The sequence below is a fragment of the Parasteatoda tepidariorum genome, chromosome 5, assembly GCF_043381705.1.
Source record: "Parasteatoda tepidariorum isolate YZ-2023 chromosome 5, CAS_Ptep_4.0, whole genome shotgun sequence".
NCBI classification, from domain to species: Eukaryota; Metazoa; Arthropoda; class Arachnida; order Araneae; family Theridiidae; genus Parasteatoda; species Parasteatoda tepidariorum.
In genome coordinates, this window is record NC_092208.1 from 74,382,790 (window position 1) to 74,526,968 (window position 144,179).

General features: G+C 30.1%; 4 protein-coding genes and 1 long non-coding RNA gene across 14 annotated transcripts in view; 1 reads left to right on the forward strand and 4 right to left on the reverse strand.

Annotated features, from left to right (window-relative positions):
- Window positions 1-24,420, reverse strand: part of LOC110283197 (beta-1,3-galactosyltransferase 1) — a 116,386-nt gene extending 91,966 nt beyond the window's left edge. For 2 of the 5 annotated variants that reach the window (XM_021148001.3, XM_043042892.2), the window contains exons 1-2: window positions 24,117-24,420; window positions 5,420-5,465 (exon numbers count right to left, since the gene is read on the reverse strand). The gene's annotated coding sequence lies outside the window, so the exon portion shown is untranslated. Of the gene's footprint in view, window positions 1-5,419; window positions 5,466-5,546; window positions 5,904-24,116 lie in introns of those variants that run through there. The other 3 variants (XM_071180613.1, XM_071180614.1, XM_043042893.2) reach the window with 3 other exon arrangements.
- A 9,336-nt stretch (window positions 24,421-33,756) lies between these two features.
- On the reverse strand, window positions 33,757-45,463 carry LOC107436900 (uncharacterized). 3 transcript variants are annotated; one of them, XR_011636733.1, is made up of 5 exons: window positions 43,554-45,463; window positions 41,816-42,053; window positions 41,058-41,197; window positions 37,543-37,676; window positions 33,757-35,713 (listed from the first exon to the last, which is right to left on the reverse strand). It is a non-coding gene; the product is annotated as an uncharacterized lncRNA (long non-coding RNA). The 3 variants fall into 3 exon arrangements; XR_006225219.2 differs by having other exon boundaries at window positions 41,812-42,053; window positions 44,660-45,446; XR_011636732.1 differs by having other exon boundaries at window positions 41,812-42,053; window positions 43,554-45,446.
- Window positions 45,464-51,984: 6,521 nt separating this feature from the next.
- LOC107436898 (mitogen-activated protein kinase kinase kinase 12) lies at window positions 51,985-110,210 on the reverse strand. Its single transcript, XM_071180605.1, has 14 exons — window positions 109,937-110,210; window positions 93,530-93,678; window positions 91,261-91,577; window positions 89,243-89,426; window positions 84,978-85,169; window positions 78,666-78,824; window positions 70,120-70,278; window positions 66,710-66,818; window positions 66,212-66,438; window positions 64,355-64,486; window positions 61,731-62,427; window positions 59,030-59,103; window positions 58,724-58,940; window positions 51,985-52,198 (listed from the first exon to the last, which is right to left on the reverse strand). Exons 2-14 carry the CDS (start codon window positions 93,643-93,645, stop codon window positions 52,124-52,126), a joined length of 2,658 nt encoding a protein of 885 aa, XP_071036706.1. The 5' UTR covers window positions 93,646-93,678; window positions 109,937-110,210; the 3' UTR covers window positions 51,985-52,123.
- A 14,407-nt stretch (window positions 110,211-124,617) lies between these two features.
- On the reverse strand, window positions 124,618-138,347 carry LOC107436901 (prohibitin l(2)37Cc). 4 transcript variants are annotated; one of them, XM_071180617.1, is made up of 8 exons: window positions 138,094-138,147; window positions 137,824-137,850; window positions 134,722-134,818; window positions 131,123-131,284; window positions 127,979-128,121; window positions 126,705-126,821; window positions 126,525-126,620; window positions 124,618-124,981 (listed from the first exon to the last, which is right to left on the reverse strand). In XM_071180617.1, exons 3-8 carry the CDS (start codon window positions 134,807-134,809, stop codon window positions 124,769-124,771), a joined length of 819 nt encoding a protein of 272 aa, XP_071036718.1. In that variant the 5' UTR covers window positions 134,810-134,818; window positions 137,824-137,850; window positions 138,094-138,147; the 3' UTR covers window positions 124,618-124,768. The 4 variants fall into 4 exon arrangements, with proteins under 4 accessions (XP_071036718.1, XP_071036717.1, XP_042898823.1 ...); XM_071180616.1 differs by having other exon boundaries at window positions 137,965-138,121; XM_043042889.2 differs by lacking the exon at window positions 137,824-137,850 and having other exon boundaries at window positions 138,094-138,347.
- Window positions 138,335-144,179, forward strand: part of LOC107436899 (type I BMP receptor saxophone) — a 22,234-nt gene continuing 16,389 nt past the window's right edge. The window contains exons 1-4 of the mRNA XM_043042888.2: window positions 138,335-138,622; window positions 141,180-141,274; window positions 142,754-142,961; window positions 143,659-143,867. Coding sequence (XP_042898822.1) covers window positions 138,553-138,622; window positions 141,180-141,274; window positions 142,754-142,961; window positions 143,659-143,867 — 582 coding nt within the window. The 5' untranslated portion in view covers window positions 138,335-138,552. The remainder of the gene's footprint in view (window positions 138,623-141,179; window positions 141,275-142,753; window positions 142,962-143,658; window positions 143,868-144,179) is intronic.

The following is a 144,179-nucleotide window of genomic DNA, read 5'->3' on the forward strand; positions in this document are numbered from 1 at the left end:
CGGAACCCTTGGGTTCCGCAACACCCTTTGGTTCCGCAGGAAAGTTACAGGGGTTCCGAAAGTTGGGGCTTTATTTTACTAATTATGTATTTTTAAAACTAATTATATTTATATTCCATCATTAATACATTATTTACTTATTTAATAATTTAGTTATTCTTTGAAATTATATACGTTAATGCTAGAGAATAAAAAAAAAGCAATAGATTGAATCCATACTCAAAAGGATATGTATTTTTGAACATTTGAAATAGAATTTTTAATTAAAATGTTTCAATCCAAAATAAAAACGAAATTCTACTACAACGTTTATCTGATAACCATTCTCAACCTTTATAGCAGTACTTTTTTATTCGTTTTTTATTTCAATTTAAAGCATGAAACTTATTTGATTCATTTTCAGCTAATCCATACACCAAAACCAAATTCTGAGCCAGACCAAATGCCGTTTCAGACATCTGAAAGAAAATGTCAGACGTTAAACCAGGGGTCTGTTTAGAAGAAATTTGGGTCCGTTAACGGACCCTTCACAAAATATCTTTTCATAAAAACGGACCCTTCACAAAATACTTTAACTTGAAAACGGACCCTTCACAAAATATTTTAACTTAAAAACGGACCGTTCACAAAATGATTTTTCTTTTAATCGGACCCTTCACAAATTTGTTAATTTTCATTATTATTTTGTTAATCGAATAAACCCTTTCCAGGGCAGAAAACAAGAAAGATGGATGTAAACGAATTAAGTTTTGTCTTCGGCAGACGATTCTTCCATTATTCGTCCGAAATTAATATTCTGCGTTCAGCAGTATAGGCTAAATACCAAATATTTGTATGTTGCATCTCTAATTTAGAAGCAGCAATTGTTGTTTATTTTTTAAAATTTAATTTTTTTAATTATAATTTTACAGTGTTGAGCATAATCTTGTATGTCTTTACAATTTAAAAACTCCTTGAAAAAGTTTTTTTTTGCAATAACGGACCCTATTTGCACAAATTCATAAAAGCGGACCCTGGTTGAAAAAATGTGAATAATTTTTTCACAATTTCACGAAAAACGGACCTTTCACAAAATGTCTGGACAGACCCCTGGTTAAACCTAACTTTAAAGACTGGCATTGATGAACATAATGAAATTTCTTTTTGAATAATATGTTCAAAATTGTAAATAAACTTAATTTATCACCAAAAAAAAAATTTTTTTTTGAGACTTTAAACCTAATTTTAAAGACTGGCATTAATGAACACAATGAAAATTTTTTTTAAAAAAATATGTTTGAAATTGTAAATGAACTTAAATAAAAATCTGACAGTAATAATTAATGTTCCTTCAAACATAAAAGAGTCCTATATAAAATTTTGATAAAGTTGTGGCCCGCCATTTGACTGGTGTTTTCAATTGCGGCCCCAGGCCTCATGTAAGTTGGAAACCCATGGTCTATCACTTAGGGTTTAACGGCCAAAAAAAAAAAAAAAAAAAAAAAAAAAAAAAAAAAAAAAAAAAAAANAAAAAAAAAAAAAAAAAAAAAAAAAAAAAAAAAAAAAAAAAAGAAGAAGAAGAAGAAATGTGGAACCGCTGGATTAATACATCGGGATCAGCAACAAACGCATTATATATAATAATGGACGCTAACTTGGAAAAAAAAATGAGAGAGAATGAAATGATCCTTTCCTCTCTTTATTGATAACAAAAACCTGACTAACAAGATTGGTTGATTGATATCTAGGGTGATTCTTCTACTTTTCTCATCAAGGGGTATGAAGGACAAGACTTCTTCCATCATCAGATGTTGTGTGAAGTTATTATTATGGAACTCTCTTGGAAAAAAGTCATTGTGTAGTTCAACTGGGAAATGTAATGCTGGTCAATGATAACAATGACTTAGAGGTAATAAGTTGATCGAGGATATAAATGCCGAAAAAGGAAGTTCAGTATATTCAATGGGTGCTTAGAAACTTGCTAAATAAAAATGAGTGCATCAAAGACGGTGAAATTTAGCAGTCAAAAAATGAGATAAGCTGAAATGTAATAAACAAAAAATAAATTTAAAATTACTGTAATAACAGTAATAATTAAGGGGCTTTCACTACAACTCCTGCTCGCTTCGTTAAGCAATCTTCACGATTGCTTTGCTATCGTTAGTAGTTTCGTGACGGTAAAAAGATTTTTATTTTATCTTTTTTTATAACCGTCGTTGAACAGCCGACCCAATTCTATGGGTTTACGACTACTAATGTTCACCTCCGTAGCCTTGTAATTTTGAACCCAATTCCTGGATCGAGTATTGGGAGAAATTTGTCTTCGTGGAGGACTTTTTGATCGAGCTAACCCGCATTTGCGTTACATGTAGAGGATGCCCACGAGACCCTCCCACGGTTAGCCTGACGGAAAGGGGACTCTAACCCATGATCCGTCAACCACTAAATATATNTCGAGTATTGGGAGAAATTAGCCTTCGTGGAGGACTTTTTGATGGAGCTAACCCACATTTGCGTTACGTGGAGAGGAAGACCACGAGAGCCTCCCGCGGTTAGCCTGACGGAAAGGGGACTCTAACCCATGATCCGTCTACCACTGAGGATATTTCACGTCAGCACAGTGGTCGGTGCAAGCCGGATGCGTAATTCGTACCGAGTGGGATTTGAACCCGGTTCGCCTCATTGGAAGGCGAATGCTCTATCCCCTGAGCCATCGCGGCTCTGAAAAGATTGTTACGACAAAATTAAAAGATTCCAAAAGTTTTTATTCTATGAGTACAGATTTGATCAGACCACTGGTTTCCGAATGGTGTTCCATAGAGTCCTAGGGTTCCGTGGAAGTGTAAAAGGGAGTTAAGAATGTTTTTAACTTTACACACAGCAATGATTTTTGAAACCTTTTTTATATTTAAAATCAAATCAATAAAAAATTATTTATTTAATAGCTCGGCTGTCTTTAAAAAATTATTTTAAGTAAAATTGCAATAAAAGTTTTACTTAAAGAAAATTATTTTTTTCTGACAACTATAGCATGTATTCATGAAAAAGCGCTTTTCAAATGACATAAAATTACTAACTTCGTAAATAAAGAAATATGTAACGATTTTCAACGTTTATACAGGTCTTTTAGCTTTCATTTTAACAACAATTAAGTGGCTTATTTGTATATTCATTCATGATTTTATTTTCGCTTATAAATATACTCCCAAAATAAATTTAAAACTTAAGTAGATACAGCTCCAGGAGTGTGAATTTACGATTGTTATTTAAAAAATGATAATAAAATTATAATAAAATAAAATGATAATAAAATAATTTTTTTTTGTTCAAAAATATGTTTAAGTAGTGTTTTATTGGTTAATACGCGCTCATTTGTTGTTTGACTGATTGTTGAATTCACACAAAATACATTAAAGAAGTAAATACAGTTTACTTTTAAAAGGTAAATTTTCTGTACCATGGGAAACCGTTAACTAAATATCTGGATCGAAAAATGTTGTATAATAAGGCAATACCATACAATAACTGCATACAATAAAAAAATCCTGGTTTTTTTACTTATCAGTAATGTAATTTCTCTGTCAAATGAAAATGCACGAAACGATGAGATGACAATCTTTATATAACAAATAGAATAAATATCTAAATATACATATAAAAAAACTTTCCTTTTTTTTCAATAAAACACTTTTCTTAAATAAAAAAGGGGGGAATTTTAAAAAAATAGAAAGTGTTATCTTATAATTTAAAAATTTTTTTTAATTTTTTTTTTCATTAATAAATTAAACAGTTCTTGCACTAAGTATTTCTGGAATAAGTAAAGCATGTATTAATGAAAGATGATTGCCATAGTTAGAATTTTATTGCTAAATATTTTGGGATGAATAAATATTAAACGGCATTAAGTTACAAAATGTAATTTATAAAAATTGTAATATTGAAATCATTCGTCTATGAAGATGGAATATAATGCATTATCTTTTCTCTACAGAAACGAGGGTGGATATTTCTAAAAATAATATAAATTGATCTCAATGAGATTTGTTCAGAGAAAAAAAAAAGCACAGAGCTAAGAAAAGTTTTCATTTGACCCACTTGGCATAGTTTCCTAAAATTTGAAACAAATAAATTGATTTTTCACAAAATTGGCAAAGATTTTCCTCGTAAAATAATTTTTTTTAAGACTAAATGTGCAGTTTTGCATTTTTAAAATAAATAAAAAACTAACCTGGGAATCTATTTCCACTGACATAAGTATTACTTGTAAATTCTTTATAAAGATATTCAAATAACAATTCAATATTCTGGAAATAAACGACCAACACTTCATAAAAATAAAAAATCATTTCCTGCAATAACCAAAGCTTACCAAATTTATGAAATGTTAGCAAAAACAGGGGCGCCGCGAACTTACATTTTAGACAGGGAGGATTCGTTATTTATCGAATAAGATTTCAATTATAATCAAATCTTTTTCTTCTTTTTTTTCTTCTCCTTGAATTAAGCATTAAACTTTTTGGCCTTACGGAATTTAATCTGCAATAATTAAATACTTCAATACAACAAGCAATAATACAAGTTTGGATCCCTTAATGCTAATTTTACTTTTTGCGTCCTTCGCCCATACACCGAGAACTTTTTAAGCGAATTGAAAAAATTTTGCACAAAATTATAAAGTTCGTTTACCCCAAGATAATTCCACGAAAAAAGAAAATTTCAGAATATATTTTTTATTTTATTTAATAATAGCCTAAAATTTTCACAACATTTTAAAGTATTTAATTTTGCATGGCAAAATATAAAATTTGAGCGAAGTTGAATTTTCAACAATTTCTTCATTTTAACACTTTTTTACGTACTTTGAATTCTATGCATGCATGCATACTTAAACATTGGGAGGGCCGCATTGCGGTCCCCAAATAGTGTGGGCTAATTTGTATATAATTAATTTCTTTGGTATAGTACTATAGTACATTATTTTTCTTGTCTTAGACACTATTTTTTAAAAACAGTTTTCTCTAAGAGTCAAATTATTTGCCGAAAGCAAATTTTTGAAATTTACTGATGTTTTCGAGACTTACTAGCATATTATGACATTCTCAAAAGATTTCTAATTCCAATTTCAACTTCTTCGGTAAATAAAACAAATGCCTAAATCTGCAGAATGTTAGGGGGAAAAAATTGCCTAACTCCTCGACATATGTAAGCAAATTTTTACATCCTTTGTAAACTATACAATTTTAAACTGCAAAATACAAAATTTTATTCTATCGAATAGTTTTTAAGTTATATAATTTTTAAAAAAAAAAAATCACATTTTTGAATTTATATTTGTCTAGAACTATTCCACCTATTTTGTTCGAATCATCTACTATTTCATCCAAAATTACTTTGTTTATAACGGAATAATTATTTATAACGATAATGGTAATTAACTTACTTAATATGAACTAGGAGACTATGCTGCCAGTTATTTCCATCTGATCCTGAAAAAAAGAACAATTTTATTCCAAACTCTAATTTAATCTAAAATCTAATTTAAGTACTTTAACATAAATTTATATCACATTCACAAATCCCAACTAAGTTTACTGATCATAAGGTAAACATATAGTATTCGTAACACAAGATACACATATTGCACTCATATATCACAAGAAAAACAAAACGCACAAACAATTGATACATATATCGCACACAGCGACAAAAATTGAAAGCGTACCAATTCTGTACAATACACTGTGCGATAAAATAAACTCAGACCAAGTTATTGCATCATAGAATAGGAGTCAACTATTTTATTTTTCTGTTTTTTTTTTTTAACTATGTCAAGCAAAAGATCTGCGATTTTACTGTTGTTTATGTGAGGAAAACGATAATGTGAAATCGTTTGTTTGCTCTGTACACAAAAGTTTCGACTCTCTAAAAGCAATCGCTAGGGCGGAAATGGAATAGATTAAAGGTAACTTACAATCTATTGCTTGCGACCAATGGGATAGATTAAAGGTAGCTTCTGACCATAAGACTTACGGCCCACTGCTGAGAATTTCAATAAGCGCTTGAGCATTTGCGTAGCGACAATTAAATTATTTTATTTTATAACCGTTGGCAATTAAATTATTTTATCATCTAGTTTTGGGTTTAAGACTACCGAAGTTCAACTCCGTAGCCTTCTAATTTTCACAATCCAGAGAGGACAATGAAACTCCTGGATTAAATATTGGATGAAAAAAATTAACTTATTAAAGCTCTTCTCCTAATATTGATAATTTATTTATTTTTAATGAAGGTAAATTAAAATTGTTTGTCGCGTTTTTATGTCGCTCTTGTATAAGCACTGTAAGTGATTTCATAAAATGCAATATTGACTGCTAGATGATGTTACAGACAATCTTATGCTCCATAGCGTTCAAGTGCTCTGTGTCAATTTTTTTTAAAAAAAATATGCAATGTTATTTCGGGATTAAAGCAAAAATTTTTTCGAGGTCCCTCTGTGATTGCAAGTTGAGGACTATCAAAGAGAGAAGATTATGAGTATTTTACAGGAAATTAAGAAACAAAATAATTAAAAGAAATTAAGTAACGTGAAAAAACTAAATAGTAAGAAGAAAAATTCTGCTTTAACCGAAAATTATTAAAAGAACTTGGTAGAGTTCGTTAGATCGAAGGGAATACCGAACCTACAACCTGTCATCAATCACATCCAGATATTCCTTTGGCTCTCTCGGAAATTAGCTGTAACCGACTGCAAGATACAGATGTCATTTTTGTTATCGCGCACTTTTTCCCAGCATACATATATATATATATATATATACATACAGTGGTCTGTCTAGACATTTTGTGTAAGGTCCGGTTTTCGTGAACTTGTGAAAAAATTACACACATTCTTTCAACTAGGGTCCGCTTTTATGAATTTGTGCAAATAGCGTCCGGTTATTGCAAAAAAAACTTCTTCAAGGAGTTTTTAAATTGTAAATAGATACAAGATTATGCTCGGCACTGTAAAATTATAATTTAAAAAAAATTAATTTTCAAAAGTAAACAGCAATTGCTGCTTCTAAATTAGAGATGCAACTTACAAATATTTGGTATTTAGCCTATACTGCTGAACGCAGAATATTCATTTCGGACGAATAATGGAAGAATCATCTGCCGAAGAAAAAACTTAATTCGTTTACATCCATCTTTCTTGTTTTCTGCCCTGGGAAGGGTTTATTCGATTAACAAGACAATAATGAAGATAAACAAATTTGTGAAAGGTCCGATTAAAAGAAAAATCATTTTGTGAAGGGTCCGTTAACGGACCCAAATTTGTTCTAAACAGACCCCTGTTATATATCCATGAAATCATAAAGTACTACTATTACTCAGTGTGTTATACACTTTTTTTGTATTTTAATTTATTTTAAGTTAGTCACTCAGTTCTGTGACTGTATATTTTTCCGGAAAATAAAACTTTTATATTTGTCTTCTGATTGTTATGATGTTGTCTTTGGTTCCAGGAAATGCGAGAACGTTATATCTAGTTCCTACAAACTATTTAGAATGTCTGGAAAATGTGAAAGTCAACACGTACTTATTCCAACTGCCATACAATATATAATAATAAATTATCACAAAAGAAAATTTAATTTTCAAAAACATGCCTTTTTTATCAATTAAAAGAATATCACATTTATATAAAATCAATATTAAATATTGAAGCAACCGGCACGAAATTTTCCGATTCCAATAAAAACTACACAATATTATTTCAGAAAATCGACAAAACCATCCTATTTGTTACAGTTATATTGGTAACTAATTTAGGGAGGAAGTAGGAGCAATAAATTTTACCTTCTGGTAAATAAAAAAAAAAGGGAAATATCTAACTTCAACAAAAGGAAATTGATTACAAGCATTCGAAAACAGATTCATTTTTTGCTGATTTTTATGAGCTCCGATAATGCAGCAATACAATAACGTTTTTGGATATTAAAATATTAGACCACAAAAGCTTTTCATTTTCTCATAACTGGTGTTTTTCTCCATATTGATGTTGTGCACCATTTTTAGAACAAACATAGGAGGATCTGGCTAAAATAGGCTAAACTTAACCTAAACAGTTATGAGCAACTGTTACAAACTCACAGCAGTTATGATAGTAACATATTATTCACAAAAAAAGCATCATTTCATGCGACTGCAGAGCTTTCAAAAACTTGCACTTTAAGCAATACGATTATTTTAAACTAGATTAAAAGATATTAAACTTTTTTTAAAAATCGCAAAATTGTCAACTTTTTTCCACCTAGATGAAAATTATCTAAGTCACTACCATATTCTCAGTTTTGCAAATATTTATGAGCCCAAGTAATGCAGCATTGGAGTAAATTTTTAAATATTAAAAAATTAGACCACAAACTATTTTCATTTTCACAAAACTGTGGCTTTTCTTCCTGTTGACGCTTTGCGCCAATTACAAAATAAGCCTAGACAGAGCTGGTTTTAGATCGGCTAAACTTGACCTAACAGTTGCCAACAGTAGCTATAAAGCAGGGGTCCCCAACCCTATGCCCGTGGGCGCCATGGTGCCCGTCGATCGATCTAGGTGCGCCCGCTGCTCAACGATAAAATATTTCAGTTTTCCATTTTCCCAATAAATGCTATGCAAATACATACTGAAGTACGCTGGCTCAGTAAAGGTAAAGTACTTGAATAGATTTCTACATACAATTGGAGAAATAGAAAATTATCTTGCAACCAAAAATCAAACATTTTTAGAACTAAGAGATCCTCTTTGGCTAGCAGATTTGTCTTCCATAACGGACATAAGGGAAAAACTAGATTATTTAAACTTGGAGCTGCATGGAAAGGACAAACATAAAGCAAAAATGATAGAGGCTGTTAACTCGTTCAGAGCTAAGCTAGTTTTGTGGATATCACATTTGAAAATGAAGTCTCTTGTGCATTTTCCAAACATGAGAAAATTGATAGGTGACATCAACCTCCAATTGCTTAAAGATCAATTTGCGCTTTCAGCAATTTAATATCATCGAGCCTTTGATAACTTTTTTGTTAATCCTTTTACCAACCAAATAAACGTAACCGTAATAGCAACACACATTTCAGAATTTCTTCAAGTAAAGCGAGAAGAATTGGAGATAGAAATTTTGGATCTCCATTGGATGACATTATCCTCAAAACTATTATATCACATTAGAAATTCTGGAATATATTTGAAGGACTAAATTACATTCTTAAAAAGAGCATCATATTCTCCCAATTATGTAGCGCTGGTCAGCGAAATGCCGTGCCAAACACCACATGCCACTGTATTTTATAATTAATTTTTATACTTCGTATGTTTTGAATGCAATTTAGTAATCGTTTATTTTACACAAAAATATTAACTGCATTCATATGCTAAATTAATTTTTGAAATTTAATTGTTTGTGCACTATATGTAGTGTGTATTATTACCTATGTCTACCAATAATAAATTTATCTTGAAAAAATAAATGGTGCCCGCCATTCGACCGATATTCTGGTATTTGCTCTTAGGTACAAAAAGGTTGGGGACCACTGCTATAAAGAATAGCATATGATTCGCAAAAAAGCATCATTTCATATTACGACGGAGACTTCGCAAAACGGCCGTAATTTTATCGAACGAAAAAAAAAATTTTTTTCAGAGATACCCCTTGCCCTTCCGTTGGCGCCACTTCCACGGTTGATGCATGCCAGACGAATTCTAAAGAAAAAGAATTCATCACCTGAGCGCAGAGTAAAACAGTAACCCTAGTTAGGAAAAAAAAAGAAGAAAAAAAAAGAATCAAAAGATAAATGTTTTTGTATGCAGAACAAGTTTAGTAAGTGAACGGATGAGTGAATCTCCGGGCTCAATGTCAATAATATATTCTAGAATACCAATGTTATCACCGCCACGGTTCGCTTTTGTTTCGTGTCTACAAGTACTGGGCAGGTGAAAAACTTTTATCTGGATAGTTAGGGTGCCGGTGTATTAAGGAAAAAATTCAATAAGTCTGAAATCTCAATCCTGTATGAGAATCGGGGAAGGGTTAGCTATCTTTTTCAGAGACCCAGCACCCAATACATTAAATTCCATTTAGAACAAAATTATCCCTTCGAAAATAATTTTTTTTTTATCCGTTTTTAGAAAGCTATTATCTATGTAAATGTTTATGATTTACTCTCGTTAATCGGAGTTTTTTTAATTGCAACAGCGATGCCAACTGCTCCGGACACGACAAAATAATTTTAAAAAAACAAGTAAATAACTACAAACTAAATTTAGCAAATATTTTACGATTTTTGCTTACTTTTTAAAAGGTATAGCATGACATAACTACTATAAAGTGGTGAATTATATAAGCCTACGAATTATTTAGAAATAGTGGTGGATAAAAATCTACTAAATTGAATTTATTAAACCAAGAATCACAATAGATAAACTACGACTTAAAAATGCTGTCCGGCATCACTATTACTGTGAAAAATTATAAAAAAAGCAAGAAATTGGATACAAGCAAACTTATGTATGGCATGTATTGCAGAATGGACTAGCGTGAAATGGTACAAAGAATAAAGAGGCGGTCAGTCATTCAAATCAAATTTAATAATAATCAAATTCAATCAAATTTAATAATGATAAACAATAAAAATAAACAATATGATGGTGATATATATAGATAGATATATATTAAAGTCGGTCTTGACGTAAAATCCTGTAGATCAAACAGCAAGGGGAAAACAAGAAAAATGGAGTAATTACAAAAATTCTTCTTGCAAGCGTTACTTTTTGTTAGCTTGCTTTCGTCAAAAATGGTATTATACTAAAAGGCAATAAGCTACACCGTCTGGAATATTATTTAAGTCATAGATCTACTCTGAACCGGCTGCGACAAAAATATCGGAAGGACATTAACACCGAACTTTCATCATAGAGTGAAACAATAAGGAAATGCCCTGTTGTTAGGAATAAAAGATAATCAAGACCAAAAAGTTGCTTTTTCTTCCCTCACACTGTAACGATTGTTGTCTGTCGTTGTTGCTATTTAATAACCGTCGTTGAACTGCCGACTCGATTTTGAGTTCACTACTACCAATGCTCAACTCCATAAACTTGAAATGTTGAGCCCAATCCAGAATACAGGGGAACTCTTGGATCAAGAATTAGGGAAAATTTGTCTTCGTTGAGGATTTGTTTGATAGAACTAAACCGCATTTGCATTACATGGAGAGGAAAATAACACGAAAACCTCCCACGGTTAGTCTGACTGCATGGGAACTCTAACCCATGATCCGTCTACTACTAAGAACATTATACGTCAGCAGTGTGATGGATGCTAGTCTTGTGCGAAGTTTCAATCGACCAATCATTGCTGGGATTCGAACATAGTTCACCTCATTTGAAGGAGAACGCTCTCTATAACCTGGGCCACCACGGCTCCATTAGACTTCCATTTCAATTCATTGCCTGCCACACAAGTAATAACTAATCACAGGGATATCTATGCTAATCAGTATCGTGAAGATTGCAGCGCCCTCTTTTAGTCAGGCAGAAATTCATAACAGCATATGAATTATATATCTTATCATTTGAGTCTAGTGGATTTTGTTTCATTGGGCAAAATAAGAAGAAATTCAACATAAATATACAATGAATTAAAAAAATTTATGTTTTTAAAAATGTCTAAAAAAAGTAAAAAAAGTTTAAGTAATTAAATTTTTGTAAAGAAAAACTATTTCATAACTTTCAGAGCTACAGATTTATTAGTAAAGATGACATTTTCTGCCATTAGTTAAACCTAAGAATTTAAGAGGATATACAGAAATATCCTAGCTGTGCATAAAAATGAAAATTGTGTACTGCCGTGCAATCAACGACAGCGGCAACAATTGAGATTTCTATATACTTGGTATTTCTGTTTAATAAGCTAAATTAAATGGCAGAATTTTAGCAGCATTATTTATTTGAAACGCATAAATCAATGCACGTAATGAAATGTGCAATATTATAATGTTATGTTTGCTGCAGAACTAAACCATAAAATACATTCGAACAGAGAGGGGGATGCAAGAATGTTGCAAAAGCGATTCATTGCCCCCCTTCCCAATCGACCCTCTCATGCAACTACAATAAAGGGTCTCAGCAATTTTAAGTAGCATTCCACATATTCACGTACAATAGGAGAGAAGAAAAAGAAAAAAAATTAGTCCCAAGAGCTTTTGTTCAAATAATCGGATTTTAAACGCCAATTTTAATGGTTCAAGGACTTAATCAGTCACGAAAATGAACTATCTCTAGACCACACCATTTTGTCGACAGGTTTTAAGTCACTTTAAAAACTTGACCATCAGAATACGTAAGATAATTTCCCTTTTCGCGTATTTTTAAGCGAATCAAATAATTAAATATATAATTAAAAACTGAGAAGATAAATAAATTGAGAGTAAAAATTAATTTTTTTGGGCGGGGGCAAGCATTCACACCGAACCACGGTTTCATAAATATTTTCCATAAGCTATCTGTGAATTTTTTAATTTATAACTAGGTTCAAATTTTATTCGTGAACGATATTCAGATTTCTAGGTATTCTTATATTTAATTAACTTTTTAATCTAAAATATATGCTTTGACTTTGGATAAAAAAAATAATAATTTCATTCGAATTTTTCCAAAAAAAAAAAAAAAAAAAAAAAAAAANAAAAAAAAAAAAAAAAAAAAAAAAAAAAAAAAAAAAAAAACAATACTATTAAGCATAATTTAAAAACATTCACTTTTATCTAAGTTCTTATAAGTCACAGTGCAGGCCAGTAATAACCCATGAGTTTCTCATGCCTGCGATAATGAGTTTATTAGAAAAATACTGAGTTTCACGTAGAATTTTGAACTCGTAAGAAGAAAACTAAGAAAAACATCGTGAAAGAAGACCTTGGAAGAATTCCATAACTAACCTTGATTAAGAGGAACACCTTCACTGTCAACAAACTTAGTTGTATGCACACGCCATAAACTTGGAATTAGATAAATAAGATGATCTCAATTCCGAACGTGTTCTTTATTATTAACCTCGCCATTGAAGAAGAAAAAATAATCAAAATTACTGGAAATCCAGTAGCAAAATGAAAAAGATTGTATGATTCCAAAAACCCTACACATCATTTTCCTTGTAAATATCGTTTTAAAAAGTAACATATTTATATCAGACTTCTTGTAAAGGAACTCATAATTTTGTAAATTTGTAAAAAAAAGATTCTTTGAAAAATTCAAAGAAACAAGGGGCCTGCTCCGGCTTTTCGTGAATCTAAAGTTACCGTAAGATTCAAGCTTTGTCTCGGTTGCCGAATCTAAAATTACGGTCGATTATTGTTAAAATAAGGCCGAGTTGTTGGAGGAAAATACAAAATTTCTGTCTTTCATGAAGTTTAAAAATTAAGTGAGGATGCCGATGTGAATCTTAAAAATTTTAAGGAAATCTAAGGTTGTTAGATTCAGTATTTTGTTGGTTTGACCCATAATGTTACATCCTATGCATAATTTTATTTTATTTTATAATCGTCGTAGAACAGCCAACCCAAATTTGGGTTTACAACAACTAATGTGCAACTACTTTAGTAATTTTGAACCCAATCCAGAGAACAAGGAAACTCCTGGATCAGTACCCCCAGTGTTATGATTTGTTATGGGAACATAGAGGACTTTGTGTCCCGACAGATTTAACGTGAATCAGTCACCATTTACTACGCGGGGAGTCATCGGCCGGCCCGGGATCGAAACCACGAACTCTTGCACATGGGCCCAGACTATCCCGGCCGGCCGGTAACTTTTGCAGTAAACAAAGTTTACATTTTAATTCCTTTTTTACAAAATTTCGATTAGAATACTCTTTAAGAATATTTCGTGTTCATAACGGTTGCCCTCTGAAATTATTCGAAATTTTTTTTTTCTAGAATTCAACTATTATTCCACATTTGAAATTTTTCCATACGTAATTTTTTTGCTACGTTTTTTAAATTTGCTTCTTAAATTTTTTTTTTTTTTAAATAAAGGGATTTTAATGTCTCACGTAAGCATTGCTCATACATTCCCGCTCTTTGCCAGCAAGAATAAGCAAATCACAAACCCCTTCCCCCCACGTTTAGTGCTTACGTATATTTTCGAACAGCCACTCTTAAAAACTTTTATCCGAAAAATTTTTAGAATTAAATTTATTTAAAATTTATAGTGTCTAGTACTTTTTAAAGGGCAACATTACGTATAGATATTTCTCGTTAATGCAAAGGTTTATTAGTTAGTTTGAAAATTGCAATCAACAGTTGGCGAAAACTGATATGCAAAAGGAACGCAAAAGGATTCACGGTATTACTTACACAGTGATTTGAAACCGCCACTTATCTCTCTGAATCAGGGATTAGTCATTGGCTAAAAATTTTTCTAATGACCTCTTGTTATCTGCGTCGAACTAACTACCGGATTAAGTGCTGATGCGTTCTAAATTATGCATGTTATTTCAAACGCAAGATTAAATTCCTAAAAACCAAAAAACTTTTCCTTTATTAAAAATATTGAAGAATTTACTCAGTTCAGAACTTATGAAATAAATTAAATTTTTAAAATAAATTTTTAATTGAAAAATATAAGATAAGATACCAAAAATAAATTTAAAAAATCAACAACAACAAAAAACTTTGAAATGAAATACATATTCAAAAGTGGTAAGTTACAAATTTCGGATTTGTAATCTTGTAAATAACACATTAAACAGCTCAGTTATATAGAACTTGTAAAACACTTGAGGAGCAATAAGTTATTTAAGCCTAATAAACATTTCTAAACAATATTCGGTCGCGGGAACAAAATGGTTAGAAAAACGGGTTGGGAGGGCCTGCGGTTTAGTTCTAACTCCGCTATAAGACCGGAGTACATGAACATGTACATCTTTCGTAATGAAAATAAGAGATTTCGCAAAAAACCAAGTAAAAAACTCTACGCTAAGGTAGCGAAATACCATTTTAACTTTGACCACAAAATCAAACAAACATTTACAATGAATGTAGACTATTTCTTTAAAGCTGTGGCAAGATGCTTTGCTCTACGTAAAACTGCGGATCTGTGAGCAGAAAAATTTGGTAGATTATAGATTTCGATGAATTCAGCGATAAAGAATGCGGCTTATTATTATTAATAATGTTTAAAAGAATATTATTGAACTTCGGTTGATTATTTATCCTTGTCCACGTTTTTAGTTTGAAGAATGGCTTAAACAGAAAACAACATTTAACAGTTATAAGCAGCGTGCTCGTATAGTTTGTCTACGGTAAGAACTGCCCCCGCCACAAAGCCTGAGGCCGTCTGCTGCTTCGGAAACAAGAATAGCGCATTTCAGGAAGGGTAGCTTCTCTTCATTCTACGCAATAGACCGAAAAAGATTCCCTTTCTCTCGCCGACAAAAATCCGTCTTAAACAGTGACCCCACACCCCTACTTGAAATAGTTATATCTCGCTAAAATAGTCACCGCCATGGGTCCAGACGAATGGCTAGGGAAGTTCTTACTTTAGACAAACTATAGCTTTGTCTTTGTAGCGTAAATCACGGCAACATAACGTAAAGATACGAAGTATCTATAATAACGCGAGCATGCGCAGTTGCTTTAATCTTGCATACGGAAGCTAACGTAAAAGAGCGAAGTCTCTCTAATATATTACAATTACTTCTTTTTTGAATAGTTAAATTTACATGAAATTCAAAAGGAAAATATTATTAATATATCATTACTACTTCAAACTATTACTGAAAAAATAAAAAAATAAGGAAGTACACTGTTATTTTCCTTTAAAAAAGTTCTTTTTTTAAAGAAAAATTTATCGTTTGCATTATTATATTTAAATTACGCTTTACATTACTATCGTTGAAATTGTTTTTAAAAAAAGGTTCGTAATAAATGTTTGCATTGATGGTAACATATATCTTTATGAACAAGATTGCTAATGGTGCGTTATGAGGCGGAAACAATTTTTGGCGGTAATTAATCAAACATCTAAAGGTATCGAGGCAAAGCCATACTATTTCCAAATGTGACATTTTATCATCAATGTGTTCCCCAGTATTGTTTCAAAACTTTTATCAGCAAATATTATTCATGTAAATTTTATTAATCGAAGAATTATTATTCGTTAATTCATTTCTATACGTACAACATAAACGTTTTATAACGTATAAAAACGGTTAAAATTAGAAGAAAATGAATCAACTTCACCGTTCGAATTACTTTGCCAGTTTTTAATACAAATCATTCAAGACTTATCAGCAAATATTATTCATGTAAATTTTATTAACCGAAGAATTATTATTCGTTAATTCATTTCTATATGTACAACATAAACGTTTTATAACGTATAAAAACGGTTAAAATTAGAAGAAAATGAATCAACTTCACCGTTCGAATTTCTGTGCCAGTTTTCAATACGAATTATTCAAGACTCTTATCAGCAAATATTATTCATGTAAATTTTATTAACCGAAGAATTATTATTTGTTAATTCGTTTTAATTAGTAAACGGTTAAAATTAGAACGGAACAAAACGAAAATCAACTTCACCGGTCGAATCAATTTGCCAGTTTTCAATACGAATTGTTCAAGACTTATACCGGCAAATGTTATTCGTGCAAATTTTGTCAACCGCAGAATTATTAATTATAAATTAGTTTGTAATTAACTTCTAATGAATTTCGGTTTAGAAACATTTTTTGAAAAAAATAAATTTGAAACTTTAATGAATATTCAAGACGTTAATCATTTAAACTAACAATGCTAAAAGAAGAAAAAAAATATATGTGAAAATAAATTGTGTTGGAAAAATTTTTAAGAAAATCGGATAAAAATTTAAGTTAAACTAAGTTAATTTAATTTAAGTTAAATTTAAGTTAAGTTAAGTTAAAAATTTAAGTTAAGTTAAAAATTAAAGAAGAACACTATTTAATTTCCTGAAACTAAAAGTTAATAATCGCAGAAAATGCGATTTTTATTTAAAAATACGTAGCTCAGAAGAAAGTTATAATCATAATTGAGGTAAAAAAAATTCAAATTAAGTTTCTTAGCAGTATTTAATTAACATATAAAGAATAAAATTGTTTATTTTTTTTTTTTTTTACATACTGTAAGATTTTTTTATAGTGTGTTTCTTCCAATTTTTATACAGTTGGCGAANAAAATCCACTAGACTTAGATAATAAGATATTTATATGCTACAAAACTATCCAAAAGGTTACTTAAGAGCAGAGTTAGATAAAATGAAAAACTTTCTGCTAACAAAGAGTCTTAATTAAAAAACTTTCTGCGCGCATTGTACTCTTGTAATTAGTTTCAACCTTTTCGTCGCCACCTTATTTTTACGAAATTATTTTAAAAACCATGGATTTTCTTAAAAATGTTTAACCTTCTGCACTCCGAGTACTTTTAAATGCTGATTGATCTACTACACTATAGCATTTAAAATACAGAATAAAGTATTATTATATAATTTTAAAATTCTTATAATAATGTGGTCACTAATTATTAAGGTGTAAATTTTTTTTAATTTTTAAGTGGTGACTGCTTATGGTGCCTCAGTGGAGACATCGGAGTAAGTTCAGTAAAAAAAAAAGCTGTGGTAAGTTTAGTACGAAATAAGCGTAAAAATGAATTTTTATTTATTTTATATATTTATTTATTTATTTATTTATTTATTTATTTTTTTTTTTTTTTGAGAATTCGAAAAAGACAAACTTTCTTTGAAGGGGCGGATTTTTTTCTTTTTAAATAATAGTAAAAATAAAAAAATAATAAAAAATCCGTGGTGGTGCCAAATTTTTCATGAACGATATTCATGCTTTCTTGTATATTAAACAAGTCTGCTTAAAAATGTTACTTGAATGTTGAGCAATATATTGGACGGGACAGCGGTGACTCAGGGTAAAAAGCGTTCGCCTTCAAACGGTAAGAACTGGGTTCGAATCCCAGCGATAGCTGGTCGATTCAAATACCGCACTCGGCTCGCACCGACCACGGTGCTGACGTAAAATATCCTCAGTGGTGGACGGATCATGGGTTAAAGTACCCTTGCCATCAGGCTAACATAGGGTGGTTTCCCTCGCCATGTAACGCAGATCCTGGTTAATCCACGGTTGGCAGGTTTTTGACATGTGACAGTTTTTGACGGTTTAAACCATGGTTTTAACCGTCACGTCAAAAACCTCATACCTGCCAACTCTTCCGGATTTTCCGGAAGATTTTATTTTCATATTTAAAGTGGTAGCAATACTCAGGTTATTCCAATTAACTTTTTGAATTATAATGATAATTATAAATTAATTAGACCACCACTACATATAAATTATTACAATAAATATATAAAAGCATAATATTCTTGGCGCAAGCGAATTTCAACGGGAACAAAATATAAATATAATTTTGAGTCAGATTGTTTTTCGTTTATTCTTATACAACCACTCTGAAAATCCATTCTCGGAAAGAGTGANATATTTCATACATCTAAATTATTACAATAAATATATGAAAGCATAAGCGAATTTCAACGGGAACAAAATATAAATATAATTTTGAGTCAGATTGTTTTTCGTTTATTGTTATACAATCACTCTGAAAATCCATTCTCGGAAAGAGTGAAAGTTGGCAGGTATGCTATATTCATATGTGAAATTTAATTAATACATAAAATTTATATATTTTTTATAAAGGATAGTGTTTCTAAATATGTTCTAGAAAAAATAAATTTAAAATTTTTTTGAAACACTTATATTTTGAATAGTAACCAAAATCTTGTACTTTAGAAAGCTCACATCTTTTGTAATATTATGTATTCATTTTCATGTGTTATTGAAAATCTGCAGTGATATTAAGAAATTTATTTATAACCAAATTTAGTGTATAGTATAGATTATACTAAAAATTAGACATTTTTAAAGATAAACATTAGCAGTTTTGCACATTAGACATCTTTTAAAGAAAAATCTTTTTAATATTCTTTTAAATCTTCTTAATAATCTTTTTAACATAAGACAATACAAATTTAAGTGCTTTCTGTTAAATACACAGAGTAGTTAGTGTCGATTTACAGTATATTCAGCCTATTCATTTACTATGCTGAAAATTTAGTTTATCCAAATACTTGTGAATTTCATTTTGCTGAATACTATATAGTTTTGTTGAATATCTAAATATTCAGCTGTTGAATAATTACTTCTTGCTTTCAAGATATGCATTATTTGTATTCTTAATACAAGTGGGGGAAAAAAATTAAGAGGTAAAAATTGTTTTAAAATGATAAGTGTAATAATTATAAATAAATATAATAAACAATATGAATTATATTTATCATTATTCACAAATATAACTACTTTTAAATTCAAATTAACATACTGGATAATAAAGATATTCGGTATAACATTAAAATTTTTTTTCATACACTTGTATCAAGTTTGTATTTATACAACATAACTTGTAAGTTCCTTATAAATATTAGTTATATGTTCCTTATATGTCAAAAATGCATAGTAATAAACTTTTAATTTTCTTAAGTATCAAAAAAAAAATTTTTTTTTTTTAAATATAAATATTTAAACAATTTTTGTGCAAAATTTTTCTTATCAGAAACTAGAATATAAATTTCTGAGATTTTAAATCTGTTATTTTACCTTAATTTTAAATAAAAAATATTTTAAAACCTGCTGATTGCCTATAGTACATATAATTAAATTTCAATATAATGCATGGCAACTGTTGGTAGTTTTGAAGTTTATATATTTTCTTGGTAAACTTCAGTTTTTGACGGTTTAAACCAGTATTATACCCTTATGTCAAAAACCACTTTTTGACGTCAAAAACCCAACCCTGGTTAGTTCCATCAAAAAAGTCCTCCACGAAAACAAAATTTCTCCCAATACTTGATGCAAGAGGATTCTTGTCTTCTGAATTGGGTTCAAATTGCAAGGCTATGGAATTGAACATTGGTAGTCGTAAACAAAAAATTTGGCCGGCTGTTCAACGACGGTTATAAAATATATTGGACGCTGGGTCTCAAAAGGTTAAAAATTGTGACCTCAACCAGCAAGGCCAATTTGCGTGCTTTTGTACGTAACGGTTAGTATTTAAGAGCAAGGTACGGTGTTTGGATACAGTATTGGCCACCAAATATTTAGGACTGGAGAGTAGGTTTTGCCTTATAAAATGTGATATTTTAAATTAAATTATCATGTTTTTCCTAGAGTGAGTTTTTAGTTGACAAATATTAAGAAACTGGGAGCAATAATTTTAAACTTAAAAAGGAGATATATTAACTATGCAATGTTGTGCATTATAGAAAGACTGTAATCTATGTCAACAGCCACGTTAAAATCTCTGCATGATTTTGAAGACACTTTCTTTCCAAAGAAAAATATCTTGAATTTGGGATAAACGGGGTAAAAAAAAACTCCATGTATTTAAACCCAAATCCCTATACTACAAACACAAATCTTAAGTCTCTCTTCACTCCTATATATTGGATGCTCAGATGCTAGAGAAGCTCGATAGTGCAGAATATTCAGCGAGATTCACGAATATGCACTAGTTTATGGCATTAATTATCTATAAATTGGCCTATAATTGAAAATTTTTTAAACTCATATCAGTGTAGATTTTAGCAATAAATTTGTTTCGGTTTTTCTAATTTTCTATTTACTTTTATTATTTTGGTCTCCGACAAGTTCTTTATATACTACATCTTTTAACATTTCGAAATTCTTTTTATATTTTTCGTAAAAATAGACGCGAGCAAAAATTTTAGTCTGACTAGTATTTAAGAACTAAAATTTTATACTCTTGTTTTAAGGTGTCTGTAATCAATCACTAAAACATTTACATAACTCCCAAAATCCATCATCATGCAGTGATATCTAGAGTTATAAACCTTCAACTCTAATGTGAAAGCTAACAAAAAGAAATTTGCAACTTCTTTATTACAATACATAGACAAACAAATTTTATAATTTCATATGTAGATAGATTTATACACCGAGGTACCTGCATATAAGTTTGTAAAATCATCGCTGGAAGTAAAAATGCAGGGCAATATGTAAATGTACAAAATAATCATTTAAACGTCAAACATTTACCGACATATTTGTTTTGCCTTAGTTTAAGTTAAAAATCAGACATTGTAAATAAAAGATATAATTTATGCAGCAAGGTTAACGGTTATTTAATCTAGATCAGTAATTTTTAAGTTGCGTGTCAAAGACTCTCTAGTTTCCTTTTGACCTTTTCTTTATTTAATGACATTTCTTAACTATATTCTTTATTATTCAACGAACTCTTTTTTTTCCTTCATACAGGTATTTGTTCTTTATCATACTTAAGGCGTTGTTCGAAATACTGCAAAAAATGATAGTACGCTTTTATGTTTCGAAGCTTGCGTTCTTTCAAGGTTAATGTGAAATATGAGTCAGCAAAAAATTGTTTTTAACAGAAGATGGAAAAATATATGCATTTTTTACGCAGATATAATCTCCGATTAGTTAATATTCATGCTTGTAGCTAATTACGATTCTAACATAGCTATCAAAACAAGTGAGGCGTTGTTTCCTACTTATTTTTCCAAGCTGAATCGAGTGAAATTTAGAGAATAGTTAAGACGATGTAAGAGTTTTTGTACATAAAAAGTACTTCTTTTAACATGCACCTGTGTGTATACACTTAACATTGTTACTTAGGTATATTTCATACATCCACAGATCGTAATTTTGTCCTGAACCAAAGAACGGTCAATCTACAATTCAGTGCACCCTGAGGAAACTGATTTGTTATGGGAACTTGGAGGATTTTGTGACCCCTATAGATTTAACGTGCACCAGTTAACGTGCAATACACGGAATAATGTTATTATTCCGAGTAGGAGTATTCCTAAGTTCCATCAAAAAGTCCTCCGTGAAGGCAAATTTTTCTCAATACTTGATCTTTATCCAGGAGTTACCTTGTCTTCTGGATTGGGTTCAAAATTACAAGGCTGCGGAGATGAACATTGGTAGCCGTAAACCAGGGGTCCGTTTAGAAGAAATTATGGTCCGTTAATAGACCCCTCACGAAATATCTTTTCATAAAAACGGATCCTTCACAAAATATTTTAACTTAAAAACGGACCCTTCACAAAATAATTTATCTTTTAATCGAACCCTTCACAAAGTTATATTTATTATTGTTTTGTTATTGGAATAAACCCTTCCCAGGGGGGCAGGGGGGGGGGAAAGAAAGACAGTAGTAAACGAACTAAGATTTGTTTTCAGACGACGCTTCTTCCTTTATTCGTCCGAAATGAATATTCTGCGTTCATCAGTAGAGGCTAAATACCAAATATTTGTGTGTTGCATCTCTAATTTAGTAACAAAAATTGCTGTTTATTTTTGAAAATTTAAATTTTTTTTTTATTATAATTTTACAGTGTCGAGCATAATATTGCATCGATTTACAATTTAAAAACTCTTTTAAAAAGTTTTTTGCAATAACAGGACCCTATTTGCACAAATTCACAAAAGCATGACCCTGGTTGAAAGAATGTGACTTAACGTTTATTTTATATTCACAAATTAAGAGTTATTTTTTCACAATTTTACAAACAACGGACCTTTCACAAAATGTCTGGACAGACCCCTGGGTCGGCTGTTCAACGAAGGCTAGGAAATAAAATAAATACAAAAAAAAAAAATATTTCATTTAACCAGCGTTTTTGGAAGTTGTCTATCCACATATATCGTTATCTATTAAACCTTTCCACCAGGTAATGTTATTAATGTATTATTCCCACAATCCCTTCCTTCGTCCCCCGAAAATTACGCCCCCGTGACGTTTATGGATCATGAGTATGAATACTCTTGCCGTCGAACTAGCCGTGGGAAATTTATTTTTCCGTGTAACTTAAATGTTTAGTTCCATCAAAAAGTTTTCCAGTTTATATCAATGCTTGATTCAATAGTTTCAGTGTCTTCTAGGTTGATTTAAAAGCTCTGAGGTTGATCGTAAACCAAAAAAATGGGCCGGCTTCTCAACGCTGGTTATAAAATAAAAAATTTAAAAAAATTTAATAGCATAGCTATTAAATCAAAGCTTTAATATTGCTCACACTAGTATAAATCAAAATTATCTTTTTCAATGTAATAACATTACTTAATAAATATAACATATATAAAATAATCGATATCACATTATTAAAAAAATATATAAGCATTATAAAAAACATTGAATCATTTATGAGTACATTACATTAACCCTTTTTTTTTTTTACCAAAACTGTATACGTTCAATGTTACAATTTTGAAAATATTTGGCGCACTTACTTTTAAAATGGTAACATAAATTGTAATGGTTGTACTTCAGTCAGTCGAAATTTTTAATTAAAGCAATTGCTTCTGTAATAGCAATTAATTTTAAAATTAGTTTCACGATAGTTTAATAATTAGTTTTACACTCGTTAGTAGGATTCTTTAATGACACCAAAAATTATTTAAAAAAGTAAGAAATTTAATTCAAGTAATCTTTCGGACAGTTCGCACACATATTATTTGAACCTCGGTGAATTTAATATCACAACCAAAATGTAAAGAAGTAAAACATAAAAATTATCCCACGATATGTAAAAACTGCTAAAAAATAAAATTTATCATTTTTATGCACTAATTCAAAAATCAAGTTCAAAAAATACATTATAGCACTTGTGAGTTAACTTCTTTTCAAACTATGAATTTCTAAGTAAAAATCGCAATTTCTGTCATTATTTAGATCTCGGATTTCAGCAAACACTGAAAGAATTCCATTTTTCTCAATTACAAGTCCATAATTATTACAATTTAAACCGCTTGTATTGGAGATTAGATTAGTCATGCTGATCACATTTTCCAAGCTCAAATTCATCAACCAAATAAATTATATAAATAGAATCGTTCATTAAACGATTTTATAAACATTAAAATTGATTTCGAACCACGTGTTTAAGTTGAACAATCAGCTGCGAAGACAGACACAGGAACAGACGATCTTCAAAAATCAGACGAGAAAAAAAAATGAATCAAAATACTTCTTACGGTGAAGAAGCAACTTACCTTGATAATAACCGGCACAATGTTTCATGGCATTTTAAGAAGAAAAAAGTTTTCCTTCTATATTTTATCCTTGTAAAAAAGTTGATTGATATAACTTTTTCGCATAGAATGTTTCGATAACTGATTTGAAGTATATAACTTTACGTTCATTATATAAATCACTGTGTATCACATTGTTTTCAATAAAAATTATTACTCACAAAACAAAATCGAGGCCGACATTTACCGCCGTATAGCCGGTTTTTACATAAAAACTTGTTTTGCTGCGATGACATCCATGATTTTTCTCCCCATCTTTCAATATGGTTGCTAAGTTCCCTTGCACACATTTCTCGCCAAACACGCGGTTTATTGGCGAGACAAACCGCGTGTTCGTCATTTATAAGGAATGCGTGGAATGAATAGAAGAATGGGTTCACAGCATTTTTTTATTTATCTATTTAAATGAAATGAATGATAGTTAATTGAATAGTTGATAATGTTTATAAAAACAACCTGGGTACTTGAAAAAAAATCAATAATATAAACATCTTTAATAATGTTTTAAAAAAGAAAATGTAAGCAATTGATAGTTATTGTCCAGATTTGTCTTTATTTTTTACCTGCGGTTTTCAAGTTCAAGTGCGCTAGCTAATAAAATTAAATCTTTTCAGTAATCATGTTTATAAAATAGTTTTTACTTGGAAAAGTGAATAACTAAAAATGCAATAAATATTTTCCTGCAGTAAAGTTTGAATAAATGTACACATAAAATTTTGTGTCTGTCTCAAAGGTATGTATGAATTATCGAATTGAAGCCTGTTGTCCATTATAACTGATTTTAGTTTTTGATTAATCAATGTTACTTAAATAATTTTTTTCAGTAAAAAACATTGTCCGACATATTAGTTTTATAGAATCAAATGTGTATACTAAAACTAAGTAGGCAAAAAGCAAAAAAAAGATGGTCTAACTTAAGCATGAAAATAACCGCTCTCATAGCGAGTCAAAAGGAAAAAAAAATTAAATAAATAAATTGCTATTTTGAAAACCAACCGGTCAATTCTACCCATCTTTTCTTTATTTATTTCTTTCGGAGACATCGTTTAGTGATAAAAATAAGAACAATGCGCAAAAGAAAAAAAAAAAGAGCCTTTTTTTGTTTACATATATATTTTTTTATTTGTTTAAATGTATTTCTTTTCTTTTCTTGCTCAATAGATTTCTTTTTTTTCTTGCGTTTGCCTTCCACTGAGGTAAACCGGGTTCGAATTCCAGCGAAGGCTGGTCGATACGAATTCCGCACCCGGCTTGAACCGACCACAGTGCTAACGTAAAAATATCTTCAGTGGTAGACAGATCATGGGTTAGAGTCCCGTTCCCGTCACACTAACCGTGGGAGGTCTTCCTTTCCACGTAAATTCGGGTAAGTTCCATCTAACAATCCTCCACGAAGGCAAAATTTCTCCCAATACTTGATCCAAGAGTTCCCTTGTCTTCTGGATTGAGTTCAAAATGACGAGGCTACGAAGTTGAACATTAGCAATCGCAAACCCAAAATTGGGTCGGCTGTTCAACGACCTTAATGCCACTTTTACTTTATGGTATTTCCCCATAGCTCGAAAACGTTTTAAACGAATTGAAAATTTTTGGCACACAATTATAAAATTCGATTATCAAAAATCTCGATTATCCACAAAAAAATTTTTTTTAAATTAATATTCATTATTTATTTTTATTTAAAAATACTTGGAAAAATTTTGAATAGTTAAGGAATAAAAAATTTTTCATCATTTTACAGAGTGTAGTTTTTTATGGCAAAATATAAAATTTGAACGAAATCAGTCGAATAGCTCCTGAGAAATCAAATTAAAAAATGTTTTTTCGAAACTTTGGATAATCGAATTTCATAATTGAATACAAAAATTTTTTAATTAGCTTGAAATTTTTTCAATTATTCTCGAGATATTCAAAATAAACATTAAGGTATCCAAATTTTCGATCGCGATCCTGACCGAACTATTAAGACCATTTTTCCAAGATGCCGATTTTTTGAGGGTAAGGATTCATAATTCGTCGAAAAAAAGACATATTTATCTAGAGAAAGTACGTTTTTGTGCCTGATTTCGAAATTCAAAAATATCGTCTGCACTAATTAGCAGTTTTGAGGCCGAGCTATCGGACCATTAAGATTTAGTCCTGATACATGAAAAATCCGATCATGATTCGGGGTGCTCCATTTTTTATTTTGCGCACGATACATTTCAGCATAATTTCTATAAATGAAATCAAATTTAAAATTCAGAACTTTTTTTTCAGTATGAAATGTTTATTTTAAAATATCTTTAAATGTTTATTTAAAAAAATTTCCGTTTTTTTCCCCCTTCCTTCTTTTCAGCAATACTAACAGTACGATAAATTAATAAAATACGATAAATAAAAGTAGAATTCGCCTGTACCAACTATTACCATATCTGAGGCTTGCGCACAGTACATTAAGAAAGCATCTTAAAGAGGGCACAATTTTTTTAAATATATTTTCAAATTATTATATTATGTATTCTAGATAAATGCTACTTTTTCATACCATAAAAAAATAGACACCTGAAATTAATAAACAGAGTTAACTGGCACAATAATCGAAAAAGATTCTCCATCCCTGACCCTAAATACTATGTCCCATAGGTCATAACTACGACGGTTTCTATTTATATTTCTGGCCTAATAATGAAAAAACAAATACGTAGGATCGAAATTGGTTTTATTGTTTTTCAAAATATTCTCCATGATGACCAATACACTTTTGCATGCGTTTGAACCAATTTTCAAAGCACTTTTCCCAGTCTGATTGAGGTAACTCCAAAACATGCGTTTTGAATGCATCAACCACTTCTTCGGGGGTCGAAAATCGTTGTCCACATTATTTATTCTTGATGTGTGGGAATAAGAAGAAGTCATTGGGTGCCAAATCAGGGCTGTACTGCGGATGACCCATCAGTTCGATCTTTCGCTCCGTCAGAAATGCCCTTGTTTGACTCGATGTGTGAGAGCTCTCATTGTCATGATGAAGAATGATTCGCCTGTTCTTCTGCTTTTTTCGAATTTCTCCGATGACTTCTGGCAAACAAATGGTCGTGTACCATTCAGAATTGACCGTCCTGCGTTGCTCTAACGCCACTGTTGCCACATGACCGTTAATGCCGAAGAAACAGGCAATCATTTGTTTCGATGTGCTTCTTCCTCGAACAACTTTTGTTGGTTTTGCCTCGTCTTGGAAGACCCATACAGTTGATTGCTGTTTTGTTTCCGGCTCATATGCATAGATCCATGATTCGTCACCTGTGTAGATGTTATACACAGCCTTTGATGTACCTTGAACGTATTTTTCCAACATTTCCTTGCACCAATCGACACGAGCCTTTTTTTGAGCGTTTGTCAGATTATGCGGGATCCAACGCGAACAAATTTTTTTTACGCTCAAATGTTCATGCAATATTTTATTGATGCTAGTCATACTAATGTCCAAAGACGCCTCTATCTCACGGTATGTCACATGACGATCTTGCTTTATCAGTTCACGCACAGCATCGATCTTTTCTGGCACAACAACGGATTTTGGACGACCTGCACGGGATTCGTCCTGGATCGAACATCGACCACGATTAAATTCGTTATACCAATTTTTTACAGTGCTGTAGGATGGCGCTTTATCGCTGAATAAAGAATTAAGTTCATCGAAGCACTCTTGTCTTGACAATCCACGTCGAAAGTTATGAAAAATAATGGCACGAAAATGTTCACGATTCAATTCCATTTTTTGAAAGAGAAGAACTTTTCAATTTACTGTCAACAACACAAATGAAGCTATAATGGTAAATCGTCTGCTGAATTTATGTTTAAAAATATCAAACTTTCGATTAAAATCGTCTGCGGTCGCCTAGCAACACTTACTGTTGCCAAGGCCAGAAATATAAATAGCAACCCTCGTAGAGGGCTACAGAGTCCGAATACCTAGCAAAAATTTTGTTACCCCTCCTGATCCTGCTACCGGGAAAAATTTGGTTTCATACAACATTTATGTAAAACAATATTATAAATCGTATAAGTTTCTATCGAATAATTGTTTTACAAGATAAGGTTATATAGTATTTTATTGAGCGCTAATATAAATAAAAACTTGTGGGTTGTGTTGACACTTCTGATATAGAATGATTTGCCATGAAGTAGAGATATCTGCTTGCTAATAGTTGATTTTATAATTAATCAATAGGATCTATTAGTGCAGCTTCTGTTAAACGTCGGGTATTTTAAATGAAAAATGTACAATGCGCTAAAGAAGTAGAAAAAAAACGGACTCTAGGACTAATCTGAATGGTTTTCATGGAATTAAGATTTATTCTTAATAGTTCGAAGAGAGGTGATATTAAATATGCTAATTAGTGCAGACAATATTTTAAGTTATGAAAAACAGGAAAATATACTTTATCTGACTATTATTTCTACTTTATTTTAAACAGATTCTGATTCTCAACCCCCGAAATGTAAAGGGTGCGGCAATCTGTGAAATAGGGTCCTAAGTTCGGTCCCCTTAATGTTAATTTCACTTTTTGCGTAATTCGCTATAATTCAAGAACTTTTTAGGCGAATTGAAAAAAAATTTGCACACAATTGTAAAATTCGTTTATACAAGGATAATTCCATGTAAAAAATAACTTTTTTATTTTTGTATAATAACAGTCGAAAAAATTTTGATCTGTATGGTATTAGTTTTTTACATAATTTTAAAGAATCTAATTTTACATGGCAAAATACAAAATTTGAGCGAAATCGGTTGAATCCGAGAAATCGAACTTGAGGAAATTCATGTTTAAAATACGATTTCTCAGGGAATGTTCGTTCCATTTTAGAGGTTACGCCCTCAAACCATTAAAATTAAGTCCTAGAACGTGCAGATCGGATCAGTAGATCAAAAGTTATGCAGAATTATCCATTTATTTTTCTGCGCACTGTACAGAAAAACAATGTTAGAATTTTTAATCATGCGATAATAATTAATAACGTGCAATGTTGTCAACCATTGTACAATCTTTAAAACTTTTCGATAATCGGTACGAAATTTTACCTTATAACCAATGTTGAAGAGAAGATAAATATAGCGGTTTTGCTGCCCTCAATATTACGATTCAATTTCCTTATCCTAGTAATTTTGAAATTTCAAAAGAAAAAAGTTATTCTTATCTGAAACAACAAATAAGGGGCAAACTTGATTTTAGGTAAAAATTATTATCTATGCAAATGCATACTTGCGTTTCACGATGAAAAAATTCTCGAAAACCTAGCATGGTTAACCCGGAAAGAGATTTTAAATCAGACAGGTAGGAAATTTAATTTACTAAGCTAACGTGTAAGAAACAAGCTTTCTAGTAAAAAATGAGTTTTATGTTAAGCGTAAATATAAACTTATGCAGTAAAATTGGTCGGATCAAGGTACCCAGCATCAGTTCCTGANAAATTTCAAAAGAAAAAAGTTATTCTTATCTGAAACAACAAATAAGGGGCAAACTTGATTTTAGGTAAAAATTATTATCTATGCAAATGCATACTTGCGTTTCACGATGAAAAAATTCTCGAAAACCTAGCATGGTTAACCCGGAAAGAGATTTTAAATCAGACAGGTAGGAAATTTAATTTACTAAGCTAACGAGTAAGAAACAAGCGTTCTAGTAAAAATTGAGTTTAAAGTTACCGATGGCCAATTTTATTCATACATGCTTCTTTTTAATGTTAAGCGAAAATATAAACTTATGATGAAAATGTATTAAAATGTTGCTAAGTGAGTTTTTTTACTCAGTAAAATTGGTCAGATCCAGGTACCCAGCATCAGTTTTTGAGACTAATAAACTATATATATAGTTTATTAGTCTGAAGAACCAGAGCCGGATACTTGGATCCGACCAATTTTACTGGGTAACCAGTGTCAGGTAACACTTATTTATTATTAGCAATATATATATACATGTAATATAAAACGCTTCAATTAATCTTTTAAATTGACATTCTGTCCTTTAATCTATTTTTGGTTCAAGTATGCATGAATTAAAAGCAAGACATTTTTTCTCTTTGCGGGAATCGCACAACCTATTTAATAAACCAATTATAATTATGAAATTTTCCCTTATTCCTTAAAACGGAACATTTTACGTATTCACTTTGCAAGATTTTCCCTAGCTTTTATTGAGGAGCACAATTTCCACTTTGATAACCGTTCTCTAATAATTAATACATAAATTTTGTACCCTCTTTCCTTGCCTAAGACCTGTTTTTATCCTTCCACTCGGCAACGACGTTATAAGCCGGCAGGATAAAACAGCAAGGAAGGGGGTACATCAAAGATATGCAATATCTCATTAAAATGGTCATTTGAAATTAAATCAACCAACTTCGGAAGAGGGTACATCAAAAAAAAATGGAATATCTCACTCAAATGGACAGTTGGAAATTTATCAGTCAAATTCTTTTTCAACTCATGGCAATTCATAAAGTATTTTCAACAAAAAATAATTACTTCAATCATCAAACTTTTCGTTAATATAAATGGTACCTCACTTAACGATCGTCGACTTTTCATTTGTGTATGCAGCATGTTATGTCTACAGTTCTGAAGGCTATGAATATACTATTAAAAAGCCGAGCATCAACAATTTTCACCCCCGTTGGACTATAAAGAAAAATTGCGACGGATTGCTGACAGTCATACAAGAGTTTGGATTTGAAATCCCATCCCTTCCTTTCTCTCCCCGTGGTGCTCTGGATTGCATCGTCAATAATTTCGCACACCGCCTCATTCAAGTAGAAATATGATTCCTCTTAAAGAAGAAACTAAATTTTTTTTTTAATCAACTTTCATGTGGTTTTTAAATTATCTTCTTAAACTATTTCGAACTTTTTTCAGCTCTGTATCCTTTGTGGTATTTTTTTTTTTACAATTCTTTATGTTTAACTTATAAAAACATTTATTTCTTAAAATTTTATTGAATAAATAAATTAAAGAAAGTACTCATACAATAATAACAAATAATTATAGATTATGACTGTAATTTTGAATTTTTTTTTCTCATTCTTGATGTTTCAATTGAAACACTTATTATTTTTCTTTACATTGATCTTTTCATTGTTTAACACATATTTTATTTTTACATTTCGAAAACTTATTTGCTGTTATTGAAAATTTTTTTCATGAGAAATTTTTATTTTCAGTGAATTGATTGTTTTGATTGTAAAAAAAAATGTTTGGAGAAATTATTTTCAACTTTATTTATATGTTACAACTTCAATGACTTATTGATTAATAGAATTTAAATTTTTGTTTTACTATAGTGTTCAGGGCTAGGATAAAAATGCAATTAAAATATTTAAAAAAAATTCTCTTCTAAACGTAACTACAATGATTACCGAAATTAATTTTCTTTAAAGTTTGAATGCCCTTAACGGTGTGGCAAAAATTATAAATTAAATATGGAAAAATCAGAAAATGCGAAAACCAATACAAATAATTCAGAAAATTAATTAAATGCTTATTAAATTTAAGTATAGATCAAAATGTACAAGATAAATCAGATACATTAATCTTTGAGCCTGAAATTGGTGTTCAATTCACAGCCTGGCTCAAGCATTTCGAAAAACAAACAAAAGATTCTAAATTAAATGAAGAATGGAAACTTAAAAATTTCCAAAAATTCAGCATTGAAATTATATATTAATAACTGCTTAACTTGTAATTCTTTTCAGGAAATAGTCGAAATTTTTCTAGAACATTATTTCTCACCTCCTTTTGGCTTTAACGATTTTAAAATTTTCTGGCCAAGCTAAAGACCTGAATACACATTTTACTGAAAAGGTAGAGTTAGGTCGAAAAATAAATGTAAGTAATGAACATATAATTGAGGGTCTATCTATAGGATTGCCATCACGAATTAAAACACTTTTGGTTTTAAAAGAACCCAAAACCCCAATTAAATGGCTCACAAGTGTTTCTAAAATAATTCATGATGTTCCCACTGTCTTACCCCAAATTGAAACTAAACGAAAATGCAGGAATCCAATTTTAATGGGTATAGACAACAATATCAAGGCTGGACACCGAGGTGGCCATTCTTTAATAACTCAGTTAGTCCAACTTATTATAATCCTCGACAAAACCAAAATTTTGTCCGACCAAGTCAAAAATTTTCAACCAACAATACCAATTTATACCTAGAGTTCAAAAAAAAAGTGTCAGATTTCATAAAAATAAACAACAAACAAGTCATTTCGCCCAGGCTTCCCAGGAGTTGCCTCCTAAGCCCTGTAAATATTGCAATAAACTTGGAATAACTAATGCTTATCATTGGGACCAAGATTGAATAAACAAACCTAATTCTTTTATGGTTGAGAATCAAACTCAGCCTAAACAAGAAAGTGACCAACCACAAAATTCATAATTAATAGTATCCGGATACGTGCAAAATAGAAATGAAAACAATAAATGTGACAAATACCCGATTGTGAGTAATAAAACTATCTTGTTAAATATTGACACAGGTAGTACTTTAAATACCATCCCAACTAAACTTTCTGAAAAACTAGATGCCCAAAAAGAAAGAAAAACTTTGTTAATGAAAACAAACAAAAGGTTATTTGCAATTTAACCAAACTTGCATTTCAGATTAAAAATAAGGAAAATAGCTAGGTCAGTCAAATTTTAACAACTGACTTACCTTATACCATATTAAATTTGAAAGCTTTCTTTGGATTTCAATTAGTGATTAATTGTGTTAAACAGATTGTAATGCAAAATCTTAGAAGACTGGTCACCTTTTCTGATTATAAAAGCAACTTGTCCTTACACATTCCTCCTGAAATCCTGGTTAATGTTTGCAATAAAAATACCAATGAAGGAAGTAAACAAAAAAAAGAAAAGAAAGGAAAAAAATATTAGAACAAAATAATGAAAATGTTAAAGAAAATAAAATTCTGGACATAAAAAAAATGAGAATAACAAGAATGTAAACAAAGAGAATTTAGAGAAAAACAAAGTAAAATATGGACTAAAAAATAGAGATTTAAATAATATTTTGGGTATACAAATAAAGTAATAAATTCTAGAAAAAAAAATACGTGTAACAAAATAAAAGCTTACAACCACTGTTTTTTATAAATCATAACATTACAGCACTTTTCTAATGTCCTATAATGACTAATCCAATAGTAATGTTTATAAAACAAAATAACAATAAGCAATACTAAAATTTCTTCTTTTTATAAGAAAAATAAATAAATTTTATAATAAAAAATAGAAGTAGTAACAAAAATCAAGCTATCCACTCAAATTAAATATCACATAATATATCACAATTGATATTACGTTTCTAAATAACAATTACACTCAACTCATTAAAAAATAAGAATAAATATTATATATATATGCATACAGGGGTTTACAAATCCTAGCCACCTTAAAAATTGTATCTGGTGTCCATTATTTTAGAAAAATTAAACATAAAATCAACATGCTAGTTCTTTACTTCCAGAAATTTTGCATTTTTGTAAAGTATAGATAAAATACAAATTCATTACTAAGAACAACATTAAAATTATATAAAAAAGGAAAACAGTTATCAAATCGAATTAAAATATGTGTTTATTTTATAATTAAATTACACAACATAATGTTACAATAAAATAATGTAATATTATAATGCACTTATTTTTTTAAAATCAGAAGTGTTAATCGAAAGATATGTTGGAAAAATACCAAGAAACATGCATATTATAGAATATTGCTTAAACTTTACAAAAGTAACATACAAAGTGCACTTAAGAAATTTATTCAAATATTTAAAACTGTATAATAGCAAAAATTTTACTATCTTGAACACAACATATAATTTTTTGTAATAACTCAATTGTCTTATAACTAATAAAGGAAAAATAATAACATTAAAAGGCATATAAAAATATCAAATCTCATACGAATTTATCAATAACAGACAACAAATATTTTTAAATTCAGCGTTTTTATTATTTCTTAGCATAAATATTTACGTTTGGTACCTAATGTGAATACTTTTTCTGTATTCTTTTCAACAAGGATTCTGAAAATGTATATTAAGGCAGCCATTATGAAACATAAGAATACAGTTTAATAAAAAAGTTATGATGTTAATAAATACAAATGGTTAGTTTCAGAGATACAAATAAATGAATTTTTTTTTATAACTATATCATATTGTTTTAACATATAGTATATCTTAAAGATGAGGAGGGGTTGCACAATCTGAAAATTCCTAAAAGATTTAAAGCTATTAGCTTGTTTTAAAGTTCAGAGAAATCTTATATCGAGATTTTATAGATTGAAATTAAAGATTTGTTTCAAGTTTATGGAAGTCACACTGTACTTTATTTATTTCTCTTGGTAAAAGGGTTTCAAAGAACATCAATTATGCAATCGATAAATACTCTTTCAAATTGTCAATAGATTTTTGTTTGACAACAGTATGATTTTAATGGTTGTGTGTGTTTAGCTCAAGTTAGTAAGCTTTCTTTATTTTTTTTAAAAAAAAGAAAAACCTATGAATTGATGTAGTTTCCATGATATATACTTACATTAGTGATCCTATCAAGCCATTACCTATTTCCTACCTCTTTAATTTCTTTTAATTCCTAAATTTAAATCGCAAATTATTCTTTCAATAACTATGACAGATAATTAATTGCATAATGTTGTGACATAATTGAATGCTAAATTATATTTTTAGATTTTCTTTCTTGAACTGTTTTCTAAAAAATTGACATCACAATTCTTGGTGTTATATGCATGCCATAATTTTGTAACAACCTTTAGGTTTTCATCTGTCACAAGATAATTATTACAAAGAATATCTGTTTCAGTTTAGTTTGGCTTTGTTTTTGATAAAATCCATTTTTGATAAATTACCAAAAAAAAAAGATCTTTTGCTGTGTTGTGAAACAACTGTTGTTCAAAAATTTTTCATGAGAACTTGCTTACAGAGAGTTAGGAATGAGCTTTTTACCCTTTTCACAATCTTACTGTTAACAAAACTTGATAAATATAAGACATTATGGTTTAATATCACATATTATTTACCACTGCAACTTGTGCACACGTCACCAAGGATACATGCATCAACAACAAGCTCAACATCAATAAATTTACTGCACTTATAAATTTGAAAAGAAACCTATTTTGATTTTTAAATTCCCGTATAATTGGAAACTAAACAACAATTATAACACAACACTACATATCTATTCACTTTTTACTTAAGTGATCTGGGTTTTAGTTCTGAATATGGCCTTTGCATTCATTTTCTTGTTGGTTTAATGAATACACGCATCCCTCTTATTTTTTAACTTCCATTGATCATAAGACATATCTTTATAACAATCACACACATTATTTCATTGGTAGATGACAAAATATTGTAGTAAATCAATTGAAAACACAAACTCCAAAATTAAAGGACGCTTACAGAAAATAGTAAGTTCTCAAGAAAGTTGAATTATTCTGGTATCTCTGTAGCATCACACAATTTGCATCTTGCTCGTTCTTTACAGGTCTATAATATAAAACAGGGAAATGAATATTTAATTAATATTACAAACAGATAAGTTAATTACCAATATCCATAATACTGCTCATCTTCAAAGTTAGTTTAGATATTCTCTGCAAATCATTATTTCAAATCAATATTTATTTATTTAAGAAGATTCTTTTCTAATATAACCAGAGTCATTTATAACAAGAACATAGGGACTTAGGCATTCCCTATAGGGTAAAATTAGAAAATTTTGCAACTGGCCTGTTGTACCATTTGTAACAGTCACCACTTTTTAAAATATGTAGCCACCTTTTCATGAAATGAAAATTTAAAACAATTAAAACAAAAACTGTAATATTATAAATGCATGGCATTTTTGCTGAAGCATTTCTCAAAGTATGGGGAACACTATAAGGCTCATTCAAACTAAAGAAAAATTTTAAGAAATTATAAGTATAAAATAAAGTAAATTTCAGAATATTTTAAAATATTCATTCTTATTTATCAACAAAATAATAATTATATTCATGGAGGTGCATTTTTAACAACAAAACAAAATGGTGGTTGGTAGCCCATTTTTTTAAATTGCTATTTGTCAAATTTGGTTACCATGTGGCTGGCGTCACTTCGAATCTCAAGAACTCTGAGATGGGGTGCTCCAGAGCTTTGTACCTCCTGTAGTTGGAACTCTAAATTTTGCCATGTTCTAGGGCACTTTTGATTCTTTAATAATAATCTTTTTATTTTCCTTTTAAATCTTTCAGGCTTTAAATAAAAAATATATAGAAAATTTTCGTTCTCTTAATTTTTGTTCTGCTCGTACTGGTATTTTTATTTGCGTCACACTAGAGCTGTAAAATGTGCTATTGGCGACAGTCTCGGAAACAGTCCAGAGGATGATCGGGAGACAACACAAGGGTAATTGTAAGTCCAACTCAAAAATCCTAAAAATTTCTTGAGTAAAATCAGTAATGGCACATTTCAAAAAATTAATGTCTTTATAAATTTAAATCATTGATATTTTCAGAACATTAAATTCTAAATAAATTATATACAGCATAATTTATATGAGTAATTATGTATAAGTTTACTTTTATCTTCAATCACATTAAGTATTCTACCAGAAAAAATATTTACAAATGAAAGATGCGAAGTATAAATTCTAGTTCTAATATTTTCCAATAAAATATAAAAGAATTTTTATACATAAATGTGATCTATGATTTCCTTAAACTTCTGGACCTAGGATTTCCGGAGCGCGGTTAGGGAAAAAATCTGGAAATCCGGATTTTTTCCGGAGCACAATCACCCCCGCACATACCTCACATTCCGTTTTACAGGGACGACACATCCAAACCATCCATCCGTAGATCCTAATTTTGACCTGAACCAGAGAACGATCAATCTCGGATCCAGCACCTCCAGAGGTATTGATCTGTTATGGGAACTAGGACTGTGGGCCCCCGACAGATTTAGCGTGCACCAGTCACTATTTTGTACATGGGCAGTCTTCGACCAGGGGAGATTGAACTCACAACCTTTCAGACATGAGCCCAACGCCCTACTAGCCAGGCTATCCTTGCCATAATTTCTGTTCTGCAGTTATAAATAATTTGTGTCTGGCTGATTATTTTATTTTGCTCGGTTTATGCAGTATTTATCTTCATTCTAACATCTAATAACTATATTACATATTAAACATATTATTATCAAAAATTCAATTTCATTTTTATTATTAAAATACTTGTTGTTTTTAATATTAAATGTTTCTTTACATATTAAAAATTTAAAATTAAAAACACCAAAGTACACATAAATATATAGCAAAATTTCCTTTTTCATATTACCTGGTAGTGCAGCTGCAGTATTGAAAATTTTTCGGCTTCAGGTTTCTGGTGAATGAAGTTACAGTGAATAGGTCGTACTACGGAAGAACGAAAAATGTTCATGAGTAGTGTATCTCCGATGCATATTTATGAATCTAGGGTTAAATAAAATTTTACATGATGCAAAAATAAAATAAATAAGTAATTTCTTATAAGCAACTCTTATTAAACACAATATTTGATAATCACAGTACAGGGCCTACACCAATTTTTCAAGTCAATTTGAAAAGAGAATGTACAAATTTAAAATGGTAATTATAAAAAAGAAATAGAAATTTTAATGACAATATCGATAATCTAGCTCAATAACTTGATTTAAAGCAAAACATTTAAAATAATATACTTTTTAAAAAAAAAAAATGCTAAAATTAAGAAAATAGTCTCGCAATTAAACATTAGTTTACATAGTAAACCGAAATATAGGAGATAATTACCAGACTTCTCTTTAGGAATAAGAAAGGGCAGAGTGCCTTTTCACAGAAAAGGACACTTAAGAGGACGCCATATCGCGAAAGAAAATTTTCATCGCAAATTGTCTGTCTCCTTCATTACTTATTCAAAATTCAAAGTGTAGAAAAAGTGAGTTCGGACAAACCTAGAGTGAGCCATGAAGTTTCAAATACTGAAAAGGAAATTTTAAAAGATACAAATGTAAATAAATTGTGAGAAGATGACTAAGGATTACGCAACGATGAAGTTCTCTTCTAATAATTTGAGTATATTTTAATATTTTGAAGTATTTTTTTCAGCAACTGAAACTTCATGACTTACTCTAGGATTGCCTGAACTTTCTTTTTCTTTCTTTCAAATTAGTAATGAAGGTAATATTTTGAAGTATTTTTTTCAGCAACTGAAACTTCATGACTTACTCTAGGATTGCCTGAACTTACTTTTTCTTTCTTTCAAATTAGTAATGAAGGTAATATTTTGAAGCAGTGGCGTACCTAGAACTTTTGCCGCCCGGGGCGATCTCCAGTTTGCCGCCCTTTCTATTATAAGTCAATCAAATAGTGGTTTTTATAAATTAATANTCTTTCTTTCAAATTAGTAATGAAGGAGAGAGAGAATTTGCGACGAAATCTTCTTCCGCGGTATGGCGTCCTCTTAAAAGAGCTCCCTCTCTCAATACCATACAAATTTCATGAAAATAAATATTAAGTTATAACTGAATTTGATCCTCAATAATTTTTAAATTACTCTTTTATACTATTTCATTTTTATATTTCAAGAAGTAATTATCACTCATTAAAATAAAATAAAAAATTTCAGTTTATTATAAAAATAATTAAAGGCATGCTAAGAGACAATTACTGTGCATAAATTGGTTTCTTAAAAAGCAAACTAAAAAAACTATTAGTTGATAAATAACTTCAAGGCTTTTTTTTTAATGATTTTAACTGAGAATTATAAGAAAATAAACATCTAAAAGGTACATTTTAAGAAAAAAAGTATTTACACAAAAAAAATTTACACAAATTCATTACTATATCCCTTCTCGAAAAAGGGAAACTTATAAAAATTTAATCAGAATAATCACAGCAAAGTAAATATTTATTATTATAATAAGAATTAAACCTATAAATATAGATAATTTTTAGCAGTGCGTACTTTATATTTGAACAGTAAATTATTATTTTTTAAATGGAATAGGAATAAAAAGGCAGAAATTTTAAAGGATGGCAACTTATCTTCATTAAAACGGCAAAGAGGCTGCATTTATAGGAATCAAAATGTAGCCAGGGTGGGGCACCCTCCTAGAAAAACACTTAGGGAGAACATTGCGACTACTGACTTATGAGTTTAAAGCCTCCTTCGAAATTATCAAATCTAAAGTTAAATAAAGTATCTTAGCAACAGTTAATTCATTTGCTAAGGAGTCAAGTAGATTAGCCATATTGCCTCGATTGAAGCCACGTTTGGAACATTGTGCACTGGCCATTAGCTTGCTTCCTAGACAAGCAAATACCCATCGTTCTAAAGTTTGATAGATTTAAAATGGTAAACAAGGATCAAACCCGAGAATTACAATATGATAGCTCAGTGCTTAAATCATTACCCCATCACAACTTTAATTTAATATTTTCAGGTAATGACATCATGATTTCAGGTGTAATTTTTTATAGTAAGATATTTGAGAAGGTACTTAACAAGAAAAACATTGCAGTGGCACTCATACTTAATATTTTATAAAAGTTTTCTCTTTTCGAGTTTAATTAATTCTAATGAGTTATGAAATACACCGAAGATTTATCTAAACTATTAGTGAATTTATCATTTTTCTCGGTTTCTTGAGAAACAGGAAAACTACTCAATAATTACAAAGGAATAAGTAACAAAAAAATATATTATAACACGAGATATACAGGACAAAAAGCTACTACAGCTATAACTACTTTCAAAAAGTGTAGATGTCTCTTTTTCTACAATATCTTTTTACAGTTGCGGCTACAATTTAATTAACAATAAACGCTGCCATCTATCGGTGGTTCAATAAGTATTTCTACAAAAGTAAAGAAAAATTAATGACATGATGTGGAAATGATATACTCCAAACCTGTTAATGAAAAATTGGCGGAATTATCATAATTATGAATTACTTGATGTTAACCGAGTTTCATCTTATCCGATACATTATAAAAACAATTTATTATTTACTCACAATACATATTATGTACTATACAATATATATATATTAATGTATCATAGAAAATAAGCTTTAAAATTTTTAGTAAACCTTTAAATATTTTATAAGAAATAACAGATGAAAAATATAATGTGAATATATAAATTTTATTTTGAGATGAAATAGTCTGCAGTAGATTTTTCAATTACTTTATTCACATGTTTATTATCTGTGCTTACATCTATATTTCCAGTTCTCTTTCATAAGTTATAATCAGTTTGAAACCTTCATGTCAAGCGTACAAAGTACAATACTTATTGATTGACTCACATGACCAAATATGTGTTTCATGTAGAGCGATATTTCATATTAACAATTTTGCTTTAATGTGGTTCAAAATATATTTAGTTATAAACAAGCCTTTAATTGTTTCGGACGGGGGGGGGGNGGGGGGGGGGGGACATCAGTTTTCTCTGTTATTATAAGACACTGAATGATCATTTTTTAAAATAATATGGTATAACGGTTAGTCATGTAAATATCTACTTTCATTGGGCATTTGAATTTTAGGAACTTTCAATTGCACTTGTTACATTAACTTTTCCTCTGTTTTCATAAATTTCTAAAGGTTACATTTTATTTTTAACAACTATCCATTCCATACATTAAAAAGTTCCTCTTGAAAAAAATAAAATGTATTTCAGTTTTAACTTATTGTACAAGTTAAATTATATTACCTACATCTAAACATCTTACAAAAATGCATTTTACTTTCTTACGATATATGAAACTAAATTAAACAATATTTTCATGCAATTTTACCAACAACTATTTTTGAAAACAATTTGCTTACTTTCATATGATTCTCATAAACTTTTATAGGCTAAGTTCCTTTCAAAATTAATTTGGTGACTTAATTTCTTTATGTAACACCTTTTTACTTTGTTTCAGGGTGTTAGTTGCATATACACACTTGATGCTTCTGTACCCATTCTGTAAAATTTAAATTCATTATCATATGATTTTTTCTGTATATATACTTAAAGTTTCAACAACTGTATTACCTAAAATATTATTTTGATGCTACTTTTTTCTTCACTGTTTTAAACCTATTGTACTTCTATATAATGATGGTATATTTATCTATTTCATTTAGAAATAGCATTTCTGAAGTATTTGGCAATTTTTCTTCTTACTATAATATGGCTATTTCAGCTTTTCTTCCAGTATTGTAATTTTTAATTCCTGCCTAGTTATTTCTAAAACTTATTTTACATGTTTTTAATTTTTTTTTTTTAAATATTTTAGATGCTTTTTGAGCTGCATTTTTTTTTCTTCCTTTTACTGGATCACTTTACCTAGCATTTCGCCCTACAAATATTTTTATTATTTGAGAATTTTGCTTGAATTCTTAACATATGTCAAACATTAATTCCTTTAAAAAATAACAATGAGAAACAAACGTTTCTTTTTAATTTTTGTTTGCTTTTAAAGTTTATATCCATTAATAAAATTGGAAAAAAAAAACAAAAAAAATAACAATGAATTTTCTTAAACTATTCCACAAAAGGAAATTAGAAAGTTTGAAAGAAATGAGATTATCTTACCTACTTTGCCATTTCTGTTTCTTCCTACCTTACTAAAGAACTTTGAAATGATAAAAATTTGATCTACAGTATTATCCGCCGGGATAGCTCCAATAGTATTTTTGGAGACGGCTGTCATGTTGTGTCGCCAATATGCTTGCAATAGTATATAAGTACCAAACATTTATTTAGAGTTCTCCTTATGAATAAAAAAGAGCAAAGTGCTTCCTTTCAGAAAAGGGTACTTTGTTGAAAAGGAAAAACTGCAAAAAATTTAATAAAAATTGTAATATTATATAATAACCAAATTTGATCCTCAACAATTTTTAAATTACACTCTTATGCTATTTTATGCGTATAAATCAAAAAGTCTTTTTGACTCCTTATCAGAGAACGAAAAAATTTTTTGTAGTTCCTAAAAAATAAAAAACAATTAAGAGACAATCTGAAAATTATACAGAAATAAAAATTTAAGAGTGCATTTTTTAAATTTTTTTTTTTTTTTACTTAAATACTAATTTTNGCCTTTTATCAATTTTTTAATTCATTTTATTGTTTTATCTCTTTCTACTCATTTTAAAAAGTAATCTATATTTAATTAATTCAGAGTTCTCCCTAGGAACAAAAAAAGGGCAGTGTGCTGTCTCTCAGGAAAGGGCACATACTTAAGGCTGTAAAAATGTATGAAAATGTATTATATTACGTAATAACCAAATTTGATCCTCAACAATTTTTAAATTACACTCTTATGCTATTTTATGCATATAAATCAAAAAGTAATTCTGACTCCTTATCAGAGTACGAAAAAAGTTTTAGTAGTTTCTAAAAAATAAAAAACAATTAAGAGACAATCTGAAAATTATACAGAAATTAAAATTTAAGAGTGCATTTTTTAAAAAAAATTTTTTTTACTTAAATACTAATTTTAAAATTAAAATTTTTTTTTATTAATACAACTGAGAAAAAGACAACTTATAAAAATTTAAACAGTTGAGAATAATCCTAACAAAGTAAATATTTGCAATAATAATCAGAATAAAACCTAGAAACACAAATAATTTAACCAGTGTGTAATCATTATTTTGATTGTTAATTAAATTTTTAAAATTGAATATGAATAAAGAGGCAGTTCAGCTTATTTTTAGAAAAAGGGCAAAGAAGGGGGTAAGTTGCCTTTCTAATTGCACTTAAGGAGTACACTGATTTACTTGTGATAATACACAACAAGAATGGAGAAGAGTCTCATAACTGTTTCGATTTGAACATATACATTTGCCTCATAAGTAAGGTGATATCTGAAGCAAGGAAATAGGTTCATGTTTAATTGGCTCTATTATGCAATAAACTCTGCTTAGTGTATATTTGTAAAAAAGCAAACTTGCTCACACAAATCAGAGCTCATTTTTGTTAATATTCACAGCTAAGATAAAGCTTTTAAGAGGAAAATATTTATGTTTTGGCTTTGAGTTAACAATCAACTTAGCTATATAACAAAATGAAAATTTAACTAATGTCTATTTTTAAAGCTTAACTCCAACAGTAGGCATGAAAAGTCTGAAATATTGTTGTATTGAATGAGTAACAGATTTGAGTATTTCATTCACATCTATTTCATCACACAAAGAGGTGTTTCAACATTTTAAACATAAACATCTGCGCATCTTCATTAATTGTTTTACTGTAAATTACATTCGTTTTTATGAACATATTCAAAAAGAAAATAATTGCCTTTAGAATATTTTGAACTAAGGTTTGGACCGTACCGTAGGAGTTCTTTAATAATAAGCCTGGCTTTTTCTGAAAATCTTTATTCGAGAATTAATTGACGTTTGGCCCAATTTTATGTAAAGGCAGGGTTGGAGTTTTTGCCGGCAAAAAGGGGTTTTTGCCAGGACAGTGGCAAAAACCTGGTAAAAACCGGCAAAAACCAAATTATCTAAATTGCTGATTAAATATTATTACAAAATACTTGAAACAAATTTAAATCAATCATAAGGAATAATAATTTTGATACATTACATGAAAAAATTATTTTTAACATATTAATAATTAATATAATGGTAATAATTTTTAAAAGATTGAAAGTTTGTGATCTCTTTTCATTTTAGAATCCTAAAATAAATGTTTTTTTACAAATAAATAAATATTATTATTTGTATAATATTATTATTTATTATAAAAAATTATTATTTGTACAATAATTAACTACACATATTGATAGATATTTTATGCTTTAAATTATAGTTATATTAATTTAAAATAAGTTCATTTCACTGGAAAAAAGAGAATAATCACAAATTTTCCAATCAATAATGTTTTAAACTACTAAAATGATATATTATTACATTATCATTTAATTATGGAATAATAATTTTGTTAATTTTTTTGTAATTATTTATATTTATAGTATATATTTCAATTTTAGGAATAATTTTGTATCAAAAATGTGTTTTTGTCCTCTCATCTTGGAAAATATAGGTTTTTGCCACTTTTTGCCACTTTGCTTGGCAAAAACCTGTTTTTGCCAGGACGGTTTTTACCGGTATTTACCATGGTTTTTTCCACCTGCGGCAAAATCTTGCCAACCTTGTGTAAAGGGGTTTCTCCAATAAGATTTCTGGCGTTAATTTGCAATAAACATTACAAATGGGACTTGTATTATGAAGCAAAGCGCTCTCATGATGATCTTGGAGATAATTAGTATTGGTCCTCTATTACAGAAGTTACTTTATTGATACTTTTCGTCTTCCTACGTTGATTCGATTTTAGAGTATTGACTTCATTTAGTTCTTTTTACCATTCTTCGAGCATTTACACTTGTTTTTTAATAGAAAGACGCTTTTTATTTGTAATTAAGTATAACACTTACACTAGCGCGCATTCATAAAGCTATTAAATAAAAAAAAATATTAATTATTTTATCAACATAAAAGAGTTCTTTAGAAACCAGAACCAAAGAAACTTCGCGCGCCACTAAAAATTACGCAACATTTTCGCTTGAAACCTTTTTAGTTTAATACAAGATTCTAGAGCATTCTCACTGCTTACAACTTTCAATTTCGATCGCACGTGAAAGTGATTCGCGCATACGCAGTTTCTAAACATTAGCGTGCGCTTCAACAATCAGACGCAGTGTGAATGTCTGTAATTCTTTCGTATGTAAATGAGAGCGAATTTTTCTCAAGTGAATAGTCATTCCCAAACTTCCAATCACCGTTGAGAAAGATCCATTCAACAAAGAGTGAGAGAAAACATTTAGGGTAATAAAATATTTTTTACCATTCTCAGGAACCATTCACACTGCATTCAAATGCCCTAGACATGCTTGCGATTATTTTTAAACTAGACGCAAGACGAAGTGCTCGTACATGCATCCACTCAAATCGCAAGCAGTGAGATTACTCCCTGATTCTCATTCTTAGCGAAAAAAAGTGCAGACAGTAGAAGTGGTCTTTAAGTCCCCTCCCTTCAATAAAAGAATCTGCGATTGCAACACTTGAATACGTCATCTGGGGAGAAGACCGGTTCCATGTGACAATAAGACCTTCCTCTTTTCAGTTCTACGGGAATGTTCTACGATATTTTCCCCTTTCATGACATTTTTTGTATTTAATTGTCAAAAATATTTTCTACAATTTCCAAGACGCTTTCTTTAAGAACTATGTTTCATGAAATTTTGAGTTCCATACAGTTTTCTGACTTGAAAGTTTTTAATCTATTTGAGAATCAAGACAGAAAGTAACGTACTTCTTTCTCCTATGACTGTCCACACGCTAATGGTGAAAGTATGCGAAGTGTAGCCATATATAGAGTGTTCTGCTCTCTACCATCTGTGGTCCATTTCGATTGCCAGTTGCTATTTATTTTTTTAACCAATCAGGGAATTTTTAACTTATGGCTCAGTTTAATAAATAAAATAACTTAAATGTAATTTAGCTTAGAATAAAGAAATATACAAATCTTAATTTTTTGACCATTTTTCAAATTAGTTTCAGAGTTAATGAATTTTAAATTTTTTTGCACACTATAGAATCTATCGGAAGAACTCCATTTTATTTATTATGATTTAAATGCATTGTTTCTAGCAATAAAATACTTGATAGGGAGATTTTGTCGATATAAATATAACAATTGTATCTTCTTACAATTATTTCTTACAATTGTTCATAACAATTGTTATAAACAATTGGGTATAATATAGCCTACGTCACAGGTTGTGTTGTTCCTACTAAANGCAATAAAATACTTGATAGGGAGATTTTGTCGATATAAATATAACAATTGTATCTTCTTACAATTATTTCTTACAATTGTTTATAACAATTGTTTTCTTACAATTGTTATAAACAATTATATTAAATTGTATTTAAACGAATTGTTTTCTTATAATTACTTATATAAATATAAGTAATTGTAAGAAAGATACCCTCACCCCTAGTAGTCATAAAAAGTAAAAGAAATGACATTCCAAAATTAAAAAAATAACTGCTTGAAAGGGAGACGACCATGTATCAGATTGATAAAATTATTGAAACATTTTCGAGTTGTTAGTTAGAGGAGAAGCATTGCGACAGGGAGATCTCGATGGAGAAGACTGACTGAGACTGCTTGGCCAATGACAGGCTGTAGAGTCAAAGAAGAAGTTTCTTAATTTACTGTGATAGTGCCCCATTTAGGCTAGTTTCTAAGTAGGTCATTACAGAAATAATCAGGAGAAATCGGGAAATTGCTTTAAAAGTTTTGGTTTATGCCCAATATCGATATCTGAACTTGCCAAGAGGGCATACTTTACAAACTATCTAGATAAGTGAGGTATTGTTTCCATATATTTCTTTGGCGGATTTAATGAAACCAAAACATGTCGTTAGAACTAATAGTTTAGAAAGTATAAGGGTCGTAAGTGTACAAAATACAGTGTTTGACATGTACCTATTTACGAATCTGGCTTTGCTATCTAGATCAGCAGTTGCCAATCTTTTGATCCCTACGGACCAACAAGCAGAAAATATTTTTCTCATAAGCCACAGCCTTNTGTTTCCATATATTTCTATGGCGAATTTAATGAAACCAAAACATGTCGTTAGAACTAATAGTTTAGAAAGTATAAGGGTCGTAAGTGTACAAAAAACAGTTTTTGACATGTACCTATTTACGAATCTGGCTTTGCTATCGAGATCAGCGGTTGCCAATCTTTTGATCTCTACGGACCAACAAGCAGAAAATATTTTTCTCATAAGCCACAGCCTTATTATTATTATTTTTTTTGGAAGATGGAAAAAGTTCTCCAATTGATTATAGTAGGATTTTAAATATCTCCCTCCCCCAAACAAAATTGATGTGTTTTTGTAATTTTTAAAAATTATTCTTACTAAAAATTTTATTCAGTATCGCAGAATTTTTAAATGAACTTACTGTATGTTTTTAGCGGAATTTTTTAGAAGAAAAAGAAAAGTAAATTGCAATTACATTTAATAATTGTAATAAAAGGAATAATATTACATCAGTGTGACCTCACATCAATGGGAAACTTTACTGACGCAAGCGAAGTAAAAATCCTCGTTTGTTTACAATTATTTCGCTGACCACCATCAGTAGTGCGAGGACCACCGTTTGATGACTGCTGTTCTAGCGAGACAAATCCGACAGGTTGTCAAATGTCAGACAAGTTTACTGCATATTTTTTCACGATGAATCGAATGAAGCTTAAATCTTGCTGTTAGGCATAATAGCTTAGAAGTTATAAAGTTTCAATGCGTAAATATGTACAAATTTAAAAAAATCATCATATAAGGCCCTTATAACTTCTAAACTATTTGTCCTATCAACTTCAAGCAAACATACTATCTGGTGTATCCATGCTGTCGTTTCCGTGTCAGTCCTGTAGTTATTATTGTTATTAAAACACAAACAGGAAATAGAAAAAGAGGATCTAACACAGAACTTTATTTTCTAAGAAGGTTAAATACATGCACAAAGTGTTTTAAACAACTATACAGATAAATATAATTTTTTTCTTTGTAAAATCAAAGGATCTCATAACAGGTACTGTACTTAAGATTTAAAATTATTGCTAAACGAACTCAAACACACATAAAAATAAGAAACATCGCTTTGAAGGAATTTTATTGATTTATAATACTCTTTAAATACCAAATAAATACAGGGTGTTCCGTAACGACCAGCAATGTTATAAATTTTCTAGAAGAAAATCAAGTCAAAAAAGAATATACACACTCAAGGTTTCAAATTAATATTCAAAGGAAGAAAAAAACAAAGACTCCATTTAAACAAAACGAATCACTATCAAGTGAGGCAGAAATAAGAACCCCAAAACCTGTTGGATTGCCGAAGGAAACAGAGAGGAAAAAACCATTGTTAGTATCACTTTTCAACTTCATCAGGCAATCAAACTAGTTTCCTGTTTTCACTCCGTCTTCTTCACTTGTGATTCGATAAACTTCGATGTTTTGAGTTGGCTTTTTACTCTCTTAAATATGCATTTAACCAACACTAAACGTTCTTTTTCTCACTTCATTTTTGACTCGGATTTTAAAAAAATATATGAGTGGCTGTTTAGGAACACCCTGTATTGTTTTTACAGCTTACCATATTGCAATAAATCTTTCCGCAAATTGTGCGTAAATTCAAAGGGAAAAAAATCATGCTTTTGAATTTACAGTTTTTAATCTACTCAAGTGTAAAAGAATAAAAAATAAAAACTCCCATGAAAAGGCGTTAAGTCTTCTTCGATCACACTCTGTAAGTCCTGAGGCTGGCAACTTGCTAAGAATCAATAAAACAATTAAAAGGATTCAGAGACAGGTAATTTTCAAGGAGAGTTTTACTAGAAGCAATAATCGTAATAAGCAATTTTTTTGTAAGCATTTTTCGAATCAGAAATATTCATTTTTTAATTTCAAAAAACTTGTTTTTTAATGATCTAAATATAGAATAAAAAATACCATTAGTTTTTTTTAAGGAATTTTTCTCTTTGCGTTGAAACATCGAAATTTAAGTAGAAACAAGTTATTACGCAACTTGAAATTCCATTCATAAACCACGAAATAATATTTTATATATAAAATAATAATATATTATATAATCACGAAATAATATATTAATTTTATATATTTTTGTTTCACACTGTTATATTGAAATACAGCAGTTTGACACGTTATAGTCTACAAGGAAAAATAAAATTAAGGAATTTAACTTGAAGCTTTTCAGAACAATTTTTCTTTTTTGATATTCAAGTTTGAAATTCACCTCAAATTCAGAAGATTTTGGTGTAATCAACAAAGTTTGATCTAGAATAATATTACAAACAAATTAATGGTTAGAAGAATTTGTAGTGGTTGAAAATGATTTAAATTCTGACATAAAATTCTTTTGACTTTTTTTAGAACATAATTTCATTCGAAGCCTTCATCATATTAATGAATTTTAATGAATTGATTGATCATTTTATCATTTAATGAATTGATTGAAAAATCCTCTAGATATTACAATTAAAAAATATTACATCATATTTGAAATATAAAGCTTTTGAGAAGCAGTATTTAAAAATCTTTTAGTGGTATAAAATCTTGGTAGTAACAATAAAAGTAAAAATAGCTCAAGAAAGTAAAATCGTTGGATTATTTTCATAAAATTATTAACAAATATTCAGTTGGAAAATCGATTGACATTCAAATGTGCATAAGACTTAAAAACTTTCATATTTAGTTAAGCAAATAAAAAGATATAAACCTATTTTATTAAGGAAAATAATGACACAATTTTATAAAAACATTATTTCAAAGCACGAAATTTGAAGAAAAAAAAGTTAAAACTTCGCACACTTCTACAAATGAATTTCGTGTAGTCTTCTAAATAATGAATGGCGTTGTTTTTTTAAAGTCTGGTCTACCCTGAATAATTTCACTTATATCAAGTCGACCAACATTTTCAACTGTGTGAGCCAAAACTGATAGAAAATTTGAAGAATCAATTAAGTAATTATAGAAATATAAATTTTTATGCTTTCTTATTAGGAAACGAGATAATTTAGTTTCCCTAAATTTTAAAATTAGTTACAAATCTGGTCAAAAGATGGCGTTACTGACTGGAAAAACTGTAGTTAAATTTTTTAAGGCATGCTAAACTTGACTAACTGAAAATATTTGCATGGGGTTTTGCTCATTTTGTTATTACATAGCTCCACGTTTTTGCTGCATGAAAGTTGCATTTTTAGAAACATTGTGTTATATATTTCCCTAATCAACAGAGCCATCTGTTGACAAGCTTTGGATGTAATTCTGAAGTCGGACTAGAATAAAACTGATTTCCTTGTCAGGAAGAGGCAAACTATACATTTCTATCTTATTCCAGTTTTTTTCAAAATGTCAGTATTTACGGGACACCTTTTAAGTTATTTTCTCGTGTAGACTGAACATAATTGTCACTTCAAAAACACTTTAAGGCAAAAACGGATATTACTCTGTATATGCGTCTGTATTTTAAAGGCCTTTTTAATACAACATTCATCATGAAATTAGATACTCGTTAACTATTAAGCTATAGAAATATTAATAAATAAGATTGCTTTTGTTGTTGCACATATTCAATGTTCTTTCAAAAAGTTATTTTATATGCTTAATGTTTTGAGAAGTGAAAAAGGATTGTCAGTTTTCAATATATTATGAATTCATCACATTGTTTGTAGCAAAGCTTATAATAGATGGATCAAAAATTTTATGAATGATGTAAATAAACTTGTTTCCAAAAGCACTATATATGTTAGATATTGTTTTTCATGCATTTTTTTGCAGCAAGTACAAAACTGTTGTTATCGCTTGTGTTTCCTTACAAACATTATTGTGTCCTCGAAATTATGTTATGAAGTATAAATATATTTTCAAAACGCGTATTAACATTTCAATTTTTTAGATTTAGGAATAAAGTTAAATTCAAATTTTCTGTTTTAAGAGCATGTAAATCGTAATTGAAGTTTTCGGATTTAATTCCATATTAAGGGTAATTTAATTTTTCAGGGTAAAGAACTTGTTAATTATCGTTCAATTTATTTTCGAGGTTAAGAAGTCAGTATTAAGTGTCATTAAATTTTTCAGGTAATAGAATAAGTTAAGAGTAATATAGTAATTCGCATTCAGATCATGCTAAGCATAGTTCAGGTTTAAGAATATACTAGATGTAATTCAATTTTTTTTCCAGGTTTAAGAACAATTTAAGTTAACTTTTCAAGCTTAAGAACCATTTTAAGTGACATTCATTTTTTTCAGGTTTAAGAACATATTTTTAGACTGTACAAGTCAAAAATGTTTTTCAAGGCATTTTTCAATTGTAAAAATGAATAGTGAAAAACTTGCTGGTGCTTCGATACAATTTTAAGCTGGTCTTCTTAAATTCATTAAAATATCAACTAGCATATTTTGCCTCTAAATATTTCATTTGTATCTCGTATTTTATATAAAACATTATTAACAAAACGAGTTACAGATTTTGAGTTATCAATTAATTAATCAATCCATCGCCAAACTTTTTAAAAGCAGGAAAAATGTACCACTAATAATAATTAATGCAGACATTAAAAAAAATCTACGAAAAAAAATTTTCAATTAAGAGACTGTTAAACAAGTTCTATTATAAGAAAAAAAATGGAAAATAATTTGTTGATTCTGCTACAATTAAGTTAAACTTATATTATATAATCATGATTAAACGCCATAAACAATTTTCTAATTAAAAAAAATTTATTACATTAACAAAACCTTTATTATTGTTATTAAATTATACCTTAATTTAATTAAAACTTAATAAATTTTTTATACCTAATTATAATTACAACTTTTTGTCAGGATAATAGAAATGAAACAACAGCGTTATTTGCAGGAAATGTTAGAATGGAATGAATCATATTAAAAAAATTAACAATGTTCACCATATTATCTACTATTTAAAAAATAATTTCACACAGTATTGGTATGAATGCAATTTAAACATAGAACACCTACTTCAACTTTTTAAAAATACGATAAATCTCTGCACATCAACATTCAACATTTTTAACATTTCTGAAATGAGTTCAGTCTTTCCGTTTTTAAAAACCATGAACACCAGTTACAAATAAATTTGGTGCAGAACACACAACAGACCAAAGAGTTCACAATAAATAATATTAGTCCTTATGCTAGCAGTTAAAAAATACACATTCTTATTTGAGCATGAAATATGCTTGATTAAGTACCAATAATATCAACTTTGAACTGACATAGGCACTGGACTCGTTTATATTTGCACTTGATTCTAGCGTATATATGGCATTGCGTGTCAACTACCAAATGGAAGCGGTTAATGGAACGCAGTCTCCATCCTCATTGGTTGGGACACGTGACGAAGGTAAAGAATTCTGAAAGAAAAGAAATGGAATTGTAAAGCTGTATACATTGCTTTTATAAAATCGTGAAAAAGAACTGAAATAAATAATACAGAGGGTTTCAGATTGAATGTGATAATAAATTTCGTAATTTAATGTAAAGAAATGGAATTGTGCAGCTGTATACATTGCTTTTATAAAATTTTATGGAATAAATATAGAGGACTTCAGATTGAATGTAATAACAAATTCTGTAATTTAATGTAAATAAATGGAAGCTGTATACATTGCTTTATAAAACTGTGAAAAAGAACTGGAATAAATAATACAGAGGACTTCAGATTAACTGAGATAACAAATTTTGTAATTTAATGTAAAGAAATGGAAGCTGTATACATTGCTTTTATAAAATCGTGAAAAAGAACTGAAATAAATAATATAGAGGGTTTCAGATTAAATGAGATAACAAATTTTGTAATTTAATGTTACGAAATGGAATTGTGTAGCTGTATACATTGTTTTTTAAAATTTTATGGAATAAATAATGCAGAGGGCTTCAGATTGAATGTAATAACAAATTTTATAATTTAATGTAAAGAAATGGAAGCTGTATACATTGCTTTTAAAAAATCGTGAAAAAGAGCTTGAATAAATAATACAGAGGGTTTCAGATTAAATGAGGTAACAAATTTAGTAATTTAAGGTAAAGATGTGTAGCTGTACACATTGTTTTTATAAAATTTTATCTAATAAATAATACAGAGGGCTTCAGATGCGGCGAATGTAATAACAAATTTTGTAATTTTATGTAAAGAAATAGAAGCTGTATACATTGCTTTTATGAACTCGTGAAAAAGAACTGAAATAAATAATACAGAAGGTTTCAGATTGAATGTGATAATAAATTTCGTAATTTAATGTAAAGAAATGGAATTGTGCAGCTGTATACATTGCTTTTATAAAATTTTATGGAATAAGTAATATAGAGGACTTCAGATTGAATGTAATAACAAATTTTGTAATTTAATGTAAAGAAATGGAAGCTGTATACATTGCTTTTATAAAATCGTGAAAAAGAACTGGAATAAATAATACACAGGGTTTCAGATTGAATGTGATAACAAATTTTGTAATTTAATGTAAAGAAATGGAATTGTGCAGCTGTATACATTGCTTTTATAAAATTTTATGGAATAAATAATATTGAGGACTTCAGATTGAATGTAATAACAAATTTTGTAATTTAATGTAAAGAAATGGAAGCTGTACACATTGCTTTCATAAAATCATGAAAAAGAACTGGAATAAATAATACAGAGGGTTTCAGATTAAATGAGATAACAAATTTTGTAATTTAATATTAAGAAATGGAATTGTGTATTGTTTTTATAAAATTTCATGGAATAAATAATGCAGAGGGCTTCAGATTGAATGTAATAACAAATTTTGTAATTTAATGTAAAGAAATGGAAGCTGTACACATTACTTTTATAAAATCGTGAAAAAGAACTGGAATAAATAATACAGAGGGTTTCAAATTAAATGAGATAACAAATTTTGTAATTTAATGTAAAGAAATGGAAGCTGTATACATTACTTTTATAAAATCGTGAAAAAGAACTGGAATAAATAATATAGAGGGTTTCAGATTAAACGAGATAACAAATTTTGTAATTTAATGTAGAGAATTGGAATTGTGTAGCTGTATACATTGTTTTTATAAAATTTTATGGAATAAATAATACAGAGGGCTTCAGATTGAATGTGATAACAAATTTTGTAATTTAATGTAGCCAAAAAAACTAGTTGGGTACGAGAAACTCGAGAAGAAGACAATCACTGATACACAGATACGTGACTTTCGATCTCAGCGCCATTTCATCGTTTATAAACAAGATGGCTAATAAAAGCCGAGCTAAGTATATCCACATAATTCAGAATATTTACTAACGTGAAGTTAATTAAATACTACACCGTATCGCACAGTAAATTTGCTAAAATATAATACCTCCTCGTCTATGTCTTTTTCTTAACATAAATTTATTATTTTTTTAGGTATTTTATTGTAGCTGTGATATATTTTTGTTTTGTTTGGCAACTTCGATGCATAATTTTATGTTTTACATGGCTTCGTGCCTGTTTTTGGGTTAAGGAAGAAATATATAGTGAAAGTGATGAAATCTTTGTGAAAGAATATAGAATGTGTCACTAATGAAAATTGATACTGGACAGACTTGGATTATTCGAAATGGGAAGGAAAGAACAGTTTCTAACGTAAACAAATGCCACGTTTCAACAACCAATCAGGATCAAGATACCCATGCTACGTCACTTGCAGGCATCCCATTCTGTAACTACAATCATGCAAATTTTAACTGGCAATAGCCAGAATTTTTTTATAACAAAATCACTGAGTGACATTGTTTATCAAAATAGCCCCAATGGGTGTGCTTCCATGACAAGGAGCTTTTGGAGCTCGCTCAAAATTTCTTCAACTTTTGAGAAGTTTATAGTTTGATGGTTAACGTTTGTTAATCGTTTAACGGTTGATTTTTTGATATTCATAATTTTCACAGGAATCAGTATTTTAAATATTTCTTCAGAAACGTAAACTACAATAATATAGTTAAAATCTTAAAGATTAATAAAATGCAATTCACAATATTTACAAACTTAAGGGAACATCCGTGCTGATTGTGGTTTGATTGTTCTACTTTAAATGCATCAATCAAATTCTCAATTTCTAAACATATATTTTATATAAATTTTGATGAAAAAGTGATAAAAAATCCTGTCTGTGCAGCGTTGGAAAATGTTTTTTATAATAAAATGAGAAGTTTGTTACCAAAACATTAGAATTCTGCAGAAAAATCATTTATTTATATTAAAAAGTGTTTCTTCTCTCCTCTTTTAAAGTGAAAACCGTTTATACTTTTCAACTTGTTTTCGAACGACAACGGAAGGAACAGTTTGGAGCGGATTCCAAAAGCTCCGTGTTGGGGAACTGACCCATTGATGAAACAGGAGAGACAACAACTTCGAAAGGTGGATGTGGAGGAAGCAGTTTCAGGATATATGCTACTTAGCTTAGAAAAAAAAATCAGCCCAGGGTTAACAGCAGCCAATACCAATATAAAACGCTTTTACCAAATTCCACAAAACGCGTTGTGCAAGTTCTGAACGCGTTTTCAACAACTGTTTGTCGTGTGTTATATACTCCATTGTGTGTTAGATTTCAGATGATGCAGGCGATAAAATCTTCAGGCAGACGATTGCATATAGCTTTCTGTAAGAACTTCCAAAAAAAGCTGGAGCTGGATGGTTTAGCGAGCTGAGCTGTGTTTATGGATGAAACCACTTATCACGTTACTGGCAAAGTCAATCACCATATTTCCGATTTTAGATCATGAAAAATCCACATAGTGTATGGAATATTAGCGTTGTTCCTTAAAGGTGAACGTGTTCTGCTTCAGACGTGTTTTTGATATATTTTCCTTCTATGCCATTACCAGAATGATCGTTCCTTCAGTTAGAGAAAGTGGTTTCAATTTCATACTGCATCAATATGTTGCACTCTTATTCCATGAGTAACGAATGTTCATTAAATTGGACGAGGTATCATAGACGTTAAGCCACAGTTTTTTTCTCCTGTCGAGATCGTCTTTTTTTACTTTGAGAAAGTATTTATTGTTCCAGTAACTGAAACAGCTGACAACGGAAACGCATCAATCATCAACTATGGATATTTTATCAAGAGTGAGGCAGAAACTGGAATACAGGATAGATATTTGCCACGTAACTGGAGAGGAAAACATCGAACATCTATCGAAGCTTGAAAAACAGCAGCTTCATTGTAAATTGGTTTTCCACACTAAAGTAATGATAGCCTTCGCTAGTATATTTTATTTCCATAAAATTCAATATGAAACAGCCCGTATAAAAGCACTATAAACACCGGTTGTTACATTTTAATTAAAGCGAATAGTACCTATTATCACAATTAATTAAGGTTCACTAGCAACACCTAGCATGACCCTTGTATGGTCTAAAAATGAAGCATATATATCGATACCATTAAATTTGTTGCAAAAAAGTGAGATTTTAGAAATAGTTCTATCATATATAGAAAATAGTAGCTCAGGGGAAAGAGCGTTTGTCTTTCAAAGAGGCGAACCGGGTTCGATACGAATTCCGCATCCGGCTTGCACCGACCACAGTGCTGAGGTAAAATATCCTCAGTGGTAGATGGATCATGGATTAGAGTCCGCTTGCCGTCAGGCTAACAGTGGAAGGTCCTCGTGGTTTTCCTCACCATGTAACGCAAATGCGGGCTAGCTCCATCAAAAAGTCCTCCACGAAGGTAAATTTCTCTCAATACTTAATCTTGGAGTTCCCTTGTCTTCTTGATTGAGTTCAAAATTTCTAGGCTACGGCCATGAACATAGGTAGTTATAAACCCTAAATTAGATCGGCTATTCAACGATGGCTAGAAAATTAAAATAAAAAAACATACTATCTANGCATGAATAACCCATCGGCAACAAATATCGTCAGGGAATGCACGTAAAATTTTAGGAGATAAAACTCTACCGTATGCGTCAATGTCTTCGCCCAAAGCACGTAGAGCCTGTAACCTTCTGTTGCATTCAATATAGACTTCATTCAGTGATGTTGGCGATGGATTTCGGATTGGCGTTAAATTCTCCAAAAAATCCAAATGAGATTGAATGATTCTATTTTTGTCACCATATTTGTCAATAAGTAGCTTCTTAGTGGTTTCATATGTATCTGCAATAATACTTATACCATCAACCAATCGTTTTGGTTCATCTTCTAAATATCCTCTGAGAAAAACATGTTTATTAATTGATGATAAATTTGGATTATCGTCTACAGACGTTTTAAATTGTTCCCAAAAACATTGCCATTGTTCAACGTCGCCACGAAAGGGCTCTAATTTTATTGTCGGTAGTTTTACATTTTGTTGTGGTGACACAGAATTCACATTTTGAATCGGAAAGTTAGTAACATTTGGTGAATCTACAGTCTCATTCTTGTTTTGATTTTCTTTTATTGCACGATTTGCATCAAAAATCGCACGCTTGGCGTTATCCGTATACTCTTGGCATTGCACTACATCAATTTCGTATTCTGCATCCGAAAGTAATATGTGTATATCATTATCCACTATTTCCATGTCATTAAGTACTTCGGCAAGACGACTACAAGAGAATTCAATATCGGCATTCGAAGTAGAATTTAAAGTGTCCTTTAGTTGGCTAATGAAGCGAGTAATATTGGCTCGAATTGTTCTACGTTTGCGCTTCAACAGCGCCATTTTGTCAGCCGAATCATTTTGCGTTGAAATCATTCTGATTAAGTGGAAAGGAAATAAAATGAAGTTACGTAAATAAATTCTCACCTCTTTAAACGCAGGAACGTAATTTTTTTTCTTTCAAATCCTGGTCCGTAGTAAGGTTGAGTATTTCGGCACCATTATGTTAGCTTTTACATTCTTTTATTTCCACAGACATACAGAGACGAACGATAAACAAAACATTAATAATAAGAAAAAGTCGTTTGGTTGCCTAGCAACCAGCTGGAGTTGCAGTTATTATATCGGCAGACGATTTAAAACAATTATTAAAACTAACTGTTTATTGATGACGGAACATTCCGCATCCGGCTTGCACCGACCACAGTGCTAAAGTAAAATATCCTCAGTGGTTGACGGATCATGGGTTAGAGTTCTCTTGCCGTCAGGCTAACAGTGGAAGATCCTTGTGGTTTTCCTCACCATGTAACGTGAATGCGGGTTAGCTCCATCAAAAAGTCCTCCACGAAGGCAAATTTCTCTCAATACTCGATCCAGGAGTTCCCTTATCTTCTGGATTGGGTTCAAAATTACAAGGCTACGGAGATGAACAGTAGTAGTCGTAAACCCATAAAATTGGATCGACTGTTCAACGACGGTTATAAAAAAATTAGTTCGCCAAGTGTAGTAATTGGTTTCACTATTTTCTTTTATTCTCTTCGCAGCTCCATGCTGTTTGTAAATAGAATTGACGTCTCAAGGTTGCGCTACTTCCGCACTCTCTACACTTTCCCTCTCTCCGTTACCATCGTTTCGACAAATCTTACTTTTTACCCATGGCAGAACATTTCAAATGAGATATACTTAAGTTTAAATACACAAGAAATGAAATATACAGGTTGAAATTGACTTAAGAAGGGAGAAAGGCAAAATTTGCCGTAACCATGGTAACGGAGTGGGAAGAAGTGTGGAGGATGGGGATATTGCATAAATTTGAGACATCTATTCAATGTACGGCATACAGCAATCACGACGGCATCTGAACAATCTTAAAGTTGCTTGTCGTTACTCTTTTTAGGTTTAGACACTTTTATGCTTACATAACAGAAATTCAGTGAATTTGGATTCATATAATACAATTTATTTTTTTGTGAATATGCATTAAATTCGAGAGGTTAGAGAATATCCAAATATACTTCGTAAATCATTTTAATGTCATTTCGTGTAATATTTAAGAGACTTACTCTATTGATTCTATTCAGGTCCAGTTCTTCGTGATTTCTGTAGATGACCGTTGAAGGATCTATCATGGTGTGCCTGCGCAAATGCCGGTGTACTTGAGGTGTCAACGAATCGCACAGTTTCATGCCAGATACACCAGAAAGCACTTCGGGTGGAGGAGCGTAATCACATTCATATTCGATTTGCTCACTATTTTCAGGTGAAATAGCCGAATCATACCTAAAAAAAAAGAGTTGTGCCAACTGAATAAAAACGGAGATTTTACAAAGATTTTTTAAAAAAAAAATAAGAGCAGCAATCTATCATACCATCTTTTCTTCAAAATATTCCCATCGTTATCTTGCGTTGCTCGATTTTGGAGAGAAAGCTCTCTTTCAAGCTCCTGAAAAAGCAATATGCGCTTGTTTATGCAATGTTTTCTAATCATCTTTTTAAATCAACATTCAAAAAAAATTATTGTCGTAATGAAGATAATGAAGTTGTATAAATAATATATTGCGATAAAGTAGCAATGTATTATGATAGGTTTAAAAATATTTGTTAAATCTTATTAGTAGACTTAATTAAAATGAAAAATTTTCTGCGAATATAAAATTTCAATTAAAAAACGTTTTGCAAGCTATTCATTAATTCTGGAAACTAATTTCAACTCTTTCGCCGATCTAATTTTGACAAAACTTGTTCGAAAATCACAAATTTCTTACCAATTTTTTTTTTAATGAAAAACTTTCATTACACATACTGGCATATATTTCTTTATATTTAGCAGTTTTTTGACGGTATAAAACTACATTATTTTACCTTATACTTGGCTTTCCTTGCATATCTAAAATAAAAGTCTCTCGGAAGCATTTCAGTGCAAACATTTACTAAAGATTTATTCAAAAATCATCACCGTCCATTCAATTTACGATGTCTGAGTTTCCAATACGATTTCAAGTGTTACTTTTTTAAATGTTGTTACGTATGCTACTTGCGAATACCAGCAAGCCTCTTGAAATCAAGCGAATTTTTAAGCCAGAGGGTGTGTTTCTTGCTTTCTCAGTGGCGCCATCTGTGACCCAGAATATGAATTCAGCCCCCACACACGTCACAGCCCGTTTTAAATGGAGGACACACTCATATTCCATTAATTCACACACAAATCGTAATTTTGACCTGAACTAGAGGAAGGATCAATCTTCAATTCAGTATCCACAGAGGTATTAATTTGTTAAGGGAACATGGAGGACTTTGAGACCCTGACAGATTTAATGAGCATCATCATTTAATACACGGGGATTTTTCGTCTCGCGGGATTCGAACTCACGTTATCACGAACACGAACCCAACGTCCTATTAACCAGGATATTCCAGTTCCTTTTTTTAAATATATAATGAGCAATATAAAATTTTTTGTGAATGACAAAATTTTACGTGAATGATATTCGCGGGATGGTGTATATTACGTATTTCTGCTGATCAGGTCAATTTAGAAAAACAAACAAACTATGATTTAAAAAGTCTTTCTGCAGTATTTAAGGGGTTTACTCTTCTGCGGCAGTTAAAAGCAGAACCATTTTCAGATCGATGGGTAACAGCTTACTGGGAAATAAAGGTGGTTGGTGCACAATACTGACAGCATTGTCATCATCATGGTGTTGTTCTCGAAATTTTGGAGTCTTAACTTTTTTGGTCAACTAATGAGGTTGTTAAGGGAGTGTAGTACTTAACTTGTAATTTCAAAATAATATGTGTTGGAAAGACTACTACACTTTTTGAAAAATATTTTAGAGCGTTAGACAAAAATTAAAACTTTCAAAATTTGTTTGTAATTTTGCCATTATTTTAGAAGCCTCACCATGTTAAGGGAGTGTAGTACTTAACTTGTAATTTCAAAATAATATGTGTTGGAAAGTCAAGCACAGGGCTGCCAACTACTACACTTTTTGAAAAATATTTTAGAGCGTTAGACAAAAATTAAAACTTTCAGAATTTGCCTGTAATTTTGCCATTATTTTAAAAGCCTCACCATGAAAAAGCTGATACAAATATTCGTTCCACATGAAGTTTTGAATCATTTACATGAAGCTTGCAGCCCTGCAAGCAAAGAACGATTTTTTTCTACTTTTAGAGAGCTTGAAAACTACTACTTTCTAGAGATTTTTTACTAGAGAGCTTGAAAATGTAGTTTGATACGTGAAGATTACTTGTAATATCATAGTGTTAGGTATGATACTCCCGTAGTTTTAGAATTTTTGTCAAAGGTGAATTCTAAAAAGTATGCAAATTAGAGAACGCAAATTAATATTGCAGCGAAAAATTACAAAAAAGCTATCAAAATATAACAAATCACTACTTAGGAAGACGGAAGTAAAAACAAATCTGTTTCACTATCGGATAATATAGAGAGGAGTTGAAAAGAAACTTAAGCAAAAGCATTTCAAGTTGGCAATCAAACAGGTTTCGATATTTTTAATTCTCTCTTCCGTACTTTATATTTCGAATTTTGATACCGTTTACGGTTTTTCTCCTTGCTAAAATATTCATTTGTAAACCCTAAGTTGTGTTCTTCTTTATAACTTTACTTTCAACAAGTATGCTAATAAAAATATCGTATGAGGTATAAAATAATATTAAGGGTCGTTACTACGAAGCACCGTGAATTATTAATTAGCAATGGAAATTGAATTAGTCTGAGAAATGAATTAAAGCGAACAAGACCCAATCAGAAAGTTAATGCAATTCAATTTGATAAAACAGCTGATCGTTAAAACAGCTTTTGTAATGTTTTACTTTCAGCAGGGACAGCACCAAGCATTGGAGAACCGATTCACGTTATGTCTATCAAAGCTAGTCCTCTTCCCCTATGCATATTCTTTGATACTACTATTTCATTTTCCTTGGTAAAAATGATTGCTTTTATGCCATTAGTAGAACATAGCAGTAAATGAAAAGTTTCATTTTTTTTTTACACTTCTAATTATTAAACACACGCTAAAAATATATTTATTTGCGTTGTAACATTACCTGAACTCTATAAATATCATTGTAGCTACCAGTCACAGTTCTCATAGGCACACCAGGAATGATTCTTGGAAAATGTAGTTTTCTGGGATGTTTCAAACTTTCCAACGATCCTCCAACACAATATTCGTAAGGAACACCCACATCTAACAAATCCAGAGCATGGCGTGCTGGATTTATTACTGGTCTATTACCATTCGACGCATCGTCTATTTGGTACCCCACTCTTTCTGTATACCTTATATTCTTCTGGTCAGTGTTCATTTGCTTCGAATTTTCGTAACCCTGGTTCCAATGCCAGTTTGGAACTTTAGGGGGTGGAATGTTTTCATCCGAATCAAAGAAGTCCCAATTGTTAGGTTTTTGGTCTCTGGACAGTCTATTACGAATGATTTCTATGTTGTTTGATTTATTGCGAAAGTTTGTCGGAACGTCTTGGTCGGTGTTTTGCTGACTCATATTGAACACAACGGCAGACCTGTAAGGAGGTTGCGTTGTTTTAGAGGAACTTTTGTTTTTCTGGTGGGAATAAGAGTTAGGTGTGGTTTCGTCGCAGTGTACTTCGAATTCTTCTTTAGGTGGGATTTCGGACACGTATACCGCTGCCTGCCCTGGAAAATGTCCAACCGATTCGGATACATAGAGCTGGGGAGCGGGTCTCTTTGCTTGAGGTACATCTGAATTCGTCAAGTCATCAGGACTAGAAGAAAGAAAAAAAACAGTTTTAATTTCAAGTTGCACTTAAGTTCTACAGTATAAATAAATTGATATTTGTGAAATATAATTGTTATGTAAATACTATTTTGGGTTAAAAAATATTAAGTACGAAATGTTGTCAGCAGTAGACGAAGAATACACCATTATTCAATGTGAAATGGTTTATTGTAACTTATTCTATTATTTATTTTTTTTCATTTCCAATGTCAAATTTATTGGACAGTAGTTACCGCACACTAACAAAAGTAAAATACAATAAAAGGTGGTAAACATAATGCAGTAACTTGAGTCTAATAATTCAAAAGGTCTCGGGCTTCCCAAGATCGCTCAGCTGGAAAAGGCCTGCGCAAAGCAGGACAGTGCATAATATGGGCGGCATCCATTTCCTCCCCAAGGTTACAAAGTGTGCAGATGGGAGAAGGAGCAATGTTAATTCTTCTGAGATGTTTAAGAAGACAGTCGTGTCCAGTGGCCAGGCGGAATTCTGCAACAGCTCTACGCCTTGGCCCAATATAGGATTTTGGGTTTAAATCCCTCCGAGGTTTATCGGACACTCTTTTGGACATGTCTACGAGGGAATGGTCTTTTATGCTATTTGTCACCATTTTCTTGATGGGACAAAATGGTATTGCGCTGGAAGGAATTTCAATAATTGAGGGGCTCTTCTTGGCCAAACGATCTGCACTCTCGTTTCCCACAACAACAGTGGGAGGATATCCACTGAAGGACAATGTGTGACTCAAGGCCTCGAAGAAGTCGTCGGCGGTCCAAGACTTTAAGGGTTTTGGGATCGTCAGAGGAGTTCATGGCTTGAAGAAATAAAGGATAAAGTTCCGTTATTGATAGCAAACCTAACTTGATAGGTTTGCTATCAATAACGGAATGGTAATGGAGTCAAGTAATGGTAAATAAATAAGTCCCATCATTAAATGAGTAAGGTTGTTGGTTCACCAATATCAAACATCCTTATATAGTTGACGGTCGGGGAGTCGTTACGGTATATATCAATAATGCTAAAACTGACCTTTTTCCTGCGTACTTTTTCTAAGAAACTACTGATGATATCGCTATGAAATTTTGGGGGGATATTTAAGAATATATCAGTTTTATGCTGTGATGATGTTTTAGAGTTAATGGGAATGCTTTTTGAGTGCTGAAAGATGAAAAAAACGAAGAACCTTTTTAAAAAATTTAAAAGTTCTCAGTTCATAATTTTTTTAAAAAAACAACAGTTACCTCAGTGTAAACATGTACATATAAATATTTTGAGGGAAAAAAACTGAAGCAATATCTTGTTTAGATGCTGAGAAAAGGTACATCGAATAAGGTCAGTTTTATCATTATTGGTCTATGCTCGACCGATAATGCTAAAACTGACCTTTTTTCTGCGTACTTTTTCTAAGAAACTACTTATGATATCGGTATGAAATTTTGGGGGGATATTTAAGAATATATCAGTTGTATGCTGTGATGATGTTTTAGAGTTAATGGGAATGCTTTTTGAGTGCTGAAAGATGAAAAAAACGATGAAACTTTTAAGAAATTTAAAAGTTCTCAGTTCATAATTTTTTTAAAAAACAGCAATTACCACAGTGTAAACATGTACATATAAGTATTCTGAGAAAAAAGTGAAGCAATATCTTGTTTAGATGCTGAGAAAAGGTACATCGAATAAGGATAAGTTTTATTATTATTGATATATGCTCTACCGACTCCCCTTAAATAACAATAATAATAATAATAAAAACAGTACTTAACTTGGAATTTTAAATTACCTCTGTTCAATAATTTACCGTAAAATTTCAATCTGAAATAACTTAGAATATAACTTTGAACAAAAAACTAGCTATCGTCTGGAACAACTTAAACAACGAAAAAGTACAAAGAAAAATGTTTAATGATAATCGAACCTTTTCAAAGAAGTGGAACTTTTCAATGATCTCTTCTTAGTTAGTCTTTGGTGAGCTCGAAGCAAAGGTCTAACAATATTTCGCTTAGCAATTTGCCCATCTTTTGAAAATTCTTGAAAAGTTTCTTCACGCCTGCAGAATATAAAAGACACATTTTAAAACAAAACTCATGAATAGATATTGTTAATTTAGTTTTAAAAAAAATATGATGCATTATTTTCCGCTTGGTGCGCTTGTATCACGCTACTTTGAATCCACACAGTGGCGATATTTCGGTTTTCTATCCCAAAAGGAGCCAGTAGAATTAACATCTACTAGAAGAGAGAAGGCCTTCGCACGGATAGCGGTTTATGAGATTTCTGATCCCTTAGTTGTCGGAACTTTGTGACATCTTTCTTATTTTTTTCCTCCTCTGCGCCATTTATGGTGTTTTTTCGGACTACTAATGCGAAGAATGACTCTTCCCTTTTCATATTAATAGTTTAATGCAGCTATAATGTTTTGTCTTATTTGTGATAACAAATGTTCGTTGTTAAAATAGTTCTAATCGATGTTAGTTCTCGTACAAATATATTAAAATTTTTTTTAAAAAATTAATCTGATAACTGATTTAAAAATTGTCAAAGATTTCTTCGGAATTTACTAATTTAGTGAAATTTGTCATAAAATTAACGTTAAAATGAAACCAACATTTTTTAATTGTGAGCAAAAATTATTAGCAAATATTCATTCGCCTGTTAATATTCTTTTTTAATCATGAGTAAATATTTATTTGTCAATTAGTAAACATTTGTTTGCAACAGTGAGAATTATATTTCGGTTACAAACGCTTATGCAAAACAAATATTAGTTTGTGATTAAATTATTATTTATAACAATAAGCAAATATTCATTTGTTACAGTAAATATTTTTAATTATAACCATTAGTAATCATTTATTATAAACAAATATTCATTTGCGAATATTCATTTATAATATTCATTGTGATAATTTGTCTTCAGCATGATAACATGATAAGGAAGTATTTAAAGAACATCAACGCCTAAAATATCTAGAAATAGAAAAATTAAAAATGGATTTGCTACGGATTAGTTATGTATAATATTTAACTATCACAAAAGAAATTGTCATTTCAATGTCAGAAATCTCATTTTCAATATAAAAACACCAAGAAAACGATTATGTCAGAGCCGGATCTAAATCATTGTTTCACTATCATTTAATAAATTTCCGTTTGCACTATTCCTATTGGATGATTCATATTTGTAACCCAATAGAAACATATTCCTATTGGTTGCATCTGTAACTGATTGATCATAGATGGATTTCCAGTGGACAGGTAAGTGAATTGACATCAACTAAGGCATCACTATATTGAGAGAAAACCCAACGTGCGTCGTTTGAAAGTGCACATTTGTTGTTGTTAATTTACGTCGCACTAGAGCTGCACAATGGGCTATTGGCGACGGTCTGGGAAACATCCCGGAGGATGATCCGAAGACATGCCATCACAATTTTGATACTATACTAAATGGATGGCATCCCCGCTTCGGTAGCCCGACGACCTGTGCGCGAAGTCGAGCACTTTACGGTAGCACAGTTTAACAATGACCAATACAGCACACCCTCGGTCCCTACGCAGACTGATCCAAGTGGTCACCCACCCGCACACTGATCGTAGCCAGTGATGCTTGACTTCGGTGATCTGCTGGGAGCCGTGTCTTAACGAACAGTTCACTGCGGGACAGTGCACATTTGGAATAACGGAAACAATACAAGCAGACGTGATAAAACGGGCCCTGTAAGTCAGTAATGACACATACAATTTATAATAAATACACATAAAACGAACTTACTGCACTAATTCTTTTTCTCGTTGTTCCAATTGTAGTAAACAAGTTGCTAATTCCATGTAAAGATTGTTTGCTCTTTCAAGTTTTCGTTCATAATGTTCACGAATGTCTTGAGCGTGGCGAAGTTCCTCACGTCTTTGTTTCACTAAATCTTCCTCCACTAAAGGCACTCTGCTTTCTTTGTCTTGAAAGTTTTGCATGTACTCATCGATTTCGCTGCGCCATTTTGCCTAGTGAATAAAACATGGCTGATAATTACCAAAGAAAAAGCTTTAATTACCACAGAAAAAGCTTTTTATGCACTGTACATTTGTGACTTCTGTTACATGGTACTGGATCTATGTGCTCTATATATGTTGGAATTAATGACTTTCGTACCTCTATCATTATTGTATGAATTATAAAGGTCTATTATTGCAAAAACAATTCCATTAAAATATAATAATTATTATTATCTTTATGAAGAGAAGCATGCAATTATAATAAGATCTTAATACATACTTGATTTTGTATGAATTTCTCCTTTGAGACTCCAACAAGTTCTTGGGCTGCAGTACTCAGATAGAGGAGTATATGATGAAAAGAAGGTCTATTTCTTGGCTTAGAACTCCTTTATAAATAAAGAACGACGTATTATTGGTTTATAATTCAAGTAAATATAATAGGTGCCCATTAAAGATTGTTACCATCATCTTAACTTCAGCTATTACAGTTGTGTTCAGTAGTTTAAACGCTACAAAAGGAGACAGCTTCTGGTGGAAAACTGCTGAGTTTCTAGCATTTCACAAAAAGGTACAAGATAGCGTTACTATCTCGTGCGAGATATGAAGAAAGCGTAATTATGAACTTGTTGAGCATGATCTATCAATTAGAATTAGACACTTTCTATAATTATATAATTTTATGAGCATCGTTGACCCTATTTTTTGGATTTATTACTAATATTCAACTCTGTAGACTTGTAATTTTGAACCCAATCTAGAAGATAAGGGAACTCTTGGATCAGTATTAGGAGAAATTTACCTTCGCGTAGGACTTTTTAATGGAACTAACATGCATTTGCGTTACATGGAGAGGAAAACCACGAAGATTTCTCACGGTTAGCCTTACGGTAAGGGGACTCTAAATCATGATCCGTCTACCACAGAGGACATTTTATATTAGCACTGTGGTCAATGAAATCCGAATGCGGAATTCGTATCGACCAACGATCGCTGGGTTTGAAACCAGGTGCACCTCATTGGAATACGAACGCTGTAACACCATAGCCATCTCGAAATTATTGCTAACATGTTGAGTGTTGTCCGTTTAAGCAGCCACCGTCACCGGTGACTGACACTAGACTTCTGTTTAAGCCGCGTCTGTCCCTTGTCAGTGTAAAATATATAAAACAAAAGAAATTTATATTTCCTTTAAATAATTACTGAAAATTTATTTAAAATTCGCTTTTTATTTTTTACAAATCAAATTTTTAGTTATTTCAACCAGTTAATAGTGATTTTGTTACTTTTACCTCAAAAACTAGTAAAGTAGTTGTAAAAGTAACTTGTGATTAAACTAGTTACTTATACTACAATATAAAAGCTTCAGAGTAGCGCACGCACCCAGGTGGGGATTTCCTTAAAAATACGCTTGGGCCTCAACTTGTTAATCCTTTGACGCATTAATCGTATTTTCTTTCACTTTTATTCATTACTTGGAATTAATTTAGATCAAATTAATTGAAAGATATTATATTTAGCATTTTAATAATTTATGGTTATGAAATACAGCATGAGATACAGCTCTCCTTTTCTGCGTTAAAAGGTAAAACCTAACATACACAACTCACTTCCAAACAGCAAACATCACTTCCAAATTTCTTCAATTTACAAAATCAAGTATTGCTATATTTGTGAATATGAGTGGAAAAATGTGAAATTACTTTCGTTGGATTTTATATTTAGTACAAATGACATATATATATATAACAGATTTTTTTAGCTCTTAATAGACTGTTTTTTATAATTAAAAAACACCAAAATATATTTTTACTTGCAATTAGAGCATTAGAAAAAAAATACATGCAAAAGTTACACCTGTGTTTCATCTGTCCCAAAGGGTGGAGAAAGAATTTTATTTCCAAATTTTCTAACAGAATTTCTGACGGAATAGTTTTCAGAAAAGAAAAACAATCAGTCATTGCTAGATATTTCAAAATAGATTGAAAGTAATGATATTTAAGCGAAGAAATTAAAAGTAAAAATCGAAAAGAAAAAAATCGAAACGGAAGGAACGGCACCAACGATTTTTATCTTCTAAGGATCGTTTCGTTACATTGCAATGTAAAAAATTCCAACCGTACAAATTTACAGTTTTTTTCCCTTAGACGTCTATTTGAACTAAATCGTTGACGTTCTACAATTTTGCATCTAACTTTATCCCACATTTTGTACCAATTTCCAGAAAGAGCCGCTAACTCTGCAGTTTTTAAACAGGTAGCGCTGAAAGCATACTCATCTTGTACCACATAGGCACTTTACTACTAATAGGCATCACTGTTATAACTAAACAGCCGTGCGATTGAAAAAACAACGTAAGTGCTTCAAGAAAAGTAGATTGAAAACTATTTTCTTTCTATTGCTAACGCTACGATAACTAAAATGGAATTTCAGAAAACTGATTTCAAAAAAAATTTATTTTTGAGAAGAAAAAAAATGTTTTCTTCTTGTTTTTGCAATTTGTAGCTTATACAATAATGTCAAATATATTAAAATCTCAATTTAAATATTTTTTGTCGCTTACCTTGGGTATTCAATTGCACAGCAGTATAATTCTACCATGAAAAAAGAATCAACGTAGGCGGGGGGAAAAAAAAGAGTTCTTTTTATACATTTGAAATATAATAAGCTACATATTGATAAAAAAAATGTTTTTTAAATAATTTCTCTTAATCAGTTTTTTTGAACTTTCATTACCGTGCATAGGATTAGCAATGGAAAGAAAATAGTTGTCACACAACTTTTCTCAAAATCTATCGTGTAGCACTTATATTGTTTTTTCAATTGCACGGTAGTGCTGCTGCTGTTCGAAAGTTACGACAGTGACTGTGGCCTTAATAGTGCACAGTACAAAATTATCAAAAACGTATTACTAAGTATGTTTCTAAATAGTAAGCAATTCCATAAATAATTCTTGCAATAAAGGATTTTATAGCTATTAATAATGATCAATAAAGGATTTTATAACAACAAGGGATTTTATAATAATTTTATGCCGAAAGTTTATACAAATTAGTTTAATTGAAAGCTTATATTAAGGATGCATAAATATGTCTTAATTTTAAATAGCTTGATGTTAGAAAATAGTAAATAATATCAGAAATCAATTGACACTTATGTTCTTTCTTCATTCAGCTATTCATTTCTTTCCAGAATCTTTTCACACTATTTTTTTTCCATCATCTTTTTTTAATCTTTTATTGTCCGAAGTTCATAAAAATACTATTTAAATGTGTTAAGACGCTTAGTTTGATTAATTTTTTCGGTTAACTGGGCACCAGCAAAAAGCAGCCAAAAAATGTAGGAAGTAAATGTGTATTTAATTTTTTGAACACATTTAAATAAAATAAAAAAAAATTAAATAAGACAAAAAAATTAAATAAAACAAGAAAATTAAATAAAATAAAAATTTAACTAATGCAAAAATTAAAAAAAATAAAAAGAAGAAGTTAAATTTCCTTGGGCCCGGCTAACCGAAAAGTACTAACATTTTAAATGTCACTGACAAATTAGTGTCTGAACTAAATGTCTCCACTAAAATTGAAAATGATTCAAGAAACATAAATATCATTATAAAAAAAATCAGAAACTCATTCAAGTATAAAATAAAAATGAATAATACAAGGCAGAGATAAAATGTTCTGAAATTACCAGCATTGTTTCAGAAGTATTCGAAATGCCTCTGGAATGGAGTCAGGCACTGGCAAATGCAGGCTATTGTTCCCAACACCCCAAATAATTGCCGATGAGTCCACATCTTTATAAGGAATTTCTCTCGTCAACAATTCCCACAACACTACTCCAAATGACCTAAAGAAAGAAAAATATATAGCTTAAACGACAAATATATTCCACTATCATGCATGAACATTCACATTATATGCTTAATTATGACCCTTTTAAAAATAAAAAATGAGATAATTAATACTATAATAACTTATATAACTGTATTCGTTCTTCCACTTTAACAATAAATTTTCTATCTCTTATCAATCAAATCTATTTCAAGCCAAAACCAGAATTTATGGAAATTTTTCGAAGATTCAAACGTACTCATTTTTTTAGGGTATAACGGAAATAATTAGTTTTCATGGTTTGAGCAGGAATCATGTTGGACTGCCATGCACTGTTCCACGCTTTTGTGTATAAAGAGGGGTACTGAAACGAGGTCTTAAAGAACTATGGTTGGCTTTTCAGGAGTAGAGTGGGCAATGATTTTATTTAAACGGAAATCAACGAGCAGCCACTTAGAGCACATCTAAATGATGATTTTTTAGAAAATGGATGTTCTCCGTATGATAGTTATGGATAATCTTCGGATGAATTAGCTAACCAGATCACCAGCTCTTAGTTTTTCAAAAAAAAAAGTGCATGGGAAAAATCTAGGGATTGCAGTTGCTATTTGCAATTTCTCTGCTTTTACACGTTGAATGCCACGCTAATTTTACATGGCTTGCCCATCTGGCCAAAATAAAAAAAAGGGGGTCCCCACCCTGAATATTTCAAAAATTCGAAATTTTTTTTTTTGCATTTTTCGAATCTTTGTACCCTTCCTAATGTCTGTCTAAAACGATTTCTCGGTACCTAACTTCGTTTGGAAGTTATACCGGAAAATAGAGAGTCGTCGCTAAGCAGGTAGAAAGGCCCATTCGGCCGGATTAGAAGGGGCGACATTCTTTTTGTGTCTCATCCATTCTGTTGACTGTATATAGAAACTTATTGTAGGCATTTCATTTATCGACCATTATATATATGAAATTAAACGTTTTCCCCTACCATAAGTCAAAACTTTAAACGCGTTTTTCTCAAAACGCTGTTTTTTGACCTGGCCTAACGTTTTTCTCATGATCTATACAACGAAATAAGCTGTTCTTTATTTTAAATTACGTAAAAATATATTCTTTAGAAAGTAGCATAGGATTTTTTTTGATATTTTTATATTTCTATTTCATATTAGTATTTTAATAAATATTTTTTAATGAAAAACTTAACTTTTTTTTTAAGTTGCCGCCATTTTGGTAATTTTACGAGTATCAAAAAACCGCTATGCTACTTTTTAGATGTCTTTATGTTTCAGAAAATCTAAACAAAATCGTTTTCCTATGTTTCAGGACTTCTAAGTCAATGAGGTGCTACTTTTTGATGACCAGCCACACACGGAGCTGCCACCAACTTATTTTTTATTATTTTGTAAAAGAAAAATTTTAAAATTGACTAAAATTGTAGCTAAATAACATAAAAAATCAAGGAATCTCTTCATTGTCTCTATTACTTAAAAAAAATTCAAGAAAAACGTTAATATTTTACCATCTCTGGATGGGGTCCCCCCTTAATTTCTGCCATTTTAGTAACAATTATAATACTTAAAAAAATTAAATATTATAATTGTTACTAAAATGGTGGCTGCCACCTGGACAACCGCCCAGGTGGCAGCCTGACCCTTCAATGCAGCAGGCGGGATCAGACGNCAAAATCGTTTTCCTATGTTTCAGGACTTCTAAATCAATGAGGCCAGTGAGGTGCTACTTTTTGATGACCAGCCACACACGAAGCTGCCACCAACTTATTTTTTTTTAATTTTGTAAAAGAAAATTTTTTAAAATAGACTAAATTTGTAGCTAAATAACATAAAAAAAACAAGGAGTCTCTGTATTGTCTCTATTACTTAAAAATTCAAGAAAAACGTTAATATTTTACCATCTTAGGGTGGGGTGCCCCCTTAATTTCTGCAAACCATTTTAGTAACGATTATAATATTTAAAAAAATTAAAGGCATTAAACATTTACTCGAATTAAATGTTTCTAATAATCTTAGCTTCACCGGTCACCGGTGACCCCCATGGCGTTAACGTGTTAACAATCCAGGAAATTCTAAACTGCCTTACTTTCAGCACGAAAGCTCTGTGTGAAGCCCATATATAATTGCAAAAGCTGGTACTACATGATTAGCCATTTCTTACCAAAAAAGGAAATACTACACAGATATAAATTGCTTTATTTCATCTTTGCTAAGATTAATATTCTTGCTATTGTAGCGTAAAACTATCACTACAATTATTCAATTTTCATTCACTAGTATATAATACATGTTAACTCGATTTCTAATCTAACTCGATTTACCTTTTGATAGATGACGGTCGATATTGTTCGGTAGCCAAAAAAGTCCACCAACTTTGGTGACTTTCGGATGTGATCAGAAAACGCCTACCTCGACTGAAACGCCCACTTCGATATAAACACGCCTACTTTGATGTACGGAACACAATGAAGAGTTGACTTGCTATTTGTGACTGTGAGATTGTCTTCCTCTCGCTGCTGCTATTCAGTCTCGATCACACACAACGGGGGCCTGTACACACTCGACTGCTAATAGCAACATAGGAGAGACCATGCACACGGCCGAGATCTTAATACAGCTCTCCCTGCGTATCACAAATAGCTATTAATCAACTAGTGATATATATTTATCAAATTCTATCACAGATAAGATTCTGATGGGGGAGTATTGTAGCACAGCTACCTCAATAATTATTAAATTCTCATTCACTAGTATATAAGGAGGATATATGTCTGGAGGTACCTTTTGCTAGAAGAAGCTTGACAATGTCGGTAGCCTAACCACACACTAAAATAAAATCTTCGTTATGGTTTACCTGCAAGTGACGTAGTGTGGGTATTTCGATTCTGATTGGTTGTTGAAACGTAGCATTTGTTTACGTTAGCAATTGTTCTTTCCAATCTATTTTGATTAAGCCAAGCCCGTCAAGTATCAAAACCCTTAAATGACACATTTTATATTCTTTCACAAAGATTTCAATTCAAAGACACAACGACAGGCACAGAGCCATGTGGAGCATACACTAACTAATTATGCATCTAAGTTGCCAGGAACGCAAAAAATATATCATGGTTACATAAAAATACATACGCAAATAATAAATATAATTTATCTAAAAACGTAGACTGTGCAAGAATTCCATTTCATCAAATTTAATGTGCGATACGGTACCCTATATAATTAACTTCACGTTAATTAACATTTTAACTTGTGTGGAGGAAATTAGTTCAACTTTAACACGCCATTTTGCTTATAAATGATCAGTTGGCGCTGACTTTATAGGTCTCATGTGTGGGTATCAGTGATCTTCATCTTCTTGAAGTGAAAGTGCCCAATTGAATATTTTTATTAAATATTTAATTTTTTGAAGCCGTAATTCGTTCTTACACAAATCTCCTTCATCTTTATTATGTGGATTAAAATGATTGCATGTGCGTAATTCAGAGCATTTGCGCGCAAATAATAAATATACACGTTTTTTTTTTTTAATCTTTCGTCGTAATTTAACAGTAAAAAACAATCGAGAAAATTTATATATTTTTCTCCAGTAAGCGTTGATGATGTTTTATGGTTTGATTAATGTATTTCTCATACTCAAAAGTGGCATGCTTAAAAAAAATTCATTAGTTAACTTGGTATAAGCATATATATCTTTTAATAACGGAAATAAATGATATTCACGTGTATTAAATATTCATATCTTGCTAAACAAAACGACACGCGATCTGTTCTTTAAATTCATTTTTTTTTTCAATTTAAACTCCTAATAGGTTTGCACTGTTTGATTTCGAATCACCACTTCTATAAATTTAAAAATACACAATCGTACATCAGTATTTGATACATCTAACCCTAAAGGGAGCAATGGAAATGCCAATTCAGCAACAAGAAATTGATTCTAGCAGCAATTTTAAAGACTTGCCATCAAAACTTCCATTGGCCTCAACTGAAATGGAAAAAGCGGATCGTGATAACAGTAAAGGTAGCCGCAAGATGGCCCAGTNAGTTCGAAAACTCAACATAAATTGCAATGAGAGCATGAATAAAATTAATTCTAAAGATTAAATACTAACATTTATAACGGTTTGGTATTTAACATGCAGTGAGAACAAAATTTTTTAAAATCAAAATTGAATGAACTTACAGCTTAAATGCCGAAATGGAGTAAGTGAATGTTGACTTAGTAATTGAAGTACATGTATCGAAATGCAGATAATAAATCATCAAAAGTATTTATCTTTCTTTTATTTCTTACATATTTATTTAATTTTTGGGTAGACTATACTTGAGGGTGCCCCCGCCAAGTTGTGATCGCGATTGATCGCCAAGCTGGGTGATGTTGAAAACCAATCGTGATTCTGATTGGTTTAGATTTGAATCGTGATTCTGATAGGTTTAGATTTGAATCGTGATTCTGATTAGTTTAGAATTTAGCATTGCTTTTTAGATGAATTTTTAAATGTAATTCCAGAGATCCGTTAGTTCTACTTTGGATACCGGCTGGTAAGGTTATTTGCTTCTGGTACTAAAAATGAATACTGTCAATAAGATAAATCTTAAGTTTCTGTACGATTTGAATAACAAAGGGAAAAAAGCACTGATTGACTGGTGTATGAATGAAGGTTTAATTAGTAATAGATATAAGTGTCCTGTTTGTGGGTTACCACGGCGTTCCGGGCAAACAAGTATGGCGCCAAACATAAGTCGCCAAGGGGCACCCTCAAGCATATTTTCCCCTAATTTTTCATCGTATTGTTTTAAGTTGTTGTAAATGTAGAATTCTTGGTTTGGCGACAAATTTTAATTGTAAAATTTTGCTGAAGCTCAGTTTCTGGTTGATTTTATTAGATTCTAGATATTGATATTCTTTTCTTGCTGTGTCTGCTAATGACTTCAGCATCGGGTTACCACAATTTCCATTCACCGTTATGCGATTGGTTCTTAGTTTACTTTTATGTGCAATTACATAGGCATGTTTTCAAATCACCAAATATCAGAGGGGCCACCCGATTCTACACTTCAACAATGATATAGCATAATTTCAAATTTCTAGAATCATTTTAGCGTTTATTAGTATTATACTTATCCGTTACCTGCGTACAAGACGAAGCTTGGCGAAAATCGCCAAACTTTATCTGGTACCCAACTAACATTAACTAAAGATAACTCTACCTTTTTTCATACTTTAAAAACTTGGTACCAGTTTTGGTGCAAAGATTTTCATCATGCAACCAGTTAGCGGATAAGTGCCATTATACTTAGTAGAATCTAATAAAATCAAAAATTCTAGTTTTAAATGCTTTCGTTATTAAATGCATGTAACTCATTTGAATTATTTATTCGAAGCAATTACCGCACGATGTTTGGTTCATTTTTACCTCTATTTTCTTCATGAGAAATCAAAAATGTATGGAAAACTAATTACAATATTGTTAATTCATTCATAGCCCCGATATTATCAAAGTTCATTATCTACAGCTAATTACATTTTTTTTAGAAACACTGAAAGAAAGAATGAAAAGAAAAAGATAAAAAGCATAATCCACTGTAAAATTGTGAAAATGAAATTCGCATTCGTATGTAAGTACTATTCCAGTTTGGGAAACTGAAAAAAATTTATTATCACTACGCCACAGTAACTATACCAGACCTATTACCACGGTAACTATATGAGGCACCTATTTCGACAGTATAATTTATTTTTTAATACAATACCAGCAGTACCTATTTACACAAGTATTACTCGTATTAATCCTTTGAAGCAGATGAAACACCGGAGTCTTTTTTAATATATTTTTTCAGAAAGTCTATTTACAAGCAAAAAAATATTTTAGTATATTTTAATTATAAACATTATAATAGTTACTAAAAAAATCTGTTAGATTATCGAGTATTTTTCCATTTCGCCGGCGTAAGTATATGTATAAAGTTTTCTTTTTCTTTTTTTTTTGAAAGACATCACCAAAATATTTTTATAAGAGTTTAATTTACATTAACCCGGTGATTTTTAATTGGTAACTTAATCACTTCTTCCTGCGAAATGGATAAGTACCGATTATCGGAATCAAATTTGTACTAAATAAAAAATCAAAACTGAAAAAAAAATATACATTTTTTATTTACATTTAAAAATTATCAATAATTGATTTCGTAAATTAAAGAAGTTTCATTTATGAATTAATGTTTCTCTTAGATCTAAATAACTTCAAATAAGTGCAAGTTTGAAAAATTATTATTTTGAAGATTTTATCTTTAACCCACCGGTGTTTCATACTGTATTTCATAAACATAAATTATTAAAGTGCTAACTGTAACATTTTTTCGCTTATTTTGGCCTAAATTAATGCAAAATTATGTAACAAGGATGAAAAATATGTTTCATAAAAATTCTACGCCAAAGGGTTAACAATAGTTGGCAATTTTTTTACCCTGAAATGATAAAAATTATTAATGAAAAGTCTAATGAATGGTGACAATCTGGCACTAATCATCACATTTGGCGAAAAGAAAAAGTTGCTTGCTTGAAATAACAAATATAAATGAAGGAAAACAACTATGTCATATATTTTGCAAACTGAAATATATTTCATTTGACGAAAAAATAGCACATGAAATATTCTGAATGAGATAGAAAAAAACTGCAGAATAAATATTTGTTCTTCGATTGTTTTCGCTGTAGAAACCTTTATAATAATACTTAAAATAAAGCTACCTACTTAGAAATCTAGAATCATATTTCATAGTTTACGCAACTGAATGCTTGTGTATTATTCCTTCTACTATTTTCGCCAGCACCCGGCCTAAGTCATTTTGGTACCTTCTAATTTTTTTTTTCATGGTAATTGATCATAAAGAAATAGACAAAATACGAATATAATTTATTGCATGCAAAAAATGGGAAAATGTTTAAATTTGAATCTTTACCAAATTCATTTTCAGATTTAGCGAAGATGGTCGACGGGATAGCCTGCAAAACGGTCACTGCACATAAACGTTTGAATTATTTTGAAATTCATGTTTCTTCATTTTGCAAAAAATTATGATAATCGTATTTGTTTCATTCATGGTTTAGTTTGGCTTGAATGCGTTAAGCTTCATGACGTTGAAACCCCCACCGGTCAGAGAAATAAAGGGAAAAAACGTACGTGAAAGAGATGCATAAGTGAGAAGTCCATTCAAAGTTCGAAAACACAACATAAATTGCAATGAGAGCATGAATAAAATTATTTCTAAAGATTAAATACTAACATTTATAACGGTTTGGTATTTAACATAACTGTACAAAGAAAAAAAAATTGTAACGTAACTAATAACAATTTAGTTTCTTACAAAATCCATGATGCTAATAGATGTTAGATATTTATTTTTATTTCTGCCGATGAATTTCGAAAACCGTTTTTTCAAGTTCATACAAACAAGGAAAGGGAGTTTCAATGGCTAAATTAAAGTGCAAATACATTTTCACCATCTTCGTTGAAAAATTGGTACGGGCGAGGAAGCTTAGCAATTGAGTTCACTTTTCCATACATGGGAAAAAACACGAAATATGAGTGCATTTCTTTTGGCGAGATTTCTAAACTGGCAAACCATTTCGATTCTTTGGTTCGTTACAATAGAAAGCTCTTTAAGTTGGATTTTTTATTCTTTTCCACACTTCGTCAAATAAGGAATTTGTATTCATTTTTTTCCTTATCTTCATCTCTCTTTGGCTTCTATTTTCTTTGCCTTTTTGCATGAACTGCCGGAATAAACTCTACCGTTACGCTCACCACATGTCAAGTCGTAGACACTATTCGAATAGTGTCAACGACTACGATCGTAGAAAAACAAAACGTTTAATAAAAGCAAAATATATATATAAACATAATAACATACCATACGCAGAGTAGATTTTACTTGAGGTTTTTATGTTATTAAATTTTTTCATTCATAGAGTATTACGATTTTATTTTCAGGACGCGTATCACATAAACGTTGGTATACTCAATATTTTTTTAACATATTTATATTAATAATTATATGCTGTCTTTCAAATGGCCCTTTTGTGGTTGTTTTGCAATATTCAAAAGAATGTTATGTTTCTTTATCAATTGTTATTCAGCAAATAATTTTATATATGCAGTTATAATAATACTTTTTTTTTCCTAATCTCGCATGATTTTGGATAAGAATAATTTTTTCTGCCATTTTCATTGCGTTCCAAAATATTACGGACCTATAAACTTTTTCGATTTTTATTTACAAAAACATTTGCAAGTAGGTTTTTTTTTTTGCAAATTTCTCATTAATTTCACAACAATTATTCTTAACATAAAAAAATATTATTCCAAATTTGAGATTTGAAAGTAAAAAGACTTACCATATGTCAACTTTTTCGGAGCAGGGATCATGTCGAATAACTTCTGGCGCCATCCATGCAACCGTGCCAGCAAACGACATCTTGGTGCTGATGTCGTTTAACTGGCGACACGTCCCGAAATCGGATATTTTCAGAACTTCGTTCATACTAATCAGGACGCTATGGAACAATACCAAAACATTAATATTAATTGTGAACTAACATTAAAAACAATCAAGATATAAGTGCAAATCGAAAGGAAACGACAATTTTGTATTCAAGTAATAAGCAAATAAAGAAAGATTGTCTTTTTTTGAGTTTTAATCCCGTTTATGTTTGTAGTGATGAGGAAATTGGTATAGTTTCTCACAGACGCATTCATGGACACGTCATTCAACGAATGTATTAACAAGACAAATCATGATTGTGCACTTCTGTTGTAGTAAGAGGAAGTCAAATCAGCATATTCAACCATACAACGTTGATTGAGTTACGGTGCCTACTTCTTACAAGGCAGGCATTGTTGTTTTTTTCCCCATTTACCTTTACCCTTGCAATAGAAAGCACTCCATAGCATGCTGTTTTTCTTATAGTTCATTTGCATATGTATACAAGAAATAACTTAGGCACGCGTGATACAAAATTTGATTGTTTATAAAACACTGCAAAAAAAAAACATTCAAGTAAATATTTAAGCATTAGTATTTGTAAGATATTTAAATTTTTCAAAGTAACCAGCTTTTAATAAATCGAAATAACATGAATGCAGTACAAATAAAAGCACAAAAATTAGCAAACTATAGTTTCAGTTCCATAAAACTAAACTTCTTTGGCGACTAAATACAAAATGATAGGGGAAAGTAAAAACTAAGACAAATAAACATTGGCGACTATCTTTGTCCTTTAGGCAAAGTCATGATGCGTCGCGCAATTTTCTGCAATTGGATACTTCAGGAATTTAATCTTGACATGGTAATGTGTTGTAAATTTTATCACATTGCCTCTAAGGTATGAAAAAATGGGAATATTTTTTTTCAAATGTGGCTATTCTAGTGCTGTAAGAAAGTCAGAAAAATGTGCCTTGCCCCATTCTTGATTGCCTTTAGCTGGGTGTGTTGAAGCAGCTCGTGTTAGAAGGTCCATTTCTGATTTCCAAAAAATTTTGTGTTGTTGTTGCCATTCCCAATGTCCATCATGCGCTAGACTAAGTAAATGAAGCCAAACACCCCCAGGAAGTCCAATAGTAAAGTAAAAAGAATTCATGGATGTGGAAATGGGCAGCTTCTATTGTTTAACCACTAGAGCGCCTGGGGTGGAAAGCTGCTCTACTTCATTGCCAACAGACCTTAGCTAAGCATAATGGAATGGTCTTAAGGCCTAGGGTGATCCTACCATGAGCAAGCTCCTACGTAAATCGCCCATTACACCCAGGAACACCCCCTCGACGCTTTGAGGGGGAAAAATTTTGTTACTAAGGAAACTTTCAAAAATGAATTTACAATATGTTGGGATAAAAATAATTGGTTTTAAACTTTATCCAAGTTATTTCTTATCATCCTATATATTGGTAAGTGTATTTGTGTTGAATTCTTAGTTCCATTTAGCTCGGTTGAATGAAATAATGATAGATACTTTAACTTCCATGTCACTGTAATTAGGTCCGAAACGACGACGGAATATACTCAGTTTTAGTCTATTCTTGCGAAAATACAATTTTGATTCTCTCTCTTACATTTTGTCTAATGAACAAACGTTTAAAATTAGTTCAAATGGATGCAAATAAATAAATAAATATAATTTTAAAAAATAAAAAGTAAATGCGAAATTTATGTACCTTTGACAGCATGCAATGATTTTCAAGCATCCTAGAAAATAATAAATAAGAACAAAATAATAACTGCATAAATGCATCTAAACTAAAAATACATGCAAAATTACAAAGAGAAAATTTTAACAACAGTAATAAATGCAATTAAATATCTCGATTTCAAATAAAAGGCGTAAAAGCAAAACAAAAAAAGTAGGATAATTCTGAAATGCTGAAAGGGAGGGGATAGAAAAAGAAATTGAGAAATAATAATTTTATAAAGAAACATAAGGTTCGAAATTACAAAAGGAATCAAGGAATAAAAAGATAAGAATAACCAATATATATATATATTCCAAATATTTTATCCTTTTAGGTTTTTTCCGAATCTCAACGTGTACACACTTTAATTTCAGTTTTTTTTTAAAGAAAGTTCCAATTAGCACTCTTTATACAGTAGTTTACTCTATCACACCTTCTATCATTACCAAGTTTCATCAAAACAGTATTTAGCAGTTTTTAAATTTGATTCACTCATATAGCTAACCATTTCGATGGATTACCAACTTAAAAAAATGACTCTCACTTGCTGATGAAATTATTTCATAAAAATTAAAAAATATTGCATCAGCTTTTGTAAAAATTCGTTCGAAGTTCAACTTTGTGGTCCATTCAAGGTTTGAACGATATTCTGGCGTCAATGTATTCAAAATCATCCAACAATTCTATTATATTTTGAGAATAAGTGAATCCACACAGCATTAAGCTAGATATTTACAAGTATAAATTATGCAAGAAACATGAACTGATTGTTTACTTTGGGGATTTCAAATCCCTGTGAACGATTCTGTTTTGATGTAGATATTCCATTCCGGACACGATTTGACGGCACCAATCGATTGTCTTTTCCGGTGGTACGTCTCGATCACTTCTCAGCATTTCGTATAGTTGGCCGTAAGGGCAAAATTCCATGATGATGCAATAGCAAGGAGACTGTGTGCACACACCCCTGAAATAGAATTAGAAAAGTTTAGAAACCAAATACTCGAATTTATTTTACTATACCTAGTTAAAAATCACAACAGTTTTACTATATACAGGGTCTAATATAGGGGATATTCCCTTTATATCCATCACGATAAATATATTTGATCATCACAAGCCATGAATTTTAATCTAATCTTTTAAAAATATAGGGTAGCGTCCATTATTTAAAGTACTTACCGGGATCATCCTCAGAAATCACCGCTCTGCAGTCATATTTCTTATAATTCATACACTCTAACCTTTACGATAATTTGTTACGATATCTTGTCGCTTACTACGTCGTGAAAAGTATTCAAAATCATGCGAAACCTTTAAAATGTCAACTTATCATGCAGTACAAGTTATTCATAGCTAAAGGTACTCTGTTTAGACTGATAGTGTTTGTTATGGTGAAGACATGCCGATAAAATATAGTATATACACTATATGGATCATGGTAAAAAGAAATCAACTATATGAAATTGTTAAATGATTAGCCCGTAAACGGAACTTTTCGTACATAAAAAGACAGTTTGGAATGGTTTAAAAAGTCACAAATCATTACCGTCAAATGATTTTGCATCATGCGATTACTAAATTTGAGAAAACCGATAAGTTACGAGAGCGCTAAACGGAAAAAAACACAGGAGGCTCTGAAAAAAAGTGAAAGCAAGCATAACACGTGATGCTGTTGCGGTGAAACTTGCAATAGCGTGTTTTAAGTATGAGTGTGACGAAAATTCAATACAAATTGAAAATAAAGTTTTATTATGAACAGGGACTGATATAAGGGATATTCCTTATCTGTAATGTGTCTACGACTACAAAAATACAATTCCAGTTCACTAGTATATAAAACATGTTAAGTCGATTCTACGGAGGAGTACCTTTTCATAGATGAAGGTTGACATTGTCTATAACTACTATCCCTATATTGGTGACCTGGACGTGATCATATCACGCCTACTTCGATGGATGGTCCACATTGAATAGTTGACTTGCTAATTGTGACTGCGTCATCGTCATCGTCACGTTGTTGCTTTTCAGTCTCATCTACACAAAACTGGTTTCTGCACACACTCGACTGCTAATAGCAACACAGGAGTGACCACACGTATAACCATGATCTTAATACAGCTCTCCGGCTTCTCACAAAAAAGCAATTCATCAACTAGTGGTATCCGTTCATCGAATTCTATCACAGCTATAATTCTGGTGGGGGAGTTCTGTAGTGTGTCTACCACTATAAAAATACAATTCCAATTCACTAATATATAAAACATGTTAAGTCGATTCTATGGCGGCGTACCTTTTCATAGATGAAGGTTGACATTGTCTATAACTACTATCCCTACAATATCTATTTATGAGAGCCCATTTCTTATCTGGTGGTTCAAATCTGTATTAAATTTTTTCCTGTGGTCCATATAATGTATATACACCAATTTTTGTCAACCATAATTGGTTCTAGGCTGATATAAATAAAGCAAATTTAATTTTAGCCACTCTATGGGTCTCAGCACAAAAACAAGTTACTGCAACAAAAGGGTCTATAGGTTTATGTACTTTTTCTCCACACTATTTATCATGTAGTTGAGGTCCCGCAGTGGACTGATCGTTAAGACACGGTTCCCAGCAGATCACGGAAGTCAAACATCACTGGCGGCGGTCAGTGTGCAGGTGGGTGACCACTTGGATTAGTTTGAGTAGGGATCGAGGGTGTGCGGTATTGGTCCTCGTTAAACTGTTCTACCATAAAGTGCTCGACTTCGCGTGCAGGTCGTCAGGGTACTGAAGCGGGAGTGTCATCCCCTCTGCAGAGGATCAAAATTGTGATGGCATGTCTTCGGATCATCCTCAGGGATGTCTCCCAAACCGTCGCTAATACCTCATTGTGCAGGTCTAGTGCGACGTAAATGAACTATAACAAACATATAGTTGAGAACTGATGTAAGGGTAGATTCACAGTGAGCGCCAACATCTCAACTTAGCATATTGGCGAAATTGCTCTCAACTAGATTGCAACAGATACGGGGCGTTGAAGTTAGTGAGCACACTGTGAACCCAATCTTAAAGTCGTGTTCGACTCTTGATGCAGCAGCAATATTGGCCACAGTTAAAAAAAAAATGTTTTTTTTTTTTGTTGTTGATAAATTTCGACTAGTCTGGATCCTTTACCAATCCTCTAAATTAGCGAATTTTAAGGTAAGCATAAGCAAATTATTTTTAACTTTAGTAGTTTAATGCAATAAACGTAATGTTTCATAACTAATCCCACATTTTTAAAGATTGGTAAGCCTTAATATTCCAAATTTTTTTTGAAATTTATGAAATTTTTCAATCAGAATGTCTTCATGCAGTAAATGATGATCATTTAATGACAAAAAATTCGCGTTTAATATCAGTGGGAATTTTTTTAAAATTTCATTATGGCTCGTAAATCAAATAATCAAGATGGCGATATAAAGGAGAGGCTTGAAAATGCCGTTTCCGACTCGGAACGAAGGAGAATCATTCGAAAGTGGGTTTTTCAGGCAGTTCAAGAATACGAGGAGAGAAAGGAACGTTTGAAGAAAAGCGAAAATAGGAAGNTTTTCTCTCTTACATTTTGTCTAATGAACAAACGTTTAAAATTAGTTCAAATGGATGCAAATAAATAAATAAATATAATTTTAAAAAATAAAAAGTAAATGCGAAATTTATGTACCTTTGACAGCATGCAATGATTTTCAAGCATCCTAGAAAATAATAAATAAGAACAAAATAATAACTGCATAAATGCATCTAAACTAAAAATACATGCAAAATTACAAAGAGAAAATTTTAACAACAGTAATAAATGCAATTAAATATCTCGATTTCAAATAAAAGGCGTAAAAGCAAAACAAAAAAAGTAGGATAATTCTGAAATGCTGAAAGGGAGGGGATAGAAAAAGAAATTGAGAAATAATAATTTTATAAAGAAACATAAGGTTCGAAATTACAAAAGGAATCAAGGAATAAAAAGATAAGAATAACCAATATATATATTATATATTCTAAATATTTTATCCCTTTAGGTTTTTTCCGAATCTCAACGTGTACACACTTTAATTTCAGTTTCTTTTTAAAGAAAATTCCAATTAGCACTCTTTATACAGTAGTTTACTCTATCACACCTTCTATCATTACCAAGTTTTATCAAAACAGTATTTAGCAGTTTTTAAATTTGATTCACTCATATAGCTAACCATTTCGATGGATTACCAACTTAAAAAAATGACTCTCACTTGCTGATGAAATTATTTCATAAAAATTAAAAAATATTGCATCAGCTTTTGTAAAAATTCGTTCGAAGTTCAACTTTGTGGTCCATTCAAGATTTGAACGATATTCTGGCGTCAATGTATTCAAAATCATCCAACAATTCTATTATATTTTGAGAATAAGTGAATCCACACAGCATTAAGCTAGATATTTACAAGTATAAATTATGCAAGAAACATGAACTGATTGTTTACTTTGGGGATTTCAAATCCCTGTGAACGATTCTGTTTTGATGTAGATATTCCATTCCGGACACGATTTGACGGCACCAATCGATTGTCTTTTCCGGTGGTACGTCTCGATCACTTCTCAGCATTTCATACAGTTGACCATAAGGGCAAAATTCCATGATGATACAATAGCAAGGAGACTGTGTACACACACCCCTGAAATAGAATTAAAAAAGTTTAAGAACCAAATACTCGAATTTACTTTATTATTATTAAAATTTTTCAACAGCTATATATATACAGGTATAGGACAAAATAATAGGAACACCTGTGAAAGAATGGAGTCGTTCTCGACCGTCCAATAAGCGGCGGGCACGTGTCACAAGAATGTGCCACCTAGTGGTGATGAAAGGCAAGGTATCTGTCTAGCATTTGGCTGTGTGAGATATGCATGAGAAAAATCTGTTTCTAGCAAAACGTGATTATGTCCGATCTCTCTGACCTTAAAAGAGGCATGATAATCGGAGCTCGCCTGGCTGGAGCGTCCGTGTCCAGAACAGTGAACCTTGTAGGTGTTTCAAGGACCACTGTATCAAGGACTCTGACGGCATACACAAAGTTGGGTAAGGTGTCTTCGGCGAGGCGCAACAGCGGCAGGAAGTCGAAGTTGTCAGACAGTGATAGACGGGTGTTGAAGAGGATAATCGCTCGAAAACGCAATTGCCGGTGATAACATCCGAGATGAATACCCACCTTCAGAACCCTGTATCCATGAAAACTATTCAACGGGAGTTGCATGCTGCTAACATTCATGGCAGAGTAGCTATTCCAAAACCATTAGTTTCAGCGCGGAATGCTTTGAAGAGACTACAGTGGTGCCAAGACCACCTAAAATGGACACAACTGCAATGGGAACAAGTCATCTGGTCTGATGAATCCTCTTTTACACTATTCCAGACCACTGGACGTGTGTTCGTGGGGCGAACGCCGGCAGAAGCATTTCATGTTGATTGCCTGGCTCCAACCGTGAAACATGGAGGTGTTTCTGTGATGGTGTGGGGAGGTATATCTGCCCGTGGATTGGGGCCTCTTGTGGTCTTGAGGGGGGTAGTCAAAGGGGACCATTACCGAAGCATTCTTGCAGATCATTTTCACCCTATGCTTCATACTCTCTTTCCGGGAGAACGTCCTGTGTTCCAAGGTGACAACGCCCCTGTTCACACGTCTCACTGTGTTCAAACGTGGTTAAATGAGCATAATAATGAAGTGGACCATCTAACGTGGTGTCCTCGGTCCCCTGATCTCAATATCATTGAGCCTTTGTCGGACTTTTTGGAGAAAAAAGTCCGTGCCGGGTTTCCTCCTCCACGCGCACTCTCTGTACTCGAGACAGCCCTGCAAGAGGAATGGCTGTAAATTTCAATGAACTTTGTTCAAGACCTTTATTTGTCAATCCCACGTCGAATGCAAGCTGTCATTCAGGCCAAAGGTAGCCCAACTCCTTACTAATAAAATATTTTAATTTTTTTCACAGGTGTTCCTATTATTTTGTCCTGTATCTGGAAATCACAACAGTTTTACTATATACAGGGACTAATATAGGGGATATTCCCTTTATATCTATCACAAACCATGAATTTTAATCTAATCTTTTAAAAATATAGGTAGCATCAATTATTTAAACTACTTACCCAGAAATCACCGCTCTGCAGTCATATTTCTTATAATTCATACACTCTAACTCTTACGATAATTTGTTACGATATCTTGTCGCTTACTACGTCGTGAAAAGTATTCAAAATCATGTAAAGTCTTTACGATGCCAACTTATCATCCAGTACAAGTTATTCATAGCTAAAGGTAGTCTGTTTAGACTGATAGTGTTGCAATAGCGTGTTTTAAGTATGTGTATGACGAAAATTCAATACAAATTGAAAATAAAGTTTTATTATGAACAGGGACTGATATAAGAGATATTGTGGCGTCTACCACTACAAATATTAAGTACCAAATCACTAGTATATAAGACATGTTAACTCGATTCTATCTTATTCTATCTTAATAATGGGGACCATCCATTGACATAATATTCCTTTTATATCTATTTATGAGAGCACATTTCTTATCTGGTGGTTGACATCTGTATTAAATTTTTCCTGTGGTCCATATAATGTCTATACACCAATTTTTGTCAACCATAATTGGTTCTAGGCTGATATAAATAATGCAAGTTTAATTTTAGCCACTCAATGGGACTCAGCACAAAAACAAGTTAGTGTCTGTTCAAAAATTGTTCCTTGGAGCCAAATAAATTTTTAAAAAAAAGGGTCTATAGGTTTATGTAGTTTTTATTCACACTATTTATCATTTAGTAGGGAACTGATGAAAGGGTAGATTCACAGTAAGCGCCAGCATCTCAACTCAGCTTATTGGCGCATGCGCTCTCAACTAGATTTCAACATATTACGTAATACCAGACGTTGAAGAAGTCAGTGAGCGCACTGTGAACCCAATCAAAAGTTGTTTTCGGATTTTGTTTAGCAGCAATATTGGCCACAGTAAAAAAAATAGCTGTTTTTTGTTGACAAATTTCGACTAATCTAGTTCCTTTACTAATCCTCTAAAGCAGTGAATTTTAAGGTAAACATAAGCAAATTATTTTTAACTTTAGTAGTTTAATGCAATAGACGTAATGTTTCATAACTAATCCCACATTTTTAAAGATTGGTAAGCCTTAATATTCTAAATTTTTTAAAATTTATGAAAATTTTCAATCAGAATGTCTTCATGCAGTAAATGATGATCATTTAATGAAAAAAAATTCGTGTGTAATATCAGTGGAAATTTTTTTATTTCATTATGGCTCGTAAATCAAAAAATCAAGATAACGATATAAAGGAGAGGCTTGAAAATGCCGTTACCGATTCGGAGCGGAGGAGAATCATTCGAAAGTGGGTATTTCAGGCAGTTCAAGAATACGAGGAGAAAAAGGAACGTTTGAAGAAAAGCGAAAATAGGAGAAAATCGCAGAAAAGAGTGGGATCGAAAACTCAAAAGAAAAGTACAAATAAACGTAAAAAACGTCAAACCTCAAGTCAAGATGAAAGTAAGAAAAAAAAAGGGTAAAAACGACCAGAAAAAAAGACGATGAGTATTTTGAGAAAAAGAGCCGAATGAGGCACGAAGAATTCATACTTTTTCAGTGGGAAGAAAAAACTAATTATATTTCGAGGCTGAATTATCCTGAAAAATCACCAAAATTCTCCAAAAGACTACAATAATGTAGCATTTTTGAACTATTTTTTGTGTCTAAATTAATATATAAATAAATATATAAATATATAATTTTAAATATATTTTTAATACTTTCTTAAATTATTTATTATTTTATTTATTTTTAACTTGCTGAAAAATAAATAAAATAAGGCAAATAAATGAAATAAACGCATCACAGTTAAGCCACCTGAATCAATTTTGATGCCAACGAATTCTAAATCACTAAGAACGAAGCTTTGTATTACTGTTTTTTCTTTGCTTTCTTTCTTTTTTTTTTGTAACTTAGTTGATAATGAAACAAAATAAAAATTCTTGATTCATTACATCAAATTTTTATCGTACTTAAAATTTAATTTAACCACTTGAAAAAAATTTCATTTTAATGGATGCACTAGCAGTGGTATTGTGGTACTTAACCTTAAAATAACATCAATATAAGAAATATCAGGCAACTAATCTTAAGAAAAGTATAGAGCAGGAAATACCGGGAAAGTGCATACGGTGCAGTGGCACTGGTTCTTAAAGTGCATCAGAGTAGGGAATACCGGGCAAACCTTACTTAATCAGTAAAAAAAAGTATTTTAAGGAATACTGATCAGATATATACCAGGAAATGGCTCTATATCTTAAAAAATCATTACTGTAGGGAAATTCTTGGAAAGTGTAAAACGGACAAACATCTTTACCTAGTTATTATTTCGATAATACCGATTATAATTAATTTCAAACTGCTATTGATAATGGACACTGGTTATTTTCAACTAAATTTAAAAAAAAAATACAATAAGGAACTCAATTGAATCATTCAGCATCTCTTAACTGGTTGTGAAGACTTTGATCGCAATTGCGCGTGCGTTAATTTCCGTGAAAATACACTGTGCGTTTATTTAATTTTGTCGAACTAAGCATTACATTTAATAAATAAAATAGCAACAGTATCAAATATCTTTAAAATGTCCCTTAAAAATTTTATTTCGACTAAAACCCAAAATTTAAACATTTAAAACACTTACTTAAATGTAACTATGTTGGGATGTCGCAGATGTCTCAAGTGTTTGATGTCGGTTTCTTCCTTTTCTCGAACTTTTTTCACAGCAACCAATTCTCCTTCAAGTTCTCCCAGAAACACAGCACCTTGCGCACCACTTCCCACCCACTGCAAATCTTGAATATTTTCAAATGGAATCTCCCATTCATCTGAAAGTAAAATAGAATCCATAATATTATATATATTCATTTCATTTAGTACTGTAGAGTATCCACCACTACAAAAATACAATTCCAATTCACTAGTATATAATGCATGTTAACCTGATTCTATGTTGGGGTACCTCTTCATAGATGAAGGTTAACATGGTCGATAACATCTCTCCCCACATTGGAGACCCTTGAACGTGATGTGAACATGCCTACTATGACAGAAAATCCCACTTCAGTATGAACATGCCTATCTTGACAGTAACGCCCACTTCAATCTGAACACGCTTACTTTGATGAATCATCCACATTGAACAGTTGACTTGTGACTGTGACATTATCCACCTCCTCTTGCTGTTGCTACTCAGTCTCAATCACACACCTCGGCCTGCATACACTCGACTCCTAATGGCAGCACAAGTGCGACCACGTCCGTCAACTTAATACAGCTCAGCTCTCACGATCAAAAGTACGGTGATCTTAATACAGCTCTCTCGGCTTCTCACAAAACAGGTATGAATCAACTAGTGGCACCCATTCATCGAAATCTATCACAGATAAAATTCTGGCGTGGGAGTACTGTAGTGTATCTACCACTACAAATATACGATTCCAATTCACTAGTATGTAAGACATCTCAACTCGATTCTATATTAGGGTACCTCTTCATAGATGAAGGTTAACGGTGTCGATAACATTTCTTCTCACAGTATGTTTGCCATCAAGCAGGAGAGGATTGAACTAAATTGGGCCTCAGAACGTTTAACTAAACTACTGGTAATGTTTATCAGTATGCTAGTTGTTCACGATCACCAAATTATTCAGAGATGAATAAATACAGTCTATGCTATTTGTATGATGAAGCCAATGTTTTGAAAAAAGTTTATTGGAAAAGTTCTGAATTTTACACCACCGATTTTTACTCGGTAGTTTTTAATTGTTGACGATTTAGTTACGATAAGTTCAAGATCTGATAGCACTGTTTTTAGCTGTTACTTTAATGTATAAAAAAGGTTTATTAAAGTGTATAGATTATTATTGTTTTAAGGGATTAATTGTGGTCAGTCTCTTTTTTTGTGAAATGAAGTTAGAGAATAAATCTGGGACTTGTCGAACAAAATCGGTTAGTATAGAAAGCTATAAGCTACGGACTATACAGTAAAAAATTCAGGATCAAATTATGGTAAAAAGTACCACCACTCGGGTGCCAGTGCTTTTTTATCATGAAATCCACTTTTACTGGAACAAGTTACGAAACTAAAAATCCTATGTACAGTAAGTTTTACAGAAAAATACTATTTAAATAGATTCTATTAAGCTTGAGTGAATTAATCATTGACTTTTCCATAGGTAAGATTGCATACATTTTATATTAGGTTTACTACTCTGAAAATGGAAATAAATTAACAGCTTAATTGAATTAAAAGCATTCCTATGGATGCAAGATAAGGTACAATAATGTTTTGCACTTATATTTACACAAAAAAAATGACCTGATTTGTTGACTCAAAACTAGTGTCTGCTTTAAACCAGATACTTTGACACACATAAAATGATTTGTCAGAAATAAAGGCATGAGTTGGAGAGTTAACATTAAAATAACAAAAGTATTTTAATGTTAACTCGCTAGCTATTGACCGTATTTATTTATAGTACTATACACTAGACAATATAATTAATACTTTGTAAGTTATTTAATAAATTTTCTAGGAAACAGCCCATATTAGGCAGTGGTTAATAATCGGCAAGTAACCTCTTAAAGAAAAATTCAAAAACATACAACTAAACAACTAGTTAAATCTTATTGATTGAGGTAAACATCACAAAACTTTACCAGCATCAGATGGTTCACTTCCTGCTGCTTTTCCCAGAATTCCCCATACAGGGCGGAGGCATACTAGTAGTCCATCCAACCATCCATTTTTTGTCCTAACATTCCTCATGAAGCTCGAAGCTTGAGCACCCATAGGAGATCTTACTGTTGTCAGGGCGGCAGGACTACTGGTTGAACTGGTGATTGCTGATGGACCAGGAGGTACTGTTGTGACAACAGGCGTGCTGCTGGATCTTGCTGGTGGATAAGTTATTATTGGATTCTCCGGAGATGTGGTGGATGATTTTGATGATGTCTCCTCTCTCAGGCACAGCAAACTAAAGGGGAGTGGGGATAAAAACATGAATCAGTGATAAGTTGAAATAAATTTTCTGTTAGAATGTGTATTGAAGGGGTTGGCAACTTGTTATTTTGAATTCAATCAAGGGGAAAAATTGGCAAACATTAGGCTCAAATATCTCAAAAAGTTATGGGTTTCGAAGCTTATCCGTCAAGGAAAAGAAAATTACTCTTGAGGCAAAAGTATTTTTCATCTAATTTTATTTTATAACAGTTGTTGAACTGGCGACCCAAATTTTGAATTTAAGGCTACGAATGTTCAACTTCATAGCCTTGTAATTTAGAACCCAATCCAGAAGATAAGGGGACTCCTGGTTCAAATACTGGGTGAAATTAGCCTTCGTGGAAGAGTTTTTGTTGGAACTAACCCACAGTTGCGTTACATGGAGAAGAAAACCACAAAACCTCCCTTGGTTAGCCTGACACCAAGAGGACTCTAACCGATGATCCTTCTACTGCTGAGGATATTTTTACGTCAGCACTCTGGTTGGTGCTTCTGAGTGCAGGATTCGTATCGATCAGCCATCGATGGGATTCGAACCCGGTTCACGTCATTGGGAGCCGAGCGCTCTGTCTCTTGAGCTACCACGTTTCTTACTTACTGTGTTGCCGTAACGAAAGAACTATGTGGGCTTTAAAACGGACAAATAATTCAAATATTTTAAAAAATACGAAATTTCTTTTTTTTTTAAAAATCGTCAATTTGGCGATATTTTTACACCTAGTTAAAAAAAAAATATCAAAATCAATTGAATAATTTTCGATTTTTGCTCATTTTTATTAGCCCAAATAATACAGCGTTAGAGTAACTTTTCGAATTTTAAAAAATCAGATCACAATCTCTCTTAATTTTCACATTACTGTTGGCTTTTTTCCTTTTCAGAATCGCCATAGAGGCCGATGACTTAAAATAGGCTAAACTTGACATAACAATCATGAATTAGAGTAAAAACTCATAGTTATGAAAATAACATACTATTCGCTAAGAAAAGGTTTCTTCATGCATCGACAGTGCCTACAAAAAACAGCTGTTATAATTCTTTTTTCCGTGTGAGAAATTTTTTTAAAGATTTTTTTATAAGACTTTATTTTATAAAGTGTGTGACTCCTAATTTCACCCCCGGTGGTGAAATTGGAGGGGTCTTGAGTAAGAAGGTTTTCCAAAGCTCTTTCGCCCATGAAAATAAACAATGCACAATTTAAGTGCCTTACACTTAAAGTGAAACTGCAATTTTAAACTGTATTGATATAAAGAATCTAAGTTATCAAGCATCTTGTGATAAAGAATTATAAGGGTTACAGAACGGACAAATAATATAAATATTTTAAAAGTTATTACATTTTTTTTTTTGAAAATCGCCAATTTGGTGAAATTTTTCCACCAAGAAGAAAATATCAAAATCACTGCTTTATTCTCATTTTTTTAAAGTTTTTATGCCCTCAGATAATGCAGCATTTGAGTCAGCTTCAAAATATTAAAAAATTTGACCACAAACACTTTTTAATTTCATAAGACTATGGTTTTTCTTCATATTGACTTTTTGCGCCATTATCAGAATAAACATATAGGACACTGGCCTATATGTTAGGGCTCTCCATCTTTAGATAGGCTAAACTTGACCTAACGGTTATCAGTAACTGTTGCAAATTCACTTAGTCATAAAAATAGCATATTATTCTCAAAAAATTACACTTCATGCGACTACAGAGTCTTCAAAAAACAACCTTAATGTCATTGAATAAAAATATTTCACAGGTGTATTTCTTATATTTTCGATTTGATCCCCATTTCTCGAGATATTTGAACCATTTCCATTAATTTTTAACACTCTTTTATAGAACAAAAGCTTTGGAAACTTCGAATTACATTAAAAACTTCCTACCAAAAATGAAAGATAAGCATTTTTAAGCGAGGAGCGAAAAATGATACCTTTTTTGAAAATCTTCTCTTTCGCTGCTGCTGTTCATGATTCCAAACGATCCAGGAGAGGTAAGGCTGCTCTCCAAGGAGCTAGGAATCTCTGACGGTGGTATTGTTGCTGACATCTTTTATTCCATCTGATTTAACGGAGGAGTTATCTATTTTTTAAATTAAAAATAGATAATGAAATTAATTGAATAAAGATTATTGAGTAATTTTAAATACAAAGAAATATTTATTCAGGGTTAGGGTAAAATTGACTGATTAAAATTCATGCATCATTTTAGACATAAATGAATGATCCCAAGAAACTAAAGTGGCAAGATATTACCTGATAAGTTCATCCACTTCAAAAATAAATAGGAAATAACAGTCGACGTCTTTAAAGAGCGTCAGAAACAGGCACCCATTTTCAGGACTTACCAGACGTAACAAGAATACGAGAAACTATCAATCGCTGCATATTGTAGGAATCTTGGGTATAAATTCGATTTCGACCATAGAGAGTGAATATTCACCTGTTATGAACTTTTCAGCTACTATGGCTTCTCTTCTTCTGTTTTTCCTCCTTTTTCCCTCTCGGTTACTGTGATTTTTCTAGTTTTGTTTCTCACCTTTATTTTTCCATTTTTCGTTGGAAACTTTTCGTTTTTATAACAATGCACTTTTGTTTCTTGCCATTCACGTCAGATAAGTCTATAAAATGGATGCCTGTTTTTGAGCGCTTGAAACATGTTGGTTTTTTTTATCCTATTTTTATATTTTTTGAAGAGAATAAAATTTTTAATCAAGTAATTAATGATCGATATTAAATAATTAGACTCATTATAATAAATCAATTCGTAAAATTTTAACTCTTATCTGCAATTAGAAAAAAAAATTATTAAATACATATCATGTAAAAATTAGAATGAAGTTAGACTAAATAAAAATTATGTACAGTTTAAACCATCTTTACAGGAGAAGGAGTTCATTTAATTTATTAAGTAATAATAAATGAAATTAAGAGAAAATATCATGCATAATTATAAACACTATTACATAGCTTGAATAAATGTAATATTTACTTCAAACATAGCTTGTATTTATAGCTATGATTAAAGTAAATATTGCGTAGCTAATAACTCCATAAGTATAAGTAAATTCCCAAAACCTTTACTTTTATATGTTTTTATTTTCACAAAAATCAGCATGTGTAAAGGATAATATCTTTACAATAATAATAATTATTATTATTTGTTTTGAAAGTACTAAAATGTGCAATCATTTCTAAAAAGATAAGAAAAACTAACCGTATGTATTTGAAATATAAAACTTATTTCGTTATTTCCAAAGAAAAAAGTTCCTTTTAAATTTTTTTATCATAATATATAAACTTCAATTCAGCAGATACGGACATGGAACTAGAGATAAAAAGTTATATAGCAATAAATTTTTTTAAAAAATAAAATGAAATTTGCTATCGCTAAAAAAAGTCCATATCGAGTACTTTATCAATCTTATAAGGATAAAACATATCCATTTAGATAATTACATATCCCATAATTCTTATTGTACCATTTTAAAAAATTCATATAGAGTACTTTATCGAACTTATAAGGGTAAAACTTATCCATTTAGATAATTACATATTCCATAATTCTTATTGTATAATTTTAAAAAGTCCATATCGAGTACTTTATCGAACTTATAAGGGTAAAACTAATCCATTTAGAAAATTACATATTTTATAATTCTTATTGTACCATTTTAAAAAATCCATATCGAGTACTTTATCGAACTTAAAAGGGTAAAACTTACCCATTTAGATGATTCCATATCCCATAATTCTTATTGTACCATTTTAAAAAGTCCATATAGAGTACTTTATCGAACTTATAAGAAACTCATCCATTTAGATAATTACATATTCCATAATTCTTATTGTATAATTTTAAGAAGTTCATATCGAGTACTTTATCGAACTTATAAGGGTAAAACTTATTCATTTAGATAATTACATATTCCATAATTCTTATTGTATAATTTTAAAAAGTCCATATCGAGTACTTTATCGAACTTATAATAGTAAAACTTATCCATTTAGATAATTACATATCCCATAATTCTTATTGTACCATTTAATACATTTTGCATTCCGGAGTCATGCCAAAACACAAAGTTTGGCATACAAAAAGTTAGAGAGGAGCGTGACTCACTCTCGCCCACTATGCCAAATACTCCGGAAAACGGGAGCAAAAGAACGGAAGAATTTCTCAAAGTCGCACAAGTGAAAACGATCTGGAATTCCAGGAAAAGCATCGAATAGATCGATTCTCGGGAAATTGTGAAGTTCAAGGTCAGTTGTATTCCAGTGAAGTACTTACGTTGATTGACAGTAGTATTCATATAATATTGATAGCGCAATAGAAAATGGAAAAGTAGGAAAAGAAATTTATGAAAAATGTCATGAGGGGATATTTCCCCCACTTCTAATAAATCATGATTATTGAAAGATTATTGTAGATTTGGAAGAATAATTGTTTTCCACGTTTTCTTTTTGAAATAACGTAAGTGTTTTAACATATTTCTTTTATATTTTATTGCCTTTATCTTTAGAATTTTATATAAAGAAGGAAAGTGCTGTTTTGAGATTTGTTTACATTATTGTCATTATTTCATTAAAAATGCAGATTTGGACGAATAACTTCATTCTCCCGTTTTCTTTTAGAAATTGTAATCTGATTTAGATTTTTTTTTTATTATTTAATTGACGGAACACACATTTTGAAATTTTATATGACAAAATAAAGATCAATTTTGAAATTGTATGCTTATTTACATTTTTTAGTTTAATGATAGTCGGCACACTTTTAAATTTTAGATGAAATGCGAAATTACAGCTATGAAATTGTATGCTTACTTTCACTTTTTTAGTGTCATAACACTTAAAAAATGTTAGACCCACATTTAAATTTTTGATGAAATCCGAAATTACAGTTATGAAATTGTATGCTTGGTTACATTTTTTTTAAATCTCATAGCACTTAATTTTATACACACTTTTAAATTTTGGATGAAATATGAAATTACAGTTATGAAATTGTATGCTTGCTTACATTTTTTTTAAATCTCATAACACTTAATTTTATACACACTTTTAAATTTTGGATGAAATACAAAATAACAATTATGAAATTGTATGCTTCTTTACATTTTTTTTTAATTTCATAACACTTAATTTTAGACACACTTTTAAATTTTAGATGAAATACGAAATTACACTTATGAATTGTATGCCAGAGAAGACATATACTTATTCCCCCCTCTGATCCTCGATTTCCTTAGGGTCAACGATCTGATGGACCTTGTCTGACTTCGTCAGACAATTGGAGGATAAGCCTCAACAACAACAATATTCGCTATTTAAATTCAATAAACAACGTTACGTGATAGCACGCGTCGTCTACGTCATCGAAATTATACTTCTAAAGCTCTAAAGTTGTCTGATACCAGTAATTCGTTAAGGAGAAACGTAAAAAAACACTTAATTATTACTGATCATATTATTATTGATGCTTAATTAATTTAGATAATATATTCATATTGAACTAAAAGAAATAAGCTATGCACTAGAGAGAAGCTTAATTAATTTGGATAATAGATTCATATTGAAATAAAAGAAATAAGCTATGTACTGGAGAGAAAAAGAAATGGAGTAAGGATATTTATTTGTCTAGAACAGTGGCTTCCAACTGGCGGCCCGCCATTTTTTGTGGCCGGAGAACTAAAATATATTAGTTGTAATTTTTTTGCGGACAATTTTCGTACAAAATCTATATGGGTTTAAAATGTTTTTCTCGTTAATAAAAATCTAATTTCTTCCTTTCTATGAAATTTATCATACCAACGGTGCAAAAAAAATTATTTCTCAGGTTTCGCATCCAAGAAAATATTTATTCAAGTACAAAAATAATTATGTATGTTTCTCTTTTCTATTTCACTTTTTTGTATTTTGTGAATATAATTTAGCATATGTGTATCAGAAATTTTCTCGAAGAAATTCTCCGATTTAACTTTTTGAAACCAATCATTTTGGACGAAAATATTTGCACACGCATTTGTAAATTTTAAATTTAAAATGTAAATATCTATTCTCTGGTGGTTGCAGCAGACAGACCTCAATTTTGTCATTGAACATTTTGTGTGCTACTATGTAAGTTTTAATACCAACCTTTTTAAAGTTTTATATCTTAACAATTAGATATCTGTTGCACATTAATTGTTTAATAAATGGATGCACATTAATTGTTTAATACACGGGTGCACATTATTTGTTTAATACATGGGTGCACATTAAAGTTATTGTAGCCCGAATTTTTTAAATATGCAATTAAATATTTTTTAAAATCTACTTCTTATTTTAATTTGTAATTCAATATTTTTGTTTTGTACAACTTGGAAAAAATCTGACAGTAATATTTGATGTTCCTTCAAACATAACAGAGTCCTATATAAGTTGCGGCCCGCCATTTGATTTGTGCTTTTAATTGTGGCCCCCGGCCACATGTAAGTTGGAAACCCCTGGTCTAGAAGAACCGAAAAAATCGTGATACAACCATTGACGACAATGATGCTTAAATATTGTTGGAGTAATGGAGAATTAAAAAAAAAATAATGGAAAGAAGATATTTTTTTTTATTTAAGAGAGCCGTAAAAATCGCCATATTATTATTGGCACTAATGTTTTATTAATAATGATAATACGTATTAAGTGAAATAAAATAAAATGAGCTATGTGATAAAAAATTATTAAAAGGAGAAAAGGCTTATAGGAAATTCGTTTAGGGAAACCGTAGAAAATCGCAGATGACGCTTAATTATTGTGTACTACTGATGATAATATGTACTACAGATATTATGGTAAGAGCTGCAATTTTGATAAAAATTCTACAACGGGTTTTCCGCAGTTTCAGAAAATATTTTTTCCATTGATAAATCGAAGATAATGTGTTAATATTTTAATGAATTAGAATTAAAGGAATTTCCTCCGCTACTCATAAATATTTTAACTGTAAAATAAAGGCCAGATAGAGAAATGATCATGCTCCAAAATCCTTATCAAGTACTTATAAGAATTCTATTTTTTTTTATATCGACTTTAGTTCACTGTTACTGACAAATGTATTTTTTACAAAACTCAAATGTTGAAGAGTTAATATAATAAGTACCAAATATTCTAATACAAGTATAGAATATAATATTGATACATTAAGTGATTATTAAAACAGCACCAATACTAAGCACTTTAATACTGATACTTCGAAAATAAGTATGTATCTTTCGAAAGGGATATGTACCTGAGAAAATTACTTGATAGTGGTAAATTTATGAGTTGGCCGCGAGCAATAACATCATGACAAGTGATGTTAAATACATTTTATCTTTATTCTAAGGGATAAACTACAAAAAACGAGTTTTGCTAACTTCAGTAACGTAAAGTCACCTATAAGGACAGCTTATAATATTAAATAAAAAAATTTAAATTATTTTAGCTATATGAATTGAAAAACTTAGTGGAAGAACCAGTTAAGTGACATTTTCAGAAAGAAAAAAAATCATTGTATCCGAACTACTTCCTTACCGATTTGTTAAAAGGCTGTACTAATAATTATTTGCTTTATTTTATTTGCCACTGTTAGAATAAGGAATAAAAATCCTGCAGGCATACTAAAAACCGATATGATTAGTTAGGTTAAGATTAAAGTGAACGCAAAAATAGGATCTGTTACATTAAACATATCCATATTGATGCAACCATTTTTTTTTTTGTTATTTTCCCAGATTCATTTAATTCTCCTAAAAATTTCACTTACCTGGTTCTTCCACCAAGCTCTTTAATTGTGTCGGTATATGCGTTTCAGTTCTGAGCATGATTTTGTAATGTTTTTCTGTACTGATTTGTATATTCTTTACTTATTTTTTATTCACCCCGTGCAAAAAACGGATTTTCAGCTAACCGTATTATAAATTTCTCTTTTATCAAATTGATTGATTGACCCATTTAATCAAATTGATCATAACTTGTAATACACTGGACCTGATTATTTATATTTTCAGCTAGTCGCCAGTGGCCGGTACACTCTACCAACTTAGTCGCCACTTTTTGTTCGAACCTAATGAGCCGGTGAACGATATTGATAGGTCCTTTTCATTTAATTTTTTGCTTCAATGAAATTATGTATAAATTTTTAAAAAAAAATCGTATAATATGTAATTTACGGCTATAAAAAGTTAATTCAACAATAAAAAGTAATGCAAATATGCGACAAAATTTAGTTTAACATACTGACTTTAAAGAACTTTATTTAAAAGTATTTGGCGAAGCAAAATACATTTAATGTATGCACTGTAACTATGAAATATTTAAATTGTTAAAGATGACATGATAAACAGGACTTCCGCATGAATCTTTGCACTACAAATTGATAGATTCTGGAGGATCAAAATTTGAATGGAGACATTGGACATTTTAATGAAAATTCTGTTTTTCAGAAACTTTCTGCAAAACAGAATTCCTCTTATGCACTTTTTACTTAACAAAAAAAAGAAAAGGAAAAAAAAGGGCGGGAAAAAGTGTAACAAGTTGGTTATTTAATTTAAATCGCCACTTTTTTCATTGACTCGCCATGTGGCGAGTAGTAATTTTCATGTCTATAATACTCTCATATATGAATTTTAACAAAAATGAATCGAGTAAATTTTTTTTCTTCTATCGCTTCCATGTTAATGGTTAAGAAAATGTTCTTTCAAGTCTAAAGAAATTGAGTATCATTTTGTAGGCCATCATTTAACTCCAGAAGGAATCGATCACGACTCCATAAATGATGCGAGTTCTTCACGCTCGAAAGAATGACCACTTCTCAGTAAACGGTTCATTTGCTATCGAAGATGTTATTAACAAAAATCAATGTACAAGAAACTTATGAAAAAGAACAAAGAATTTTCAAAGACTCAAGATCTTATTTATCGCTTGCAATTTTAAATGTTATACTTTTTTCGGAAATGAAGCTTTTCATTAAGACAATGTATTTTTTCTCTTCAAAAAAATATTTTTTAAAGTTTCAAAAATTATTCACAGATAACTTATTTGCTAAAATTAAGAATTGTAAAGCTAGGGGAAATATGATTATAAACCACATTTTGAAATAACGAAGAAGAATGCTACAATTTGCATTTAGGAACGACCAAGAACAAATGTGAATGAGACTTTTTTAGCAACTAAATATTAAAAAAAAAATTCGAAATAAAAAGAAAAATCCTAACAAATTGTAGTCCGAACTTCGAAGGTGCCAAGCCTAAATTATGATAAAATAACCGGAATCAGTTATATGCTCAAATATATTGTTACTGACAAAAAAAACTCTTTTTTTTTTAATTTTACTACTTTTTTGCTGCTATTTTGGATAAATAAAATAATTTTACATACACAATCGAAATATTAAATAAATTATAACTTATTCAGTACATATAAATGTAATTATTACAGGCTTGAAAAACTCCTAATTTTCAGAATCACTGTTAATCCTTTCACGAAAAGTTGTGGTTCCGCAAAACGCAGTTCGGGAATCACTGATTCAGATATATATAAATAATTAAGTAAACAAAATCATTACTCAAAAGAATAATGTGACAACTATTTAAAGTATAACTTATCACATTTGAATGTTTTTTAGTTTACATTTGATTAAACCTTTAAAAATCGAATATTTAAAAAGAAATCAGAATTCAACAAAACAGAACGATTTAAAAAGCAGAAAAATTTCTAAACTTTCGAAAAATTTATATTAAAGGAATAATTAATAAGTTTTCTTTTGATTCATAAATTCTTAAATTAAGTTTATTCAGATATAAGCTGAGAAGTCAATTATAAAGGCATGGAAAAGAATTTTCAATGCATTATTTGTAATATTTTTTTAATTCATAAATATTCAGAAAAGAATCTTCTTACAATAAGATGTATATCCTCTTCGCTACTGAAGTATAAAGGAATATAGCAAACAGTAGTTTACAGTTTCGAATTTCCATTTTACTGCCATAAGTCATTAAAAAAATATGGATTATTCTGACAGGGGGCTAATAATTTTAGGTACTCATACGTGCACCTCAGCTTTTATCTAAATAAAAGAATCTAAATATTTCAAATGTTAAATTGCACTTAGAGCAGGAACAAATATGCATATTGTTATATTATGATTTATTTAAATACAATGATGATTAGATTTATTAATTGTTCAGAAAGAAATGAATATAAAAAAATAAGAAGTTTTATCTAAGTAAAATGACATAGTGGCATTAAATCTCAGTTGCAAAGCTATTTTAAATAGGCAAACCACGCAAAATTAATAATTATTAAAAAGAATCTAACATTAATTATAAAAAAAATATTTAATTCTTGGGGGTAATATTTCAAAACTATGAAGGAAAAAAAAACGCAAAAATATAATTATAAATGTATACACTTAATATAAAACAATTAATTAAAATATACATAAAAATATTACTAAAAAAATATAAAATTAAATACTCATAATACTACTTGATTTCACTAGACTACTGCACTGTTATACATTTCGCCATACATACAAAGGTACACATGCGTGGACCTGCATGTTCTTGACTGTATTATTTTTAAATTTTAAGTTAATAGAAATTTAAAAGCTTCTTGCTGATTAACTTATAATTAACTTTTACTTTATAATTACTAATACAGACATTTACTAATAATACTTTTCTGGAACAATTTTTTATCGTCGAACTTTAAGAAAAGTCCGCAGTCGGATATTTGATAACTTAAAATAATCAAAGAAAAGAAAATATTTTAAATTACTATTTTTTCTCGTATTCCTAAGAATAATAATAAAAAAAACATTACAAAATTAAAGCATTAAAATAATGGTAAAGCGACTTAGTGATACTACAAATAATGATGTGTACCAAGATTAAATGAAAATATTAGGAGATCACATTATAGATTTCAAGTTAGATAAGGAATCCGCAAACCAAAATAAACCTGTCGTAAACAAAAGGGCAGTCGTATCATGTGACACCTTGTTTCCATGGCTACAGATGAGATTCGCAAGCAACACAAGACTCCAATTGGAAAAGTAAGGATTAGTTACCACGATCGCTTGAAATGGTTGAAAAATGATTCTCTGTTCTAACTTAATGGGTTAGGGGAATTAAATTTGTTTTAAGCTTAGTGCGAAAGAGTTCTTTTGAATAAATTGAAGATTTTACTGGAAAGAGATTCTAAGTGACTTTAGGAAAAAATTATGAATACTTAGAGAAACATCTTATTTAAATCTTATTTACCTACACAATAGCTATTTATTTTATCAAATCATTAAATTTTCAGTGAATGATGGATTAAGTGATAGTTCGGTGTGGGGTCTGTTCATCGACCATGTCAACCTTCATCTATCAGACGGTACCCCCTGATGGATGTGCATAACCTTTCAATTTCGTCACGCTTTTGCTCACAAAGAGTACAGCGCGTCCGTTAATTCATATTTATATTTATTTTTTTTTAAGTTGTGGAAGGAAATAATATTTTACACACAAAATTTTGAAATATTTTAAGCTGTATGTAAAATGACTTGGAGCAACTTTATTGTGTTATATTAATAAGTGTTTACACTGCGATTATGTTACAACCGCAGAAAGAAAAAAAAAACACACTTCTGCTGTAATGCAATGCTGGGTTAAAAAGGAAATGAAAAATTAAGCCATAAGTTTCACAAATTTATTTTAATATTTAATTTCTTAAACTCAAGAATAAAATGCTATTGTTACTTATATTTATAATAAATACACAAAATGATTAGGAGCGGACCAAAGCATTAAAGTTCTGTAAAAATGTATCTACTATTCAAAATCATAGAAAGAGCGTTCTTTAAATTAAATAAACAGGGTGATATTGTTCACAATTTTTATTTCACTATAGAAAGAGAACGAGAGAAAATTAAATCAGAAAATTTATTAAGTTTAATGCTTAATTTACTAAATTACAATTCTTAATCTACTCTCCAGACAAAATAGTGTTTTTCTTTTTTTTTTAAACTTTAAAAAAAATAATCCCAATAATAGCTTTACAAAATAATTTCGCGTGTATTAAGACTATTTAAATGCGTTAACATTTTTATTACTCTACAATTGAAGGAAAAAAATAACAGGGATTTTGCTAAATATTATAATTTTGAATGCTATTGTTCCCTAAGTTGAGGGAAAAAAATAACAGCCCTTTTACAAATATTACAATTTTCAATTCCATTGTTACTTAAGTGTATTAATGATTTGAAAACACACGTAAATTAATTTTAATATTTCTTTCACAAAACTCCAACGATAAAATTGTATCTTTACTTATTTATATTTTATATTTCCCGTTAGNACTAGTTGATAAGACATGTTAACTCGACTCTATGTCGGGGTACCTTTTCATAGATGACGGTTGACATGGTCTGTAACTACTCTCTCCACATTGGTGACCTTCGGACGTGATGTGAACACGCCTACCTTGGCAAAAACGCCCACTTCGATATGAGCACGCCTACCTTGGCAAAAAAACGCCTACTTTGATCTGGATACGCCTACATCGACAGTAACGCTTACTTCGATGAATGATCCACATTGAACAGTTGACTTGCTACTTGTGACTGCGACATNAATCAGAAATTTTTATAAATTCATTTCATTATTTACTTCTCTAATTTAGCAAAAAAATTGTATTTTTCCTGATTTAAAACATATTACTTGTGTTAAATAAAGAATTAAGTGCTTCATAGAATGATTTGAAGTGATTAAATGATTGCGGTTCTTTAAAAGAGTGAACATTGCTGTGACACTACACCTTAAAGAAAATCATATAGCGAATATTCTGTTAATTTTATAATCCAATTGTTATTGTTCACTAAGTGTATTACAGGTTGAAGTAAATTTTTATTAATTAATTTTAATATTCATCTCCCTATAAATATTCGTCAATTGAATGGCAGCTTTCCCTATTTAAAACAAATCGTCGGTAGGTTATGGATATTTGGGTTCAGATTGAAATGTGTGTTTACGAAAATAAACACAGATCAAAATTCCAGTTTCAGAAAATAGACACAGCTTGATATTATGTTTAATAAAATGAAGGAAAGCTATTTAAGAAAATTGATATTTGATTCCGTTTTTCAAAACTTCATCTATGAGTATAGTTATTTTTTTTAAATAATAAACTAATGAAATTAAATAAATTCGTAATGTGATATTGTTTATTTTCATAGAAACTTAATATATTTAATTAAATATGACTTTTTCTGAAAAAACGTTAAAAGCCAACAGAAGTTCTTCAGATTTGCCCTGGATGTTACAAACATATAATAGTAGTAAAAGATATGCGTTGTAGGAATTTAGAGTTTTAAAACTCGTCGCTTACAGTTCTGAATGCAAAGAAATCGGCTTGAAGTGCAGGACTTTTCTTCTGCAAATGATTATGCTTAAATAATTTAATAAGTAAGGAAAAGTAAGCACGCAATTTCTCGTTAAGCACGCTTCGAACTGTGTCTATTTTCTTAAACACGTATTAAGGAGATTGGTATGAGCTGTATCCATTTCCTTTAACACGCATTTTCAGCTGTGGCCATCTTCTTAAACAAGGATTTTGAGCTGCGTCAATCTTCTTAAACACACATTTTAAGTTACGTCTCGCTTCTTAAACACGAATTTTGAGCTGTGTCTATCTTCTTAAAATCGCATTTTGAGCTGTGTCTCTCTTCTTAAACAAAGATTTTGAGCTGCGTCAATCTTCTTAAAAACGCATTTTGTGCTGTGTCTATTTTCTTAAACAAGGATTTTGAGCTGCATCAATCTTCTTAAACACGCATTTTAAGCTATGCCCTGCCTCTTGCTATGTCCTGCAAGCATTTTGTGCTGAGTCTATTTTCTTAAACAAGGATTTTGACCTGTGTCAATCTTTTTAAACACGCATTTTAAGCTATGTCTAGCTTATTAAATACGCATTTTGAGCTGTGTCTATCTACATATAAACGCGTTTTGAGTTGTGTCTATCTTCTTAAACAAGGATTTTGAGCTGCATCAATCTTCTTAAGCACGCATTTTAAGCTATGCCCTGCCTCTTGCTATGTCCTACAAGCATTTTGTGCTGAGTCTATTTTCTTAAACAAGGATTTTGACCTGTGTCAATCTTCTTAAATACGCATTTTGAGCTGTGCCTATCTTCTTAAACAAGTATTTTACAATATTAATTAATAGATTTTATTCAATAGTTATATTTAAAATCAGTTTACTTTTTAAAAGTTCTCTTATTTAAAGACTCGCATTAAAAATTTACGGTCACTAACAATATCAATTCTAAAGCTATAGCCAGAAAAAAATACCCAGTTGCAACATTGGATTTATTTTGGTGTCAAAATTTGGAGGGACTGTTTAGCGTTGAAGAGTGGCTATTTGAGCTATGTTCATTTTTATAAACACGCATTTCAAGTTGTGACCATCTTCGTAAACACGGATTTCTATGTCTATTTTCGTAAACACGCATTTTGAGCTTTGTCCATTTCCGTAAACACGCATTTCTAGCTGCGTCCGTTTCCGTGACCAAGCATTTTGAGTATTGTCCATTTCCGTAAATACACATTTTGAGCATTGTCCATTTCCGTAAACAAGCATTTTGAGCTATTACTATTTTCGTAAGCACATATTTCGAGTCGCATTTATTTCCGTAAACAAACATTTCGAGCTATGTCTAGATTTAAAAACTGATAGACGAAATAAACTCCACAGAAAAAGATGTGGAGCAATGGTAGAGGTTCTGTAAAAGTGTTTTTTCATCTACAACACTACATCCGCAGAAAAAATTCATAGCGGGGGTATTCTGGCAATTTTTATGATTGTTCATAAAATGTATTGCAGAATTGAAAGAAAATTAAAGCTGAAAATTCATTATCATATACATTTTCAGTAAATTCAAAAACAGAGTGGCAAATGGCAATATTTTTACTTATTTAAAAAAATATCTTAAATATATCACTAATGTAAACATTATACAAAATGAAGTGCAACAAACCAAAGTATTTAGTTTCTGTAAAAGTGTTTACTTTACAGCGATATAACACGTAAAAAAAAAAAAAATTATAAATGGTGTATTTTGCAGACGGAATAACTGAAGACATAATGAAACTGATTTTATAAAAACTATTAATTACATAATTTTATTATTTTTTTTTTAATTTTGTTTATCGCATTTGAGAAAATTTTTTAAATGCCGTACATATTATTTTTACATTCTGTCACAACAAGGACTTAATTTTGAAAAAAATCCTAATATTTAAATCGATTCTGTAAATAAATTATATTCTATTATTGTAACTTTGCTAAAAAATTAATCATAAATATAAAAATGAATCTACGACGACCAAATAAAAATTAAGAACTTAGCATGAAATCGGAAATGACTTGGACAGAGAAATATATTAACTATCTGAACTACAATTTCATTCGCTCTGCTTTGCAACATAAAAAATTTTTGAATTAAAACAGTTATGCAATCTGAAATGATGAACATTAATTATTTCCTACGCCAATAAATATTATTTAAAAGAAAATTATTTTTTTGAAATTCCATTAAAAAAATTTATGTTCCACAATTTTTTTTCTCTATAATCGGTTTCTATTTTTCATTTCATAACTCTTGTTTTTGAATTAAATTTGATGCACCAATATGTTTTTAGGTTACAAATCGTTGCATATTAATAGTTTATGACTGTGCAAAGTTCGAAAGATGGTTTTACAATTTTTTTTCCAAAGTAGAATGAAAGATAATTTAACATATTTATAAGTTATGTTTATAAGGCAAAAAAAATAGCTTTTGTGTACATCATCATTGGCAAACAACTCTTTCTATTTAAATTGATTAGACTTGATAGAGCAAATTTTGCTGCAATAAGGCTGTTAGAAAAATTTATGCAGTAAATCAGCAGCACTATCTTCTTAAATCCAAGTTTGTTAGTGACCCAATGCAGTCAGATAGAGATAATCATTGTAAAATTCAGCTTAATCTAAAATTTATGTAGCAAAGTTTTCAATTGAAAAGTACTTAAAATATTAAAATGTTAAAAATATAAGTTTTTTTTTATATACAATGATGCTTAATTAAAGACCAAATTCCTTACAGTAAAGCATTGTGATTAAATAACATAAAAACTACTTTTTCTTAAAACTCTGCTTAATAATTTTACTTAGAAACAAGTTTAGGATGCTTTAAATTGGAGTTTCAAAAAAAAAATCTTCTCTTAAAAAAAAAAAAAAAAAAAAAAAAAANAAAAAAAAAAAAAAAAAAAAAAAAAAAAAAAAAAAAAAAAAAAAAAAAAAAAAACAGAAATGAAAACTAATCTGTAGATGCTGTGAAAATTTGCAGAGTTTGCTACCTTGCGGGAGTATTTACAAATATTATCGATCTTAAATAAGTATTTTTAACCATGAATGAAAGGCAGCTGGATAAATACTATGGATGTATTTCTATAATAATCAATTAAGGACTCTCTGATGTCGTGTTCTGATAATTAGTGCTTTTTATGAATGCGAATTCGACTGCATTGGGTCAGCGATGAATTATGAAAACTCTGATTATATTTAAATCTAGCCTATAATTCATAATTTATTTAATTTTTTGGTTGTTTTTATGAAATTATTTCAAGTGAAATGCCTATGAAACAAAAATTGCATTTTTAAAAATAAAATATAATATTTCTACTATAAATATGTTGTACAAATTATGAAAGGAACAAGCATTTATAAATCATTGCATTAGTATTTCCTATCACACATTTCAATCAAAATGAAATAACGAAATTCTTTAATAAAGAATTATATTTTCCTGATAACCATTTTCAACGTTTATAGAAGTTCTTTTAAGTTTTCACTTCGAAGTAAACCATAATTCAGCTTATTTTATACATTTTCAGCTTATGTACATAAACCAAAAACAAACTAGACTAGACATAGCGCAAGGACTGCTTATTTAACTGTAGGACATAAAACCTTAAAGATTAATGTTAAAACAATGAAAAATCTTTATTCCAATTAAATATTGTAAAAATAGTCTTTTATAGGTTATAACGTTCACAATAACGTTAACAGACTTTATTTATAAAGTTGAAGATCCGCCGAAAGACGGTTGATAACTTGGATTCCATAGTCGAAAAAAATTGGGAGCCCTTGCTCTCGTCCCTTCAATGTTTAAGAGTGTTCTATTCGGGTTAATTGCCGAGATTTATGTATGTACAACAGGCGTGTGGTTTCCAACCAATCTATTTTACAAAGATGATGAACATATACCATTATTGCATTCGTAAGAATTTTTAGGAATATGAGTAATTTAATATTTTATAACTAGCACGTGCCAAGTTAAAACATATTGACATATATAAATGAAAAAGAAAACTATTTCTTTTTTCAATTCAAAATGAAGACTCAAAAATTTTATCAAACTAGCGAGGAGATATGAAATGCTTAAATAATAAGGTTTCTTTAAAAAAAAAACTACTCTGCTGTATAAATAAACTTGAAGAGATTTGGGAAAATACAAATTAAGATACATTTTTGCGATGTGATTTTGATTAAATGCAGCTTCATAATGTGAGAAAAAAAATTTAGAAAATTTAGTAAAAGTTTCTTTTTTTTTTTTTAAATTTAGATATAAAATAGCATGTGGTAAATATATTTCCAAAAATAAAAGTCATAAATATTTTGTTAAACCCAAACGCACAAGCATTTGTGAATATCATAAGGATCTTTTTAACATATGTATTATTTAATCCTTTTATTAATTTTAATGCATTATCATAAATGCTTACTCAATTTTTTCGCTCAAACTTTCCCCTTGTATCTAGATCACATGACTACATTCGTTCTTACTGTACCACTAATTAAATAAAATAATTTACACAATAACTAATATTTTTTTTATTTCCATGTATGTATAAAAAATAAAATTATATTTTTTATTCATGATCCATTTCATTCGGTGCTTCGTAAAACATTTCGTTTGCCAAAATATTATTTTTCGTTCGTCACTTTCAGTGAATAAACTAATAAAGATGTAAAGAAAACTCGCTTATGCTTAAGAAATGAACTTACTTAAACATTTATTTTCGTACATATTTTTCACAATTTATTTAATAAGTCATACTAAGCGAGCGTTTTGTGATTTAAACTCTTGCAATTCATTTTCATATAAAGCTACATGATCAATACAAATTTACTACTCAACATTGCTTTCTTATCTGCGTAAAATGTATTTTCAATACAGAACAGTTTCAAAAATGTTCCCGTACCTTATAAACGCAACAAAATGTAATGAAAAGAGAAACTTACAGTGTGAATGCTTCTCGAATATCACTCCATATATCAAGAGAACACCTAGTAATGCTATTCGCTATGATCGATTCACAATGATCAATATTTCATTTGTTAATGACATTCCCATAATCATTTGAATTAGAAATCAATAAACTATTTTTAATAGTTGTTGAATGTATATTACTATACTGAATAAAAGATGCGGGATGATTTCTCTTATTAGCGTAAAGTTGGTTTCCCTGCGACGCTTGGCATTTGAGATATAGTAGCGGAAACACAAGCAGAGTAATAGGGTTGCTTCTTTTTATACACTACGCCTGTATCGCCAAATAACTAGCCAAAGAAACAAATTCTAATCAAAATAGGATTTCAGGCCAATGTCTTTTACGTTAAAATGTAAAGCAAATCTGACATATACTTTTTCAACAAAAAAAAGGCTTAAAGTACAACTTAGAAGTTATTGCGATAAAATTGTTTCCCATAAAGAATTTTATTGTAAACTAATATTTCGAAGCACATGTTTTGTTCGTTAAGATGGCATGGATTAAGAGAAAACGATTTCGGATAGTAAAGTTTCTAAAATCGCTTGTTCAAAAATAATTCCACAGCAATTGTAAAATATAAGCAAATCTGACAAATACATTTTTCACAAAAAAAAGGCTAAAAATTTAACACACAACTTATAAGTTATTGCAATAAAATTATTTCATATAAAGAATTATATTATAAACTAATACTTTGATTCTCATGCTTCTTTGCTCCTTAAGATTAGAGTTGGTATGGATTAAGTGAAAACGATTTCGGATAGTACAGTATCTAAAATCGTTTTCTCAAAAGTAAATAAAAATTTAAAAGTTTATTGTAGCATACTTCTTAATGAGAATGTAAGTTTTCACTTAACATTCCTCTTATATACTTCGGCTTAGAGTATTTGTAGACAAACATTTAATTTAAGAAATCAACAAAATTATCATTTAGCGATATATATCGTAAAATAATTGTTAATCAGATGGTTTAAAACTTTGATTAAAAGAACTAGATAAAATGCGACTCAATTTATTGAAAGAGTTTGAAAGAAGAAATGATTTGTGTTCTTTTAAATTCCTTGATAATAATATCATCTGTGTAATTTTATGCTATATTTATAATGTTTGCTATTAAGTGTTAAAAACTGTAATTTAAGGTTGTCAAACATAAGCACATTACCATTTATTATTGTAAATATTTTTATAATTGTTTTAAATATTATTGGAATTATAAATTTTATATTATTATATATAAATATAATTTAAATATTAATATAATTGAAATATTAATAAATATTATTAAAATATTAATAAATATTGTAACAACATTTTAAATAAATGATGTTTAAAAGGCAAGCATTTTAGAAAAAGCATACTTAAAAAATAATATATTTGAGAGAAAATGTAAATGTGAGTTATATAATAAATAAATGTGAGTTATGCAGATTTTGGCCATCCAGCCATTACTTGAAGGAATTTATATCTTAATTATTGAATTCTTCCTCCATTTGAGAGTCAGATTTATTTTCGACTCTACTTTGTCTAAATTCCCTTCCAAAGCAGCTTTTTTTTTAATCACATATTTCAAAAATAATGATAATTTTATAGAATCAGTGGTTATTCTAAAATGGTGATCATTGTTGAGTTAGAATAATGCAAATGTAACAAAATAAGCTATCCTATTTAAATTGTTTGTTATTTATTGTGATTCTAAGCTTTCCATTGATACTTAAATCCTCTTTGTGCCTTTATTTTATCAATTGCAAAAATTGTTAATTCATATATGGTACAAATTCATGTTACATATGTTACAATTATAAAAGGTGATAATTCATATATATCAACTTTTCTGATAAATTAGGCAATTGCAAGTTTTGAAATGGCTTAAACAATTTAATTAAAAATTTAATTTTTATTCACATGATATAAATTTAATTTTTTCAAACTCACATAAAAATATTCTTTAATTTAGAATGTGCTCTTCCTTTAACTTAATGATCGGTGCTTATAAAATAACTGGTGAATATAATTTGATCAAAGAGTTTCAAAAAAGGCTGCTTGGCTGTTCGTTAAATAACAATAATAATTACAAAATAATACTTTATTTTATAATTATCATTTCGATCGTTAATATCGTTTCGATCGTTCGGTAGAAATTTATTTCGATCGTTAATAAGAAGAAAATAAAATTATTTGGTTACAAAATCTAACCCTTTTACATCATAAACTAAATTAATCAGATTTTCTTAAATATAAAAAAAAATAATGATGAATGCAGCGTGAGCAGCCTTGAAAATATAGCCCCTTAACATTTAATGCTAAGACTTAAATTAATAAAAAGAAATTTTTTTTGGGTCCGGATACCCTGGTTGGTAGGGCATTGGGCCCATGTTCAAGAGGTCACGAGTTCTATCCCAGTCGGCCGAAAACACTAAATCCTCTATGTTCCCATAACAAATCATACACCTGGGGGTACTGATTTGGAGATCGATCATTCGCTGGTTCAAGTCAAAATTATGATCTGTGGATGTATGAATGGATCCGCCCTATAAACAGGCTGTGACGAGTGTGTGGCTGAAGTCGTATTCTTGACCATAGATGGTGCAACTGCAAAACAAGAAACGCACCCTCTGTCTTACAATTCACTTGCTTTCCCCAAACAGGCTTGCTGGTATTTGGCAAGTGGCATTAGAAACAACAAGAACAATTACTTTTTAAGAACAGGTATTTATAAAAAACGGTTCTTTTTTTAAATAAAAAAAGATGCACAGAAGGAGAAAAAATAATTTAGTTGGAAAACATAAAATATTGGTTCAACTTCTTCGATTCTAAACATTTATTCATAGCACATCGTTTTCATAGTCAACATTTTTTTATATTTATCCCTTTGTGCATTGCATTTTAAACATTTTCTACATCATTTATTTGCGAGATGTGTCGCCAAATGTAAACGATTTTGGAATAGGTACGGATTTGTGAAGCAGATTGTAGGAAGAGCACGTGATCTGGGAAAACCCTCCGACGTCACGTGACGTCGAACAATCGATGGGGCTCCCTCTCCTCAATATCCAAAATATCAACAATTCATTCGGCAATTCCACCCCCCCCCCTTACATTCCCATAACGTTCCAAAGCAATTTGAAGGGAATAAAAATGAGGAAACTCTCCTCCTAGTTTTGTCACCTTTTCCTCCCCGCAAATACGGAATCAATTTAGAGAATAATTGCAACAAAGCTAACATCTGCCATTCACTTCAGAATTTTTATGAAAATATAACAGACGAAATTCAAAGAATGTAATATTTTAATAAAACACGTTGCTAATTAATGAATGAAAACTTAAGGTGAGATTTAAGAGACTACACTCTGATATCTTTTCCCGCATTCGAATAAAACTCATAGAAGGGGAGATACGAATTCTCATAATTTAATACAACACATTATTAACTAATTAATTTTTAAAAAAATTTGCTTGGAAGATATTCTCAACACACAACTGTTAGTATCCAAAGAATGCAAATTAACTCATAGTACCGAATTCACAACACACAACTGTTAGTATCCAAAGAATGCACAGTTTAACTCATAGTACCGAATTCACAACTGTTAGTATCCAAAGAATGCACAGATTAACTCATAGTACCGAATTCACAACTGTTAGTATCCAAAGAATGCAGATTAACTCATAGTACCGAATTCACAACTGTTAATATCCAAAGAATGCAGATTAACTCATAGTACCGAAATGAATGCTTATCTTTGCTGATTAAATTTATTTTGCTAGTATGAGCTGAGTTCCGCGGTTTATAAATGTCAATGTCCAGAATCGCCAAGCATAAGCATTTATTCAATATTTTCACACAGCGAAACTAAATTAGTTACTTTTCTGTAAACTAACATTAAACCTTTTATTAGGAATGATGATTCAAAAAACAATTTAAAAAAAAACCTAATTTATATGAAAACTGGATTTTAGTCTAGAGCAGTGGTTCTCAATTTTTTCCGGCTACAGAACCCTGAATGATCGAGTCTCTCAATCTAGAAATAAACCCGAACTTGCCTTTCTTTAAAATCGAATTTAAAGATTTTTGTAATAGTTTTCTTGTTGCGAGAAAACAATAGAAAATTCTAGATTTCAGATTTTTACATTATTTTTTAATTACAATATTATGAAAAAAAATCAACATATATTTTAAGTTTCAAACTTTATAAAACAATGCAAAATTTGTTTTTTACTTAATTTGTAGTCATAAACCACTATTAATTTAATTGCAGTATGTATTATCATATAGGATTTTGACGAATTCGTGAAAGATTTTCAATTATTGATTTAAAGTATGTAAAAAAAATTATTAAATTTTGATGCTAAATCTGAAATTTATTTAAAACACATTTTTCTTTTTTTAAATTTTATCACTTAAAATGGTTTAAAAGCAGTGAAGTCTTACATTAGATTTGAAACATAGCAATTTCTAAAATTTATTATTCAACCAATTTTCTAGAGAGTGAAAATCTAGAGACTTTAAGCAAAGTAGTTTAAATTTTTTTTGCAGCCAATCTATATATTTAATAATGTATTATAGTATTATATACGATATCACTAAATATTTTTTTAAAAAATGATGAACTAAAATGTGGCTATGGCAACTGCTTCTATGAATGTATTCTTGATGTTGAGAGTACTAATAAGCGATATTGAAATTTTAAAATCGATTACATANCAACTGTTAGTATCCAAAGAATGCAGATTAACTCATAGTACCGAATTCACAACACACAACTGTTAGTATCCAAAGAATGCAGATTAACTCATAGTACCGAATTCACAACACACAACTGTTAGTATCCAAAGAATGCAGATTAACTCATAGTACCGAATTCACAACACACAACTGTTAGTATCCAAAGAATGCAGATTAACTCATAGTACCGAATTCACAACACACAACTGTTAGTATCCAAAGAATGCAGATTAACTCATAGTACCGAATTCACAACACACAACTGTTAGTATCCAAAGAATGCAGATTAACTCATAGTACCGAATTCACAACACACAACTGTTAGTATCCAAAGAATGCAGATTAACTCATAGTACCGAATTCACAACACACAACTGTTAGTATCCAAAGAATGCAGATTAACTCATAGTACCGAATTCACAACACACAACTGTTAGTATCCAAAGAATGCAGATTAACTCATTGTACCGAAATGAATGCTTATCTTTGCGGATTAAATTTATTTTGCTAGTATGAGCTGAGTTATGCGGTTTATAAATGTCAATGTCCAGAATCGCCAAGCATAAGCATTTATTCAATATTTTCACACAGACATACTAAATTAGTTACTTTTCTGTAAACTAACATTAAACCTTTTATTAGGAATGATGATTTAAAAAACAATTTTAAAAAAAACCTAATTTATATGAAAACTGGATTACAGTCTAGAACAGTGGTTCTCAATTTTTTCCGGCTATAGAACCCTGAATGATCGAACTTGAAATAAACCCGAACTTGCCTTTCTTTAAAATCCAATTTAAAGATAAGAATTTTAGTAATAGTTTTTCTGCTGCGAGAAAACAATAGAAAATTCTAGATTTCAGATTTTTACATTATTTCTTTAATAGGAATATTATGAAGAAAAAAATACACATATATTTTATATTTACATTTCAAACTTTATAAAACAATGTATATTTCGGTGTTTTTTTTACTTAATTTATAGTTATAAATCACTATTAATTTAATTGCAACAGGATTAGGATTTATAGGATTTTGACGAATTCGTGAAAGATTTTCTATTATTAATTTAAAATATGTATAAAAAAAATAAACTTCGATGTTAAATATTAAATTTATTTAAAATACATTTTTTTAAAATTTTCTAGCACTTAAAAATAGTGAAGAACATTAGCTTCGAAACATAGAAATTTCTATAATTTATTATTCAACCAATTTTCTAGGGAGTGAAAATCTAGACTTTAAGCAAACTAAATTAAATTTTTTTTTTTTTTTTGCTACCCTAAATATACTAAATATTTTTACTACACTAAATATACTAATATTTGCTACACTAAATATTTTTTTAACATGTTGAACTAATTTATTTAAATGGTTTTGTTCATATTATTATAGATTCGCGTCGTTATGGTAACTGCTTCTATGAATGTTTTCTTGATGTTGGAAGTACTGATAGGAGACATTGGAATTTCAAAATCGATTACATTAAATTGGTTAGTGGTTAATTTCAATGTATCGCGAATCTTTGTAATTTAACTGATTTACATTGACCAATATTTTCATTGCCTTTTGGCATTCACTATAATATCACAAACATGAAATATCGTTTACGATAACTATCTTAACATTATCTGTGTTAGTAATTATCGTATAATCGACATTTATTGTTAAGATATGGAATATATCGCGAGAAAAGTTTTCATTTTATTTTACAACCGTCGTTGAACAGCTGACCCAATTTTTTGGGTTTACGACTACTAATGTTCAACTCCGTAGCCTTGTAATTTTGAGCCCAATACCAAAAGAAAAGAGAACTCCTGGATCAAGTATTGAGAGAAATTTGTCTTCGTGGAGGACTTTTTGATGGAACTAACCCGCATTTGCGTTACATAAAGGGGAAAACCACGAAAACCTCCTACGGTTAGCCTGACGGCAAGGGGACTCTAACCCATGATACGTCTGTCCCTGAGGATATTTTTTGCCTCAGCACTGTGATCGGTGCAACCCGGAGGCGGAATTCGTATCGACCAATCGTTGCTAAGATTCGAACCCGGTTCACCTCAATGGAAGGCGAACGCTCTATCCCCTGAGCCCTCACGGCTCCGTGAGAAAAGTTGTACATATCGTGGAATGCTTTTTAAAATACATATAGGGAAAATGTTTTTTAAAATATTAAGATTTTCCGACAGATCGCTCAGCTTTTGTAGCAAGTAAATAAAATAAAGAAAGCTAATAGGAGATCTAGCATATAATTGAATGGGCGAACCAGTTAAAATAAATTAACAGTTTAAACAAAAGTCGATGGCCATAATTATTATTTTATTTGCTATCTTTTTTGCCTGTACAACTTGCATCAATTTCAAAGATATTATTACTCAGAAATTGAAGAATAATTTTGTTTATTTTGTGAAGTAATTTTCTTGACAAATCAAATAAATATACTTAAAACATATTGTAAATCCAATTAATCATACCCCCCACCCCCTCCCTACCTACAGCATCTAGTTTCGTTGTGAAACCTTACACATGCTCTTTGATTAAACAATATATAAGTTTCTAACTTAAACAAATGGGGGGGGGGATACGAAAGGGTCGCGAAGATGGCTCCACAGGGTCTCGGCAGGTAAGGCGAAACAACCAGGTAGAACCGAAGGTGCCCGACTGTCCGCCGCCTCAGTGGGCTACTTTCTCCTTGTTTTAGTAGCCTTATCTCCTTCAAAATACAATCCTGTGCCTCCCCCTAAATTTCCCTGATTGAGGACAGAACGTTACATTGCGTGTTTAACATCATTACTATGATATTTGAAATATTCGAAATTTTCAGGGAATTTGAGATATGTTTATTTGTATAAATTTGAAAGAAAATAAAGTTTTGGTTTAAAATGTTTTCTAGTTCCTGTTTAGCATAATAAGTGATGATTGTAGGGGGAAAAGTTCTTAATGTTCAAGTCCGTAATGTTGCTTAGAGTTTAATTCTGATTCAACCCATTGTTGCCTTCCTTTAGAAGTTTTTTTTGCAAAACTTTTATTTATCTTTCAAAACGGAAATAACCTCTCGGTAGCAATTTTTAATTAATTTTATTGGTGCTTATTTTTCCTTAAACAAAGGATTATTTTCATTAATCAACAATAATTGTACCCAAATAAAATATTAAACAGGCCACATCTTTGAAAACATATAAAAACTGTCTCATATTATAAATGTAAGAAATTGCTTGCAGTATTTTGGGATTTCATTAAGTTCACAAGCGAACAATTTTAACTAGCGAAGGTATGTGATTTCTCAATAACTTTAAGACGATTCGAAACATTTTCACACTTAAAAGAATTTAAAAAATGATTTTATGGATTAACGATTCAAGTAAAGTCCATTCAAAAATTTACTAAGGTTGTAAGAGCTAACATTAAGTTGTTTAAAAATTAATTCATCGATAATTCTAATAATTACGTATCATTAAAGACGTTTCAAAACGTTTTCACTTTCAAAATAATTTTATGGATTAACGATTCAAATACAATAAAAAGTATTCTATATGTCTATTTAAATAGCTATTAATGTCGTAAGAGTCATTAACATGAAGTTTTTTAAAAATAGAATGCGTTTTCACAACGAGCGACCCAAGCCGTAACACTTAGACGCAATTTGATTACTAATAGGGCGATGACAACTCTTTTGCGTTTGAAACAAGTTGTCCTTTTCGCTTCATTTAGTGCATACTTACATTTTTTGATACTATTAAAATATATAGATGTCAAAACCAGGGACTAATATATCTATGGACAAAACTATGACAATCGGTACTGATTTCAGCAATAATTAAAGAAGAAAAAGTTAGAAAGTTGATAATAAATTCACTGAACAGTGAGCAAAATATAAACGGACCATTCTGAATAACTTTTGATTTAATAATTGGATCCTCACGTTCTGGGACTCAATCTTAATGGTTCAAGCGGGTGACCGCAAATATGCTAATTAATTGGTGCGACCCATATTTTATGTTACGAAAGCAGACATAAAGAGGTACTCTGTCATCAACAATATGGGGGTAGTCGGAATTTGGGAAGTGTGGNACTTTTAGGTGGTTAGACAGGTTTAAAAAGCGGAATAACAGAAATTCAGGAAAAATTATCTGAGAGTCGGGAAGTGTTTCCATATCTGATGTTGAGGATTGCTCATAAGCTAAAGATTAATAATTTTTATTTATACGCAAGACGAAGAGTGATGAAAAATAACACATTTTTTGCTACTACATATTATTTTTTAGTCATTTATAAGAATATAATGTAATAAAAGGGAGGAGTTAAGGAACCATTAGTGAAATTGCCTGCGTAACGGATATAATGAACTCCCGGTTATAGTGAACCGAAACTTCGGTCCCTTGAAGGTTCACTATAGCGGGATTTGACTGCATTAATGTCGTAAGAGTCAATAACAACGAGCGACCCAAGCCGTAACACTTTGACGCAATTTGATTACTAAGAGGGCGATGACAAATCTTTTGCGTTTGAAACAAGTTGTCCTTTTCGCTTCATTTAGTGCATACTTACATTTTTTGATACTATTAAAATATATAGATGTCAAAACCAGGGACTAATATATCTATGGGCAAAACTATGACAATTGGTACTGATTTCAACAATAATTAAAAAAGAAAAAGTTATAAAGTTCCAAAAATTCAATTTTTTTTATTTAAATGCCTAAAAAAGTAAAAATAGAGTGCAAACATGAGATTCTATCAAATTCCTAAAAATAAAAAACTGCCTCATTTGTCTAGATAGCAATATTTTACTTCCTCTAAAGCATGAAACTTTTAACCACGTACTAGTGCTTAACAGTTTTTCAATACGTAACTTTTTTTACTTAATGCCAAAATTTGACGACTTTTAAACTAGCTTAGTTGCACTATAAGAAAAGAGACCACTCTTAGAGCAGAAAAAAAGCAGGGACAAAATGGGCAAAAATAAAAAAAAGCTAACATTGTTACTGTACCAATTCTAATTGTTTAGCCCATGCAAATAAAATAGGGAGGCGTCAAAAATTTAAAATTGTAGCAGTAAAAATACAAGAACAAGTTGGGAAACACTGAACTGATGTGATAATAAATTTATTGAACAGTGCGCAAAAAATAAACGGACCACTCTGAATAACTTTTGATTTAATAATTGGATCCTCACGTTCTGGGACTCAATCTTAATGGTTCAAGCGGGTGACCGCAAATATGCTAATTAATTGGTGCGACCCATATTTTATGTTACGAAAGCAGACATAAAAAAGTACTCTGTCATCAACAATATGGGGGTAGTCGGAATTTGGGAAGTGTGGTTCCAATAGTTTGGTCAAGAGAGGTCCAAAGTTGAATGTAATGTAAGACCCCTTAATTAATTTTATTTTTTTTGCATTTTACCAATCTCAAGATTTTTAAGCGAATTAAAAAAATTTGCATCCAATTATAAAATTCGTTTAGCCAAAGATAATTCCATGCAAAACATAACTTTTAGTGAGTATTTACTATTTTCTTTATTTAATAGTCGGTGATTGTGAGCCCAATTAAAAAATCCTGAAAATTTCCTGAGTAAAATCATTAATGACGCATTTCAAAAAATTAATGTCTTTATAAATTTAAATCATTGATATCTTCACAACGTGAAATTCTATATAAATTATATGCAGCATAATTTAAATTAATACTTATGTATTTAGTTTACTTTTATCTCTAATCACATTTATTATTCTACCAAAAACAATATTTACAAATGAAAGAGATGCCAAGTATAAATTCTAGTTCTAATATTTTTAAATAAAATATACAAGAATTTTTATACATAAATGTGATCGATGACTTCTGTAAACTTTTGTGGACTGTGGATTTCCGGATCGCAGTTAGCGAAAAATCTGGCAATCTGGATTTCTTCCAGAGCACAATAATCTCTGATCTTATTTTTCCATTTTTTTACGCCACATCTCTAGAGCTAAGGTTAAACCTTAGTCCGAAACAGGGTAGATAAAATTCTTTAAATAAAAATAAATTTAAAAAAATCAGATTTGCAGGGATGAAAGTACCAGATAGCAAAAAAAGCTGAATTCTACACAAACGCAATCAAACATTATGAAATTAATAAATGTATGGAGCTTAAAAAGCTGAATTCAGAGTAAAAGCTGAAAACGTTCATGCCTGGATTTGATTTAAATTGGATTATTTTATTTATTGTATATGTATTTTGAGTGCTGGGCAATGAAGAGATAAGAAGAAAATAGATTACTTATATTTGAATGAAATATCTCGAGAATATTTGGTGCAGCAAAGGAGAATAAGATAAGACTTTGAATTATACAACAAATTCAGAGAACCAAAATAGTGAAGTTTATTAAAATTCGACAGATGAGATGGCTTGCTCATATCTATAGATATGACAACCAAACTCGGTAATGAAAAAAAACTTTTAACAAACAAGGAAAGAGAGTTAGACCACATACAAGGTCAGATAATGTAGAAAAGTGTCTAAGCCGTGTGGGAGTCAATAGATAGAGAATAGTGACGCTGTCCGATATATCAAAATGGATAAAGCTGCTTGAGACAGCCATGGCTGAAAATCGACTATTGTGCCGGTTGAAGAATAAATTTTATTAATTCTATTTTATTTAATAACACTAGAACTTAAATAATTATTATTTACAATTAAAATGGTTAATGTTATTACAAACAAATCACTACATGAAATTTATTCAAGTTTAACTTCCTTAAGAATTATAAAAAGTCAGAGATGCTATAAGTAAGTGAGTTAGATATATAATGAAGAGATCAATTAATGTAGATTAAACACACTTGTATTTAAATAAATAACTAATTCAGGGTGCATAGCCAAATCTTTGAATCAAAAATAAGCACTTTTTAAAAACTTTTCAAGCACTTTACAAAAATTTTCAAGCACTCAAAAAATTCATATTCAATCAGTGATACCGTTGAAAAACAAAAACTTTGTATAAACAGTTTTAGCGTTAAAAAAAACCCAAAAAGAAACAGACGTAAATCGAAACAATCAGTACTTTCCCACATCATCGAGTGAATTCAACTTGACCCTGAACTCAGAACAAAAGTACCCGTACCCCCTACGTCAAAAAAGTGTTAGAAGTAAAATAAAATAAACAATAATAAAATTAAAATAAATTAAAAAGAAAAACATTTCATAAGGATCTCATATTTTCCATCCGAATTGGAGCACTCGGGTTTTGGTTTTAAGTGTGCGTGCATGCGCAAGTCACAACGTGGGTACGACATGAAGTCCGCGTGAATGATTACGTAGCAAACTCCCCATTTTTCGTGAAATGCATGGGATCCACCAGATATCACTGAAGGGGGAAAAAAATTATTCAGGAAAAAAAAAATAATAATTTCGGAAAAAAAAGCACTTTTTAAAAACGCCAGTTGAAAAATGCACCTTTAAAAGCTTTTAAAAACGAAATCCCCAAAAAAGCAACTTCAAGTACTTTTTACAAACGCTACGCACCCTGTAATTATAGTTGGAAAGTTACAATAAATCTCAATCAAACCTGTGATTTTGATTAAAAGCTTCTATGATTTAAATCAGGAGGACTTTGGCAAGAGATTCTAGTATCAAGAGGTTCAAATAATTTCAATCCAGCTCTGCAACTAATAGCTTGAACTGAAACTTTATCACCATTCTAAAAATCTGTTGTCCATTCTAATATAAAAAGCTTACCACCACAGTGCTATTTTATCTACCTATATATATATATATATAATAAGTAATCAGACAGACATTTCTACTTCCAATTAATTTAGGATTGCATAACATGGAGCCACACGAAGTCCACATTTTGAAAGTGGGACATCCCCATACACTTAAAAAAAATTATAAAAACATTTTCACAAATCAAAAAATCATTATAAAGCTAGAAAGATGCCACAAAAAATATAAACAACTTGTTTATATCCTGAAGAAGAAAAAAAAATTAGAATAAATGCTTTGTGTTGGTGCAATATTTCAGGAACATTGCAAGACCAGCAATTTTAAGTTAGCAACCTAGACAGCTGTAGTGTTTGCTTTCATAAATTCATAGCTAGGTAGTAATTTCTTTTCTTCATACATATTTGCCTTGTTGAAATATAAACAATACATAAGCCCATTATATAAAAAGTTTACAGCAATCAATCTTGAATTATATCATTATTATGTACTACATATTATCATGCATATTTGCTACAATTTAAATTCGATGTTAGTTAAACTTTTGGATTCAAATTGAATCTTAGTTTTGTATAATAAAGTTCTAGAAAAATTAGTACAGTTACTCATATTATTGAACATGCACAATATTACATACCTGCCAACCCATATTTCCTTTAAATGCAGAAGATTCATTATAAAAAAGCAGATGAAATTACTTAAAATACAGAAGATTCAAACGGCTTTAAATTTTTATTCCTTATTCAAAGAATCAAACGCACAGTTATAGGAACGTAGAGCTTTAAGACAACTCAAATAAATCCAAAATACAAGAAAAGTATCCCTTTTTATGTACAATCAGATGTTTAATATCTTATATTTTGCATTGAATAATGACCTGCAACATTGATCAGGCTGAAGGACAGCAAAGACTCAAGGTGTCATTGCCTGAGCAAGGCACGAGAACCCATCCTATCAAATGTAAATATTCTAATTGCGTAATTAAGTATTCTCTGCAAAATTTTAATGCATATTATCAAAATGTAGAACTCAATGATGAAGTAATTCGAAATTATCAAAAAGTAATACTGAAGTGACAGTACAAGAAATCATCCAGGAAGAGTTCAAGAACAAATTTTCTCATATTGATGAAATAGTTGATTTTTTTCACGCACTTCATTCAGCATTGTTCTGAGGTAATACTCCAAATCTATAAATATATATTGATTGAAAATAGCTTTTTAAGTTAAGAACTAAGCAAAAAGTATAGAATATGTTTAATAAAAAAAGTTATAGAATAGGTTAATTATGTCTAAATAAATAAAAAGAATGATGTTTGAAAAATCCAGTGCTCTACATTTGAAAATAATTGAACTTAAATTTAATACTATTATTGCTAATTTTACATGCATACCAATTAATATGAAAAATTTAATTGTGACTTTAAAAAGAAAAAATATTCTTTTAATAGTAACATTTTTCAGAAATAGAAGATGAATCCCGTGATAAACTCTGATCTTAAAGGATAATGTAACAAGTACAATTTGGGGGAAAAAACAATAAAAATCCTTGTATATTCTGCAAACTTTTAATATGAAAAATGCACTAAAAAGGATTTTTGAAATTTGATCCACCACCTACAGTGACCAAAGCAGAGTTATATAAATCTGCAGCACATATTAATCTAATTTTAATTTTCCATGAAATCATAAGTTTCCAGTCAAGTTGAATACCTTAGAAATAAGAAAAACAATTTTAATTTAGTTTCTATGAAACCATTATTGAATTCTTTATGGATAGGATCTTTTTTTTTATACTCTTACTTTATGCATTTTTAAATCTTTTACAATATTCAAAAAAAAAATCTTTACTCCCCTTAAAAAAAATTACTTATAGACCTTTTTATTGAAACATTTTTTTAACTTATAATTTTGATTAAACTGCATGCAATTGGTTGTAATAATTTTTTCTCTCTCCAAGTTTTCATCAAAACATTTATTGGTAATCAATCTACTTACTGCAACATCTCATAATTGAAAAGTTTACTTTTTACCATAACTCATTGCAGAAAACAAGTTAAAGAACAAAACTTCCATTATGACAAACCATATTTGAATAAGTTTTAGAATTAATAAGTCAAGAACTGATTTGAATAAATTTTAAGCAAACTTTTGGCAAGCACTTTTATAACTAAATAATTTAAGACTAGGTTTATTACTTTCAGAAATTTACACAAAAAATAATTTACAAAAAATGAAATTTATTAACTTTTGTTATGATTGATCCATAGATGACTGATTCTAATAAGTTTTTCTTTCTTTCGAACATATAGTCTTTCAAGATCCGTTACAAAAATCAATATTTGATTTACACAATCACCTAATTACATGATTTCTATTGTGGTAATTGCAACAAAGTTCCTTGTCCACTGGGCAAATAAACCACATTCCGCGCTTTTGACATTTGATAGGCAATATCTTCAGCAGCTTCTAGACGTCTCAACTCGACTAAAGCTTCTCCAGATTCTCCAAAAGCTTTTGCTAAAAGGGAAGCAGCCTGTGTGTCACCTTCAGCTGTGATAACAGTTGCTTTTTTATGTTGTTCAGCCTATAATAATAAATAGCAAGTATTAAAAACAAAAATTTATGTGTTTTTTACATTTTTACTTATGAGACACCTTAATGTTGAACTAATTAAAAATGAAAAATTAAATAGTTAGGTAAAATTTATTAAAAATTTTACACATTTATTTATTTAAAAAAAAAGAAAAGGTTTTTAGACATTAATTAAATAAAAAAAAATTTTTTAAAAAGAAATTTTTTTATATCACTAAACAATCCAATGGGCAGCAAATAAAAACATTTTTAATTCACAAACTTATAATATTATGAGCAAACACATTATAGTAGAGATGTAGCACGTTTGTTAATTAAAAAGGTAAAAATAACAGAACATTATTATTTAACTAAATGAACTTTTTGAATGTAAAATATATGAAGATTTAAATAAAATAATTTATTTCCTTTGTTAGTGTACTAAAATTTAATTAGATTTAAATGATTCTTATTTTTTTTCAATCAAAACTTTGCCTCAGGCGGGTTAGCTAAACAGAATATATTTTTGTTAACAAAGGTTTGAAAGGTGACTAGTGCTTAGTTAATAAATCAAATTAAAACAAAAAAAATACTGAAATAGCATGGTAACAAACTTTTTCAGCTTATTTTAAGATATTAAGGAATTTGTATATTTTTTCTCGCTTTTGAAGAAAATAAAGTTATTTCCTCAAAAATTACAATATTTTGTAAAATCATGCACACACTGCTATAATTTTTCTATATCTTTAATCAAGTGATATAAGTAAAAACAAATTTTAAATAAAGAACAAAAAATATTAAAAATAAGAGTTTAATATAACTGAAATGTTATATTAAACTCTTATTTATTAAGATTATTATTTAAGACTTCTGTTTATGAACTTAATAATTTCAAATTAGGAGTGCACTGTGCAACACAAAAAATTATCCCCCTCTTTTATTATAATAGCTATTTAAACATTTAAGAAATATATAATTTTTCGCTTTATAGATGCATAAAATACATCAACTACATCAACTTTTTAATAGATCACTTAAAACTTCATAACTAATCAACTAACATAGAAATTCTCATCTAATCAAACACTTTTTGTTGTATATAGGAATTTTGTAATTGCACCTTCAGTTTTTGATTTTATCAAATATTAAACAATGACTTTTATGGCATTTTTATGTAATTTTGCAAATAATGAACATATGATACATCACTGCAATTTAAGCTTTTAAATTTCGTAATAAATCAGAAAAAAACGCATGATGCTATCAAGTCAGCAGTTTTTAGATATCCTAAGAGATTACATTATACATTACACAGGCAATCCCTGCATAATTTGTTTTAATCAAGTATTTTAAATTTAATTCATAACTCTTAGAATAATGTAAAAATAAATATAGATGTTTAGGATTCCAAAAATTCACTGAGGAAATTGAGGTGCCCTCCCTTAAAAGCTAAAAAACAGCACATTGCAACACAGCTTAGTCACCTGCATTTTAGAAGCAAATTTAATCATTATCTGTGCATAAGAACTAAATTCTATCACAGATACAATACATACTTTTTCTACTAAGAATCTTGCACGTTCTGCTTCTTGCTGTGCAACTTGCTTCATCTCAACAGCCATGGTGAATTCTTTACTAAATGTCAAATGAGTCTAAAAAATAATAATATAGCAAATTAAAGCATATTTCAATGGCATTTAATCAGGAAATAAGTGACCTAATTATGAAAAACTTACAATTGAAATGTCGTCAAGTATGAGACCGAATTGAGAGCCTCTATCTGTCAGCTCTTCAGACACTTTTTGTGATACCAACTCTCTCTGAGTTATCATTTCACTAGCATCAAACTGAGCCTTAAAAAAAAAAATAAAAAAATACTATTATATCAAAGAAAATTTATAAAGATTAGAATTTAAATATGCTGTTGAAGTAAAGGTGTTGAAATACAGGAATTTTTTAAAATTGGTTTCCAATTTTGCATAACTTACATGAACTACCTACAAAATCTCTTTTTTTTTCTTCTTAAGGATTGTTTGCTTAAAATATTGCCTTCCTCAATATTAAAGGCAGTTTAGTAAAAGACAGGTTACTCAATAAAGATATTTTAGATTTAAAAAAAAAGAAAAGAAAAGACATGACTAATTTCCGAACCACTTGATTTTCATTAGAAGACATCATTTATTTAAAGTTTTCATCTACTAGAATCTGCATAGAATTTGACTATGATGAAACATATACTAATTTGTACACAGGAGCTATTCTTATCCAAATCGGTAAAAAAAAGTGTTTCCAAGATGAATCAAACTTAATTTTAAGAAAAAAGCATTGCACAAGAGAAACATTGAATAACTCAAAAAGGGAAAAACATCTATTGTTTAGCAACCATTAGAACTGGGTGATACATGGATGCATTGGAAAATATTGATGTTGTGCAATTATCGCCTATCGCTTGGATTATTGTTTTTTTTTTGTTCACAAGCATATAATTGCCTGAATCAATCAAGCTTTCAGAAAGTGCAAGAATTCAAAGTCACCCAATATCAAATGCAAAACATTAACATAACGAAACAGCGCGAGGCTAGAGTGACAATACATTGCGATGCAAAAATCTTAACAGCGCCATTGCATTTGTTTTCAAAAAAAAACTTCTGTAGAATGGATTCTCTTACTGTTATATATTGCTAGTAACTGAACAAAGGTTAATTTTGATTAAATATGAAAATAAGAGCAAAAGTTAATGTAAAAAAAAGTTAAAAGTCAGTTAAGATTTTTTATTATATAATTTTGAATCTTTATTCTGATTAAAATATTAAAAAAAAAAAAAAAANAAAAAAAAAAAAAAAAAACATATTGGCCGAAATTTTGACTCGATATCAGTCATTCATCCAAATTGACGCCCACAGTATTACTGGTGTACATTTTACAAAACATTCCATTTTATTGAACATACAACAAACCCTATAAATGACATAAACATCAAAACAGATATAAATATTATTAAATTACTTACAACTACAGCTTTCAAAACTTCATTAGTGATAGACGGTAAAACTCTTTCATCATAATCATTACCAAGGGTCATATAAATTTTAGGTAACTCGGTAGCAACTGGACGAAACAGAATTCTCAAGGTAATATTTACATTCTGCAGATCTGTAAGGATAACTTATGTTGATCAGAGAGTTACTAGGCTAAGTGATGGGAAAAGTACAACATTCCTTTACTATGAAATAACCTGGATAGTTTAAGTCTTAATTTTTTTTTCTTATAAATAAAATTTTTAAAAATGGAAAGAAAAAAAAACATTTAATTACAATAGATCAATAAATAAATAAAGAGTTTTAATCTTACTTTATCTATTGACCCAACAAATTATGCAATTCATGTGACTTTTTACTATAAAAATAATAAATATATCTAAGTTATGAAAGATTAGAAAAAAATCTTGCGTTTTGAGATTTTTGTTAGAGCATAGTTTATTATGTTAATTTTTTGGTTACGCACAAGCATGAGATAGCAATAAGAAAATCACGTTTAAAACTGTTTTGCTGGCAGCATATAGAAAATATAAGATATAATACTAACTTAATGTCACCAATAAGGAAATTCAGATAACAGATCAATAGGCTAAAAATATAGCAATTAAAAATTACCAAACAATCATGGTATGAGGAAATGTTAACAACATTAAAGTTTCTTTTGCATAAGACATTACGAGATAAACCAATTAATATAAATGTGAAAGATGTACATGGCAAAACTTAACAAATAGAAACCTCAGATTGACCTTTTAAAATATTATTTAGAAATTTTGAAAATTCCAAATGGCCGACATTTGACCTCAATTACCTTTAATTTGAAGATTTATAGTTTATTTTTAATGGTTGTGCACATTTTAAGAAGTGTACGAGAAAATGTTTTTCGTCAGTATTTTGTTTTTATTTTTTTTGTTACCATTCGCAGAAATATCAGATAATAGTGAAAAATAAATAGGTAAAAAGAAAAATTATTTTTTATTAATTGAAAAATAGCTGTACATAATTTATGTCCTTTAATCATTTTTTTTATCTAATTCATAAGATTTCAAATTAAGAGTCCAGTTACACACAAAAAGAAAATTAATTTTCCTTGAAGTACAGTTCTTTTTAAAGCACAATCAATAAACTGATTAAATGTTTTCACAGATGTTTTAAATGGTTATTTTAAAACACAAAGTTTACTAATTTAGGAAATCATAAATCTGAAAACCGGTTTACCAATCTATCATTTACACAACATTTAAAAATATGCATACATTTTAACCAAGTGCAATTAGCATCCAATAACCAATACTAATAAAACGAACCAAGGCAAATCTGTCGCAAAAGAATCTAATTTATTCCCAGCCTAGTTTGTCAATAACAGTTATATGCCATTCAATATCGTCCACCATTCTCACTTGGGATTTCCAAAAATCTAAATCTCTGACATGACCCTTACAAAGTTTCTAACAATCTTTTTAAAAAATTCCCATTTACTAATATGTGCGATTAATATTCTATTTCGTTCAAAAAATAATTTTCATGCACAAGAAAGTGCAGATTTTTGCAAGAGTCAACGATAACTTAAAGTTTAAATGAACCATAAAAACATGAAAAGCCTGGTACAAATATTGCGAATAAGTTTCAACAAAGAAATTTTTTATCCTGTGAATCGCCTAAGTGGCATATTCTTAATTTTAGCATGATACCAAAGACATCTTAATACAATACAGAATCTTTTAAATGGTATCCAAAAACATACAAAAAATTTTGCCCAGCATTTTGAACTAGAATGATTGAGGCAATATGTAGAAATTCCAATCATGCTTGAAGTTGAGTAGAATGAATTTTTTTCACCCCATGTGTTGAGAGAAAACTTATATTTCTTTTTTAATAAGATCTTCAGAAGATTTCCTTAAAGCTCCTTCGAGATTTTTCGTTTTGATTTATGAGGGTCAACATGAGATATCAAAGACAGTAGGGAAATTATAAGAAAAAATCACTGCTATGCTTAGTTATAAAAATAAAATAAAGAGAGTGAAGTTAAAATACAAATTTCTTATTAGAATTCTAAAACAGATGAAATACAGATATTTTTCAATTAAATATTAAAGTAGTAATATAAATAAGCTGTAACGAATCATTTTTAAGCAATCCAGGAAATTTAGACATCCAGGATAGCAATGGTCCCCAGAATTCTGGATAATAGGTTATCTACTGTATAATAGCTTTTTTTTAAATGTTGTATAATAGCTTTTCAATTAGCTTATTTTTATTAATAATAGTGTTAATATTTTCATGCTGCTACTTACACTGCACTTTCAGAAGTGCATGTTTTAATTTTTGCAGTTGTGTTACAGTTTTAAAACAATTTCCTTTGTACAGTACATAGAAAAGGATCTACAAATATGTAAACTTTTTACGAACTGGGAGTTTTTATTTTTATCTCAAATTTAACTAAATATTGGGCACTAACAATGAGTTTTTAAGCAACCGTGGTAACTGGAATTTAAAAGCTCGGTTTAAAAATATATCAGTGAGTTTTAAATGTTTTTATTAAATGTACTAATAATATTCTTACTAATAGTACTCTGGCAGTTATGTCTTTTAGGGAAGTTTCAGCACATCGATTTTAAAAATCTTTTGAAATCAATCACTACATTTTATTGTATTCACTATTTTTTTAGTATAATTTTACACACTATGTCAAAAGTATATTAGACAACTCAATTTGGTCTCTTTTTTCTCTTGATGCAGTGTTTTCNGATTTTAAAAATCTTTTGAAATCAATCACTACATTTTATTGTATTCACTATTTTTTTAGTATAATTTTACACACTATGTCAAAAGTATATTAGACAACTCAATTTGGTCTCTTTTTCTCTTGATGTAATTGAAAATTATATTTAGCAGAAATAAAATTCTGCAAAATAAGTTCATTCTTTTATAAATGTCTTTAATATTACACCTTAGAAACAAATAGAAAATATAAAAACAAAATGTCATCAAATGAAATATGCATAAAAGTCTGCAACATAAAAAAAAAAAAAACAATTTCACCAAATATAAAAATAATAACTATAATCAAGTAAAGAATAATATTCATTCAGATTTTTTCTAAAAAAAGCACACACCTTTGCTACCAGTAATAACAGGAATATTCCGAGGTCTGGATCGAATATCAAAAATAATAGGTCTCTGAACCCATGGAATGAGAAAATGGGTACCTTCTCCAATAACATTAGGTTTGACTCCAGCAAATCTATCAAATATAACTGCACGATGACCACCATCCACTGTTGAAATAAATATAACTTGTCAATATAATAAAAAAATCAAATCAACGGACATCAAAAATTTAGAGTTGAAACATATATAATGCTTTTACAGAACTATAATATTTACAATTCAATATTTCCTTTGGGACATACAGCTTTTTAATACCAAATTGGTGTCTTTTAACTGAAATATATTTCACATAACTGAATTTAGTGAGTATTCAGGAATTTAGGTAATATAGCAAGAGCAAACATTTCCAGCTAAAAATTCACTTGGATGGTGCAAAATTCATAGAAAATTTACGTTTTTCAGCTGTAAATAAAAAATTGCTAGTGAGAATTTCTAGTTTGAAAATTAAGAACATAAAAATTAAATTATGACATTTTGATATTCAACTCTATATGTACCTATATCAGGGATGGCGAACCAATGGCACGCGACACAATATTTTGGGCACGCCGCCGATCACAATTGTTATTGCACTATGAAATGTTATTACACAAATGTTATTACGCTATGAAGCACATGTAACAATTAAATTAAAATTCACAAAACACAAACAAATTAATAAACAATTATTAATAAAAAAATTAACAATTAATGCTAAAAAAAACAATTAATAACCATAAAAAACAAGCTGACTATAAATAACTAGCAAAAAAAGAAATCAACAGTCCTGCTTAAACTAATATCTTACAACCTACAGGGTAACAAAAAAGTATAAGGATCACTTTTGTGGCTATCTACCACTAAAGTTTTAAAACCTTTTTACATATATAGCTTACTGATCTACAGCTCTGCTATTAGACTTTCAATTCCAATACTATTTCATAAAATCACAAAAATGCCTTTGAAGAAATTTGACAAAAAGCTAATTGGTCAAGTACAAGCATTTTTAGAACTTCGCTGGAGCTACAGGATTATACAAACCCATTTTAAAAAGAAAGATATTGCGATTTCACTCAGCCATATCAGTCGCATCAAGAATTCAAAACTCGGATCCATGCAAAATACTGCAAAACCAAAAAGAAGTGGACGGAAAAGCAAATTGAAGAAATCAGATTTGCAGAAGCTTGATAAGATGACATCAAAACCGGATCCACCAACACAGGCAAGCATGGCTAAAGCTCTTAACGTGAGTCAGCAAGTTGTAAGCTTTCAACTAAAACAAAAGTTGAAGAAAAAATGCCATAAAAAACCTAAATGTCATCATTTAAGTGAGAGATCGGTGCAGATTAGGAGACGACGTTCATGGCCCTTCTACAAGCTCCTCCGTAAGGAAAGATGGCGAAAGTTCATTATAACTGATGGCGCTTGGATCTATCTATCTGATACCAATGCTAAAATGAAGTTCAATATTTTAGTCGCGGGCAGAACAGGCGAGACTTGACACCATCAACCACGGTGCCTCATCCCAAAGGCGTAATGGTTTGGATGGGCATATCCGCCCATGGCGTGACCGAACCTCGGTTTGTGAAACCTGGGGCCAAAATAAATTCTGAGTATTGTATGCAGAAGATATTAAAGCCATTTCTTAAGGATGATTACTGCAGATTGTACCCTAATGGTGATGCTGTGCTCCATCGGGACTCTGCCCCATCGCATGCATCTAAGGTCACCCAGAAATTCCTAACAGATCAGCAAGTGCAATTCCTGAGACCAGAACAATGGATTCCAAACAGTCCTGATGCTGCACCATCGCATGCATCTAAGGTCACCCAGAAATTCCTAACAGATCAGCAAGTGCAATTCCTGAGACCAGAACAATGGATTCCAAATAGTCCTGATGCTGCACCATGCGACTATGTCCTGTGGGGACATCTGAAAAACAAACTGAATAAGCGAAGAATTTCTACATTGAGAGGCCTTCAAAGAGCTATTAGAGAAGAGGTGAAGAAAATCCCCCAGTAAATCATTTTGCGGGCTTTAAAATCCTGGCCGAAGCGTTGTAGACAAATCTATTACGCCGGAGGTCGACATATTGAGAAGCATCGCTGAATTCATGTAATAAATTTTGGAAATATAAACATTCAAAAATGATCCCTATATTTTTTTGTTACCCTGTAATATAAGTTATTTGTCATCTAATCTGCAACAACAGAAGTCCCACTGATGTTGCTTTAAGTTGAATTACGCCTATAACTGAGACATTGCAAAATGTGTTTTTTTTTCAATGTAAATAAAGAGTTTTGAGTTGATAGTATTTAGTGTTACTATTTTCCCAATAATCATTAAGTCAAAATTATTTGACGGCACGTTTGTGACTTCCTTAAACAATTTTTTAGAAAAAATGGCACGTTGGTGTAATAAAGGTTCGCCACCCCTGACCTATATAAAGCAAATGATCTATTACTAATATATTGTCCTTTTAAAACAACAATATTTTAATATCAATGATAACTCTTAAATTACTATATATACTATAATATAAATTACTATATATACTATATGCATACTATATTAACTACTATAATACACCTTATTAATATACAGATAAACCATCTTAATGACAAAAGTAAAAAAGATTATAAAAAAAAATATAAGCAATTTTAACCCATTTTTGACCAAAAGTGCATAAATGCACAATTTCATGAAATTTTTTTTTTTTTATTAAAATTGTGATGTATATTTTTCTACTAGTTTCATGTCTTAAGAAGACATTTCTAAGATATTAATATTGCTATAGGAGCAAAGAGCTTCTAGAGAAATTTTCAAAGTATGCTAATTTTTAAATTTATTGTATTTAAGTTAAAAAGATTATTGACAATTTTGAATTTTTAGAAATGTAAAATTATTCCACTTGAAATTGATCATGTTTTTATGATTGTTTAAGGTTGAAAGTTCTGTTGTTGTTCAATTACGTCGCACTAGAGCTGTACAATAGGCTGTTGGCAACAGTCTGGGAAACATCCCTGAGGATGATCCAAAGACATGCCATCACAATTTTGATCCTCTGCAGAAGGGATGGCACCCTCGCTTCGGTAGCCCGACGGCCTGCAAGCGAAGTCGAGAACTTTACAATAGAACAGTTTAACGAGGACCAATACCGCACACCCTCAGTCCCTACGCAGACTAATCCAAGTGGCCACCCACCCGCACACTGACCGCAGCCAGTGATGCTCGACTTCGGTGAACAGCTGGGAACCGTGTCTTAACGATCAGTCCACTGCGGGACATGAAAGTTCTGTAAATAAAGTAAAAAATAAAACAAATGTCATAATGTGTAAAATTAATTGATTTGTATTTTGATTCAGTCAATGACACATACAGACACAAAATTTTATTTGCTAAATAAAGTATTATATTTAATGCAAATATTTTTTTTTTGTCTCAATGAATGTAATTTAAGGGTATTTAAATATAAACATCACATTTTTATGAAATTTCTATATAAGGACTAAAATGTATTAAATAATGGTAAAATTTAAAATTCATGTATTGTATTCATATTTACCAGTATAGAGTGCTGAATTTACAACACCTCCAGCAATAGCTAGTCCCAATCCCAACCTTCCAATATTATTGAATAACTGAGCAGCCATCTTGCAAATCTAAAGAAATTAAGTTGCATGATAAACAAAATTAATGAGGGAAAAAATTCCGTTCTGAGTATGTACACCAAGTATTTTAACAGTAAAATCTGATACTTCTAAATTTCTACGTAGCTTCAAATATCAAAACCTCATCATCATATTTGGCAGATATATATAAAATACACGAATGCAATCTATGGAAAATGTATCACCAAAACCGAAAATTTTTTCTAATAAAGAAAAAAAAAACTGTCCTAATTCCTATATTAGGGGTGATTGTGAGTCCAAGTCAAAATTCCGGAAAATTTCTTGAGTTANTTAAAAAAAAAAAAAAAACAGTTTAAATTTAAAAAAAATTTAAACAAGATTTTTTTTACTTTTTCTCAATATTTCTAATCTTAAACTAAACTAAACTCAGTGGTGCGACAACCCATAGAGGGCCAAGGCCTACTGTGCCCATCTCAGTTTTCATGACCTTGGGCTTCGGGGTGCAGGAGCAAATGTTCCGGTTAGGTGGTCAGCCGAGCGCGGATCTGTAATCAATTTTCTTTTTCCGGAGCACAATCAGCCCTGCTATATACTAGGGGTGCACAACCTGCTGCCCGAGGACCATATACGGCCCGTCAACTGTTGATGTGTGGCTCGCGAGAGCTTCTAAATGCAATTAAAAAAGTTTATTTTGATTTGATTTTTATTTAAACATCATAAATTTTCTTTAATTAAAACATTTAATTCAAATTTATATAACTCTATAATATATGTATATCTTTTGCATATCTTTTCAGAATTTATATCATCCCCAATATTTATTTATTTATGTATATACAGTAGGGAACTGATTATCCGGAATGATTGGGACCATCGCTATTCCGGATAACTGATTTTTCCGGTTTTCTGAATCACCACAAAAAGCCGTTTTTCATTGTTAAACCCAACAAAAAAAAATTTTTTTTTTGGAAATAATCTTAAAAAGAAGAAAAAACAATGAAGGAATACACTAATGATTATTTCCAAAATGATGGTAAGGTAAACATCTTTCAAAAAAGGAAGAAAAATCCTAAAATCTTATGAGGAAAATTTTTTTTTTAAAATGGCGGGAAAATTTATCGAATTTTTTTCTGGCTTTTTGGTTTTCCGATTTCCGGATAACGGTTATGTACTGTATATATATTTGGTTAATTAAACATTGTGAAAAATTGAAAATGTTTTTTTTTTTTTTTTAATTAAGTTCAAATAATTCGAAGTATATAATTTTCTGCAAATATGTTAAGTTGACTGATAAAAAAATTTAGAGCTTAGAACACTAATGTATATAAAAATTATCATATTTGCTGCTAACATGACTAAATATGCGTGCGGCCCTTCGTTAATCTACCCGTTGCGCAAGCGGCTCAAAAAGTTTGGGCACCGCTACTATATACTACTGCGCAGAGTCAATTTGGCAAAGATTCGTATTATAATTTTTCTCTCATCTGCGAGCAGCCACATTTTAACCAGACCAAGATTATATCACTGCATTTGACTTTCCTGCATCAGGAATTAATATTTTATGTTTTTTTTTAAACTTCATAAAAAAATCTGCTTTTCTAAAGAAAGTTTGTCTTTTTCAAATTCTTGAGAACAAAAAATAAGTTTTCATGCTTTCTCCCTATCTACACAATTCAAAATCAAATTCACACGATTAGAAATCACAAATCAAGATTCTTTCACATGATTTAAAATCATACATTGCAATTCATATCTAAGAAATTTAAAATCATGTTTCACATTTTCATTGTCTTATATGTATCAAATATTGATTTCCCTATTCGTGTGATTTGAAAACCAATATTATGATTCTTGTTCAAGTGACTTAGAAATTATACAACAGAATAAGTATTCACACTCTTTTAAAATCAAACATCGAGAGTCATATTTACTCAATTTAAATAAAAATCTTGACTCAATCACATTCTGTGGATAAATGCTTCAGACATACACTTTTCTCTTTCTCCAATTTTTAGTATTTTTTCAAACATTTAAAAAAATTTCTTGCACATAACATTTTTAAGATATCAACTTTCAGCATTTTTAGTTTTTTTTTTACCAAACTCAAACCCTTTGTTATGAATCAATATAGAGTTTTATAACGATTAAAACATTTTGAAAAAAATTTACGATTTTCACAAAAACTTCCTCAAAATGATGTCGCTAAGAGAAAATTGAAACTGGTTGCAAGAGTTAACCAATAGCTTTCAGAAAATTTTTTAATTGAGATTTTGCATTTGCAGAAAGTTTTTCATTTTATCTCAAGTCTGGTATTTGGCATGACAGCCCGAATACCAAGGCCTTCTGCAGAAGATTCCTCCAGGATAACAAATTTTTTTTTCCATCTAGATTGCCAATCTTTTATCCCTATTACTTAAAAATCACCATAAAAAAAACATGAAATACTACAGACCTAAATATTATGATCAAAATGCTGATTGATTAAGATGTAAACAGGTACTACGTAAAAAAAAAAAAACTATCCCATAGACTAATTAAAATAATAAAGTCAAATTCCATGTACTCTTAAAAGAAACAAGTTGATCCCATGGACAGACTTTCAATTAACTCTAAAGAATACAACATTTACTCAACTTTTGTCACTGCTTCATACATCTATGGAAATGAGATTCCCAGTAAATTTTAAAAATAAGTAAAATATAATCATATTAAATTAGAGATAAACAAAATAAAGTCAAATATGTATCAATTGTATATGTATCATATGTATGGTATTGGCCAGAATTATACATTTTTAACAAACATTAGATTTCAACAACTACCATCAGATGAAGTCAGAAGAGTTAAGTATACGAATTTGAATATTTTATGACAATTTTAGCTTGTAAGCAGAAATAATGTCCATAAGTTAAACCATAACAATTACTATCGCAAACAATTTTAGAAATGAACATGGTTAATGGACCTTACTAAAGATTTTTAGGTAAACAAGTATAATGGTAATAAGTATTTAAAATAACTTAGAAAGTCTTTACTTTGAAATCGGGAAGCAACTGTGAATTCTATAAAAAAAAATAATAATTTTGTAAAAATTTGGCATAACACATAAAAGAGGGGAGAAATAAAATAAAACAGTTGATTTTATGTAATTCTAGTACGAGCTCCGCCGGTATTACATAACTGCTCACAGAGCTTATTCTCCAAACAAATCTCGAAGTTTAAATTTAGCATAAAAGGTAATAAATAATGTAACGCATTATAAGAATAAAAGATTTTTATTTTGTTAAAATAAAAGATAAAATTACCAATTATATGCAACCACACTTGCCGAAATGATGAAACTGTACTGCTTTTTGTTCACTTCATTTCTTTGATGACGGCATTTTTTTTACATTATTATTTTGATTCATATTTAAATATTTAACCATTAAGGTGACTATAGCTTCTGAATTAATTAAGAAATTTTTATTTGAAGAAGTATTTCTTTTTATCGTTTCAGAAGGAAAATAAAAATATGATTAGAAAAATAACTATAACTGTCTTTCTGAAGAGGGGAGGGGGAATAAAAAGCAAAAACAAAAGTTTTAAGTGGTGTTTTGACGAACGACGAATTCATGAATTATTTTTATTTAATTTTAAAAGACAGCTTATTTAAAGATTCTAATACTGTCTCGTAAAATGTCGCTTTTTTATACAAAAGAACTTTTTACAAACTTTAATTCTTAGAGTGCTCATTTTTTATTTAAACTTTTAAAAAAAATTTTATGACTACTATGGCAGCTTCTATTTCATACTTTTCCGCTGTCTACTTTCTTGTTTTATTACCTTTCATTCGTAAGTATTAAATGTGTTTCATTAAAATTTTCGTCATATTACAATCAAATAAGGAGGAAATGTTTTTCCAAAAAATAGATTTTTTTTTCCTCGTCGTTATGAAACAAAGTTAATTATTTAATGATATTTTTTAAAATAATTTATGATTTATTCCACTTAATTTAAAATTTAGTTCACAAGTGATTTTAACCATCTTTACAGATGTAGTAATGGTAGATTTAAATCTCCAAACTAGTTCAAAATACTACCTTTGTCCTGTTAACATTTTGAATAAGAAATAAACTGATTACTCAGTCAATTTTATTTTACAAAACTGATTGACACTACGAGATTATAAAGATTTCTAATCGAGATTATAAAGTCTTCGAACTTTTGTTCTCTTTGAATTTTGATTATAGGCAACGAAAGTATTTATGTGTACAGCTGGTATGCATAATGTAAATAAAGATCAGTTGCCTGTCTACAATAATTTTTGCCTAACAGTAAAGGTTATGAAAAAGGAAAACTACATCATTTGCTAAACATCTTTTTTGAATTATAGTAAAAATATTAGTATAAATAATTTGAATTAATTTTTATTTGTAGTGACACTGGACCTGCCAACTTTCTTTTCACATTATTTTCAAACGTTTAATCTATTTTTTTTTATTTATATTATTATTCTTCAAAACACACAATGATTATAACTTTGGTCCTACATCCACTGAAATCTATAAATCTGTCTGTCAATTTAAATAAAAATTTCCTAGTAAGAAGCTAAAAGTATTGCAACTTCTGGTTATAGCTGCAAATTTTGGGATGATTTCCATATCTTGATCTGTGGTAGAATAACACAAGTTTTACCAACTCAAAGAGTATTAATGTGTAGCCATGCTCCAGCAAACCTCTACTTTTTTAAAAATTTCCTGTTTAAACTCCATTTGGCACCTTAGCATTTGTAGTTGAGGTGGTGGCTGTAGTTGAATACGAAAATATCCCCTAGATTTTCAATTAGCTCTTAAAATAAATAGTTATCATAATAAGAGAAAGTCTTGAATGTCTAAATTTTTTTTTAAGTTTGCAGCAGCCTTATTGGTTAGAAATCAAAATTTCTAATAAGATTAGAAGGTAATTAAATTGAAATATAAATGAAAATGGGACAAAATGAACATGAATGCAATGCAGAACTTAATCTGGGACCCCTGAGGCAGAATTTTTTCAGGCTTTCTGTGACATACCTCTAATAATAATCTTTCTGCAAGATACTTTTAAAAATAACAAATATACATGTGACTAAATTAAAGTAACAGAAGCATTAAAAATTCAAAAAAAAAAAATAATAAATAATAATAATTCTTTTTGGAAGAAGTAAAATAATTTTTTAATTAAATGTGCAATTTTTTTTTAATTCTAATATTATAGGTGATGTTCTCGCATTTTGTAGGGGGAAAACACACTAATTATTTCCTCTTTCGTATTTTGTAAATCATTATCACATTCAAAAAATAATTTTAAAAATCATGAAATCCGTAGCAGTAACTACCGGAGAGAAAAAGATAGACGACGATACCATTCGAATCGGATGATGAAAAGGGCTACTAAATGCGTGGTTTCATTTCAAGATTCAGTTGTTGTAATAAATAATATCGTAATAAAAATATTGGATTTTAAAAACTATGTGGAAATCAACAGTAATAATGACTGTATTAAAAAATTTCGAACGAAAATTTCTGCAGAAAAGTAAACCAAATTTTTTTACTTCATTACTCTTTATTTTTCATTATTATCAGAGGAGAATAGAAGAATCACAAGCATTTTTTTCTTTCCGATGCACGAGAAAGACATCTTTTGAATATAAGGCTGAAGAAAAGATAAAAATCATTCGAAAATTTCTGCAGAAAAAAAAAACATTTTTTTTTCCAAAAGATAAATTTTTCTGCAAGAACTCGATAACGTTCTGCGACTAAGTCGCCGTCTCACCACGATTCTGCCATGGGGTCTAGGACACCTTGCATGCATTCATATAGGTGCTTTTCTGTGAACTGTTTAACACAACATGAGTGTTATTTGTGTCTTGCAGCCCCATTTAAAAATAAAATATGTAAATACAAGATCTAAAATCAGTTTTAATACATGAAAAGTTAGATTTTTGAAATTGTTTTTTTGCCAGATTTTTATTTAAGAGTTAATTCTTTTCTGTGTGCAAAACACCCACGCAATTCTAGGGGTTATTGTAATAAACCCAAACAAATTCAATTTTAGTTATTCACAAATTGCTTAATTAGCCTAAAGGTATAATTACTGATTGTAGTAAGTCTAATAAATATTGAACTCATTAATTACTAAAAGACTTTTCCAATCACCCTGATGCATTGCAAATTGCTGGTGACATTTGCACTGTATTAATTTTTTAATTAGTTCAAAATACTTTAATTTACAGCAATACGTATTTGACCGGGTGTTTCATTGTGTAGATATAATTTTCACTAATATAGAATTAATTTTATTTCAGCTTTCATTTTTGCTGATTTTTATTGTATCTCTTATATTTATTAATAATGTACTCAAAATTTTGCAGATGCCACTATAACTTCAAAAAATTCCAGTCGCTATTCATGTTATAGTTGTGATGAAGATTGTGAAAAGGTTTCAACTTGTGATAATGCTATTATGGTAAGTCTAAAAATAAGGTATTTTATTCATAATATCTTACTATTAATGAAAACCTAATGCCATTATCAGACACAGCCAATGAGAAAACATCTTATGGGATTAGCTAAACTGATAAGCTAGAACATTTCTCTATGTTGAAACACGAAATGATTTTGTGAATCTGAGCAAAATTTTTGTTTGTAGAGCTGTGGCTAAATAATGTCCATTTTTATTCTATTATATGTGTTTTATTCGGGTGATTTACTATTAGTGAAAATGTAACAGGAATGATAATTGAGTTTTTTCACTAAGTTTTTTCACTTTGGTTCATCAGCATAAAATAAATATAAGTTTTAACCATATTTTCCTATGACATGTTTTTTTTATCCTTAATTTATATTTATCCTTAATTTTTGATTATTATTTCAAATTAGACTTAAACAACTTACAAGTTAAACTTACTTACATTTATTAAACTTTGGTTTATAAAAAAAATCTAGTGAAGATATGTAAACAAAACAAACCAGTGAAAATGTTTATGGATTAATAATATAATATCCTATAGTTACTGGTTCTGTTATTAATTTTTTTTATATCTATCCCTGTTTTAATTTAGAGATTAGTTTTTGTTAGATCTGTAACCAGCATTTTTAATTTAAATTTCTTCTAGATTGACATTAATTTTTGTTATGCTTTTCCGTGTTTCTTTTTAACATAAAAATAATCTTTCTGTTCAATTTCTCTAATTTGTTTGAAATATATATAAAATAAATACAAAAATATGCATTTTTTGAACTGAGAATTGAAGAAGTAAATGATTAGTTACTGTAATTAATAATTTATTATAAGAGGTTTTCAAATATATTGCATTCTTAATAATTTTTTAAAATCATGTGAGAAATTGACTTAATAATATACTGAGAAAATAACTGTTATTCTTTCTGTTCTATTCTTCAATAACTGTTATTGTNAAGATATGTAAACAAAACAAACCATTGAAAATGTTTATGGATTAATAATATAATATCCTATAGTTACTGGTTCTGTTATAAAAAATTTTTATTTCTATCCCTGTTTTAAGTTAAATTTCTTCTAGATTGACATTAATTTTTGTTATGCTTTTCCGTGTTTCTTTTTAACAAAAAAATAGTCTTTCTGTTCAATTTCTCTAATTTGTTTGAAATATGGATAAAATAAATAAAAAAATATGCATTTTTTAAACTGAGAATTGAAGAGGTAAATGATTAGTTACTCTAATTAATAATTTATTATAAGAGGTTTTCAAATATATTGCAATCATGTGGGAAAAATCATGTGGGAAATTGACTTAATAATATACTGAGAAAATGCCTGTTATTCTTTCTGTTCTATTCTTCAATAACTGTTATTGTAATCCCTTCTTAAATAAAAGTGTATTTATATGTATATATATTTATGACAGTTGTTTGTATAGTGACGAAAGTGATAATTTAAAAAAAAAAAATTATAATTTTCTTACAGTGCTTTAGTTTTTCTGTGGGAGATATTAATGGTTATCGAGGTTTGCAGAAAGGCTGCCTGGATTCCAAAGATGCTATGTATTTTATTTGTAAAACAACAGAGTTTACCTCTAACAAACCCAATAAGGCTCAGTACAGTGGACTTTGCTGTCAGGGAGACTTTTGCAATAATGGATCTTTTCCTGTCTTAATGCCATTAATGCCCTCTTGTGAGTCATTTTTTGTGATTATTTTTCAACATTTTGTCTATACATGAATTTTAATTGTAGAATTAATTATTTTGATTCTTTTCCATTTTGTAGAAGCAAGTGAATTCAACTATTTTATTTATTTATTATTTTTCAGAATATTGTCACTTAAAAATAATAAAAAGTGCTGTTGAATTCTTTGCACCAAAGACTGTGGCATTGGCAAAAATTATCCATATATATGTATTTATAAATTGAATTAAAATTTGGAAGAAAATGATAATGTTAATATTTTGTGCCGTTAGACGTTTATTTTCATTGTGGGAAAGAAAGAAATAAGATTACATTTATGCTTTTAAAAAAAATTATTGAAGAATTTTAGTTTAAAAATTTTTGTGTATGAAAATGTATCCTTGGAAAGAAATTCCTCTGCTGCATTTCAAAATGAAATGGTCATACAATTTGGCTCTTTTAATTTTTTTAACTAATAAAAGATGTGTCACTTTCAAAGTATTAAAATTTTTCATATTTTTTTTTAGAAAGATATATCTGTCTTTTAAAAATCTAACTTAGTGAAAATACTTCGGTTCTATTTCTTTTAAGTAATCAATAACCATTATGACATGTTTTCATTCTTTTGTTGTTTACTTTGTTTTTGTTTTTTTTTTAATTTTTACTGTCATTTTGTCTTTATAATTTCTCAATTTTTTTTTTACAGCTTCTGAAGAAGAGTCCAATCCAATTGTTACTATCTTAGTATCCATTGTGGGTGGTGTAATTGCATTATGTATGGTTATGTGGGGCATAATAATCATTTTAAGACATTGTGGCAAGAGACGAATGATATCCCTTGTTAATCATAATGATATAGAGTCCTTTTATCATGATGACCTGAGAGCAACTGCAGCTGGGGACAATACACTCAAGGTAAGCATTCAAATTTTTCGAATTGAAACTTATTGCTCTTATAAATTCAATGATATATTTTAAAATAATATTAAAGAAATTTTTTTTTTGGCTTCTTTAATTTCATTTGTTGATGGTCTTTTTGTGAGAAAATTTTTTTTTTTACTTTCCCTATACCAGCAGAATTTGCAAGATGAAATATTTAATTTTTACGATTTTAGTTAATTCAATAATTAAGCCCATTTTTCGTAAATTCAATGTTTGGCATATTAAATACATAATTTAGATTTATGAACTACTTCTTTGAATCTCATATTTTTATCTACTAAAGAC

Excerpts from the sequence above, each read along its gene's own strand:
- LOC107436898 (XM_071180605.1), bottom strand. The coding sequence starts at position 93,645 with ATGTCAGCAACAATACCACCGTCAGAGATTCCTAGCTCCTTGGAGAGC. Across the intron at positions 70,279-78,665 it reads TCCGAAAAAGTTGACATATG|GTCATTTGGAGTAGTGTTGT; the intron begins GTAAGTCTTTTT and ends TTCTTTCTTTAG. Across the intron at positions 58,941-59,029 it reads AATATTTTGAAGAAAAGATG|GTATGATTCGGCTATTTCAC; the intron begins GTATGATAGATT and ends CTTTTTTTTTAG.
- LOC107436901 (XM_043042889.2), bottom strand. The coding sequence starts at position 134,809 with ATGGCTGCTCAGTTATTCAATAATATTGGAAGGTTGGGATTGGGACTA. Across the intron at positions 131,285-134,721 it reads AAATTCAGCACTCTATACTG|TGGATGGTGGTCATCGTGCA; the intron begins GTAAATATGAAT and ends TTATTTCAACAG. Across the intron at positions 128,122-131,122 it reads TGTTATTACTGGTAGCAAAG|ATCTGCAGAATGTAAATATT; the intron begins GTGTGTGCTTTT and ends TTATCCTTACAG.